The sequence below is a fragment of the Eulemur rufifrons genome, chromosome 27 (genome assembly GCF_041146395.1).
Source record: "Eulemur rufifrons isolate Redbay chromosome 27, OSU_ERuf_1, whole genome shotgun sequence".
In the NCBI taxonomy this organism is placed as follows: domain Eukaryota; kingdom Metazoa; phylum Chordata; class Mammalia; order Primates; family Lemuridae; genus Eulemur; species Eulemur rufifrons.
Genome location: NC_091009.1, coordinates 28,983,787 through 29,105,682, shown reverse-complemented (window position 1 = coordinate 29,105,682; position 121,896 = coordinate 28,983,787). Strand labels below are relative to the sequence as shown.

The window sequence follows — 121,896 nt, the reverse complement described above, 5'->3', positions numbered from 1 at the left end:
TGGGAATTTGACCTTATTTGAAAATAGCTTCTCTGCAAATGATCAAATTAAGATGAGGTCGTTAGGGTGTGCCCTAATCCAATATGATAGTGTCCTTATAAAAAGAGGAAATTTGGACACAGACACATGCACACACACAAGGAGAATGCCATGTGAATGTGAAGGCAGAGATTGGGGAGATGCATGTATAAGCCAAGGAATGGCAAAGATTGCCAGCAAACCGAGAAGCTAGAAGGAAACATGGAACAGATTCTCCCTCACAGCCCCCGGAAGGAACCAGCCCTACTGACCCCTTGATCTTGGGCTTCCAACCTCTACAACTGTGAGAAAATAAGTACCTGTTGTTTAAGCCACTCGATTTGTGATACTGTGTTATGGCAGCCCTAGGAAACTGACCGTACTTCTTTTCTTTAGGTCCCCAAGACACATTCATCTGCTTTTCCTAGAGTAATTTCAGTGGCTGCTCCTCCTCTAAAGGTTGCCTCAATCCACCACATTCTTTTTTTCTAGGCTCTCTAACCTAGGTGATCTCATCCAGTTCCATGGAATTAAATGCCACCTAAATGCTGATGACTTCCATTTCTAATCTTCCAGACTGACCTCTCCCTTGGGCTTGAGATTCCATTCTACTACTTCTCCACCTGGGAGGCTATCAGACATCTCAAACTTATCATGATCAAAACAGAAGTCTTGATTCGGCTCCACTGAACCCACCTTCCCCATTCCAGTAATACCTCTATAGTACACTTCACCCAATGCTGAGGCCCCAAACTTAGGAGTCATCCTCAGCTCCTCTCTCCCTCGATTCCATATGCAATCCATCAGCAAATTCTGTCAGCTCCACCTTCAAAATATACTACCCAGAATTTGACCACCTCCACCATCCCCAAGCCACCATTTCCCTCCTAGACTACTGCAATAGCCTTCGCTTCTGCTTCCATTCTTGCTTCAAATAGGAGCCAGAATGATCTCTTAAAACAAAATTGGAGGCTGGCCGGGCGCGGTGGCTCACGCCTGTAATCCTAGCACTCTGGGAGGCCGAGGTGGGCGGATCGTTTGAGCTCAGGAGTTCGAGACCAGCCTGAGCAAGAGCGAGACCCCATCTCTACTAAAAATAGAAAGAAATTATATGGACAGCTAAAAATATATATAGGAAAAATTAGCCGGGCATGGTGGCGCATGCCTGTAGTCCCAGCTACTCGGGAGGCTGAGACAGGAGGATCGCTTGAGCTCAGGAGTTTGAGGTTGCTGTGAGCTAGGCGGACACCACGGCACTCACTCTAGCCTGGGCAACAGAGTGAGACTCTGTCTCAAAAAAAAAAAAAAAAAAAAAAAAAACAAAACAAAATTGGAGCATTGCAGTTCCTTTCCCAAGACCCTCTAATGGTGTCCCCATGACACCAAGGATAAAATCTGGAATTCTGATTGACTTCAAAACCCCGTTCTAATACCTCCTATGAAACCCACTCTGCCCACCCCACCCTTCCACTTCCCCACCATGTCCATGCCACACTGCACTGTATTATGTTGCCGTGTCTGCCTCTCTTGCCAGACTGTGAGTTCCTTGAAGACACGATCCACGCCTTTGTCATCTGAGTAGCCACAGGGCCTAACCCACAGTAGGCCATTCATGTTCGTTTGTCGAATTGATCAGACCCCTCAGACAAGTCCCAGCCACCAGAAAATTCCCTCTCAACTTAAAATGCTGCCTCATTTTTGACCTTTCACATATAATCTAATCTTTGCCCCCAAATCCCAGCAAGTTGGCTACTTCATTTTTGCCACCTCTCTTTGAACTCGGAGAACCAGGCCTCCTGGGCTTCTTTTGTTTCCCTTCTCCCCAGGCAACCCCTCGCTTCCCCGTGCCCCAGCTCTCTCATTCCCACTCCCTCAGGGGGCTTCAGATTTCTACCCCATTTGGCCAAGAAATTTCTTTAACTAAGACTCTTGCCAGATTCAAGTTCTAACTTTTAAAAAGTCCACAGGGACTTGTCCAGAATTGCAATGACACCTCAAAACCACTTAGAAACACAGCAGGTAACATTTCCTACTGTTTACTACTGAAAAGTCCCTTGAAAGCCCTACAAAATTCCCTGGCATGAAATCTGAGTCCCCGCTGGAGAGTTTTGAAAACTTCTGGATAAAATGTTTGAATGAAGGTCAAATTGCTTCCATCTTCCATTTGGGGAGTTTACTTCTGGGCTACCGTCATGCTCTGATGGCTTGATAATCGTGAGGCACCTCAAGAGTTTCGGTTTTTCTCTTATAAAATGGAATTGGTTAAATATCACTAGGGGGCCGGGCACGGTGGCTCACGCCTGTAACCCTAGCACTCTGGGAGGCCGAGGCGGTGGATCGTTTGAGCTCAGAAGTTCAAGACCAGCCTGAGCAAGAGCGAGACCCCGTCTCTACTAAAAATAGAAAGAAATTATATGGACAACTAAAAATATATACAGAAAAAATTAGCCGGGCATGGTGGCACATGCCTGTAGTCCCAGCTACTCGGGAGGCTGAGGCAGGAGGATCGCTTGAGCCCAGGAGTTTGAGGTTGCTGTGAGCGAGGCTGATGCCACGGCACTCTAGCCTGGGCAACAGAGTGAGACGCTGTCTCAAAAAAAATAAAAAAATAAAAAAAATAAAAATAAATATCACTAGGTAGCAAACTTTTTTTTCCTGGAGACAGGCTCTCACTCTGTTGCCCTGGGTAGAGTGTCATGGCGTCATCATAGCTCACAGCAACCTCAAACTCCTGGGCTCAAGCAATCCTCCTGCCTCAGCCTCCCAAAGCACTAGGATTACAGGTGTGAGCAACCATGCCCAGCCTCCAAACTTCTTAAATGCAGAAATCGCCTTCATTTATCTTTGTAACCACCTCCCCCCCTGCCCCACAATGCCTAGTACAGGGCCCAATGCACTGCCGTGGAAGCATCCCGCCCACTGTATTCTTTGTGAATGGAGGCATGCCACTGGCTAGCACTGTTAAGCACAGTAAATGTTTGTTGACAGAATTCATGAATGAACCATACCTACTTACAGGGTAGTTGTAATGAAAAATGACATCATGTATAGAAAGCACTCTAAAAACTATCAAATATTATACCAACTTAAGGGATTATATTAAAAATTACCTAGGAGGGGTAGCACAAGGTTGGAGTCCAACAAACCTGGGTTCAAATTCCAGCTCCAAGACCAACTGGCTGTGTGCCCTTAGGCAAGTTACCTAATCTCTCTGAACTTAAGTTTCTTCATCTGTCAAATGGGGATAATAACACCCACCTGATCAAGAGTGAGGGCAGATTTAGCTGGCAAATGTAAAATGCTCCATGCAGTGCACTAATGCTTGTAAAAGTTACCATTTGTAAAGCCATTACTGTCATCTTCATCTTGTACATCAGTTTTCCTCTAAACATTTAAACATCAGCCAGTCTTTCAATTAGCAATAATCTCGCCTTGGATAAACCTCATTGGCTACAAGAGTGCTACTGTGCAAAGCTCAACCAATCTTTAAAGTGATAGATTCTGCAGCAACTTGGATGGAACCGGAGTCCATCATCCTAAGTGAAGTATCTCAGGAATGGAAAAATAAACACCACGTGTTCTCACTAATAAGTGGAAGCTAAATGATGGGTGCACACAGGCACAAAGAGACATAAAGGACATTGGAAACTAAGAAGGGAGAAGGATGGGAGGGGGTGAGGGATAAAAACTTACCTGTTGGGTACAATGAGCACTGTCCAGGTGACGGGCACACTGAAAGCCCCGACTTCAGCATTATACAGTGTATCCATGTAACAAAAACATTTGTACCCCCTTAATATTTGGAAATAAAAATTAAAAAAAAATAAATAAAATGACAGTTTCCTTTTCCTTTTTTTCTCAAATGTCATTTATTAGAAAATACAATTCCAGAGAAAGTAGGAGATACAAGGGAGTCTGGGAAGTGGGAAGTAAACAGTACACAGATTTCTTTAAATCAGGAGCGAAGAGGGTCAAAATGAAATGAGCTACAGGCAAAAAGCCAGTAACCCATCTATGGTCCAATCATCTGGAAAAGCCACCCGTTCCCCACTCCCCCAACCCCTTCCCACAGCAGCCAGCCTTATCCTTGGCATTTTTAACTTAAAAGAAAAATATAAACTTCCTTGATGCCCTGTAGCTTCAATCAATGGAGCCTCTTTCTCCAGTTATGGAATGAGTCAGCAAAAAGGGGGTTTCTGATCCTTGGAATTGGGGAGGGAGCTGGGGGAGGGAGGGGACAGTTTATGGAACATCCTCTTTTTATTCCTTTCCCCAATCACGGGACACATCCAGCCAATTCTGGTTTAAAAAGTTAGTATCAAATTCAAAGTCCTTCCCTCTTTTTTTTCAAGGAAGACAACCCTATGGAGTGGAACACAGAAGAGCGAATTTAAAATCCACCTGGTGGGGAACAAAGACTATCAAGAGATAAGAGACTCAGTCTCTCCTTTCTGGCTCCTGAGCTCAGCTCTAGAGGAACCATGGCCACTCTCACACGCCTTCCTCCTGGACCAAAGAAAATCACTGGAAAAAACATCGTTTTGATGGATTCTCCCACCCCAGGCCCCCTTCCTTCAGACAGGGCATCCCTTTGGCTCCACACTAAATAGGTTTATGGCCCCACAGAATGAGTGAAAGTCTTATAAAAAGTGTGACAGAAATGGAGTTGGGGAGAGAAGCAGCACAAAAGAAGTGGGGGTGGTGGGGAAGGCTTTCTAGAAACTACACAGCAGGCGGCCACACTGGCATGTGCGGCCGAGGGGCCCCCTTCCCAAGGCCAAGATGTCCTTGGGTGGAACTAAATCTAAGGACCGAGGCAGCAACTTGCCCCCTAGAGAAAAAGGAGGGGAGAGGCCTATGGGGGAGCACCCCTAGCGTATTCACTGAGACCAGACGACCCCCAGAAGGATGGGAGAATGGAGGGGGGAGGGGTAGGAGGCGGTATTCAGGGCAAGTCCTAATAAAGTAGGGGAAGACAAGAGGAAAACTTCCCCCAAAAGAGCATGGGTCCCTGAATACAGGTCCTTGGCAGAACCCCAACACGGAAGGCCCTTCCTTACACATGTAGCTATCACGTCGCTCTCCTTTGGAGGCAAACTCAGAAGGGCCCAGCGGCGCAGGCCTCGGTCCAGCACGGGGAGCCCTCCCTGACCCTCCTCGACCTGCCCTTAGAGAGGGAGGGCTCTGACCGAGGACTCACTGGGCCCCTCCCCAAATAATTCCTATAGCTAGAACACAAAAAACAAAAAAACCTAGGGAAAAGTCCAATAAGAACCTTAATCATACAAAAAGTCCAAACAGTCATCCTCTCTTGCCTTCTGAGGCATATGTATGTCCCTTCTCGCAAGGCTTCCTGTCCCAGTTAGGACAACATTACTATTTCATTTTTTAAAAATAAAAATAAAGATATCCACCCACCCTCCCCCATAATGCTACTTCATACAGCCCCACACACACCCCAAACCAGGCATTGCTCCCTTGACACAAGGTAAACTTAAAACTTTGTTGCAACCTCACAGCCTCCAAGGGCTGCTCATTACAAGCACCCCGAGTTCAGTCTGCAGGGGAAGGGACAGCAGAGAGTGTTTCACTCTCCCTGCCTCCCGCCATGGAGGCCACATCCATCGGGACAAGGGGGAGGCCTGCCGAGGGCCCTGCCCTTTCACAAGGAAAGGAAGCGTCCTCCCCCCAGCTCCCGCCACCAGCCTGGGGTCCCAGGCAGTAGCTCCGCTGGGCTCACAAGGTCCCATGACTTCGAGATCCCAGCGCAAACCAGCCGGTCTTCTCCTGGGCCAGGTCCAGCTCCCGCAGGCGGATGTGCACCTCGCCGAGGAGGACGTTCTCCCAGAATCCTTGCTCACTCAGCACGCTGAGCTGGAGCTCCCGCTGCTGCAGGTCCCCCTTGGGGATCCCGTCATACACCAACTGTACATTGGAAAGAGAGGGGCATGGTGAGAGAGGGAACGTGAGAAGTGAGATGGGGAGATGCTAAAGTCTGTGGTGGTTTGATCTGGCTGAGGCCATCACCGTTTTATCTCCCTGTCCCTAAGAGTCTAGGGGACACAGAGGGTAAACAGAATCCAAGGCAAGCATCAGTGAACTTTGAGCTTTGCTCAGAGTTCAAGCAGGTGGGGCTTTTTATTGCAGCCACTGCTCATTCTCGGCACAGGCCTGTGGGCTCTTCCTTCCCCCAGGACAGGGCCCCGGCCCCAGCGGTGGAATCCCAACCCTAAGTGCTGGCAAACTTTTTAGGTAACGGGATGGATAGACTATATGGCTTACAAAGCCTAAACATTTTTACTATGTCACAACTACTCAGCTCTGCCATTGCAACACGAAAGCAGCCACAGGCAATACCTAAGTAAGCATGGCCATGTTCCAGCACAACTTTATCTGCAAAAACACCCCGTTTGCCAACCCCTGCTCTACCCCGCCATTTCCCCACACACCATCTCATTGTAGGTAGGATTGCAGGTTTTCCGGGCCACTTTGGTTTTCCGCTTAGTGGTTTTCTGAGGGTCAGGAAGGAGGTAAATCTTCACATAGGGGTCAGGATCGTTCCCATCCTGCAGCAGTTGCTACAACAGAGTAAAACCCAAAAAAGATGAAGATCTTTCTATCTTTCTCTATCACCATTCCTGTGATCACACCCTGATGCACACGCTCATCTCCCACACCGGACTTTCTGCAATGCACACCTCAGCTATATGTCTGCTTCCCAGCTCACTGCATGCTGATGGAAGTATCTACCATGGTGACGTTAGTGTCCTCCAAAAACACCAACTGGATTGCCTGTTATATCAAGTCTATACTTTTTATCCAAATGCTCAGGGCATCCCATAATGTGGTTTATTTTAAGTGAACCATCATGTCCCCAGGCATCCTCCTGCCATGCGACTGTCTGTGTCTATTTTGTCATTCAGTCCACTTAACCCCTGAGAGGTGGAGACATGAGTCAGAGAGATTAAGTTGCTTGCTCAAGGTCAGCCAACTAGTCATTCACTCAGCCTGATCCTTTTAAAGCTTAACTCAGATCATGTCACACCTCTGCTCAAAACCCATCTCATTCAGGGAAAAACCAGAGTCCTCACTGTGAGTCCAGGCTCTGGTCTGCCTCGCCCTTTCCAACCTCATCACCGTTCCTCTTGCCTGTACTCCATCGGCTTCAGCCATTGGTCCCTTGCAGTTTCTGACACACCCCAGCAGGCTCCCAGCTCCAGGCTTTGGGGTCTAACTGCCCCCTCTGCCCGGAACAATCCTCCCTCAGATGCACATACATGGCTCCCCCACCCCCACTACCACCTCCTTCCACCTTCGCTAAGATACCTCCTCATCAGTGAGCCTTCCCTGACCCCTCGACGCAAACTGCCACTCCTCTCCTCTGCTTTATCTCATGCCATAATTCTTACCACCATCTCACAGGCTATAGATTTTATCAACCTGTCTGTCTGCCTTTTCCAGCTAGAATGTAAGCTCCCTGAGGGCAGGGATTTGTTTTGTTTTCTCCTGTATCCAGAGCTGATGTATCAGTACCTGGCATAAGGTGGGCACTTGATGAACATTTGTTGAATGAATGAATGAATGAATGATGAGAGTGAAATCAAAGTCTCTCTGACTCCAAAGCTCCTACTCCTCTTGCTATGTCCCGCTGCCCCAACCTACACCAAACACCGAACACAGGGTGCAGCACACTGCCAGTATTCAATAAAAGTCCCCTTCTCCTTCCGTTCACCATGTTCTTAGAATCCATACCAAAAATTTAGTAATTCTATACTGCCTTGATCATGCTCAAAGCATGTCATGTGGCTGCCGTATCATTATATCCAGGAAATAAGCCCCTTGGGCCTCTCCTTATACTAATTACCATGATAATAAAAATACCAGGCATGGTGTTAAGTGATCTACATGCATTATCTCATTTAATCCCCATTACAACGCTATGAAGTAGGCACTAACATTGTCTCCATTATACTGAGGCTCAGGGTAATTAGGCCACTTGCCTAAGACCACAGCTCATAAGAAGCTGTATCTTGTACAGCCTGGTCATACTACAGGCCTGGCATGGTAGCAGGTCCATGGCAGAAGCTCAGTAAATCTTTGTGGTTACTCTCATGACATGGGGCAGAGAAGATGCGACCAATCGAAAAGCAGCACAAGAAAGATAAAAACCAAATGAGGGCTGCGCATGCGCACACTTACCAAGCCCCGAATGTGCATCACCATGATGAAGAGTTTATTGTTTTTGTAGGAGATGGACAGCTTCACCTCCCCTCCCACCTTCCCAACAGGCCGGGCCCACGTGCCGTCTGTAGGGACAAAGAAAACCAAGAAAGGTCAAGAGGCCAGCCATGCCCCTGTCTGGTGTCAGGCAGCTCTTTCTGATTTCTTTCCGAACCCCCTTACCCCAGCCGCTCCACATCAGGTTCCGGACATTCAGGGGACCCACACAAGAGGGGTCTGGAACGTGATTTAGAATTGGGTTGGGATGGGTCTATACAATCTATGAGTAAAATCACCACCTGAACATCTACCCTGTGGGGAAGCCCGGTAAGGAGCCATAGACCCCGCAGCCTGAGTGGGAAACCAGATTCCCTAGACAGTAAGAAAAGGAACAGGAGACAAGTCAAGGAAAGAACTGAAACTGGTAGGAGCAGGAACAGTTAGCCTTGGGCTAGTTCAGAGGAGGTGGCAGGAATGACTCAGAGAAGGTACTGTACCTGAGGACTTCGGAGCTGGACTGGTGCCCGCAGCCTTCTCATCCCGAGACAGAGGGTGGAAGAAGGTGTACACCAAGTCACACTGGAACGGAATCAGAGAACAGGGCCATTCTTCAATAAGACAATGCCCCAATACAAAAAGGAAAGGGACAGTTCCAGATTAAAAGAGACTTATGAAATATAAGAACCAAATGTAATATCCAGTTCTTGTTTGGGTCATGGCTCCAACAAACCAACTATAAAAAGAATTCAGGGGATGATAGGATAATTTTGAATTTGGCCTATTGACTGAATGATACAATAACACTATAGTTACAAAAGAATATGTCCTTATTTTTCAAGATGTATAGTGAGTATTTAGGAGTACAAATAGCTTGATGACTGTAATTTACTTTAAAACACTTCACAAAAAATAGATGAAGCAAATATGGCAAAACATTAACCATTTAGGTGACGGATATGTATAGGTACTAATATCATTTCTCTACTTTTCTGTTTAAAAGTTTTCAAACTAAAAGGTTTTTTATTTTTTTTTATTTATTTATTTTTTTTGAGACAGAGTCTCACTTTGTTGCCCAGGCTAGAGTGAGTGCCATGGCGTCAGCCTAGCTCACAGCAACCTCAAACTCCTGAGCTCAAGCGATCCTCCTGTCTCAGCCTCCCGAGTAGCTGGGACTACAGGCATGCACCACCATGCCCGGCTAATTTTTTCTATATATATTTTTAGCTGCCCATATAATTTCTTTCTATTTTTAGTAGAGATGGGGTCTCGCTCTTGCTCAGGCTGGTCTCGAACTCCTGAGCTCAAACGATCCGCCCACCTCGGCCTCCCAGAGTGCTAGGATTACAGGCGTGAGCCACCTCGCCCGGCCAAAAGGTTTTTTAAAAAGAAAAAACAAAACGAGGTCACATCAGTCTGTTCTTTCCCACAACTGCCTCCCCTGTCGACACACACACGCGCACACACACACACACACACACACACGCACAACTCAAGCACTGAGAACTGCATGAGCCAGCCTTGGGCAAAGACCTCGCATTCCATTCTTGAGAACGTTTCCTAAATAAACAGGGGGAAAGAAAACAAAACCAAAAAACCTAAATGTGTGAAAATACCCACTTGAACATTAATAGTGGGAAAAATGGACATACTCTCAATAGCTTTCCAAAAGCAAGTGGTTAGGGAGATTCTGGTACTGCACGTCAATGTACTAATTTGGTACAGATATTTAAAGTTATGGCATATGCTTACTACAAATGTTAAGGGAAAAAAGTCGGAATATAGAATTGTATTTAAACTATGACCACTCTAAAACCATAAAAATCACGCTTGTATATGAACAAATAGGAAGGGACCAAGGAAAGTGGAGTCAGGTGATTTGTAATAGGATTACCTATGACTATAGTAGGGCCATTATAACGGTTTGTTTTAAAACAATCTAGGTGGATACACACATTCAACCTGCTCAAAAACCTTCTTTTCCTCAAGCAGAAACCCCTTCCCTCCTCGGGTTCCGGTCACTCTAATCACCGTGGGGTCACATCCCACTGGTCAGCGTCTCTCCGTGTGCCCCAGGGCCATTCGCATTTCTGTTTGATTGTGTTTCTGCCCATGACCCTGTGAGGCCGAACCACCACGGACCCAGCCTCCTCCTGTCCCCTGCACACCGGAGCACTGGTCACTATGCCAGCAGCCCTGGGGGAGCCAAGTCCTCTCCCCGACTCCCCTGCCTCCCCCGCCGCCCCCACCAGCGGCCAGTACAGCCAGGAGCAGAGAAGAGCCCACCCACCTCGGCCACCTCGGGGGCTGCGTGGATCAAGTGCCAGATGTAGCCGTTCAACTCCTCCCTCCGCCGCTCGGCCACCGCCTCTCCCCGGGAGCGGCCGATCACGAAGCGACTAGGGAAGCTGGCGCGGCAGGTGGGCAGCGGCACGCAGGACGGAAGATGGGGAGAGAAAATGGGGGCCACAGACTTTGTCATGTGTCATTTGCATTCCCAGCCACCTGACCCCCTTCGGCCTCCCTTCCCCGGGACCGTCGCCACCCGATTCCTCCCGGCTGCCCGTCGGTGCCCGGGTCTGACCGCGCTCGCTCGGCACCTCTCCCCGCACAGTGCCACGGACCCCAGACAGGAGACCCGAACTGCTGGGCGGCAGGGAGCTTTGGAGCACCCAGTTGCTCTCACCCAATGTAAACATTCGTTGGAAAAATCATTTTTTAAAAAATTGTGCTAAAATACCCACAATATGAAGATTACCATCTTAACCGCTTTTAAGTGTACAGTTCTGTGGCATCAACGACATTCACACCGTTACGCGCCGTCACCACCCATGTGCAGAGCCCTTTTCATCTTGCAAAAGTGAAACTCTGTACCCTTCAAACAGCGACGCCTCCCTTCCCGCCCGCCCCGGCCTCCGCTTTCGGTCTCTATGAATCCATAGTTACTCTAGGTAACTCAGGTGGGTAACATCATGCAGTTTTTGTCCTTTGGTGACTGGCATAGCTCATTTAGCATAATGTCCTCAAGGTTTATCCATGTTGGATGTAGCATGTGTCAGAATTTCCTTCCGTTTTAATGCTGGATAATTCTCCATTGTATGTATACACCACATTTTGCTTATCCAGTTGAAAAATGGTGTAACTCACCCGGAAACATCTTCAGATTCAGTCACTGCCCCTACCTTAGACCCACGGTACCTGCCTTCGGGCAGGTGGGCCCAGACTTGGCGTCCCGGCTGGAGTAAGAGCACGCGGTGTCAGGACAGCCTGGCCAGCAGGGGGCGCGCCTGTTCTCAAACGCGACACCAGGCCCGGTAAAGCAGGCAGATCTTCAGCCTGAGTCCTTTCTGCCCCTGCAGTCCTGTGCACCCCCCGTCACTAACTCTTTCTCCCTCCCCCGACCCCTCTGTGCAGAGAGGAAAGGCGGCGGCTACCTGGGCAGGAGTGAAGACGGGAAGAGCAGCCGCAGCTTATTGTGCAATTCCTGGAACTCCTCAAACGTCCGCTGGATGTAAGTGGCCTCATGAGCATTCTCTCGTATCACCTTCACCACGTATATCTGCAAAGGCCCAAAGCTCAGCGAATCCCTGCCGAGCCCTCTGCACCCCGTGAAGGGGGCAGGTAAGGGACCAGAAGTGCATGTGTGTTGGGGGAGGGGCACTTTCCAGAAGGAAGAGGGCAAGAGTCTCCCCTTGGAGAGACAACGATGATAGCTAGCACATATGCAAGAATCTCAAAGCAAAGATTTCCTGCACCTGTTCCACAGGACCCTTGACTCAGAGGGAAGAGCCATCCTGTTCAGCACCCTGGTTGCAGGCAGGTCACTTGAGCAAGGGAGAGGGCAGTGGTCTGGGACTGCTCGCAGCACAGGGGGCTCAGTCAGCTCCAGTGCCCACCGTGTGGGTCTGAAAACACAGCCAGACCCCAAAGAGCTGGGGTCAGTGGGGAGCAAGAGAGGGGGTCAGACTGGAGAAAACACTTACATAGCCCTTGTTGGGGTGGAAGATCTTCTCGTGGCGGCAGAGAAAAACATCACTGATGCGGCCAGAGCTCTTGAGAGTGTGTGTTCGGGGGGCAAAGGAAAGGGTCAGCCGGTCATCTGAGCCCGTGAACTTCATCTGAGCCAGGTTATGGATGAAAAAATTGAGCTTTGTGGCCACACTGCCCAGGCTGGACTCAATCAACCTGTTGGTACAGAAAGATAAGAAGAAAGGGACGCAACCATGAACCCAAATTCCAAACACCTTGACTGGAGTATCCAAAGGAATATTCCCTGATTCCTGAGACTGACAATCAGCTCAGATCAAACCATTTTCCTTGTGGAATATCCTCATAGAGTACACGGTTGGTACACAATTATCTCACGCAGTGTACTCGTGTGATTCCTGGGTCTTACCTCCTCCTCATGCCGCCCACCTGAGCCAAGATAGTCAAACCAAGGTAGGGAGGAATTAGGGACTCTGTGGAAATGTCTAAATATTGTTGTCGACCTGAATTTCAAGGTTCAGTACGATGGAACCTCACCAAGCACTTTTCAATCTAGAGATTTGAATTCAAAAGGAGAGGCCCAGTGTTAGACCCCACAGAGAATATTTAGTTCTCTAAGTTCCAAAAAGAGTGTAAAATATAATGGAGACATCATTTCCATGGACAAAACTGTGGGAATTAGCACATAGACAAGTCCTTGCTTCCATACATAGCATGCCCAAAAATGTTGTCAAACAAGGAGAAACTGAATCATGGACTTTCTATGTTTTGGCAAGGGGGAAGAGCCTGATCAAGGGAGCTAAAAACTATTACAGAAGCCATATTATACACAGCCCATAGATAGTTTTTGAATGAGACCTGCTGAGAACGTAGGTAAGAGTGGTGGCAATATCCCTACACACAAAGCATAGCACCAAAATGCAGATGGGAAACTGAAGCTGAGAAAAGCAAAATGATTTACCTAAATCAGAGGCAACACTGGGACATATATCCATGTTGTCAACTCTAGGTTCTACCGTCTGAACTAAGCCTTTCCCCTCTCCCCGGCCCCGCTCCTGCCAATCGGGCAGCTTGGGGACTGCTCCGGGTGTGCAATGCTGTTTTGCACAGGGTGTTACCTAGTGAAGTAGGTAGTGGCGTTGGCCTCTGTGTCCTGAGGCCTCAGGGCATCGTACACATACTTGAGGTCCTCCAGGTCTGAGAGCTCAGGGATCCCGCAGGACAACATCTAGGAGTGGAAAGAAGGAAAGAGGGTGCTTGTAACAACAGGGAATTCTTGCTTTTTCTCTATCCTCAGGCGAGATTTTCTACAGCTAGGCTCCCTAACCCTTCTAGGGGGTGACAGACAGATGGCTGGAGTGGCCACAGGAGTTGGCCAGATGTGGGCAGTGGCTGGAGAGCCACAGGAATTGGCCAGATGTGGGCAGTGGCTGGATGGGCCACAGGAATTGGCCAGATGTGGGCAGTGGCTGGAGAGCCACAGGAATCGAGGGGCCTATAGGGAGTCAGATACCTGCATAGACACCACTGTCCCCAGGTATATTGGGTCCCTGCCTTTATCTAGGGCGGGCAGGTATTCAATTAGGGCTCAGAGAAGTAAATCTCCAGAAATCCTTTGAAGCAAGCGTTAAAGGTGGTGTCAGACAGTAAGAAGGAGGTGTCCCCAAAGGGATGGAGCTCCTCACCAGGCCCAGAAGGTTGAGGAAGAGGTGGGTGTGCTTGCGAATGAGGTTGTAGGCTTGGCAGCAAAGGTCAACAAAATCATGGAAGCGGCTGGAAGGCTTGTCACCCCCGTTGATGACATACGCCATGTCCGAGGTGAAGACAAAGGGGGCACGGTCCCTGGGCCAAGGGGAACATACAGGTAAAGGTCAGCTGGAGGAGGAAGTCCACCTCGTGGGCTCCATCGGGGGTGGCGTCCCTCATCCCTCCCAGTGTCTATGGACCCGGATAGACGGGGCTCTAACTTTTTTCTTTTCTTACCCTACCTTACTCTTAAAAGATCCCCAGAGACAGATACTCCATATCCTTCACTGGTTCCTTATTTGTGAGCTAGCAATATTTTTTCCTGGATATCCAATTGCATTCCCTTTTGCTGCAGTTCGGGCTCCTGTCCTTTGACTCACTCGGTCCTCAGTAGGGAGGGAGAACAGCTGGTCTCCACCTTCTTTTGTAAGGACTTGACCTCTTTGTCGGTCTTCCCTCCTCCACAGCTGCTCGGCCCAGGGACCATGCTCTTAGGCCCAGCTCTTTCCATCCTGGGCGTGGGGCCCAGCTCTGAGCCATTTCTGCTCCCCTCCCTGCCCTCACGCACATCCTGGCTTCGGGAGATCATTACCGCTTGATGTTGCCAAACATCTGGGCGTGACCCAGGAAGCGGCCAAAATCGATGTGGAACATGTGACCAGTGGTCTTCAGCATGATGTTGTCATTATGTCGGTCACAGATGCCCAGGACGTACGTGGCTACGCAGCAGCCAGCACAGGAGTAGATGAAGTTCTCCACAGCCTGGGAGGGGTCAGGGGAGATGGGAGGAGGGGACACAAAGCTGGCTTAGAGGGACTCCAGGGGCCACAGCCAGACAGGATTCAGCCAGCCCTGGCCTCTCTCTCCTGTGTGAACCCCAACAGCACCTCCCACCTGCCTGTTCATCCTTCATCACATAATAATGTGCACACTGACACACAGCCACGGCTCTTGTATCTTATGGAGTGGAAGGAAAGGGAAGGTTTTTTATGTGTATCTCCACCACTTCATCTGACTGTTATCTCCTCCCACACCTTCTTTCATCTAGGGAAACTGGAAAGACAGTGGGCTGGTCCGAGCACCCAGACCTGGCCAGTCCAGACTGGGGACACCTTAGCAGACAGGAAGACTGACATTTACAACTTTCCCAACAGGCTGTGATGATCTTAACTCAAGTACAGTCACTGAGACAGCCAACTTAAGGATCCCTTCCTGACCCTGCTTAGAATTCTATTCTCCTTCTTTTTTTTTTTTTTTTTTTGTTTTTTTAGACAGAGTCTTGCTCTGTTGCCCGGGCTAGAGTGCCATGGCGTCAGCCTAGCTCACAGCAACCTCAGACTCCTGGGCTCAAGTGATCCTCCTGCCTCAGCCTCCTGAGTAGCTGAGACTATAGGTACGTGCCACCACACCCAGCTAATTTTCTCTATTTTTAGTTGCCTGGCTAATTTTTTTTCTATTTTTAGTAGAGATGGGGTCTCACTCTTGCTCAGGTTGGTCTCGAACTCCTGAGCTCAAGCGATCCTCCCGCCTCGGCCTCCCAGAGTGCTAGGATTACAGGCCTGAGCCACCATGCTTGGCCTCTATTCTCCTTCTTCCTGCCCCAAAATAAAACTCCCATTCCCAGAGCTCTTGATAACAGCTAAATGCTAGTCTAATTAAAGCCACTGCACCCTGAAGAAGAGCTGAGGCAGCTTAACACTTCTAGAGAGTGTTTTACACTTGAAAATCAGACATCTCTAGTTGGTAAGATGTGTTAGAGATATTTTTGAGTTTAAAGCAGAAAGGGGAGTAGTGACGGGTTGGATCCATTTTATTCTGTCTGGTCAACATCTGTCCTCTTATCTTTCTAGGAAGCAAAAATACATGGAATCAGCAGATGGACACCCCTTGCCTTCTAAATCCTCTTCATGAGGTTAGTAGACTTCCCAAGAGCTCAAGGAAGACTTATCAGCAGAGGGCAGTAGCCATCACAGCCAACTAGGAATGCACAAAATTGGGAACAAGAGAAAGACTGCCAGATCTAGAATGCCATCCTCCCTGCCTCCCTCCCCAAATTTCCACCCATCCTTCAAGGACCTTCCTTGATCCCACATCTTTCCAGACCTTCCCAGTTCACTCAGCGCTTCCTTGGTCTTTTTGCTCCCACAGGGTTTAGGGATCTTCTAGCCCAACAGCTTCTTGGCTGTTCCACAAGACATACTGCAAAATTAGCTATACACACACCCCTCCCCCAGCTACTTGTCAAGTTACAACCTGATGACTAATCCACTGGAAACTAAGAATAGAAAGTTTGAAAGTAAGTAAAGAAAGAAATAATAAAAAGAAAAAAAAAATATCACAGAATTCCCCTTCTGGAAGAAAAAGACTATTTCTAAGAAAGAAAAATATATGAATGAAACCACTCAATAAGGAGTATAACCCATCAACTCCCAGTCTTGACCTTCACCTCCATCAGATCCTCTCCCTGCCACAGACAGATACTCTTTCCACCTTAAATGAATCCTCTTTTGGCTCAGAAAATAGCTGTATGCCTGTGGGCAAATTACTCAACTCTTATCACCTCCATATGTTATGCAAGGTGTTAGCTGCTTACTGGCAAGAAGTCTCACGGTATAAAGGGTGCTCTCCTACAAGGGGTTTCACTTGTAGGATGTGGGGTACTCTCTTATAAGTAGGTGGCCAAGAGAGAACTATCTCTAGTTCTTTTCTTCTGGAAGTCACCATAAAAAACAACCAACATTATTTAGGCAGAAAGTCTAGAAGAGCCAAGAAGCTACCTTTGAAAGACTGAGACTAAACATCAACATGCAGAGTTAGTTTCCCTGTGTGTGTATTCTTGTTATACATACTTCCCTCACATTTATGATGACCCTTTATTACACTGGCAGGGAGTAATCATAACTCCAGGACTGGTAGGTGTTTAATGACTGTAAAATACATACTAGTATAAAGAGTATACAGGGCTGGGGGTGAGCAGGAAAGAATCAGTATTGCCCCTCTCCAAGGGAAGAAGGCCTTGAAATTTACAGCACAGAGTGGGTAAGTTTTGTGGGATAAGGAAGGGAAGAAATGGCTTTCTAGGCAAAGGAAATACTGTTGTCTAAGGTACTGAGGAAATGCAAATAGTAGCCCCCTAAGCTGGAATATAAGTAAACATGAGATGGGGGCCGGGCGCAGTGGCTCACACCTGTAATCCCAGCACTTTGGGAGGCCGAGGCAGGAGGATTGCTTGAGCCCAGGAATTAGAGATCAGCCTGGGCAACAAAGTGAGGCCCTGTCTCTACAAAAAATTTAAAAATTAGCTAGGCATGATGGCATGCACCTGTAGTCCCAGTTACTCGGGAGGCTGAGGCAGGAGGATCCCTTAAACCCAGGAGTTTGAGGTTGCAGTGAGCTATAATGATTCCACTTCACTCTAGCCGGGGCAACAGAGCAAGACCCTATCTAAAAAAAAAAAAAAAAAAACACCCAGAAGATGGGAAGGTGCAGTGGATGAGACTACAGGGGCAGGCAGGGCTAGCTTACAACAGGCTTGTGTGCAGTACTCTGGATGCTGCACTGATCTGTTAGGGCATAGGGAGCCTTTGAAGAACTTAGAGCAAAAAAGTGACGTGAACAGGTTTATACTTAAAAAACCCACCTCTGAAATCAAGCAGAGGGTGGCTATAGATGGTGGAGAGGCATTCCAATGGTTCAGGGGACAGACAGCAAACAGTTGACCAAAAGGGATAGTAAGAAAATGGAGAGAAGACAGATTTGAGAGATACCTGGGGAGAAGAATCAGCAGGACTTGGTACAGCAGACATGAGGAAGAAGGAAGCGTGAGGACGACTATGGCTCTGGCCTGGGTGACTGCACAGAGAGTCACACCACTTACTGATAGCAAACACAAAAAGGCTTCTAGAGGCAAAGGAGACAGCTCAGTTTTACCTACACTGAGTTTGACGTGTGGGGGAAACACAAGTGGAGAAGTCCAGCAAGCGGGTGGCTATCGAGTCTAAGGCTGGAGGGAGAAGAGGGCTAGAGGAATGGCTTGGGAGGGCATCAGATGGGGGTGGTAGCTGCAGTAACAAGAGAGCACGAGCTGGCACCAGACGAGTGCAAAGAGAACACGGCAGGCCAGGAATTAAACCTTGGGGAACGCAAACACTTAAGGCCATTCAAGATTATCTACTTAATTACACATTCACTGAGCAATGTTCTGATGATAATTTGGCTGCCCATACACATTTCCCCTCAGGGATAAAATGCATTGATCAATATAATATTTGGATCTCCTTAAGTTAAATTTATATAAGTTAGCATTCTGGTGTATAGCCACTCTCTTATGAGTGTGGTTACTGTGACTTGTTCCCTCCCACCCCACATAATTAACCCAGAGACCAGAGTGGAGAAGCTGTGGACCAGGCGCAGGCCACAACAGGCCTCCAAGGCCCCACCACCCAGTAAAGCTCCAGGACCAACTCAATCTGCCTTAATCTAATCTAATCAAGAACCAGTCAGCCCTCTTTTCTACCATCTCTGTCCACATCTAACTTGGATCCTGGCTTCAAGTTACAACCTTGCCACAAACGAGCTTCACGACTAGGAACAAGTAAGTGAATCTTAATTCACACCTATAAAAAGAAGGGGCTGGATTAAAATGATCTCTAAGGCCTCTTCCAACCAACTCTTGTTCTAGAAAGTACCGCTGACCCCCTCTGATAACACAAGAGAAATTGAACAAGGTCCACAATTAGGAGAGACACAGGCAGGTTCTCAAAAGCTGGTCCCCGTTCCTCCCACGCTCGATCTGCCGGGGGAACTCAATGAAGGTTTCCCAATCCAGTACCAGGGGGCCTTCTCGGTCAGCTGACAAGAGTCATTTGACTCATTCCTAGATATCTGGAAGCACCAGGCAACCCAGAAAGAGCACGTCCTTCCCCCCAACAAGGCTGAGCTGTCTCCTGTGTGCACGTGCAGGTCTCGAGGTCACAGAGCCGGGCACGGCCGCCCCGATCCTACCTTCTCATACTCGTCCTCGCCAGGGTTGTGCTTCTGCAGCCAGTCGGCCAGGGGCCGGTCCTTGAAGGAGCCGGTCACCCCGTGTTCCACCTGGATCTTGCGCAGGGTCTCAGCGTTGGGGATCATCTCGACCATCCCTGTGAGAGGAGGAATCGGGATCACGCTCCAGAGCAGAAGGAAGGGGACGGTAGGGAGAGGACTACAGAGCTGTGCTGGAAGCTTCCCCATACATTAAGCTCCTAGGCATTTGGACAAAGTCCGATCAGGACGGGAAAAGGATAATGGTAGAAAGGTCATTCCCCCACATTTCACATTCTACGCCATGACTCTTTGATGCCCCCAGGTCACAGCTGCTGCTCCCTTTGTTTTTAACATTTACTAGAGGAATTTTCAAATATACGTGAGAATAAAAAGAATGGCATCATGAATTCGCATGTAACTATCACCCAGCTTCAAAAATTACCAATATTTTGCTAAGCTTGGTTCATCTATTTCACCCACCCGACCCTGTTTCCCCACCCTCCGCCACCCTGGCTGGAGCATTTTAGAGCAAATCCCAGACACTTCATTTCTCTCAAAAAAATGTCAAGTGTAATTAACAAAAGACAAAGCCACCATGCCATTGTCACATTCAGAAAAATTAACAATCATTCTTTAATCTAATCTAACAGTCTATATTCAAATCCTCCCTAATCATCTCAAAAAATATTTCTTTACAGCTGGTGTGTTGGAATCAGGATCCAAAGTCTACACAGCACATTTGGTTGTTATGTCTCCGAGTCTGCCTGTTCTATAAGTCTCTCTCCCCTGCCTTCTTTTCTTGGGCCATTTGACAGCTTCTAAGGACAGAATCCTGCCCTTTTCCTTTCCTGGAGGAGCACGGCTCATGCCGGGGAGTGGGCAGAAGGGCAGTAAGCAAAGGGGTCCCCTCCTCGCACTCAGCCTGCCCGTGCCCCCGTCACCACCCTCACTCTGGCTCCCGACTGACCTCTTCCCCGGCCAGTGGAGAAACAGCGGAAGATGACCATGCGCATGTCCAGCCCCTCCTGGACCCAGATCTTGCTCATGATGCGAATCATCTGCAGCGTCAGCATGTCCTGCCGAAGGTCGTCCCCGCACTGGACGCAGGAGGAGAGTGACCAGAACCAACCCCCACTGCTTCCCTCAGCCCCCAGATCTCCCAGCCAGGCCACGGTGGCCCAAACTACAGTGACAGGGAGGGGCTGCCCGGTTCTGCCTCGCACCTCAGACCTGCCCGCTCAGCTCACACCAGGTCAAACGTGGGTCAGTCACCTGCCCAGGTTGCCCAGGTGGAGTCTGGCTCTTCCCCCCATCCCACATCCCCCTCTGAAGTGAATTCACGTTCCTCTTTTGCATGCGGCCCTCCTGACCATCAGGCCTTTTTTAAACTTGAATGTCGATACTTTCGATTTAGAACTCACACCCAGCAAATATGTAAGTTACGAAGTCACATGTGTGCATTTTCTCTCCCCTGCTAGATTATCTGCTCTGAGACTATCATGTACTTCTCAGAGTCATGGACGTACCAGAGTTAGGAGGAACCTTAGGGTTCATCTACTCCAGCCTGCACCTGATATATTAAATTCCTCTTCAATATCCCTGCCGCATGGTCATTCAGCCTCTGCTTGAATATCCCCAGGGACAAGCAGATCACCACCTTACCCATTCCAGCATTGTGGTGGCTTTGCCTCCGGGAAAGCACTTCTGTATATTGAACTGTCAGTAGTTACCCTACACCTAACACTGTTCTCAGCCCTCTGGGGCCGTGCAGAATTAGTCTAAACCCTTGTTTCCCTGATAGTCTTTCATGTATTAAAAAGGCAGCATGGAATAAGGGAAAGAGAGCTACCCCAGGGCTACTTCTGCCACCCCTGGGCTGCCTCCTTCTCTCTACCCCCATTGTCTCACCAGGCTGGAGTAAAGTATGCTCACCTTGAAGATGACACGGATGTTCTCACCCAGCGGATCCACATTTTGGAAGGCAAGTTTGAGGGGGACTGCATTGGAGTTGAAATAGGAACAGTCCTGCCACGGGAGAGGGAGTAGCGATGTGGGTCAGGTTGGTCTATGCCCAGAAGGAAAATGCCCTCTCCACTTCGAACCGAGATGCTGCCTACCCTCCTGCTGCTGGTCCACCCACGGCCTGCTCACTGTTTCTTCCCGATTTCTCAGGAATCCAAATTCCTTCCTTCTGTCTCCCGGTTCAGTTTGTAATGACCTCAGCTCCAGCACCTGATCTCTCATGCCCTCAGTTCATTCTGCACACAACTCTCTAGCTGTGTGACCTGTGGTAAGTGAATGTCCCATCTATACCTCAGTTTACTCATCTGTAAAATGGGGCTCACAGCAGAACCAAATTCCTAAGAGTTGTGAGAATGAAATGCAACAACTAACGTAAAGTACTTGGAACAGTGCCAAGTGCAGAGGATGCTCAATAAATGACAGATGACAGCTGCCATCATCAGCACCATCCCTGGCTTCATCCCCAACATCACCAGGGAGAGACACCTGCCCAGCCTCCAACCCCATTCCTCTACCCTGCAAGCTGTCAGGCAAAGTCCGTACACATTAGGGATGGGAAGAGGCCAAAAATATGCCTTTCTTCCTCCTGTCTCTCAGTAACCAGGACAGTGAGGACCTCACTTCCACTGAGCCCTCCCCTCCCACTCTGAGAACCCCAAACCCACCAGTCACTCACCCTGGGCACAATTCCCTTAACCAGCAGACTGGGGCTCAGTGGCAGGCGGCAGGAACCATTGAGGGTAAAGAACTGTTTCACCTCCTCCAGGCCTGTGCGGAGGATTCCCTGGAAAGCAGGGGAGAAGGCGGGGAGAGGTGAGGCGGGGGGCCCATGAGCTCCACTCAGAAGCAGCCACCCCCCAGGGGTGGGTTCTCAGTAGTTTAAGTGTGGACAACCTCCAGCAGACCCTTAAGGAAAACCACCCACCTGTGCCCCCGCCTGGGCCAGTGCATGAGCAGCAGGAGCAAATACCTGGAGAGGCCAGGCAGGTGACATACAGCACACAGCACACCACGGAGAACTGAGAGGGCAGGCTGGCTCCCAAGGGGGAAGTGCTGCTCAGGGTTTTGCCAAGAAAATCTAATAACCTAGACTTTAATATAAATTCTCCCAACTTTGAAATGTCAACAACCAGGGACACTGCTGGCCAATACAGTGCCTTTGTGCAAACAGATAAAGGTGCCCTCTCTGGGCGGCATCAGCCCTGAGCCATGGGTCATAGCATAGTGAACAAAATATGGCTGGATTTCAGCCCTCATGTGCCCATTCTAGCTGGGTGCTCTTGTGCAGCAAATAACTTACACAACTGTGCTTAGCCTTTAAGGCAAACAGGTAAATAAAAATTTGAATATTTTGCAGGCCAAACAAACAAACACCCATGACTGCATCCAGCCAGCAGACTGCCTGTTTGTGGCCCGCAGGTTACAGACAGAGTTATCTGCTCCTACCTCCTAAATCAGAGGTGGTCAAGTGTCACTCTGCTGCTCAGGATGCCTAGGAAGTTAATGACTGGTTACAGAAACCCGAGAACAGAAATGGGTGGAAGGAACCTCAGTCCACTCACCTGGCGTGCAGACGGAGCTGCCTCTCGGACCTGCTGGGCCAGTTTGGCCAGGGAGTTGACGAGCCAGCACTGGCGGTTGAACTCCTCTCTCAGCCCCTTGCCGCAGCAGCACAAGAGGGCTGCCAGCAGGTACTGGTAGCGAATGCTGAACTGCGAGTCCTTGAGGCCGTCCTTCAGCAACCTGCAAAGCAGAGGGAGTGGGGAGTCGAGATACTCAAGGGACCACCGGCAGGAGTGTGGAGGGAGAAGGGGTCAGACCCAGCTCCAACTCACTGCAAAACACACCCCGAACTTGGGAGGGAAAATATCCCCTGTATGCATCGCTAATACAGAGGTGTTCGCCTGGGCCCAGACCCCAGTACGTGTCCACTGTCTTTTCTTTTTTTCTTTTCTTTACTATCTCTAGAGATTCTCAGAATCTGTCTTTAAGTAGAGCCCAAGGCCCCTCTGCATCTCGTTTCTCCTTTATGTTTCTGCCACGGTGGGTGGAGAGGAGGGGCAGGATGATCCTCACTGTGTTACACAGGGTGAACTGAGGACCCCCGAGTTAGGAGGTTCCTTCTAACAGATCCTAGTCCAAGGCCACACGGTAAGTCAGCCCCATGATGGAACCCAGACAACTCAGCTCCTCAGCCTTGCACGCCTGTGACTAACATACCCCCACGTGGAAAGCACATGTCTGCCTCCCACTTTTCTGCACACAGTTTTACCAGAAGAAGTAGTGAGTCACTCTTAAGTCAGACACAGCTCGTTTCAGGAGGAAGCGCACCAAGGGGCTGTCCAGGTAGCACTCGTACTTGAGGGCCTGTTTAGGAGAAGGGGAGAAAGAGAATGTGAGGCTTTGTTAACTATCTATAATCTACACCTACAACTGTCCCGCTAGTGGCTCTGGATTCTAAAGTCAGAATACAGACTGATGTGGGGTCTTGGGAATGGGACCCTCAGAGCCGGAGAGAAGACCAAGCCACCCACCTGTACCAGCTGGGGCAGGTAGTCGAGTAGCTCAGCATCCGAGAGTGAGCCGATCCACTGGACAGCCATACGACGCACCTCTTGGTCCGGGAAACTGCAAAACAGAGCCCAGTACCCTGACTACCCAGCTGCGGGCTCTGAGGCTCAGGTGCGAGCTAAGCACCCTTGCACCTGGGCTCCAGAGGCATGGATGGAGAAAAGACAATGTCCCCCAGCATCTGCCAAAGCCACTGGAAGAATCTTTAGCACCTTTTCTGGACAGCAGCCCTTAGGAATGGCTCTCCTTCATGGTCAAAGTCTACTTCAGGCCATGGTGGAGCAATGGGTGGACACTGTCATTCCTTGGATGATTTAAAGAAAACAAGACAAAGTCCTCAACCTTACTCCCTAAGATTTCTTCCTTGACTCTCACTGTGCCAGAAATCCCATCATCAAAGAGACTTCATTTGGGTTAAAGCATTATTTTGTTGTGTCAACATTCTTTAATGCAAAGTTTACCAGGCAAATAATAGCAAATCACAGAATTTTATATAAGGCAATATACCCTGGCACAATTAGTTTAGCAGAGATTAGCAAAACCATTGCCTTAAAAACTCCTAAAGGGAGGCCACATGAATAGGTATATTTTGATTACTGAGAGTGGCAAGAAACAAGCTGGGACTCCTGGATACCATCTAGGAAAGGCCGCCCAGGAGCCTGAGACCGGGAGCCTTGTGTCCCCAGAGAACCCTTTAGAGGAAAGAGGGAAGAGAGAGCTGTTAAAAGTAGAACTAAGTGATAAGGGTTTGGGTTACACAGGTGAAGGCGTCTGTCAAAACTCAGCTAACGTACAGGTAAAGTCCGAGCATTTCCTTATATGCAAATTTTGCCTCAAAAGAAAAAACGCAGCAAACACAGCTCTCGTTAATGATGTCCATGGTGAAGTATTTAGGAGGGAGTATAACGATGTCTGCGGTGTACTTCCAAATGCATACAAAAATAAGATGGATCGATGGATGGGTGGAGGGATGGATGTACAGACACGCAATTAAGCAGACTGAGCAAATGCTAATGACAGAATCCAGGTGGTGGGCATAGGGGAGTTCACTGTACAATTTTCAATTTTGTTGTATGCTTGGAAAATGTCCATAATGCAACATTGGGGGGAAATGAGAAAGACAAAGCAAAAAGGAGAAATGGAAAAGCCCCGAACATCCATCCATGCCCACTTTATCGTGCTCCCCAGGGCCGGCTCGCTGGTGATGGGCGGCGCGGAGCCCTGGCTTCTGCAAGGACACGTGGCCAGGGGAGGGGGGTTTACAACTCACGTGGCGTGCAGGAGCCCCAGGGCATCCTGGTGGTTCATGTGGGTCCACTGCTTCAGGAGGGCATAGACGTCGGGCAGGCACGCCCACTCCCAGCTGGGGGCGCTGGCGAGCACCAGGGGGAGCGAGCTCACCTCCGAGTGGCAATAATAGCGCTTCTCCCACAGGCGCTTCTTGTCAGCATCAGTGAGCCTGCGGGGTGGCGGGGGGCAGGGGGGAGAGCAGGGTCAGCCACGCGCGGAGTATTTGCGCGAGGGAAAGCTGCACACCCTCAACTCACCGCCTCCCAAACTGCCGCGCATCACCGTCCCCTGAGGAGCTCGGCGACTCCCTCCCCAGGCCCAGGTCACACCCAGTACCAATTAAGTCAGAAAGTCTGGGGAAGCCAGGCATTGGTATTTTTAAAAGGTCACTAGATGATTCCAATGTGGAACCGGGGCCCAAATCGTACCTGGGATCCCAGCTCAGGGACATCGCGGACAGAGGCGGAATGCAAAGGCTCTGCGCCTGCCGCCCCCCGCAGGGGGCCGCTCCCGGGGAGAACCACCAGAGGGCAGTGGCCCCCCACCTCAGGGTCTGGGCAGCTGAGCGGCCTCCTGGGGCCTCCCGGGCCAGCTGTCGGTGTTACGGGCCTGCAGCTAATTGGGCCTCGCCTGAGATCAGGTGTCTAATGGGTGAAGGGAGCTGCGGCGCTGATGAAGTGGGGCCAGCAGGGAGTGGGGGCAGGGAGGCCGGCAGCCGCTCAGCTACTCTGGCTGCCCTGGTGGCACGCTGGGGAGAGAGACGAGCCCCGTCTCTCTCATGCCCTCCCTCAGCACGTGCACAGGGCTCTGCCGGAGCCAGAGAGGCGGACAGGGGAGCAGGCGGGGTGCAGGGGGGGAGCTTCTCCAGTCCTGGTGAAAACAGCAGCCCCAAGGATGAGATCAGCCTGGACTCACTTGCCCCTGAGAGCTGCCAGCTTGCTTTGACACCTGATCCTTTTTGGAAAGTGACAGGGCCAGAAAAATGCAAAGGCTGTTGTTGGTGGGGAAGGGGCAGGAGGTGGGGGCAGGGTGGTGGGGCCAGCTGCCCCTGTGGACAGCAAGTAGAAGACAGTGTATCTGGGGTGTGGGGCAAAGCTCTGGAGTCTGGACCAAGTCCCCAGGGTGGGCATGGGCATTCTCAGAGCTAATTTCCTGACTTTGGCCTCTCCACTTTCCCTAGTGTCAGCACGTGGAGAAATGTCTAGGGGCTGCTACCACTTCCTACCTAGGTGACAATGCCCACCCCGTCCCAAAGCAGGAGGACAAGGACCTGGTGCTGGGAGGTGACAGGTCAGAAAGAACATGACAGACTTGGTGGGGGGCCTGAGCCACTAGAGGGGATGCCCTGGACCTCACCAGTACAGGGACTCCTTCTGCATGATGCCTTTAAGCTTGCGCTGGTCTTCCTCCCGGAGGCTGCCAAACTCATAGCGGGGACTGAACTCGTCTCCAGGGGGGCTTGTGAACTTGATGTCAAAGGCCGAGGTGGGGAAGTCAATCTGGGGGATGGGATCAGAGCAGTGAGGAGCGGGAACAGGCAGCATGTGTGGGTCCCAGCTCGTCTCTCACACCCCAGAGTTCCTGCCTCGCTCCCTCAGGTTCTTTGCAAAATAACCCGGCTGGATTTGGCAATCTCTAAAGTCCCTTCCAGCTGTAACTTTCAGCAAAAAATAAGAAAAAACAAAGGGGAAGAAAAAGAACAAGTGAGGAAGAGGTTCAGCTGAGATGCAGTCACCAGGCTGAGGCTGGGGAGCCTTCCACGAGGTCCCAGAGGGCAGTGCTGCCTGACAGGAGGTGGGACCACATGCTGGGTGAGAGCCTTACCAACTCTAGGGCCTATGACACTAGTCCTTGCTCTACACAACCAGATGTTCATCCTCCTAAAATGGGTATCAGAACTAAGTGAGCCAGTTTTCCAAAGGAGTTCTACTTTATTTCATTTAACAAATGTTTACTGGGCCCTAATGTGGGCTCAGTATTGTTCCAGGCCCTGGGCACAGAGTAGTTAATAAAACAAACAAAAACACCTGCCTCATAGAGCGTTCATTCTATCCTGCTCTGTTTCATCCTGTGTCAACTTTAATACTCCGTATTTCATACCAAAGCATCTCGGGACAAGAAAGGGGAGCTGGGAACTGGGCACTAGGCCTTGGGCCCAAGCAGCAGCCTCCGCCTCTCCCTGGAGGAGGGTCCGCCCTGTGGAAGTGCTGAGTGACCGGCTGGGGAAGGGCCTCCCCTCAGGCCTCAAGAGCTGACAGCTCAGATGTGATCAAATTTAGAAGCTGAGAGTTCGATAAAAGGGACTCTGAGAAGCTGAGCCCAGGATGAGGAGGGTCTCACATACCTTCAGGCTCCTTGACATTAAATTTAACCTGCAGGAGATGGAGGTAGATAGCACAGAGCTCACCTCCCACTCCAGGTCTGAGCATATCACCTCGCTGCTTCAGTGACATCATCATCCCATGCCCAGAGTTCTAGTACTTTCTCCTACTGTCCCAGCCCAAACCTCAAGAAGGCAAACTTGGAGCCGACTCTGAAGTGGTCTGGCTTGGGGAGAGAGCGGTCACGGCCGGGCCTCACCTGCAGGATGACGCTATCCGGCTGGTGGAAATTAGGTGCACTCCAGCGGGCGCTGGGGCTTTCCTGTGTTGCTGGCCACAAGCCCAGAAGTTTCCGGCCACAGGTCAGGACCCTAAGGAGGAAGGAGGGTGGGATGAGCCACCAAACCCACTGGTTAAACAAATGGTTTTCCTCCTGCTCCCCCAATCGAAAAATCTGCCTTTCCTATTTGAAGCCACCACCTAACTCCCCTCTCGTTCTCCCCACAGACCACGGCCTCTTCCTTCTTCCAAGTCCGAGAATAGCTCGCCCCCCTCCAAGGGGCCTTTCTGAGCTAACACACCCTGGTCTGCATGACGCGGTGGCAGGGATGCCTTGCTGAGGTACAGAGGCTGGGCTAGATGACCTCTGAGGTCCTTCCAACGACAAGACCAGATCATATGTTACCCACGTATTGCTGTTCCATGCCCCCACGACAGTCCTGTGCCACCAGTCCTGCCCAGTGGCTCCTGGTCACATCAGTAGTCCTGGTCACTAGTTCTGGGCTTGGGGAGCCTCTGGACTTCACCTGTGAGCCCCACCTGGCCAACCCTCCCAAGGGGCACTGGCCAGCGCAGCAGCCAGGCCCATTTCTCTGTCCCCTTCCTGCCCTCCCAAGGCCAAGGGGCTGCTACCCTGGGGCTCACATACTGCCTGAAGTTGAAGAGCGGGGTAGTGACCCAGCCCAGGGCTTCGGGTACCCGCCGCTGCTTATTGGCCTCCGAGGAGCTCCCGGGTGGGGGGATGGGCAGAGCATACAGAGTGGCACACAGCAGAGTCTCCCGAGGCAGCCGGTTCACCTGCACTGGGAAACAGATCCTACAGAGGACAGGAAACCAAATCAGGAGAGGCTGCCCGTGGTTTCCTGGACAGGTGGCCCAGGAAGTCCAGATGAGGCCGAGAATTCCACCTCCCTCTTGGAGTGTCAGACATGCTCCCTGGGGAAGCCTTCCCGCAGAACCAGGACAGGTCCCAAACTAGGCAACACCTCCACTGGCTGCTCCCAGAAGCACAGTATGGTGTCCCTGGAGCCCTGCAGTGGAGTGAGGCAAACATCCCGATTTTGAGGCTACCCATGGCGCCTGGTCAGAACTCGCTTAGCCAGAGCCATCTCAGAGCGCAGGTGATGGGTGACACTCCCATACTGGGAGCCGCCTTCCTTTCCTTGTTTCAAGATTCCTGTAGAGGGTCACCAAAGCTGCTCCTTTTATCCTCCTCTTCCAAGTGACAGTCCCCATCCCTCCCCCACTTCCCGCTGCTGAGAGTCTCCAGGAAGAAGCACCGTGTTCCCTGCCCGCCGCTCACCCTCCCCCACGGCCCCCCCACCTGTCCTCACACGGTCTCCTAACCCCAGGGGCACACAGTGAGCTGTTCTCACCCTCACCCCCAACCGCGCTCAAAGCCAAAGGGATAAAGAGAAGGGGCTTCGCAAAGTCTCAAAGTCTCGGGTGGTGAGAAAGCCAACCGGCAAGGCAAGAGAACTGAGACACACAAGCCCACCGCAAGCGGAGCCCAGATGTTCTCTCCAGGGCTCGCCTGCCTGAGCCACGCCCAGCCACTCCCGCTAAGATCAGGATAAGGAGCTGCGGGTGGGGAGAGGTCGGGAGGGGAGGGGAGCTGTGGAAAGAGAGGGAGGACACACATTACCTTTCGGGAAGCTGTCCCTGGGCCAAAGTCCACACTGCCACACCCTCCTGCCCAGCCCAGAGCCCAGCAGCTTCTATGCCAGAGGGCACAGAGGCAGGGTGGCCACCCCCAAGATTAGCAGTTTCATGATAAAGCAGCCTCCCTCCACTGCCCCTCTCTGCTCCAGGGGAGTCTCCACTGAGTGAGGCCCTCCCTCCCTCTGTCCCAGCTGCCTGTACCCTGGGGGGCCACAGCTATAATTAGGGCCCCTCCAGCAGCCAGCAGACATGCCAGGCCTGGGCTTGGCTGGAGGTGACAAAGCACGGCTGCTGGGCCTATTTTGAGAATTAGCTGATCCCTGTACTGCTACAGTGGGAGAGAATCAGCTGACCCCATAGCTAACGGGAGAGGGAGCTGGTCCTGAGCCCTCTCTTGGAAGGAGCTTCCAGGTTTGTGTCTAACTGAAACCAGAACCCCTAGAACCAGCCAAGGCACCCTCTTCTCCTCAGTCCTTGAGTATATCTGGTATTCCAAAACCTCCCACGAGGACCTGCGCCTGGAGTCAGTCAGGATAACCACCCGTGGGCTGCAGTCCTAAACTTCCTCCCTGCCTGAGAAACCCCTCTCCTTCCTGCAACCCGTTCAACATTACATCACAGGCTGCCTCCTCCAGGAAGGATTCCTGGTCTGCGCTGGGTTCCAGTCCTGGTTCCTCCACTCACAACCTTGGGCAACTTAACTCACATGTCTGGGCCTCAGTTTCTTATGAGGGAAAAGGGGAACACAGCTGCATTTGTGTGATGCGTGTACAGATTGTATATTTCTTGCTATGTGGCACTGTGCTTACTGCACTAAAACTGCACTGAAACAAGTAGTATTTTCATGCACAAGTATCCCCATGTGTTAACTACTTTGTCTGTATTAACTACACCTGGAACAGAGAAACCGGAACCAAGAGGGCTCCTGAGCAATGAAGATGAAAAAGAAAACATTTGTCGTGTACTAGGCACTGTGCCCCGTCCTTTATTTACAGTGTCCTAACTGCTCCTCAAACAATCCCGTAGTGTAGGCCCCATTATTGGGTTGAATGACCTGCCCAAGGTTGTACCTACAGTAAGAAGGAGAGAATGACAGGTCTAAAGCCTGAGCTCTGAGCCCCATACTGTGGCACTTTCTCCCAAATGCTTTGGTCTTGACCATAAAGGGCCACCTGGATGCGCTGTACTAAGATGCCCTCCTCAAGGCTATAGGCAGGGGAACAGCCCTGTGGGATTCTAGGTGGAGATCTCAGGATCTGAGACCCGCTGGGCAGGCTGGGCTGCAGGTACACCTCCAACACTGTATGGGAAAAAGATCTCAGGCCAATCTGGGGGGTCCTCCTGGGCCAGAACACTGCACAGCACCCATTAAGGCCAGAGACTCCCAAGGGGAGGGTGAAACGCAGGAGTTTCTCCTGCCCTGGCAGTTGTTTGCTTAAGGACCTTATGTACACCTTTATTGCTCTAAGAATTATCTAAGTGCAAAGGACAGGACAAAAGGTGTCTTCCCAGGTGTCTGCCTATAAGATGACCCACCCCTTCCAGGATTTCCACAGGCTCTTTGTCTGCCTGTCTCGGCATCCTCAGCCTCCCAGGCGCCCTGCCAGGTCTGTGTGATCTGCAGTCCAAACACCTAAGTTGCGGTGATGCTCTGCAAAGGACTCAGACACAACCGGAGTGAGGAAGTGAAGCTGGGGCAGCATGCAAGGGATTTTCTGACCGGAGGGAAGAGAGAGCACAGCGCAGACACCTGCACCGCCACCGCCGGAGGCGCCCTCTGCGCCATTTCCTGCCTGATTTGCTTGGCTGACACCCACCTTCCTGACACCAAATTATCAACAAATGGTGATTGACTCTATCTTGTACTTGTGGTTTCATATTTATATTTATAACCTGCCCACCTCATTTCAGTGCCACGACTGCCTCTGAGTTAAACAAATGTCCCCATTTCTCAGTTTCAGAAACTGAGGCACAGAGAGGCTAGAGAAAACACAGGATTAGAGACCGAGCTAGAAAGAGAGCCTTCCTTCTGTGGCTCCAAGCCCGTTATTCTTTCCTCTAGACAACCCTCCCTTCTCTCTCTGTAAAGGAAAAGCAGTCTCCTCTCCCTTAGTCTACAGAAACTTTGGGCAGAAAGGAGAGGATGAGAATCCCTCAGACTAGTTAAACTCTTTAAGGGATACGGGATCAAACCAATAAAATATTATTAAAATTAACAACTAGACCAATCACGGTGGCTCATGCCTGTAATCCCAGCACTTTGGGAGGCCGAGGCAGGAGGATCACTTGAGCCCAGGAGTTTGAGGCTGCAGTGAGCTATAATGACACCACTGCACTGTAGCCTGAGACCCTGTCTCTAAAAAGAAAAAAAAATTAACAACTAATGTTTATATGGTCTTTTATGGTTCACAAAGAGCCTTTATGGTTACTTCTCATTATATGTCATGACAACTTCAGAGGTAGAAATTATGGTATACTTCCCCCATTTAAGAGTCAGGAAGTGGGGACTCAAGAGGCTGGATGACCTGGCTGGTTAGGGTTAGCGAGGGAGCCTGGTTTAGTCCCTAGATCCCGATCCCTAGTCTGGCCCCAGGGACATTCACCAGGACGCACAGGTCTGGGGCAGAGCTTACTGCTGGTCCCAGATGATGAGGTGGAAGAGGTACTTGGAGAAGTGAGCTCTTCGGGTCTGCAGGGGGCTGCACAGCTCCTTGCCGCCGTGGCTGAGGGCGCAGGAGAGGTAGAAATCTTCGTAGCTACAAAAGGAAGGGGGCAGGTCAGGACACCCAGCTCCCCAAACCCATCTCCATCACCCAAACCTAGGCATGCATCCCCCCGTGGTCCCTGGTCAACCTCCTCTCAGTCTCGGGGGCAGTGAAGGGCTGTGAGGAAGTGTGTTCAGGGACAAGCAACTTATCGGGGTCCCTCTGTTCAGACTTAGGCTCCACACTGAGCCTCGTGGTTTTCATATTTGATTGGGAACCGGCCACCCAGCCTCCTTCTTGCAGAAAGCTCCAGCCCATCAGGTGTCGTGTGTGTGTGTGTGTGTGTGTGTGTGTGTGTCCGTGTGTGGCATTTATGTGTCCGCGCACGCGCAGGCGAGAAGGGTGGGGGAGGAAGACGACATATGCCGACATGAATGCCAACACATGGGGGTCCCTGTGGCTCATGACAGGTGCCTGACAGAAGAGGTCAGAGAAGGCCCCGGTTTCCCAGGCTGCCTCCTTTGTTCTCCGCCAATCGCCCAGAGGAATACATTAAGTGAGGAACAAAGAGAGAAGGGGAAGGGAGGGGTGGGGGAAGGGGGCGGCAGGGGAGGGGGGTGGGGCCCAGTGCATATTCCCTCAGGCCTTAGATGTGAGGACGCATCAGAGGAGCAGAGACGTCCTCCTCCACCCACCCCTGCAGGCCTAGGGAACCCAAGACAAAGGGTCATCCCCCTCCCCTCCCCCACCCCTCCCATTGGCCGTGGGGCATGCACTCTATCTGGGAACCGGCCATCTGTCCCCAGCCTCCCTCAGCTGGCCTTGGATCTGGAGGGGGCAGGGAAGAGGCCGCCGGCAGTGAAAGGGAATAGCAGGATCTTCTCCATCTCCTGGGGACCTTCTCTCTCCTCTGGGACGTCCCAGCCTAGGTCTCCCTCAGGCACTTGGCACCGGGCCTGTTGCACCACAATGCCACAACACATCCAAGCCACAACACATCCCAAGACTTAGGACGGTGGGGTCACATGCAGATGGGAAAACTCAGCTGGATCCCTAGAGGTGACTCAGCCCTGGGCTCACCTGGTGGCCCAGGTGATGGGAATGCGGTGGGTGGCATAGACAGTGAAGGCCAGGGCCCCGGAGAAGTGACAGGCCTCCTGGACCAGGTCATGCTTGCGGCTCCCGGGCACCGCCGTCTGGAAGTCCGCGTTGAACGTGTTGCAGTACAGCTCCACCAGGTCCAGGATGGCCGCGGTCAGGGCTTCCACGACCTTCTCTGTGAAAGGAAGGGGTCACGGGGGGAACTGGCAAGGCCTCGACAAGCCCCACCTCGTTGCCATGGCACCGACTAGAATGGGATGGCCTGGGACAGTGGTCCCCAAATGCCAGTTGGTTTGTAACGGCTGTGACAAAGTTTACCCATCTGAGGTGAAATGAGAAAAATGAGGATGCATGTCACAAGCTTTTCATAAGAGGATAGTTGTTTGATTTTAAACACAGCCCTTATTTTTACATATTACTACTTATTTAGCGTTAAAATGCCCTTTCTTTTAGGAAATCATGGTAATAATAATTGTCAGTCACTACAAAAAAGTCATTGTTTGGCCAAATAAAAGCTGGCAGTTCTCTTGCTGGTCCCCAAAATACTTTCTGGGGACACTTGGTAGGTCCAGGAAATCCAAATGACTGGAATCACTGTGAGAAGCAAGTGATACAGGTTTCCGGGCAAAGTTCTGCTCAAAGGGCTCAACAGGGGAATCCTAGAGAAATCCCAGCACAAGATTCTGTCTGCCCCTCTCCCAAGGCCCATTCTGGAAATGCAGAGGTTGTGAGCCTCGGGGAGGACAGACGCAACCAGCCCGAGTGGGAGCCTTCCCATCCGCACGGCAAGGCTAGCCCTGCCGCTCCTCCCGGCACACACACTTGTACCACCTCATCGCCATCTCCAGGGACACTACAAGGAATGGCTCGTAAAAATCACGAGAAAACACTCTGTGGAAAGAAATGTGCTCACGACACACACACACACACACACACACACACACACGGCAACCGAACTCCTACACGTAATCCAGGGGGCTGGGGAGAAAGAGGAATCTGGGCGGAGGCCGCCCACTGGGTACAGAAGAAGGAAGGGTAAGTAGTTCCCTTACCTCGGTTTTCCCTCAGAGCCAAGACGCTGGGATCCTGTAGGGGGGAAAGCAGAGGGAGGGAGCCTCAGGGCCACGGCCTTTTTCGTCACAGCTGGAAGAAGAGCTTTTCACAGCTGCGCTCCTGTGAACCAGACTGGGCTGAAACGCGAGGAGCAGAGATCCCCCAGGGAGGATAGAGTAATGGTTTATACCCGACCTCCGTGATGGACAGAGTGAGCTGACAGAGGATGGAAATCACGGTGTCCACCCAAATGAGACCTCCCAAGCCTCCGGCCGCGCCGCCGGCCCAGCCTGCAGAGCACACAGCCCCCACTGCAGAGGAGATTTTCCTCCTGGTTTGCTTCTGCACCCTGATGTACACGCCAGCTGTCAGGTGATGCTATGGGGACGATGAATAAAGCCTTTACTGGCCTGGGCTCCCAGCAACCAGTTCCAAAGGGGCAGACTCTACCCCACCCTCAATCTCAGAAAGAGGGGACACACTGAGCATCCGTTTTCCAAGAACTCTTGTGGTTGAACCACTTAAACATGACAGATGGAGGTGGAGAGGGGACACCTGCTCGGCCCAGCACCTAGGAATTCCGTTACCTGAGTATTCCTCTCGTCCTGCCCCACGCTAGTGCCCTGGGCCCCTTTACCTTCTGAATTTTAGGCTGCATGCGGGAGGGACAGGGGGGCAGCTGGTTGAGAGCGCTGGTGATCTCAGGGGTTTCCACGGCGGCCAGGGCATTGCAGATGGCCTTGACGGACTGGACCACCCTGTCAGCCTTCAGTAGGAAGTCCCCCTGTGGGAGGTGGCACAGTGAGGCTGGCAGGCTCTGCTTTTGTGCTCTGGGCCTCCAACCCCCTTGTCTTTAAAGGAGAGGGTCAGGGAGAGCAAGGATTCATAACCCTCAGGGTAGCCAATGGAATCCACGATTTCTTCTCAAATATCCAGCATCAGCGAACAATCTCTCCCACTGAATTAAATGGGCCATGCCCACACTCCCCGACTACTTCAGCCATTCCTCCCCTTGTTCCCAGACTCCGTCAGCTACGGTCTACTTATGCTATATAAATGCATACACAATCTCCCCCATAGTTCTGCAGTTTTAGGAAAATCAACCCACAGTGGGTAGCAAGGAGGTCAAAGAGACCACACTAAGGCCCCACCTGCCCACCCAGACTTATTGCTCATAACTCCCACCATAGTTTCCCGACACATCTCATCTCAGGTCTGCAGACACCACACCCATCCCCTCCTCTCTGCACTTCGGCTCCTGCCGTTTTCTCACTTCGAATTCCCTCGCCTGTCCGGCCCTGGCTACCTATGTAAATTTAAATCATGGACCAGCTAAAAATCCTACCTCCTTCACAAAGCCATCTCTGGCCAATCCCCCTCTCTAGCACACGCCAGAAGCCCTTAATTCATTTATTACCATCCTGTTCTGTCTCCTAACAGCTTTATGTTACGATTCCATTTTTTGAACAAGAACACAAGCTCACCAAAGGCTACACAATTCTTGCACTACTCTGCCCCCAGGAGCCACTAGCAAAGGGGCCAGCCTGGCTTGGTGCAGGTGTTCAGAGCGCTCCTCCTCATCCCTGTGAGTGCTCCCCCTCATCCCTGTGAGTGCTCCCCCTCATCCCTGTGAGTGCTCCAGCAGAGGCTGCCAGCGAAGGGATTCTGGCGGCGAAGAACTAACTGAACTAGACACAGTGCCGAATCCCCCAAGAGGGAAGAGTCTACAACTACTATTAACTGGATCAATGAGACAGGAGCTATTTTTGAAGATCACTCTCAGCTTTTCTTTAGTTTCATGACATTTGGGGCAAATATTGATTCTCATGGTTTTGAGGCTTGAGACTCCACGTGAGTTCAAGTGGGGAGAGTTCTGGCCCCTCCCCACATTTGGAACCCTCCACCTTCCACTGGTTTTCTACGTGTGACACCCACACGACAGAACCTCTCAAACTAGAGGTCCCTGAGCACAGCTCATAGGATGCACACGCCAATGCACATCAAGTGCAGCGGCTGGGGAGACAGCTCTAGGCCCCTCAGCTTTGGAGACATCCTAGAGATGGGGACCAGGGCACGTTCCTGACCTACTTCTTCTATAGAGGAGCACACACTTGCCACTGCCCGATACCCAGTAGTCTTGGTGAGCTAGGGCGATGGAGAGAAGTGCTCAGCTGACAGATTTTCAATGTCTACCCGGATCCCTCATAGCGCCGGCTGATCCCAGGAGGACTGGGAGGAGCAAGGGAGGAGCTCTTGGTAGCCAGGGAGCCCGTGGATTTGTACTCACATCAGCCAGCAGGAAGGCATCCACCTCGTTGTGGTAAGTGTCGAACAGAAGACTCAGGGCCTGCCTGGGGAGTCGGGGGCAGGGAAAAACCACAGGCGAGGTCATGAAAGACCCAGTGCCCTGGAAACCCCATCTTCTCTCTCCCTCTTCTCAGCTCAGGGATCAGACTGATTTGCAGGGGTTCCCACTCTTTCTGCATGTCCCGTGGAGACTGAAGGAGGGAGAGTCATTCTACTCCCCCACTTCTAGCCTAGAGAATGACAGCAAAGTACCAGAGGGAAGAGACGAAGCATGCCCTGGGGTACAGATCTTCCCTGACAAGCTTCGTGAACCCACACCCAACACCTGCAAGAATCCCTGAGCCTGGCAGAAAGGGATCCCCCACAGTCCCTGTTTGGAGCATGTCCAAGATGGCGCCACTCTCACCTACTGATGGTCTGCTTGACTGGCCTCTCTTGCAGATGGACGAGGTAGTTCAGGGTGGAGGGGCTCTGGTCATCATTCGCCTGTGTAAGAAGTGCCCTATTCAGAGAGGGGTGGTGCCCTTCTCTCGGCCCAACACTCCTATCCTGCTCCCACCTAATGTGTCCCACGTTGCCCTCCACCCATCCCACCTCCCCAGCTTTGTGCAACCATCAACCAGCCCGCACACGAACCGTCCGGGCCAGGTCGCTGCGTACAGCCTTCTGCTCCATCAGCTGCAGCCGAATGTCAACGTCAAACTTGCGGCAGTACTGAATGTACTCATGGCTGCCCAAGGCGTGCTTGCTGCAGGGGTGGGGGGGGGGAGACCATTAGCACCCTAGGGACTTGGTGGGAAGGGAGATGCCTACCTCGGCCTTGGGAAGAGAGAAACAGGAAGAAGGTGGAAGTGTGGGGTAGTACCTGTGTTGTACCCCGACCTTGGCTCCTAGAAAATGTCACGCTAGAGCTTAGAGGCAGGAACAGAGGTCTGTCTAAACAAAGGCCACCTAACACACTCAACCGTTGGTCTGTAGGAATATTGACTCTCCAGGTATTTAGCACCTGTGTTGTTATCACGCATTCGCTCCAGGAGTAGGGACTGTTGGAGAGAGTGCAGGGAGCAGAGGGACATCTCAGGGGGCAGTTATTTAAGCCCCATTCTCTTGGTTTTGGACAACCGGAAGGAGACATGCTGGCAGTCAGCCTGCGCTCAGGCTCCAGTGTGGGAGCTCAGTGAGCAACACCTTCTTCCCACGTCACCACCTGGGGTGCTGAGGCCAACCAGAGCAAACCCACCAAGACTCCAGACGTGCCGTCCCCATCAAAGTTCTATTTCTATCTTCCTTCTGTGGGTCCTGCCTGATTGTGAATAAGCACACAAATTTCTACAGACTTCCAGAAAAACTCCCACCTGCATACCATTCCCACTGCTCGAGCGCCCACACGTGAGACGCCCCTAGTTTCAAAGAAGGAGGCCTAGGGAGTCCCTTTGCAATCCAACCTCTTCCTCTCGCCCAAATCACACCTTCATCAGAGAGGAAACCCACGAGAAGGGGCAGAGTGAGAACCACCTCCAGGCCAGCACCGCAGGCCTGGGCCGGGTCCCAGCAGCTGGGTAACAGAAGCCGGAAAGGGACTTCCTTCCGCAGCAGAGCTGGGAATCTAGGCCAGAAATGGAGGGGAGAGGAAGGAGCAGAAGGGAGGAGCCTGTGCAGAAGCCGGGGGAGGCACAGGGCCTGAGTCGAGGACTTAAGGGGGTTCCCTACACCTTGAGGGGCCTAGGCCTCCCATCTAGGCCCCAACCTGCTAAGAATGAAGTACAGCCAACACCTAGCGGTGGAGGGGCTGGGCTGTGGGGCTGGGCCTGGTAGGAGGGTCTGGAAGGAAGGAAGAGTGTGGCGGCCATGGGGGAGGTGGCAGGAAACCCAGCCCTCCCCGGGGACAGTCTCAAGGTTCTTATCTGAGAGCAGCCTGCATCCTGGACCAACACTCCCCCATTCAGTATCAGCCCCTCCTGCCACTCTGAGGGCTTCCTTGGGAACTAGCAGTTTTCTGGAACCCCCGGAGGGTCCTTTCCATCCCCACCCTAGGGCAGCTGTCGTGTGTCAGAGGCTTGAGGGCTGGGTCAGGAACCTGCACTGTGCTTTTCTATTGAGTGGGAGGGAACCTTCTGGACCAGGAGTCCTGGACACAGGTCCCCTGGGGGCTCGCTTGACCCTCTCTGTGCAAGTCCTTCCTCTGTGTGCATTCAAGTCAGAGTGGGCGTCCTTCCCTGCCAGCAGCCACTCGTTGCTAATTGGGTCATTCCCACATTTAACCCTCACCACATCTTACAGAGGACACTGAGGGTCAGGCTTCACAACTAGTAAGCAGCAAGCCAGAATCCAAACCCATGTAATGGTGTGAGTGGGAGCCCTACCTTCCCCACCACGTCCCTTATTCCCTTCTGACAGTGGCAGGCTGCCTGGGGCTCTCCTGGTCCTCTAGGGAAGGTGTGTGCACAAGCAAGTACCGCATGGAGCACGTGTCAGTGGTGCTCCTGGGCCCTGCCCCCGTCCTTTTCCTCAGCTTCCAGAGGAGGACACGGAGGCCAGAGTGGGCCCCATAATATCCCTAAGGTTGACAAAATCAGCCAAGAAATGAATCGTCGGCCCTGACTGCCAGTGCTATGCTCCAGCCATGGATCAACCATCCTGGCATCTGCTTCCTCCCAGTGCCAGAGGTGGTGGGCAGGAGCCAACCTGAGCTTGGGGAGGAAAGCAGATCTCCTTATCTCTCTGCTGCCTCACAGCTGTCCCACCTGAGGGCTGGTGACCTCGCCCCCGCCTCGCCTCCACCCCAGCCCTCCAGAGAGCCCCAGGGAAGTGGAGAGGGGTGGCCTCAGCTGGTCCACATCAGACTTTCCAGGGAGGCTGCTTTCCACAGAGGGCACTGGACGGAGAGGAGCTGCAGGCAAGCCTTCGAGAGCCAGCGGGGGAAAAGGCATGTTGGCAGGAGAAGGGGAGAGACAGCAATTGTAACTTCTCCCCCAGGATCCGGCCCAGGCCTCCTGCTGCCCCTGGCCATAAAGAAAAGGTACCCGCACAATCGAGAGCAGGAGATACAACCCTCCGCAGTCCCCCCGACCCCATCCCTGCTCCCAAACACACGCATCTTGCTACAAGCAGCAGTCTGAAAGCATATATGACCCAGTCTTTGCCTGATCCCAGCTCCAAGCTCTTTCCACAGCCGATCTGGCTCAGGACGCCAGCCAACACTGCTGGAAGACAGGCTCCCAGGGAAAGTGCAACGTGGCTGAGAATATGCCCAGAAAGCAGGAATCCTGACAGCGGGACTGGGGCAGAGCTTCCCGCCCCGAGCCCAGCACCGCCCCCATAAAGCCCCCCACCATTCTACAGCCCAGGAGGCGGGTGCTGTCTCCCACCCCACGGGTCCCCACCAGGTCACTCACTTCTGTAGGAACTCCTCCAACCCACAGGGCTTTAGCACAAAGTCGCCCACGTCTATGTTCCTCAGGTCATCGTGGGTGTAGCACAGGGTCTGGTAGATGAGCAAGTCGACAGTGGAGGAGCCTGCGGGTGTGGGGGAGCGATGAGGGTGGGCGCCGGCCAGGCAGGGCGCAGCCTCCCCACCCTGATCTCCCGTCTCCAGCACCACCACCAGCTAGATGACGCAGGCCAGTAGTTTGGGGTTGGGGAAAGTGACTGTGCACTAGAAAGCCGGCCCCAGAGCCAGCCCCCAAAGGAGCTTTCCCACCGCCCTTCATCTGGGCCACAAGGTGAGGTGGGAAATGAGACCAAAGGACCCTACAGTCCAGAGCACAGTCATCCCCATCCCCCCTCAACTCCCGAGGAACTTACAGTTGCAGGTAAAAGTGAGCGGCTCTCGAAGGCTGTCACACAACACAGTCACCTTCAGGTTGACCTCATCCCCAAGGTGTTCTGGGCTAGGGGTGACAGCGCTCCAGACATACCCGGTGAGAGAGTAGTCTTGGATGTCAGAGCCGGATCGAAGGCTGTGCGGGAAGGGAGGGAAAAACACCCTCACTGTGCCTTCAGAAGACAGCAGCCTTCGGCAGAGGCCTGCTGGGACCCTCGTGCCTGAGGCTCGAGGCCCCTCTGTCCCCACTCAGCCCAGCCCTCGGGTTTGCAGGCCAGGACGGGGGCACTGGGGCAGCAGCTCTGGGAGACCTGTTCCTGACACATCTGCTACAGTTGCAAAATGTTTCCCACATTGAACAGTGGGGATAGTTTTAAAATGACAAAGCTTTCCATGCTAAGTTTAATGGAAAATTTTTATGAATCCATTTCCTTTCTCTTTTAGTTCCAGATAACACTCTTATCTCCAGCTTGGGTTCATTTGCTCCTAAGGGCAACTGAGGGCAGAGTCTAACGGGATCGAGGTAATGTGACTGCTCGACCAAGGTTTCATGACTTTTGTTAAAAATGTGAAACTTCTAAGATTTCAAAAAACCTGCAGACACTTGTAGGAAGCACCCCGTAGCTATGAATCGAGGTTTATTTAATACAGCGCTTCTTCCCTGCTAAAGAAAGTTCTGAAACGGTGGCCCTCCTCCCAGCCCCCAGAGCCCTCCCAACTCCCCTGCCCCGTTCTTTTCTTTAACTCTTACATATCCAGCATGTGGCAAAATGCAGCAACCTCCTCGTCTCTCTCCTCTGAGACCTCAAACAACTCATGGCCGTTGGCGACGGTGTGCGGCCGGGAGCCCACCTTGAAGAGAAGAGCAGCTGACTCAGTGCCTCTCCCCCTGGTGTCCCCTCCCCATCAGGCACTCCCAGGGCTAACCTCTTAAAACGCTAGGTGTAAAGACCTTCCATCTGCTCAACATTCAGTGAAAAGGGCACAAGAAAATACGGGGTAGCCGGGAATACATTTATCTGTTGTCCTGGGAGACCAAGAGCCAAGTTGAAAAAGGAGCTGAAGCTCTGAGCACAGAAGCCTGGGTAGGATGGACAAGGGTGCGGCCAAAGCCCCTCCCAGAGTCTGCTAGGCTCACAGCAGCCGGCCAGACAGTGCGCAGCGTGGCTGGGCCGCTCCTGTGGCAAGGGCTGGCTGAAGGATGTTCCCAGAGCCGTGGCGGGAGCCGGGCAGGCAGCGGTGTTTCCCAGCCCCACCACCGCAGCCAGGGCAAGTGGGCTGCCCAGATGGTCCCCAGGGAAGGCTGGCCCTGGGCAAAAGCCTCAACATCCACAATAAGCCCCAGGGACCCAAAGCAGAGAGAGACCAAGAGCCCTTAGATGGAGGAGTGACTCAGACACATGTGCCTTCTCGGTACATGCTATTTGAGGAAGAAAGTGTCAAAGCAGTGGCCTGGGCAGGAAAGAACCTGAGAGAAGGCTGGGCTCCTCCTGGCTCCCAAGTCTGCCTGTTCTGAGTAGCTGGAATGCCGGGGAGCAGGCCTTGGCTGACTCCACTTCCTTGCCCAGAACATGCATGTGGCATGGAATTCTCAGACAAGGTCCCAAGCTGTCTCCCCTCCCAGATCTGCCTTCAGTCACTCAGGGGCGGGGGGCCTAAAGAAGCCCTAAACAAGGCCTGCAGCCCAGTCCTAGGGTCCCAGGGAGGAGGAAGTAAGGGGGAGGAGGAGCTGGTGCATGACAGGTTTCTGTCTGACAGGCAGCTGGGGAGGCCACCCCGGGATAGAGCTTCTGCTCAGATGGAGTCCCAGCCTGCATCCGGTTCCAACAGCTGCTTCCGGGGGGAGCCTGCGGCTCCGGCCTGTGCACATCGGCTCTGGCCTGAGCCTGTGGACATCGCAAGACCTTGTATCTCTCCTCCTACCCGCTGGCTATTCTCATGTCTGCCTTGCCCCTGCGGGCAGACAGCGGGAACTGAGCTTTTCATTTGAATATCCACATGGTTTCCTCTGGGTGACCCTCTCTCGTTAGCCTTGCTCCCCTGGGAGCGCAGGGCGGTGGGGGGCGGGGGTGCACAGAGGGGAGGGCAGCCATGGGGGCAGTTGGCATGTGAGGCCCTGGCTCTGCCAAGTTCGTGCCTGTGTCCTAGTCAAAACAATAGTACCACTGTCAGCGATTAGAGAGAGTGAGAGAGAAAGGGGGAAGAGAGAGAGAGAAAGAGAGGTGGGGGGAGAGAGAAAGTGAGACAGAGACAGAGACAGATGGGGGAGAAGGCAAGAGAGGGCGAGAGGGAGAAGGAGAGAACAGAGTGACTACTGAAGGCCATTTTCATGCCCTTTTAGTACCACTCACTGGCACCGTAAGAAAACAAAAGCCACTTACGTTTGCCCGGCTGGCAGGCCCTGGTGGCATCACCCGATGCTGGCTGGGGGAGTCTGTGGGGCAGAGGCCGGCAGCGGGGGTACCGGGCTGGCATCTGGAGCCAGCCGTTTCCAGAACTGGCTCCACAGGCCTGGGAGAGGGAGGGTCCCTCCGCCCGGCAGCCCGATGAAGGCGGGGCGGTGGTACAGGCCGAGGGCCCAAGGGGCCCCCCCTCCCGGCAGGCTGAGCCCCTCCACCAAGCTGAGGAGGGGAGGACCAAGGCCGCATTTCCCCACTAAGAACGGGCAAGAGCTTTTTGCTTTGCGCTCGTCACTTCTTCAAGGAGACGCTGGACTGAGCTCCCTCTCAGAACTCTGATGGCACTCGGGGACGGGAAGAGGGAGCAGGAGAGAGAGGGAGCGACAGAGGTGACCACCTACCAGGGTGCCCTGACTCAGTGAGCAGGCCCAGCTCTGTGCGAGGAGCCTGGAGCCGGGAACAGGAATCTCCCAGGCCCTATAAATAGCGGGAACAGCCCCACCTCTCCCAGCAGAGCCTTTAAAAAGCCTGAGCTCTAGGGACGTGGCTTATCCCAGGAGCCGATTCTGCTTCTGGGGGGACTCTCTTAGCAGAGGCGGAGGAAGGAAGGACTGTGTAGCTCTTCAGAGTTGGGGAGGATCCCACAGGCTGGCCACAGGTGGGAAAGCCCCAGTGCCGCCAAACAATAGATTCGGAGGAAACAGGGATGGACTGAGCGGGATGCTAAGTTGCTACAGAAGTCGCCAGCCGTGGGCTGCGCCTTGACTCCCCGCAGCCAGGGTGTCCCGGGGCCAAGGGCGAAACACAAAGTGGCCTCCGGGTCCCACCCACGGAGATGCTGCTGATGCTCCTCTAAACCAGAAAAAAGATCAAAGCTGCCCTGGAACCCACCTGGGGCTTCAGTGTAGATACCGTGTTATTCCACACAATGCACTGATAAAAGTAAAATTATTGCCGTATTGCATATCTTTTCTAAGTATTTTCATTGTGAAAAGAGAGTGGGTAGAGATGGATGGTGGTGAAGGTTGCACAACAAGGTGAATGTACTCAATGCCACTAAACTGCACACTTAAAAATGAAGATGGTAAATTTTATGTTATGTATATTTTATCACAATAAAAAACAGAGGGAGAGAGAGAAGGGGAGATGGCGAGAGAAAGAGAGACAGGGCTTTGGAACAAGAGCGGCCAGGGCTGAATGCTCGCTCTGCCATTTCTTGCTGTGTGGCTTTGGACTATCAGGAAGGGTTGTTGTGGAGATCTGGACTGGGTTCTGGTATTCAGTGAGCACTAAATGAGCGGTTAATATTGTGAATGATCTTCACTGCCACGCAGCGCTTTTGGCAGAGCAGGGCCTCAGAAAGCGGAAGCAACTTGCTCGAGTCCACAGGGCCATTCAGCCCCAGAGTCAGTAATGAATCCCCTAACTCCTAACTCAGTCCTTTCTTCAGGAAGTGGGCACACGCTCGGAACCGGGATTCCCAAATGCCTGCCCCCAGAAGGGCCGTTTTGGTCAAGATACATGAAACTCGGCCCTGAGAAGGAGCCGTACCTCTATGGGTATCCCCCCAGCCCAGGCTCCCGTGGGCCTGTCCCGAACCAGGGCCCGGTCTTGATGGCAGAAGTAGAGGGGAGGGGCGGACTAAAGGGGTGAGGACTGGACAGATTTGGATTTGGAACAGCAAAGAAGAAAAGCAACTAGCCCTTGTTTCTGAGTGACATGGAAAGAAGGAAGACAGAAGAAACACAATAAGGCCCTCACCGGAGCCGCAGAAATCCGGCGGTTCTTGCCAGGTGTCGCATTCTTTCGGTTGGCATAGCGGGAGGCGTAAGTGCGGGGGGGCACCTGAGGGGGCATCGTCTTGCTCCGGGCCACGGGTTTTCCAGAGGTGTCCTTGCCAAAGTCCAGGGGCCCTCGGCCCTCCTTCCAACTCCGGGTGGCATCCCGCAGCATCTCTGCATCGTAGGTCGACTTCAAGTTGAGCCTTGTAATTGCATCATTGATACCATCATAGTCCACAGACCCCAGCAGGCGCCCCTGACCCCCACCTCCCGGCAGCTCTTCCTCTTCCAGGATCCGATGCCCCAGCAGTTTGTCCGGCGGTGATTCAACCAGGGAAAACGTGTTGATGTCATTGGGCTGGGAGATCTTAGAGGATGAGGGGGACCCCTTTCTGGGAGGCAGGGGAGGAGTATCCCAGATAGAGACTCGGGGAGGCAGAGGAGGTGGGGACAGTTTCTTGCAAGAGTCATCTGTGTCCCCTGGTCCTGTGGACAAAGCGGGTCCCCCATCTGAACCATCAAAAATGTAGAGATAATCTCCAGACAGGGAGCCTTTGGGCCAGGGATCTGGGCCAGGCTGGGGGCCCTGGGAGGTAGAGTGGTTAGGCGGCCCTTCCTGTGGGGAGAGCGAGTTGTAGTTGAGGGTAGGATCGGAGCCAGAGAGACCGCGTAAGAGCTTGAGGTCAGTCCGCCTTCCCGTGGGCTTGCCGTAGAAGTCCAAGACAGGCTCGTCCCAGCTGATGAGGGAGGGGTCTGTGTTCTGCTTGGCTCTGCTCTCCTCCTTGTCGTGCCGGAGCCGGGACAGAGCGTCATACTCCATCTGCAGGGCTTCAGCCATCGCCAGCTCTTTGCGGCTGATGCCCACCGACTCCAGGGACTTCCAGTGCTCCCCATTGCCCTGAGTCGAAGACATGGTGAAGATGGGGGACAGAGGAGATGAGGAAGTCTTCTACTTCCTGCCAATGTTAGGTCTGGGGGGCTGTGACATGGTGTCTGGGCACCTGCAAGTGAGAGGGAGAAATATCAGTCATTGCGTCACAAAGAGAGATTAACATTCGGATTTAGGTGACATAAGCTGGGCCAGTGCTGGTTTCTTCCATGTCTACAACAGATGGAAAGGAAAAAGAGATACCCAGACCACTTTACCCATCTATCTAATACATCCACCCACCCACCCAATCATCTATACATGTCTCCATCTCTGATCCCTAAGTCCTTTCCTCATCTCTCCCCCAGGAGAGAGAGAGGTACCCTCATCAGCCAAGAGGTATTCACCTATCATACGACTCCGCCATCCTACTCCTACTCATCCGAGAGAAATGAAAGCACATGTCCACACAAAGACTTGCACACAGATATTCACAGCAGCTTTATCTGTACCACCCAAACTAGAAACGACTCAAATGTCCACCAACAGGTGAATGGATTTTTTTTTTAAATGTTACGTGTCTATACAACTGGATACCACTCAACAATGAAAAGCAATGAAGTCTTGATAAATGCAATAACATGGATGAATCTCAAAATAGCTATGCTGAGTAAAAGACACCAGAGACAAAGGAATATGAGTCTGCATGATTCCACTTACATAAAATTCTGGAAAATGCAAACTGCTGTACAGTGACAGAAAGCAAATCAGTGGTTATATGGGGAAGGAGGAGAAAGGGGGTGAATGACAAAGGGGCATAAGGGAGCTTTTTGGGGGTGATGAGTATGTTCATTACCTTGACTGTGGTAATGGCTTCGCTGGTACATTCACATGTCAAAACTTATCAAATTGTACACTTTAAATATGTATTAGTTTGTTATATGTCAATTATACCTCAATAAAACTGTAAATGAAGAATACAATGGAGCCCTGTTAAACATACCTTATAATTACTCAGCTTGCACTGGGAACCTCCCAAAATACACCATTGTGTGCAATAAAACAAAGCTTACCAACAGGTGAGACCCAGGGGCCTGATGGGTTACAGGTGTGCCAAAATGTTGATTTTTTTTTTTTTTTTTCCCCTCGGCCCTCAGAAAGCCGGACAGGACCCCCAGGCCTGCTGCCTCTGTCTACCGGCAGCCCCTCCGTTCACTCTAGCATTGGTGTCCCTTTTTCTAGAAGCCTGACATGGAAACAGTTGGGAAGTACTGAACCAATGGTTGCAACAAGGTCAGCCTGGCCCCGCGGCTCTCAGCCCTGGCAGCATATTACAAACACGGTCTTCTTAAAAGTGCAGATGCCCAGATACTCTCAAGAGATTCTGATTTCACTGGTCTGCGGTAGGGTAATGGTATTTTTAAAACATCCCCACCGGGAGATTCTTGCCTATAGCCGAACGGAGAACCACGGACCTATGTCTGTACGTGTGTTTGGGATTCGGCTGGGCGACGTGAGTGTGACGTAGTCACTTCTGACCTTCAGCACCAACAGCCAAGAAGCTCACAATTTCAAAAAATTATCAAAAATTTTTCATTTCATTGTACTGCTTCACCCAACAGGTAACAAACATACGAAACGTTATTCCTCACGATTAAAAAGTTGAAAACATCAAAAGTGGTTCAGAAGATAGATTCTTTTCTTTTGTTTTTTTGAGACAGTCTCACTTTGTTGCCCAGGCTACAGCGAAGTGAGTGCCGTGGGGTCAGCGTAGCTCACGGCAACCTCAAACTCCTGGGCTCAACCGATCCTCCTGCCGGGCCTCCCAGAGTGCTAGGATTACAGGGCGGGAGCCACCGGGCCCTGCCGCCCTTGACTTTTTGTCCTCTCTGCTCTTCCTTCCCTTCTCAGCCAAGCTTCCCGAGACAGTAGACTACAGCCGATGTTTCCAATTTCTCCCTTCCCACTTACTCTTTAACTCACTGTGATCTGGTGTCAGCCCCAACATCCCACAGACACTGCTCCTGCACCAGCACCCAGGCTGCCCAGCTCGGCAGGCGTTTGTCTCTCCCTGAACTCCGCTGCTGTGCATTCAACCCTGCCAGCCCTTCCCTTCCTCCTTAGCCCTCTCCCCTCTGGCTTTCATGATGCTATTTTTCCCTTGTTCTCCACCTCCTTCTTTATCTTCCTCTTCCTTCGTCCACCCTGACTTGTTGGTGTTGGCTCAGGATTCCACCCTCGGCCCACTGTGAATTCTCTACACCCTCTGCTTGGACAACCTCATCTATTCTTGTTTTCTAGTCATACTACTCACATGTGGATGATTCCAAATGTGTCTCTCTCCTTCAAGTTCATATGCCCACGCATATCTGAAAATCCAAATGTCCAAAGCGGAGCAATCTTCTTCTCTCCTCCCTACAACCTGCTCCTTGCTCCCGGCTCCCCAGTGCAGTAACTGGCACCACCCAGGTGCCCCAGCAGGAAACCTTACAGTCACCCTAGACATCTACCTCTTCCCTTTTACCCCATATCCGATTGCAGAGGCCTGCCAACTTTTCCTCTGCATGACTTCCCAAATCTAGTTCTTTCTACCCTAACTGCGGCTGCCCTAATTCAAGCCCTTATCTTCTCTCTCACGTGGGCTATTAGAAGGCCATTCTTCTAAGTTCTTCCTCCTAGTAAGCGCTCCCTTTTCAAGGCTCTTCCTAAAGCGTAAATCTGATCACCCTCCTCCTTGTTTAAAGCCCTCCCAAAGGCTCTCTGATTCCTCCATAAGACCTTCATTGCAGCCCCTGCTCCCTCTCAAAATCAACCATTCGTCACCCTGTATCTGATACCTCTGTGATTTGGGTCAAGTTCTTCCTTCTCCTGGGCGTGCCTGTGTGACTCTAACTCACCCTTCTGAGACACTGCTCAGACAGCGTGTTCTGCAGGAAGCCTTCTCCGAACCCCCAGATTGGACCCCTTCTTTATGCTCCCAATAGCAAACTGTATATCTCAAACATGGTCTTAAAATATTTTATTCAAAATTACATGTTCCTGGAACTGTCACCCCCACTAAGCTCCTTGAGTTCCAAATTCACCTTATTTCCACTGAGAAAAATGCCTTTGAACTAGAATGTGAATGAAGACAGAGCTTTCTGGAGGCGAAGCGTCGTTAGACGTGGAGACGGGCGATCAGGATGGCGGTGCTGTGTTTCCTTAAGGTTCTCCCAACACAGGACTGGGTTTGGCATCTGCAAGGCAGGTGCACAAATGGACAAGAAAACCACACAAAGTGCCTTCCAGCTCTGGGATTCTTTGACTCAGACCTACTGATTCCCCTAATTCAAATGTCTCAGAGGACTCCAAAGTCATAGGCAATAGAAGGAAAGGCCCAAGCGTGATCCAAGCAGGGCCCGCTACTCTTTCCAGACTGCAATTCAGATGGAGGAAAGACGAGCTACCCCTTTCTAACCACCGTCCCCCTGGCTCTGGGCCAGGACAGCACTAGACTGTCTCAGCCACACAGGGAAGGAAGCCCAGCCCACGGAGAGATCTCACGCCGGGCCACACTGGCAGCCGCTCCTTCCAAAAAGCTCAGCAGTCAGCTCACTCTGACGCTGAGAGATGGTGGTGACAAGGCAGGACAGACAGCATCCCCCGCAGGACCAGGAGAGCCACCCCCAAGGTGAAGTGAAGGTTCAGACACCAGCCAGCACAGGGAGTCTGGAGAGGCCAAGGAGAAAGGCGGGAGCAGCAGGAAGAGGCTGGCTTCCTCCAAGAACTGGAGCCCCAGATTTCATTTTCCAGAGGTAGGAGACACACACAAAGTATTTTAGGAATCAGGGTCTCATGTTTCCTGCCTCCCTCCTCCCTTTCAGCCTCTGCTGGGTTGACACATTAGAAATCGCTCTATTCCCTTAGTCCTCGAGGGCTCTTAGGGATTCTGTAAAAAAAAAGCAAATAGCCACGTAGGTCCGAGGAAAGAAGGGCAGATCTGCAGCCCATCCGGGAGCAGATGACAGGGGCCACCACCATGCAGCGCAGCTCCAGGGAACACCCCACACATTGTGTTCTATGTGAATGGACACCCCCTGAAAACAACAAAGAAAACCATGAGAATGGCGCCTCCTGGTGTTGTGCAACTTGGTAACCCTGGCTGCGTTCTCTCCCAGCGTCCATCTCTTAGAGAGCAGATGGAAATCGTCTGAAAGCTCCAAGACAGCCAGTTTCCTTTCACCACCTGCGTGCACTAATTGTTAACATTTCCCCACATTTGCTCTCTCTTTCTCTGCTTAATCATTACAAACTTCAGCCGGACTCTCCTAAGAACAAGGAAATCCTCTTACATAAACACAATGCCATTAGCACACCCGCAAAATTTAACGTTGACACAATATTATCTAACATCCAGTCCACATTTGAATGACCGAGATCGTCATCTGGGAAGTTCTTCAAACACACAAATTCCTGGCCCCTCCCCTGGAGGCTCTGATTCAGTAGGGTGAGTCCCTGGACTCAGCATGTTTCAAAAGCCCCCTCAGGTGATTCACACGTGCAGCTGGGTTTGATCCCACTAACTAGGGTTTCAGAACTCTTAGGAAGACAAGGAACTGGGTAAAGGGACCCCAAAAAGCACCAGGCAGTCAGCCGAGGAAGGAAGAGGACATGCTTATGGCCAGGCAGGAGGGTGCCAGGGTCTAGGCAGCACCAGGCACCAAACTTAGTCCACACAGCTGCCCGCAGATGGCTGGGGGCGGCTGGCAGGGGAGGAAAAGGGATCAGAGCAGAGTGACACAATGGCCCAGAGTCAATGGGTGGAGAGAAAGGAGAGGGCATTCCCTCCAGTGGAGCTGGCTCTATTTAGTGCCCAGGCCGGAGAAGGAGGGGCCCCAGGGGCCAGCACTGAAGCTAGTGGCTAGAAAGGCTTCCTGCTGTCTTTCTGGAGGGCACCATATCAGAGTTTTTCTGCTTGGGACTGGGAGAATCTAAATAAGTCTGAGTAATCTCCTCCCTGCATCCTGAACCACAGACTTGTTTCCCAATGAGTACCAGCTACATGCCATGCCAGGCACATGTATACATAAAGACTAGGAGTATTCAAATGACCATTGCATAATTCCAGGGAGCTAATAATCTCACAAAGATGATAGATATATACATAAATAATTAAATCTCCCCTTGGGGCATAGGTGGGAGGGCACTGCATGTCTTGGAGCATATTCACTGAGCAGGGAAAATGCAGAACTCTCAAACAAGGTGGTGAGAAACACACAGGTCTCAGCCTTGGGTATCCTGACTTTTCGCAGTTTTTCCTAAGACAAGACAGCTCAGTTCTAGGACTGCCCTAGGAAGGGACCCTCAGCACCTCCCCTCAAGGCAGACAGGGTCAAGGGGTTGGAGGCCATAAGGACTTAACCCCTTTGGCTTCCAGAGTTTTCTCTTCAGAGGGGACCCCTGCCTCTGTCCACCCCCCAGCACCCGCACTCACCCATACCCCAAATCCCACTGGCTTTGTAGCCAGGGACCCACGTCCCACAGCTCACTCCACGCCTGCTGCCCAGCTCCACCTGCCCCTCCCACAGCCCACCTCTAACAGGGAACACCAACACGGCCTGCCAGGAATCTGACTCCTCCAGCAGGAAGGGATATCAAGAAGGTCAAGCAGGCCAGCTCCCTGCCTCCAACAGACGTGCATCTGATCCCTGCTTCCTTATTGAAAACCCACAGGGTTTATGCAGCTCTATAAGCTTCTCTGATGTCCATCACTGAATCACATGCACCAACAAGGTCATCCGTTTATCTAGCTTATGTTCCGCTCCCTCTGTGCAGCTCTCATTTAGCTCCAAGTGTTAGGTGATAAATAATTGCTTGAGTTTTCTTCCCACTCATGCATCCCGTCTCTAGCCTCTTCTTAGCCAAATCAAAGCAGCCCCACATGGTTCAGCATTTCCTACCAGGACTTACCCCCTATCCCTCTATTCCCTGGACTCTCTACGAATTCAAAGCCAAAGTGGAAGCAAGAGTTTTATAAAAGTCTTTCTGGGTCCTAGACGAGCAGAGGCACAGGTGCTAGGAGCCTGCCGGAACATGGTTAGAGTCAGGTTCCATGCTCTGCTGCCTTTCATTCAGAGCCCCAGAGTCCCCCATTCCAGCCAAGAAACGTACTTGCTCAGTTGGTTCTGTTCACACGCACACACAGAATCCTTGCAGATTCTGGGCTCTGAGTACGAGGAGAGACAGGGATGGAAGAGGTGAGGCGGCTTGTGGCTCCTCCACAAACTTTCCTTCCTCTAGAGCCGGCAATTTAGATCTCGGGGCCAGGGACCAAGAGCTGGCAATCAACTGAATGGAACGTTTGGCAAAGAGGGAAGCCAGGTCTTGGCAGTGTGCGGATTTCTAACCCAGGAATCGTCCCAGGAGCCAGAGCAGCCACATCTCCCTGTCTGGTTCACACTCCCCACTCTCTCCTCCCACCTCTCCCTCCCCGCAGCCCAGGAACCAGCCCATCCAGTCCAGCCCAGGTTCCCTCTAAGGGACTCCGCCAGCTTCCTCAGCCTCCCAGAGAGAGGTGGTAGGACAGGATGCTGGTGAGGAAAAGGGCAGGTCCCAGGATGCCAGCTCCTTGCCAACCTTGGCCTCCAACCGAGGGGACTCCTGAGGAAACTGCTTCACACACAGCCCTCACACCAGCCCGTCCCAAATCAGAAAAGCCACCTAAACATTTCCAATCAACAACATCTATGTCGCCCCAGAGGCTCTGCAGATACTGCAGACCCCCCAGAGTAGGAAGGAAGCTCCTCTGAAGGAGGACGCAGAGTGGGCAGAGTGGGACATGGGGACACAGCAGCTCTCTTTAGTCCTTGCCTCCCCCCAGCCCCCGTCCCCCATCCTCCTCCTCAGCTTTGCTTCAACACACGTTTGCTTCCTGCAGGCCCAGACTGTCACCTGCCACCTGCAGCCTCTGTTCAGCTTCCCCATCTCATGCCCTTGGGAATCCAGTTCTCCGGGATTCCTGTGTGGGTGGGGCCGGCTCCCTGGAGGAGGCCAGCACATTAGGCAGAGTCCATAAAGCAGGTCACAGCTGTTCTCATCCAGCCAGGGCACCAAAGTGAGCACAGAACAGACCAGCAAGGCTCTGCCCTGCCTAGAGGGCTCCCTGCAGGGAGATGAGAGGATAGTGGGTCCCGACTCCCCAAGTCTTCAAGCTGAGCTGGGCCAACCCATCAGGGTCTGCAAGGAACAAGGAGGCGCTGCTGAGGGGCGCTTCAAATGAGGGCCCAACTCCACGGCAAGGGGATAGGGATGGACATCAGGGTACCCACAAAGGCATCAGACTGACCAGAGGGCACCAATAATGCCAGTGAGACCATCCTCTGGAAGGAGGGTATCTTTGCTGGGGGCTTCCATCGAGTGTCTCCAATTCATTCAATCATAACAATTCTTCAGATATTTTCTGGTAGCACCTTTCTCAGACTTTCTTTTTTTTGAGACAGGGTCTTGCTTTGTCTCCCAGGCTAGAGTGCAGTGGCTTGACCATAGCTCACTGCAGCCTTGAACTCTTGGGCTCAGCAATCGCCCCTGACCCTCACCTCAGCCTCCCAAGCAGCTGGGACTATAGGCAAGCACCACCATGCCTGCTAATTGTTTTATTTTTTGTAGAGACAGGGTCTTGCTATGTTGCCCAGGCTGGTCTCGAATTCCTGGCCTCAAGCAATCTTCTCATCTCAGCCTCCCAAAGTGCTGGGATGACAGGCAAGAACCACCACCACCATGCCCAGCCACACCTTTCTCAGACTTCTGAAAGGTTCGCTCTCTTCTCGATGACAAGCTCCCCTCCTTTCGGTCACAGAGGAGGAGAGGGAGGCCCATTAAGGGTAAGTGGCTTTGCCCTGGGTCTCTCACTGGAGCCACTGCAGAGCTGGGCAGGGGCCACAGACCCAACACGGGGAGGCTAGCATGGTGGTGATACCAGAAACTGTCTTGGCCCCAGCCCTGTGCTCTCCCTCCACAATTGTACATCACCACAGATGTGCCAGAGCTCTGTCCTCAGAAGGACCCCAGGTACTGGTCCTGGATGATCACACACACAGTAGACAGGGCCAGCAGCCCCCACGTGGGGGTGCATCTGTGGAAAAGGTGAGGGGACTGCCTATGAGCCTGGGTCCAGGAGCCGACGGGCAGGGCCAGGCTGCGTGGGTGGTGGGCTGCCGGCAGCTGACAGCCACCTGCTCAGCTCTGAGGAGGCCAAAGGAAGTCAAGCAGAAAAAGGCCGAGCCAGCGTCCATGGGAACCGGCTAAGGCGCCCAGCAGCCCCCACACCATGCTGGGGGCAGCTCTTGGCCTCCCTCTGGACAGGGAGGCTCTGCACCACATGTCCACAAGCCCCACCCACTGTCCCTCTGCCACCACGGCTTTCCTAAACCAGCAAGCTAGACATGTGGTCCGGTAATAGAGCAGAATATCTTCACTTAATGCTAACTCCCAAATCAGGACAAGCCCTGATGGACTACTAGGGACCCAAAGCCACGGTAATCACATGAACTGCGCATGCGCCCAAACACCCCACCCCTTCCCCCTCGAACCCCACACCCATCCACACCGTCCCCCACATTACACACAGGCCTCACACCCTCCCCCAGCCCGTGCTTATTCTCCATACCCTGCTGCCCTCTCCATACACACCCTGCACCCCCACACCCTCCCCATACACACCCTGCACCCCTACACACCCTGCACCCCCACACCCTCCCCATACACACCCTGCACCCCCACACCCTCCCATACACACCCTGTACCCCCACACCCTCCCATACACACCCTGCACCCCCACACCCTCCCATACACACCCTGCACCCCCACACCCTCCCATACACACCCTGCACCCCCACACCCTCCCCATACACACCCTGTACCCCCACACCCTCCCCATACACACCCTGCACCCCCACACCCTCCCCATACACACCCTGCACCCCCACACCCTCCCATACACACCCTACACCCTCCCATACACACCCTACACCCTCCCCATACACACCCTATACCTCTACACCCTCCCCATACACACCCTATACCCCTACACCCTCCCCATACACACCCTACACCCTCCCCATACACACCCTATACCCCTACACCCTCCCCATACACACCCTACACCCTACACCCCTACACCCTCCCCATACACACCCTATACCCCTACACCCTCCCCATACACATCCTACACCCTCCCCATACACACCCTACACCCTCCCCATACACACCCTGCACCCTCCCACACACCCTACACCCCTACACCCTCCCCATACACACCCTACACCCTCCCCATACACACCCTGCACCCTCCCACACACCCTACACCCCTACACCCTCCCCATACACACCCTACACCCTCCCCATACACACCCTATACCCCTACACCCTCCCACACACCCTACACCCTCCCACACACCCTACATACACACCCTTCCAACTCATTCACTCCCTCATCAGCTCTCAGAGAAGAGCGGAAGCTGGCCTAGACCCCATAAGGTCACATTCTTAGTGTCATTGGCAAAGAAATCTCAGAAAAGAAGGATGAACCCGGAAGAAAAAGGAAAACAGGACCTCTCGGAGCCAGGGCATAGCTCTGGCGGGTCCCCAAGCTCTCTTCCTTCTCCGCATTCCAGCATGCCGGGCGCAGCAAGCCGGGAGCACCCTGGAGAGAATACAGGAAAGGAAGCTCGGACAGAAGAGCTCAAGAGAGCCTTTTCCCAAATGCCACCTGGCCGCTGGGCTCCCAGACACATGGGAAAGGAAAGGGCACCGGCTCTCAAGCAGCCCCCATCTTTCGGTGCAGAAAAAAGCAGAAAAATGAAACACCAAACATCTGATACTAATTTACACAGGCGTGTTAGAGACCAAGGTGTTAGTCCCTTCCAGGGATATTTGCATTTAAAAGGCAGTCTGAGGAAAGGAGTGCCCAACCCAAGAGGCCCTGGAAATGGTAAGATTTCTATTTTTTGCTGGGAGGAATGATCCATTAAAAGGCAGGTGGGTGGATCTCTAGCGTAGGGGGGAATCTCTAGCGTAGGGGTGGATCTCTAGCGTAGGCCGAGCCTCTCCATGCCCCCCACCCCCATCTCAGCTCCTGAGCCCAGCATCACTTGCCCCTGTGTAGAACACAATCCCCACCATCGCTACCCACCAGGCAGCCTGTCCCTTTAAGGCACTGACCCCTGCAACCTCTGGCCTTGACTATTCTTATCCAAGCCCGATCCAGGTGGCCACCAGGCCTTCCCCGGTAGCCACAAAGTTTCCCAGCTGGGAGCCTCCACTCTTCCTGGTACCAGGCTGGAAAGATATCCTGTTCCAGGGTCAGTTGAGGACACTGAACCCAGCAGGAAACCAAGGATTCTATTTTACCCAGGTCAAAGGAGAAACCTCACTCGGGGTGCAGGGCTCTAGGAGAAAACTGGGAAACGAGATACACTCAGATGTAGCCTCTCAGAGTCCCAGAATCCCCAATGACGGGAAGGGCACACCCAGATAGGGCACCAGGGAAGGGGCAGCAGGTGGTGGTCCTGAGGGTGCCAGACCACAGGGGATCCCTGCCAGGACACCCATGCCAGCCTGGTCACCCCCTAGACATGCCGGTTTCCCCTCAGTCCTGCTCACCTGCATGTGCAGCCTCATATGGACTCCCCATGCCCTATTTCCCCTTGACACCTGAGTCTTAGGGCCCCAAAGTCACGGCGACCACTGCAGGCACCTCTCCCTTCCTCCTGCTCTCTCTCTCTCTCCTTCTTTCTCTCCCCAACTTAAGACACTCTGAAGCCCTCCCTGGTTAACCTTTGCAACCTCTCCTCTCTTCTTTCATGCCCAGTGTCTCCTTAACGCCCTGCTGCTCTGTGTGTCACACAGATGGACATGGAAGCCCTGGCGTCTGGGGACAAGAGAAAATACCTTTGTCTTAGATGGTGTTAACCATTTTGCATCTCTGTGCATGGTGGGGTCGTCAAGATTTTCAAAGAAGAAAGTGACTTTGGCTGAGAGCAGGGGCCAGAGCAAGGAATCAATTAGTTTTGGTGTTGCTTTGTACATGCCCTGTCACCTTTCTCTGACCTCCTAATCCCAAATTTGCATAGGAATGTCCCAAGGGAGACAGAGTCTCCTTAAAATAGCCTTATACACTCAGCAAAGGGGACACTCAGCAGAGGGTGACCCACCTGGCACAGTGTAGCACACTTACATTGCGCCAGCCCCTTCTTCATGGGGCCCTTGTCCATGTGACCCTCACCCAGGGTCTCCCAGGGTAGCAACAGTCAGAGGCCATCCCGGCAGCCAATAGCTGACATTGCTTGTGGCCCATGGGTGCAGCCGCGTGTGGCTGTGAGTACAGGCCTACTGCATAGGAACCGTGCTGAAACACCTTCCGGCGTATATAAATGCCATCACAGGGTCTGTTGAATGAGTGCAGGCCACTGTCATGACAGGAGTGAGGGTATGACACTTTGTTTTGGTGAAAGGGAAAGAGAAGGGAGTCAGAGAAGAGGGGAGAAGGAAGGGAGGCTAAATGAATATGAGCATCACAGAAACAGAAGGAAGGAAACAGACCTTTTTTTCCCCCCACTGGTATTTTGTGCCAGGTATTGTCCTATTTATTCCTCATAACAATCCTTAAATGTGGATGTTATTATCCTTATTTTATGGATGAGGAAACTAGGAAACAGGAAAGGGATTGAGTAATTTGTTCAAGGTCACACAACTTGTAAATGACAAACCCAAGAGTCAAACTGAAACTTGTGTGAGCCCAAAATTCATGGTCTTTTCCCATCCTGCCATGGAAACCCAGGCATACCACATTTGGCCAAATGTTCAAGCTGATGTTGGTGATTGTTCTGAAACACCCCCATCCTCTCCCCCCACGCCCCAGAACACTTCACTTTCCCAGGTCACTCAAAAAAAAAAAAAAAAGGCAACTAAACAAATAAGCAAAACAAACGGCCCATCCTCCAGTTTTGTAGATAAGAAAACCAATGACCAGAGGCGGGAAATGACTTGTGTGAAGTCACATAGCTAGTCAATGGCAGAGGTGGGACCAAAGGTGGGAGTCCACATCTTTGGACTCTCATTCCAGTGCTCTTTCTAGACTGAACCGCTGAACCATACCATAACCAGTCTATCTCTCCCATTCCTCCCTTTTTTTTTCTTTCTTCTGGTTTTTTTTTTTTTTTTTTTTTTTTTTGCTTTGTTTTGTTTGAGGCAGAGTCTCACTCTGTTGCCTGAGTAGAGTGCCATGGCATCAGCCTAGCTCACAGCAACCTCAAACTCCTGGACTCAAGCAATCCTCCTGCCTCAGCCTTCCGAGTAGCTGGGACTACAGGCATGCGCCACGATGCCCGGCTAATTTTTCTAAGTGCCTCCTGTTTTGCCTTCCTTGTTGGAATCATCTGCAACGGCATAGTCAAAAGTGCACTCTGAGAATTTGCCCACTCTTCGGAACCACTCTCTATTTCAAAGTCTCTTATCACGGAACTGTATCTTCTCTCTCTCTCTTTTTCTAAGGCTAGTCAAGTGAAGCAGTGGGAGTAGAGAAGGAACAAAGAAATCTGTAACTAGTCATCAATGCGTTGTAAACACCATTGCAATCAGATTAGCCTCTCTCTTTTTTTAATGGAATTTAACTTATTTTTGAAATGTTTACTTTTTACTTATTAATATTATTTTTAGTTGATAAATCAAATTAATTGTATATAGTTATGAGATATCTATATTCTTTCTTAATTAAAAAAAAAAAATCTGCCTCCTTAAAGTCTAGAGTGAAAATCTGACGTCCCTGGCTATAGTGTTCTTTGGGAAAATATAGTTGCCTTCTCCCAGGTTCCCATAACATCCAATTTGCAGACAATCTCTCCTTTCTTGGTCAGAATTAAATCCACTCCACCTGTGCTGCTGTTCACTGCCACCTCCTTCACCCCGTGGAAGACGTAACAGCACGGCCATTCAGGAAGATGCTCTGCTTGCAGAAAAGCAGGGCTCTTGGGAGATGTCAGTGGTTGCAGGGCTCCGTCATTCCTATTATCTGGGCTCTCAGTTAGTTTGTGATCTGAGATAAGAAGAGATCACAGCTACTCCTTCAACCTGGCAAGGCAAACTATAGCGTTTCCTCAAAATGGGATCCCCTCGGCCCTCTGCCCTTTTTCTCTCACCCTTATGCCCACTGGTTTGCTGCAAAGGATACCAACCAGTCCAAGAGAAAGACCTGGCTGGAGAGAAAGCTTCCAGCCAAGCTTATTCCTGGTGGGCCTGGCCTAGCCCGGCGTGGGGCCCAGTGACGTGTGTGAAGCAGCTCCCATCCTGGGGACCCACCTGTTGTGGGGCGTGGGGGGTAAACTCACAACTGACAGATGCGGTGTGCACTGCACGGGGGAAGGGCACGCTTCTAGCCCTGGCTTGGGCGAGGCAAAGGCATTACATGTACCCCCATGATATTCTGAAATAAAAAAAAGAAAAAGAGAAGGAGATGATGCAGACTCTGACCTCTAGGACAGGACCCACAGGGGCAGAGATGTAGAAGCAGACACAAAGCATGGCAGGAAGAGCTGCCCAGAGGAAAAGAAAGCAGTGCCTGAGAGAAATCTGCAGGGGGGGATGACAACGATTAGTCTCGAAGTGACTAGAGTTCGCTAGGGTTAAAACAGGAAGGTTAGGAAGAAGGGAGTTAAGCAATGTTTTGAAGAAGGAATAGTGGTAGGAGTGATACAATTAAGGTAGAAGGATAATAGTTTTCCAAAGAGCCTTCTCCGAAACACTGTGAAGCCTCTACTATCGGGAAGGGGACGTGAATTGCTAAAGATTCCTTCAGCCACAGGTTGTTATTTCTGCCCCAGGACTCTGAGAACCTCTCTGCTCTCCCTTCTCTACAGGCTGAGGGGCCCTGCTCCCCAGAGCGAAAGCAGAAGAACCAGCGTGGTGGTTTGGGGTGAGTGGATTCCAGCACCAATGTTCTGAGGGAAGAGAATTTCCCAACGACAAAGCTACTAATGGGGTGGACACAAGACTCCAAAGCGCCGAAGGGTAGATCCTTTCACGGGTCACCTTATGATCTGTGGGTGAGCACTCAGTTCCATCATTGCTAGTGACCGTGTGACCTTGGGAGGGTCACTTCTTCTCAGGGAAGAGATCTTCCTGAGAAGGTCCTTTTTTTTTTTTTTTTTTTTTTTTGAGACAGAGTCTCGCTCTGTTGCCAGGGCTAGAGTGCTGTGGCGTCAGCCTAGCTCACAGCAACCTCAAACTCCTGGGCTCAACCCATCCTCCTCCCTCAGCCTCACAAGTAGCTGGGACTACAGGCATGCGCCACCATGCCCGGCTAATTTTTTTCTATATATAATTTTAGCTGTCCAGATCATTTCTTTCTATTTTTAGTAGAGACGGGGTCTCGCTCTTGCTCAGGCTGGTCTCAAACTCCTGACCTCGAGGGATCCTCCTGCCTCGGCCTCCCAGAGTGCTAGGATTACAGGCGTGAGCCACCGCGCCCGGCCCCTGAGAAGGTTTTTTTCAGTTCTAATGCTTGATGAGATCACAAGAAATGCAAGGATAGTCCCTCAAGTTTCATTTTATAAAACAGATGCAAAATAAAGCAGATATAGAAATACCAAAATAAGAAATCTGCCTTAATTTCCCCAGGGCACCCGAAATCCCAAACCTCATACTAGAGTTTCTCAGAAGGTGGCAAAATAACATGATCAGATTATCCTGTCTTCTCCTTCCTTAGAAGGTAGGGATAGAAATGAAAAAGCACAGAAAAGCAGGCAAGACAGGAGCCCAAGGAATTCACACATATGTGCCTTGACCCCCAAAAAACTGGGGATTAAGGAGGTACTAGGCTGGCCTGGGGTTGGGTGGAGGAAATTTATCCTCTTGGGCCCCTATCCTGGAGAAGTTTATTATCTAAGGCATAGCCCAGGCTGGTGACATGTTATGGGCATTCAAGGAATCCACTACAATGAATTCTGCAACTCAGCTGCGCCTTTGTGTTCTCCCATGACCCAATCTCTCTCTGATAGCGGCATCGAGGCAGTGAGCGCAGGCGATGGAGTGAAATTGCCTGCTTCAAATCCCACCTCTGTCATTCACTAGCTGACATCAGTAAGTGCTGGCTATTATATTATGTGCCAGCTCAGCACAGCCCTGCCTATTGGCAGCAGCCAGCCTCCGGAAGGTGTTTGTCCCTCCCCAATTCCCTACGAATAACATTAAGCAGCCTTTCCTTCTCTCCCAGTTCCCATTCTGCCAACCCTATTTAAAGAGAAATACCCAAGGAACACAGGAGTTACCTTGGTATTGTCACATCACTCTTCCCTTAGCCAGAAAGGAAGAGTTCCAAAGCATTCCTTACCCCATGCCCTGCAGACCCCACCCACCCCACCCCGACAGCTCTCCCTCCCTTAGGATGGAGGCTCCACCCAGGATGAATAACTAACATCGGTACAGTACTCTGCAGTTTTCAGAGGCTTTTGCTTACAGGACAAAAGCATGCATCCAGTTCACGGCAAGCAGTGTATTTCATCCTTAAAACAATCCTGTGAGCCATGGACACTTCCCCCGCCCCCCCATTTTACAAATATGCAAACTAAATCTTAGACAGGTTCACAAATTCCCATGCTCACATAGCTAGAGAGTAACTCACATCAGGACCCAAAGCTGGGCCTCCTGACACTGTTTCTCTACTATTTCACATTATGTCCAAGTTCACATCCTGGGAGCATCAGGAGCCTGCAGTTAGTGGCCAGTTACAACCCCCCAAAGGGAACTAAGACTCCTTCGTTTTTCTCCCTGCTGGCTCAGGCAGGGCTGTCCAGGCTGAAGGACCACAGACATGAGACACTTGCAAAGCCCCAGGCCTAGGAAGGGTGCAGACACCACTGAGAGGGAACTAAAGGCCCACAAGGGTGTGGAGTATCTGCCAGAGTGCTACCAGGACACGGCAAAGATCACAAGCATTCCAGACCACCAGACAAGCCCAGAGGAGCTCCCCAGGGAAAAGCCTAGGACTAGGGTCCCAGATAAACTGACCCTTCCTCACCCAGCACACCCCCTTGGCCCTCCCTCACCCATGCTTCCAGTGGACACAGAAATGGACAAGCTGCCTTCTGACCAGGGCTGAGAGCTTGATCAGACATATATACCCAAGCACACTCAGTAGTAAGCTCAGAGCCATGGAAATCAAACCCTGGGCTCACCCAAAGGCCAAAGGAGAGGCAGCCACAGCCTGGGCCCAGGGCTCCAGCTCAGAGCCACTGTCTCCTCAGACGCTGGCTGCCAGGCAGGGCTATAAAATGTGCCTCGACTTAATTTTTCCATGGACACAACCCCAGATGGGACTGCCAGGCTCCAGAGGAGCTGTGATTGATTCCAAAGGCTCATGGCCCCTCTGCTCTGGGATCGACAGCTGGAATGTGGGGAGAGGGTAGTATTTGGGGGTCAAGGCTTCCACCCCCAGTCCATTTGTCTTCCTAATATCTTTCCAAGGCCTAAAGCAGTAATAGAGCAAGTTTTCATTCAGGACTGATTCAGGGTTGGAATTCAGTGCAAATTGCTTACATCTGCCTGGCCACATCCCAGAGAGTCAGGTAGTTTAGAGAGAGGAGGAGCAGATTTGGCCCACTTCTGGGAGCCTGGGTAGCTGTGTGCTAAAGAATCTGATGCCATGCTGGGACCAGCCAGCCCAGTGTACAAAACTCCCCAACGGAGTTGAGAAAAAGCATCAGGACAGCCAGAGACAATAGGGATTCCATCCCAGGCATGACTGGTAGGACTGGGGCAGGGAAGCCACAAAGACCCCAAAACAGGGTCGGAGAGGGAGGGAGAGAAGTCTGGCCTGAAGGAGCAAGAGCAATGGCAGATAGAACACACACACACACACAATTTCCAGCTTTAGCCAACTAGGGTGTGTGCACTAACCTCATACATTTGGTAACCTCTTCCCACAGCCCAGGAGCCTGCCAAGCCCCTGGGCTCCCCACCCTATCCCACCCCACACCAGCTTGGCCGCCTTGCTTGGGTTTCCTTCTGCGATTGCTCCCCAACATCAAAGCCACCGCTGTCGGGAGCTGAAAATGAGAGACAAGTACAGGCCAGGAGAGTAGCGCCTTCCCTGAGCGCTGGGGAACTCAGGCCTGAGGGTCCCTCTCCCTCTTCCAAGCTTTCTGGCTCCTTTTGCTGCAGTATCCTTATAAGGGAGAAGCCAATTCCACCCTGTGCCTGGCTAAAAAATGTATATATTCCCCAGGCCAGATGCTGACTTTTCACCCACTGCACGGGAAGGCACTACCCCACCTCAGGACAGGTTTTGCTTTTTATTTCTCATCTTAAACAAACAAACCCAAAGCCATTGGTTGGTTCAGGTCGCCCAGCAGCTGGGAGCCAGGAAGTGTGTTTAGAGAGAAGGGGGTGGGGATGGGGGTGCCCGCAGCCCGAAAGGCCTCGAGGCCGCCGGAGCGGGGAGGGGGTGGGGGGCAACCTGCTCCGCGCCGCGGGCTGGAGCTCAGGCTCCCACGGCGTCCGCCGCTCGGCCCGCGCCAGGACCCTCGGTCGCTTCCATTGTTGCACCTCGGCTGTTGCCATGTTGGAGGGAGAGCCCCTCGACCTCCGCTCCTCCGCTCCGGGGGCACTTCGCAGACCCCGGGGCCGGTGCAACCGGCGGGCGCGTGTCCTACCTGTGCTCGCTGCTGGCTGTGCTGCAAGACCCGACGTGTCGTGTGCTCGGCGACGTGGGCTGCTCGCTCCGCGCCTCCGCGGCTCGCTCTGCGGCTCCAGGCGCCTCTTGCACCAGCGCGATGTGCGGCTGGCCGGTCGCACGCCGCTTCCTCCCGGCCGCTGCCGTCTCCCGGCTACGCGCCGGCCTCGGGGTCCCTGGGACAGGGGGAGAGGCAGCAGAGGGCGCGAGGACCAGCTGGGGGCGGGGGGAGGCAGTGCTCTCCGCCGAGAGCGTGCGCGAGCTCGCAGTCAGGCCACCCCGGGTGAGACAATAGCGGGAGCAGCGGGCGAGAGCGGAGAAGCCATCTCCCGGACACCCGGCGCACTGCACGGCGACGCGAGGCTCGGCCAGACCCTGCCGGACAGGCGGCCGCCGGCCCCGGCTCCAGCCGCAGCTCCGAATCCGCCGCGAGCCGAGGGCGGGGCGGCTGCTGGCACCCCGGCCGCCCTCCACCTCTCCCCTCCCCGCCCCGCCTCCCCTCCCCTCTCCTCCCAGCCCCTCCGACTCCCGCCCGCCTTGCCATTGCGTGGGGAGAGAGAAAGGCGCTGGCGTCAAGTTGTGCTCTGCAAACGCAGGAGCCAAGCTTTCCACTCCCCACTCGGGTGAGGGTTTTTGCAGATGGTCGTTACTTTTCCCTGCCGGAACCCCTTGCCTTGGGTCAGAGGAAAGCCATATCCTTCTGCTGGAAATGACTGTTGAGGTCCAGTTACCGGTTGGAGGAACTTACCCCGTAATTATGATAGCATGCCTGAAAGGACTCCTGTCTTGAGGGTGGCGGTGGGGGTGGAGGGAAGCGTCTCCACGCTCTACACACTTAGTCTCATTCCCTTTTCTATTTGCCTGGGGTGGGAGGGAGGGGACCTTCCGACCTGCAGCCCAGAGAAAATAGCAGTCAACAACCCGAGCGAGCGGGGAGGGGACGTAGAGGATTCTCCAACCCAACTAGGATAGGAAAAAAAAACTTTCATACAACATGTTATATTTTAAAATTAGACTCTAAATACCTTTCTTTGAGCAGTGGTCTCTAGAAGAATTTTCCTAAAGGCTCCACCCAAAAGAAACCAATAGTTGGCCAGCTCCTCGTTTGCATTTGGTTTGCATAATAACTATGATCTCTGATCTCAAAGTACATTGTCCTCAAAACGTGAATCTTGTTCTCCCCCACCGCCCTCCTGTCTTCTTTCTTTCTTGCCAGTCAGACCGCGAAGATCAACACCTGGTTCTGAGCCCCCCTCTTCTGCATCCCTTTCGGGCATGCAGGGTCTCCAGATACTCAGCCTCACTCAGATGCCCACGACTCCCAGCCAGGGTTCCCATGGAAACAGCTGCCAAACTTCCCCTTCCTTGGCCTCAAGGAAATATTTGTTAGGATGCTACTATTCCAGACTGTGTAGACTTCACTAGAGTATAAAAAAAAAGGAAAAAAAACCTTTGTATCCCTGTAAAATTTTGAAATAAAAAAAAATTTTTAATAAACCCTTACCCGATGGTCCTGAAAAAAAAAGAAAAAAGTGTCACAAAGTCCTTTTTAAAAAGATGTGGGCCTTTTAAAATTTTCTCATTAATGTGAAACTCTTCAATAAACCCAAATAGCATTTTCCAGGAGACAATGGTTAAAAGTCATCCTAGGCTGGTGTGGTGGCCCATGCCTGTAATCCCAGCACTTTGGGAGCTCAAGGTGGGAGGATCATTTGAGGCCAGAAGTTTGCGACCGGCCTGAGCAACATAGCAAGACCTCATCTCCACAAAATAAATAAATAAATAAATAAATAAAATAAGAATTAGCCAGGCATGGCAGTGCTTGCAGCCATAGTCCCAGTTTGTCGGGAGGCTGAGGCAGGAGGATCCCTTGAGCCTGGGAGTTTGAGGTTGCAGTGAGCTATGATGACACCACTGCACTCCAGCCTGGGCAAGAGAGTGAGACCTTGTCTCTAAAAAAACAAAATAAGTCATCCTAGAGTCATAGAAGGACAAAATGGGAAGAGACTCTAGAGCCCCATAAAAGATAACTATTTATTGAGAAGGGAATTTGAATAACTAGAGGAAATCCCACATGGGGGAGAAAGCAATATAAAAAGCGAATTCACAATTCAGACGGATTTCTTGGGAGATTGTTTTGTTCTTATATAAGAAGAAATCTGGGCAAATGCACAGGACCCTGAATTGCAGACAACCCTGGATGAGGCAATAGGAGAAGGCCATGAAAGGAAAGACCTAGGCTTGTGTATCTTGTTGAGGCTCAGAAATGGTACGCCAAAGTGAAGGCCTCAGAAGTAAAGTTCTTCTGTGATCTCCTGCCCTCCTGTCTCCAGCCCCTCATTCTTCTCCCTAGACAAGCCATAGAAACTAGAATTCCCCCAGGTGAGCCGTTGAAACCAGAAGCCTTTCTTGTCAAAGCCAGCTATAAACCCTAAAAATATTACTATTCCCCCACCTTTCTGTATAAGAGCTAGCCATAAAGAAATTCTCTGACCTACCTTAGGTCAGAAGACTCCCATTCCAGAAACGGTCCTGCCCCAGACCTGGGAAGAAGAAATACTACACAGAGAGGCCAAGAAGAATCTGAAGTGACAGGGCTTGCCAGGTTTCCTCAGCTCAACCTGCTAGCATTGGCTCCTACTCTGTGTCCCCCATACATGGCTGTCCATTCGTCACCGAACCTACACATAAAAATGGGTCATTTTTCTTGTATCTTTGGGTCTTAATTCTGAAGGCTGCCATGTCACATAAAACTATGATTATATAAATTTGTTATGCTGTTCTGTTACCTTGTCTTTTGTTACGGCAGTGTCTGCTGTGCCCTTATGATGGGAAGGAAAGCGATCACCCTCTTTCCTCCTCTGCGTTGTCTTCTCGACCCACTGCATGTGACCCTGGGGACTCCACTTCACCCTCTGCGCACCAAAGTAACATCAGCCTCACCTTTCACTCGGGGCCGTGGTGAAGGTGAAAGGAGAGAACGCAGGTGTAACACCTTGGTGACTCACTGAAGGCAGCCTGCTCTGCGATCCATCACAGTGGATAGGATGCTTTTCCTGATCCTCAGGAGCCGCAGGGGTTAAAAAACACCCCTTCATTCACTCACTCACCACTTGTTCACACTGCAGCTACTTATGGCACTTACTCTGTGTCTATCGTCAGGTCAAGCTCAGAAGCCTGAGAGAATAGTGGTCTCGGGGCCACTGGGGGCTGCAGTGAAAGGTCCGAAGTGCGGAACTGACAGGAGACAGGCTGGGGTAGCTGAGTGCAGGATCAGATCACAGGCTTTATAATGCATGTTGGTCAGGAGAAACATTTGGGAAAGAGAAACCAGGGAATGCAAAACGTTTTGATTTTGTAGGTGACAGAGAACCCAGGTGTGCACAAATGAAGCTGGAGAATGAGATGACCAAAAAAGCTTTCTGGAATATTACAGAGGAGGATGTAGAAGATGCCTGCTTGTTTTCCCTCTACCCCTCCAAGTCTTCCTGGCCCTCCGGCTTCCTAGTAGCGGCTGGCCAGTGGGGGCCGTGACCAGCTGAAGACAGGAGAATGGGGGAGGGGGGTCAGGGAGATCTGGATATCTGTTCTTCAGGATCCCTCTGTTGGGGTCACTGGGCTGGCTGCCACCCTCAACCAAAGACTGCAGCTTCCACTAGGTGGTTCTTTCTCCCTTCCTCTTCCCCTCCCCTCCCTCTCCCTATTTCTCTCTCTCTCTCTCTCTCTCTCTCTGGATTCAGCTAATCACTCCCTTCCTGTGACTTTTCAGGCCTGGGGGTAGAAACATTGCTTTGCTACTGGCCCCCGTGTATTTCACACTATTCCTTGTGGTTTTCCTGTACCCTTTATAAATCATCTCTTTATCTTTTAAACTGCTCAAATTACTGCTCAAGTTGAAGCGTGCCATTTACTTTCTGCCAGGACCTGGCCAGTGCAGCTCAGGAGTCTAGCCTGGCAGCGCAACACAGAGGCCACGGCTGCATTCCACGTGGGAGATTGGGGACTCTCAGAACTGTGCCAGAGATGTGGCCATGGGGATGGCAAGGAATGGATAGATACAGGAGATAGTTAGCAAGTCAAATCAATAACATTTGATAATGTATTGAATGTAGGGAATTAAAGACGGAGGGGAATCTAGAATCAATCCCCACTTGAAGCCTTAGGAATTGGTAGCAGGTGGTGCTGCTCCCTGAGTTAAGGATGATTAGTAAGACGGCCCACGTGTGGGAGGACTGATCCTGAGTTTAATTTTGGACGTGTTGGGTTCGAGGTGTCTGTGGAATGTCTAGGTGGGGATGTCTAGTAGACAGTGGATTTATGAAACTGACAACCCTAAGTAAGTGACTGAGGCAAAGATCTCAATCAATGGAGGTTTATTAAGCAAAAGTTTGAGGACACACCTGGAAAAAACCCAAACCACAGATACATCCATGCCTGTTTTTCCAAAGGGGGATTTGGGAACCTCAGTATTTAATGGGGAGAGGGCATACGGAAGGAAAGAGGAGGAGGAAGGGTGGGCAGTGAGGCAAATAGTTACATTCCTGTGAGGCCCAGGAAATCTACATTTTATATAAGGTAAGGTGAATTTGAAGAGAAAAAGGGAGTGATGGAAGAATCAATTATGTAGACGTCCCTGGGTAGGTAGAAGAATGATTGATCTTGTCTCTGTTCTGCATCCGGGAAGATAGACCTGTAATCAACATTGTTAGGTTGATCAAACAGACTTTAGTTTTAGGAGCTAAACTAAAGACCCCAAGTTACAATTTGCATGTCTTCCTTTATGGGAGGCTAGCAAAGAATTTCCTTATGAATGATCTGTGGTGGCACGCCTTTGTAGATGCCTGAGGCCTTCTACCTTTCCCTGGGGATCTGGCTAATGCATAATGTTAGTAACAGCTATTCATTTGGTAGGGAGTGTTGCGTGACTCAGCCTCCAGGCTTGACCTTCACCTTTGCATAAGGAGTGTGGGGGTGGATGGTCTTGGATTTTTATTTTTCTTTACAAAACTAAACTCAGGTGGGGTGAGAGCACACCAGGAATCCCAGCACTTTGGGAGGCTGAGGTGGGAGGATTGCCTGAGGCCAGGAGTTTGAGACCAGTGTGGGCGAGACCCCTGAGATACCCCACCCCCACCAACAATTAAAAATTGGCTGGATGTGGTGGCAGTGGCAGGGCGCATGCCTGTAGCCCCAGCTACTTGGGAGGCTGAGGCAGGAGGGGAGATCTCTTGAGCTCAGGAGTTCACTGTGATCATGCCACTGGCACTCTAGCCTGGGTGACAAAGTGAGACCCTGTCTCAAAAAAAAAAACAGAAACTAAACTCAAAGTAGCGGGGTGTAGACAAGTGATGGACTAGTGTTACCAGCTTTGGACTCTAGGTTATAGGTGGTGAGTGAAATTAGGGGCATGCATGAGGTCACCCAGGTGGGTATAAAAAGGAAGGAAGAGGCCTGCAAAAGAAATCCAGAAGAAAAAACCAAGGAGGTAGAAAAAAAAACTGGAGACCACAGCGTGTCAGAAACTAGGGTGGGAGGAGGGTGTCAGGAAAGAGTGACTGGATAACAAATGCAGTGGGAATATCCAGGAAAGTGGGGATGGAAATTGCCCCATGGGCTGGCGGGAAAGTCCCTGGAGTGTGTGGAGTGTGAGCAGTTGGGTGGTCGTAGTTAAACCAAGCTCCAGAGGGTTAAAGAATAAGAGACACACTCTTTCTAGAAGCTTGGCAATTAGAGGGAGAAATATAAGACAATGGGTAGAGGGAAATGCAGGATCAAGGGGGAGAGTCTTGTTTTTTTCTTTTTGAGATGGGAAAGGCTTAAACATGTTCATATATTGAAAGGAACATCAACAAGAGAGAGAAATGGTGATGAATGAAAAATGTCCCAGAAGAGGTGAGAGGACATGGGACCCAGGTGTAGGAGGGTAGAGTTGCCTCAGGTATCTTTGAGAGGGCAGGTGCATTTGTAAACTGATAGACCTAGAGGCTAGATGTTGGTTGCTGCTTAATAGTCTCTAAGCCATGTGCTGAGAAAGGGTCAAGATGGGATTGGGAATCTAAGGAAAGTGGTTAAGATTAAAATAGTCACTGAAAGGAGTGAGAGCTGTAGCTCCTTAGAGAGAGAAAATGGAATTGTCGGCAGAGCTGAGGCTACAGCTGGCATTGGATAGTCTAATATGTTGTGGCTACAATCTGAATGTTTTCATTTTCTTTTGCAGTGCTTGGAAGCCCAGACATAGAACATTAGGTCAGGGTGGGGGTTGCAAAATAGGTACAGTGGAGGCACAAAGGGGAAAGGGGGCTCCTGACAAAGGAGAAGGTGCCCAAGGAGGGAAGTGAAGCTGAGCAAAGGCTGGGGATCTTGAAGAGGGGGGAGTAAAGGGACAGGGCTACCTCTAATCTTATTCCCTCTCCAATATTTTCTTCAGCTCCACAGCCAGAGGGATCTTTCCAAAGCAAACATCTGCTTCCCTTGCTTAAAATCCACTAGCATGTACGGCATGAGATTTTTGGTTTTGGTTTTTACACATCTGTATTCCTAGAGCCTAGAACAGTGCATGGCATGTAGCATGTGCTCAGTAAAGTTTTGTCAAATGAATAAATGGATGGCTCTCTATAACTCTTTTTTTTGGAAACAGTTTCATTCTGTTGCCCAGACTAGAGTGTAGTGGTACATTCATAGCTCACTGCAACCTCAAACTCCTGGGCTTCAGGGATCCTCCTGCCTCAGCCTCCCAAGTAGCTGGGTCTACAGGTACATACCACCAAGCCCTGTTTTTTGTAGAGACAGCCCTGTTTTTTCACTCTTGTTCAGGCTGGTCTTGAAATCCTGGCCTCAAGCAATCCTCCTGCCTCAGCCTACCAGAGTGCTAGGATTACAGGTGTGAGCCACTGTGCCCCGCCCACTATAACTCTTAAGGTTTGAACTCCCAAAGAAAGTCGACCAGGGCTCTCATAATTGGCCCTTGCTTTTCACTCTAGACTCAGCGGATGAGGACTTTGTCTTGTTCATCCCCATATCCCTAGAATAGCACCTGCCATAGAGTAGTCAATAAACGTGTGTTAAATGAATAACCTCCCACATTCTTTTTTTTTTTTTTTTTTTTGAGACAGAGTCTCACTTTGTTGCCCAGGCTAGAGTGAGTACCGTGGCGTCAGCTTAGCTCACAGCAACCTCAGACTCCTGGGCTTAAGCGATCCTACTGCCTCAGCCTCCCGAGTAGCTAGGACTACAGGCATGCGCCACTATGCCCGGCTAATTTTTTCCTATATAGATTTTTAGTTGTCCATATAATGTCTTTCTATTTTTAGTAGAGACGGGGTCTCGCTCTTGCTCAGGCTGGTCTCGAACTCCTGACCTCGAGCGATCCACCCGCCTCGGCCTCCCAGAGTGCTAGGATTACAGGCGTGAGCCACCGCGCCCGGCCAACCTCCCACATTCTTAAGAAAACTCTATACTTTGGCCTTATTGAACTCTCTGCAGTTCCTCGAGTACACAGTAGTCTCACCTAGGGAACTTTCTACAAGCTTTACCCACTGCCTGCAAAGGGCCTCCTACTTCCAATCCCCATCTCTATCCTCTTCCCTTTATGTGGCTGTCTTTCCACATGTTGGCAGAATAATGGCCTCCCAGAGGAGGAAATGTTCACTTCCTAATCCTGAGACCAGTGAATGCATTATCTTACATGTCCAAAGGATTTTACAGATATGATTAAGTTAAGGACCTTGAGATTGAGAGATTTTCCTGGATTATCCAGGTGGGCCCAAGCTAATCACACCAGTCCTTAAAAGCTGAGAACCCTTCCCAGCTGAAGTCAGATCTCTCTGACTTCATGGGTTGTGATGAAGAATAGTCAGAAAAATGCAGCATTGCTGGCTTTAAAGTTGGAGGATGGAGGTCTTGAGCCAAAGAATGTGAATGGCCTCCAGAAACTGGAAAGGGCAAGGAATGGATTCTGCCCTAGAGCCTCCAGAGAGGAACACAGCCTTGCTGATACCTTGATTTTAGCCCAGTGAAACCCACACTGGACTTCTGATCTACAGAAGTATAAGATAATAAATTTGCATTGCTTTAATCCACCAAATTTATGGCCATTTGTTACAGCAGCAATAACAAACTAATATACCCTATAACTAATTCTCCAGGAAGCTTCCCTAGAGTGCCTCCTGAGAGTATCCAGAGACACCCAGTAGCTACCTGGAGTGTAACACTAATCACAGATGTTATCGTTGTTTGTCTACTTTTTTTCTGAATTGGGGAGGGGACAGAAGAGGAGGGCAATAGACCATAAGCTCCTTAAAGATAAGAAAATCTCTATTGTGTTTACCTTTGAATTTCTAGGCCTAGTTCATTGTCTGATTCAAAGCTGGTACTCAATAAATTCTTGGTGAATGGGTGAACGAATGAAGACGTGGATCTAGTGTACAGGAAGAAAGAGTGACTGAGTTGGAGAATAAAAAGTCTGGGAGTTTAATATTTCAGTGGTAACAATAAGAACTAGGTTAATGATCAGGGAGCAGCAAGTGGCTAAAATCAATGGGACAAGGTGATGGAATCTGTTTACCTGTGCTATTAACACATTCTCTCAGAGTTCAGCTCTAGGCTAGGACTAACTAATCTGTAAAACAAATTCAAGCTAGAATCAAAAAACTCAATGTCTGTAACATTTTATTTTAAAATCCTTCAGTAGACTTTTTTTTTTAGAAAGATTCAAATATCATTGAGAGATGAATGGATACTGGAGATTGGGTAGGGGTGCTCTGTAGATGTTTTGTGACTAGGTTGACTTCTTCAATCCTGTGGCTTTTACTGGCTTTGAAGTCAATCCTGTTTCCCCATACCTTTTCAGTGACCCACAGCACTGAGGGCTGCAGAGTTCAGGGAGTATTTATTTATCCCAGCGTCTGAGCTCTTGGTGCTGTGAAGATTCTTGGGCTGCTAGCCCCCTATATTTACAGAGAGAAGGGAGATAGGAGAGGGGTTGGAGGGCCTATCTGAAACCCAGGCTGCTCTAGTTTGGTGTCATTAGGCCAAAAACACCATCAGAGGCTTTTCAAAACAACTTCTCTCTGCTGTGCATCTTCCTAGTACTTTGTAATGGTCTCAGCTCCAAAGACTGTTCATAGTGATGATAGAAGACTGGGTCTATGAGTAGTCAGCTATGCTTGGTGTTAGCTGGAGAGTTCTAGGAAGGCTCCACAGCTCACCCCTTGTCCCCCTCAACCATACAGAGTTGATGCTGATTTTTTTGCAAAGACAGGTGAGTCTGATGAGTAGGAGGGTAAAAAACATCTTTTTAAAAATTAGTCGAGATTTGGAGCTGGGCACAGTGGCTCATGCCTGTAATCCCAGCTGAGGCAGGAGGATCACGTGAGCCCAGGAATTCACGTTTACAGTGAGCTATAATCGGGACACTGTACTCCAGCCTGGGCTACAAAACAAGACCTTGTCTCTAAAAAATAAAAATACAAAAATTTAAAAAAATTAGTGGGGATCAACACAATGAAAAGGCAATCTACAGAATGGGAGAAAATATTTGCAAACCATTTATATGATCAGGGGTTAATATTCAAGATCCATAAAGAACTCATACAACTCAATAACAAAAAAAAAATCTGATTTTTTTAAATGGGCAAAGGACCTGAATAGACATTTTCCCGAGGAAGACATACAAATGGCTAACAGGTGTATGAAAAGGTGCTTGACATCACTAATCATCAGGAAGATGCAAATCAAAACCAGATGAGATAATCAATCGCCTCACAACTGGTAGGATGGCTATTTTTAAAAAGTCAAAAGATAAGTGATGGTGAGGGTGTGGAGAAAAAGGACTCTGTACACTGTTGGTGGAAATGTAAATTGGTACAGCCATTATGGAAAACAGTATGAAGATTCCTCAGAAAAATTAAAAATAGAACTGTACAAACCAGCAATCCCACTTCTGGGAATATATCCAAAGGAAATGAAATCAGTTATGTTGAAGAGATATTTGCACTTCCATGTTCATTGCAGCATTATTTATAATAGCCAAGATATGGAAACAACCTAAGTATCTGTCAACAGATGATTGGATAAAGAAAATGTGATACATCTATATAATGGAATATTGTTCAGCCATAAAAAGAAGGAAATCCTGCTATTTGTGACAACATGGATGAAACTGGATGACATTATGTTAAATGAAATAAGCCAAATACAGAAAGACAAATACTATACGATCTCACTTACATGTGAATCCAAAAAACATTGAACTCATGGAAACAGAAAGCAGAACAGTTATTGCCAGGGACTGGGAGGTGAGGGGATGTTGATCAAAAGGTTCAAACTTTTAATTGTAAGATGAATAAATTTGGGATGCAATGTACAGCATGGTGACTATAGTATTGCATTTTACACTTGAAATTTGCTAAGTGTGTAGATCTCAGGTGTTCTCAACACACAACACACATAAGGTTAAAAAAATTAGTAGGGGAAATTAAGCTTAAGACCTTAGCCTGAGCAAGAGCGAGACCCCATCTCTACTAAAAATAGAAAGAAATTATATGGACAGCTAAAAATATATATAGAAAAAATTAGCCGGGCATGGTGGTGCATGCCTGTAGTCCCAGCTACTCGGGAGGCTGAGACAGGAGGATCGCTTGAGCTCAGGAGTTTGAGGTTGCTGTGAGCTAGGCTGACGCCACGGCACTCACTCTAGCCTGGGTAACAGAGTGAGACTCTGTCTCAAAAAAAAAAAAAAAGACCTAGAACGCCCAAATATAAAATCTGTAAGTTTAGCCTGCCCTCCAGTGGGAAAATTAAGTTCAACAGTCTACATAAAGAGAAGGTTCAAGAAGCACTCCAGGTGAAGATTTTTATACTGAATAGGGTACAAGATAGCACTTGTGGTGGTGGTCTTAATGCAACACTGGTGAAGCAGATTCAGTTCATGCCATATCAGGTGTACTTTGTAATGTTAACAAGTCAAATTTGTGATAGCTTGTCATTGCCTATAGGATAAAATTCTCCTTAGCCTTGATGTAAGCCTGGTCAGCTGTCCCCAGTGTGGCCCTACCTCTACCTTCCTCCACTCCAGCCAGATTGAGTTATTCACCATCCACTAAATACATCTGCACTGCCCACACGTCTTCCAGATTTACTGTTTTCCTCCTGCATTGTGCGTGGCTCACTGCTGTGGAAATAATAGGTATTCAATAAGCAATTTATTGATTAGTTAATCCCATTCAGTCTATTTAACTTTAAACAGCTGGTTTTGTTTTCCTGCAGGAAAGGGAATGTGATGTAACAAAGCCCGAGGGCAGGAAAAAACTCGAAGTCCCCTTTATCTATTGCTTGGCCCTTTAAGGAGGGCTGGACAGACACCATTTCCCTTCCTTAAAAACTTAGTGGTATAACTTATTTCCACATTTCATTCATAGAAATGGAGCAAGAGACTTTTCCTTATCTAACATAGTGAGTGTTCGAGAAATATGGCTAGAGAAATAAATGTCTGTGTTTAGCTTATTACGTTTTCCCTCTGTACACCTCTGACAGCCACTTGTTTAAACTCGACTCTGGTCATGTGGTTTCTGTACTGAAAACTCAAGCCCTCCCCCTTATTTTATAAACCCCTCCTTTCTGTCTATCCTCATCTCCTGCCACTCCACTGTATGTTAAAATTGTTTGCTTTTGTGTCTTCTTTCTTAGACTGTTAGCAGGATCCAAACCCTACTTATCTGTAGGGCCAGCATGGAGCCAAAGCCATAATACGTGATCAACAAATGTTTGTTGAATTAAATCATTCTATCCGGGTACATTTTGGGTGTGTTCCTTCTACTCTTACAATGGAAAAAGTAAGAGAATGGTAAAACTTTAGTTTTAGAAGGTATCTTAGAGGGCGTCTAATCAATTTCCTTCATTTTATAGATGTGGAAACCCAAGCCTGTTTAGGATCACACAATTTGTTAGTCTTTGTTCTAAAAGAATCAGACAATTGTAGGAAAGAAAAATTCCTCCAGCTGAGGCTGAGCTATTTTGTTGTTCATTGTGTTCAGAAGCTTCTAATTCCCAGAAACAAGAAATGAATTTCCTTATCAGTTTTTGAAATTTTATAATCCTATGTTCCACACCCTATGTGTAAGGGTTGATGAAACTGATTTTAGGAAAAACTAGGCTGATCTGGAGATTTTTATTCTTAATACTCCATCTTGCTCCCACTGGTTCATACTGCTTGGGAAGGATTCATCTTGCGAGTCTGTCTTGAAATCTGCAACTTGCCTGAAAGGAGAGGAAAGGCAAAAGTTCAATCCAAATCCAAGTTAAAGATCTAAACTCCTTTTCCCACAATCTAAATTCAGACCCACCTTTCCACTGTCACCTCTATAGTATTTTCCTCTAGTATTAGCTCCTTCATTTATGAATCAAACATGTCTTTCCTTCTTTTGTGCTAAGGTAGGCTTATCTAACAGCTACATCATCTGGTGAATGGAAATGTATTGTTCATTTATGGGAAAGATGATGTAGAATAATTAAAATTAAGAGTGCCTATCAGGGAAGCAATAGATGGAAGACCGAAGAGGTGTAATAAAAATAGGTTGCAACTTTATGTCTGAATTTTGAATATTCATCTTGGTTGTCTGTTTTTCTGTAATTTACTACCATTAATTTTGTTTTAGAGAGTTTAGTAGATATTGGCAACTTATTGAAATATGAAAGCGCTTGAAGATCATGTGTCTTATGTAAATGGAACAAGAAGAAAAGGAAAAGTGAATGATTGTTTTGCTTTATCTTGCTAAAAGAAGCCCCCTAAATCTATTTACAATATAAATTTAACTTGCTAAAGGCAAGTGACCTATTAGAATTTTATTAAATAAACAGAGGAGAAGTCATGGTCAAGAGCGCCCGGATAGCTCAGTCGGTAGAGCATCAGACTTTTAATCTGAGGGTCCAGGGTTCAAGTCCCTGTTCGGGCGTGTGAGCGTTTTGCCCTTTAGGTTACCAACCAAACATTACCACACCACGCTGAGAGCTCTGAGGACGACGTACTTCCATTTTAAATTAAATTCAACTTCTAAAAACAAATAAGAAAAATTCAATTTCTTTTTCATTGATTTCAGAATATGCTAGATAAACATGTTCTCAGGGAGTAAATAAATAAGCAACTATGTAAAATCATTTCATTTCTTGACAAATATCGAGGTTTTGCACGTTTGCCCAGCGAGAAGGAATTTGTTTCTTCGTTTTGCTAATAATTGAGAAAGGAAAAAAAAAGAAAGTTAAAACGAAGCACCTCGTGTTCTCATCGCAAAAAAAAAAAGCTCATGCGAGTTATGCACTCACTAATTAGCTTTAGACATTCCACAAAGTATACACATTTCGGAACATCATAGTGTACAACATAAATATATACAATTTTTAGTTGTCATTTAAAAAACAAAGGTGAACACGCTGTCATTTAAAAAAAAAAAAAAAAAAAGTGAGCACGCCCGAACAGGGACTTGAACCCTGGACCCTCAGATTAAAAGTCTGATGCTCTACCGACTGAGCTATCCGGGCTCTCACAGGAAGGAAGTTGTGCTGTAATGCCTTACATAAGAATGAGAAACCTTCTGTAATTGCATGATGCATTTTGAAACTGCTTTAAATTCCAGAAAACCTGTGACTCATGCATAAAACAGAAAGTCCAAATTCTGCACTTTGAATCAGCATTACCAGCTAATTCAGAATTGTGACATTTTTATGTGCCTAATAGCCGTTATTAGTTAGGATTTCTTTGGTTTGTAATCTAACAGGTTCAGGATCAAGAGAACGATGAGGTGTCACTTGTGAAGCGCTGTAGTGATACTAGATCTATTTTACCAATGACAACAGGATGGACATCAGTACTGAAACCTACCCGAACACAGAAAAAAAATGAAACTGTTTAAGAGAGAACATAAATATGCTCTTCTGAGGCTACTGGTTTGAGCCGTGTAGCATAAAGTGTGAAAAAGGAGGGAAAATGAGATCGTCCAGTAAGTCCCCTGAAGGCTTTCAAGTAAATTTAAGCGGCGCAAACCCCGGAGGAGGTCACCAGCAGTGTTCTTGGGGGCAGAAGCCCTACTAAGCAGAGAGACAGGAAAGCTGAATATAGCAGCAGAGACAGTGGAGTGACCTTGGCATTGGAGGCTCTTCCCTTCCACAGCCATCTGTAATTTATTTGAGCACTGCTCTCTGCTACGAGCTAGCCTTGAAAACCACCCACAGTGGAGCTTTGAGAGTGGGACACTAAAGGGTCTTTGTTAGCTGATGTTGTTTTCCCTTAATTCCATCCTTAACTGCTTTCGGAGTGATTGCTCTGGTCCAGTAATTCTACTTTTAGGAATTTGTCCTAAAGAAATAATTAGGGATGTATAAAAAGATCTGACTACAGGAGAGATCGTCGTGGGATTTTAATCGGAAATGATATAAATAGCTATGTAAATTATGATACAACCTTAACATGGAACATTAATGCAGCCATTGATAATCGTGTTATGGAAGATAGGACTTGAAAAAAATTGCAAAATATTGTTAAGTTAGGAAATATTTCAAATCAATGTTATTGTTTGTTTTGTTTTTTCGAGAAAAAGGTGCATACATGTGTATTGAACAACTGAAAGGATAAATGCTTCTACAAAGCCTGGGTTCTGAAGTTAGGAGTGCTCTTTGAATCTCTCTGGGGGTTCCAGGAGGGAGAAGCCATAGGAGAAGGGGACTACAGGAAACTGCTTTGTATATGCAAAGTGTTGTTCCTTAGCAAGAGTTGTGGAAAAAGGAGATTATATTTCTCTTTATACCTTTTTGTATGTATAAAGTAGTGCATTGTATTTTGTTTTTCAGAAAGACTATAGACCAATAACATTGACTTCTAATTTTTTTTTAAACTGTAAGGGGCCATAAAAAAATCAACTAATTCAGCCATTTTATTTTACAGATTAGGAAACTGAAGACCTGCAGAACTGTGTTAACTTTCTGGTTTCTAGAAATAGCTAGACTATAACCCAGATTTCCTGTTGCTTTACTAAATCAACGGTTTGTTGAACATAGTTCTTAAAGAAGGAAATGGTGAACACTAAGAGTCAGTTATGAGTTTTTAAGCCAATTTAGTTTTCTTTTTTTGGTAAGGTTATCTGACTGGTAGAAAAGGGAAATACTATAGTTACGGTTTATTTTTTATTATAGCAAGCCATTTGATCAAGTCTTATGAAATCCTTGAGAAAAGATGGAGAAGTGTTGCCAGATGTTAACACTATTAGGTGAGATCACTGGTGGTTTTAAAAACAACACTGGAAGATGAACAATCACAAACCAGTGTGAACCATGATGAGAAAAGCGCTATTCTTAACCATGACCTAATCAACATATTTATCAAGGTTTTCTTTTTTTTTTTTTCTTTCTTTTGAGACATTCTTGCTCAGTTTCCCAGGCTAGAGTGCGGTGGTGTCAACCTAGCTCACAACAGACTCCCAAGTAGCTAGGACTACAGGCGCTCACCAAAACTTCAGTCCCGCTAATTTTTTGTTTCTATTTTTAGTGGAGACCAAGGCTCACTCTTGCTCAGGCTGGTCTTGAACTTCTGACCTCAAGCGATCCTCCTGCCTCGCCTCCCAGAGTAGTAGGATTATAGGCGTGAGCCACCATGCCCAGCCAAAGTTTTAAATGAAGACCAATTAAATATGTTGATCAATATTTGGCAAAATTGAAAGGGCTAATCTCTCTTGACCCTCCAGGGGAGGCTAACTACCGCTCATCCATCACTGCACTCACCACATTCTCTTCACATGGACAGTCTGGCTCTTCCGCTAGACAGATTCCAAGTCATACTTGTTTTGGAATCCTCTAGGTTGGTACTACTTACACAGTAGGTGCTCAACAAATACTTGTTGATCTTAAACTGAATTGCATGTGCGTATCATAATTCCAAGTCTCCAGCAGATAATAGAAAGGGATCTAAACTAATCAGACACTTTTAAAAAGATACAAAACAATTCCTGTTTGGAAAATTTTTAAATTAAAAAATTATTGCACGAAGGGAAAGGGGAAATAGTTGACAGTAATCCATCTAAGAAAGTACTCTCTCGGCCTCCCCCCCGCGGCCCCCCGCCCCCCCCCCCCGCACTCCCTCCCCAGGCTGGGGGCGTGGCTCTCGCCTATAATCCCAGCACTTTAGAAGGCAGAGGTGGGAAGATCATTTGAGGCCAAAATTTCCAGAAACCAGATCTGGGTAGCACAAGACCTCGTTTTCTCTACAAGAAAATAGAAAAGGCCTCTTGAGCCCTGGCGTTCAAGGCAGCAGTGAGCTATGATTGTGCCACCGGGCTACAGCTTGGGCATTAGAGTGAGACCTGGTCAAAAGAAAAAAAAAAAAAAAAAAAATCCCCACCCCAACTACTTTTTTTTTTTTTTTTGAGAGGGGTGGTTGCTGACTTCAAGCTCTCTGTGAGCAACCACGAAAAAGTAATTAATTGTTCAGTTCGTGTACAGCACTCTGGATCTCCCAGCTATGCAGGAGGTTGTGCAAGTAGAGCAAGGTACAATGTGCAAATTAAAGAAGGTCATTGCTCTATTTTCTTTTGCATGAGTTTGGATCTATTTTTGGGTGCTTGTCCAGAAGATGGTGACCAGGATGGCAAGGGGACTTGAAGCCATGTCAAATAGATAGCTGAAGGCTCAAAGGTATTTTTAGCCTGCAGAAAAACGAGGGGGAGGGTTGGGTATAGGGATTGGAAGCTGTCTTCAAATAACTAAAAAGTGTCATAATAGAAATAAGGAAGCCTTATTCCGTTCTCCAAAGTGCAAAACTAAAACCAATAGAAGTTAGGTATGGTAGCTCATGCCTGTAATCCTAGCACTCTGGGAGGCTGAGGCAGGAGGATCACTTGAGTTCAGGAGTTCGAGGTTGCTGTGAGCTAGGCTGACGCCACGGCACTCTAGCCCGGGCAACAAAGTGAGACTCTGTCTTAAATAAATAAAAAAATAAAAATAAATAAATCCAATAGAAATTGCAGGGCAATATATTTCAGCCCAGAAAATCCTCTAACATTTAGAATCATCCTGAAATAAATGAAACGAGGTATTTGGAGGGAGGTAATACCATTTGGCACCAGCAGAGGTTGAAGGCCCTGCTGCGGGAGATTAGACTAGATTACCTAGTTGTGTGATTCAGGTAAGCTCCATTGCACTCTTCTTCACACCTCTTTTTTAGCACCCACCACATTTCTTAAATTATTGTGTATATACCGGCCTTATCTCCCCCACTTAGCGTCAACACTATGATGCTTTGTTCCTCCTCTGGGCCACCCCTGGGGAGTAAGTGTGCATGCTGGGGAGGGGCTGCGAAGTGAGGGCTGCCTCTGATTACGCTCTCAGCTTTCTTCCTTCTGTTTCCTGATCTCCTAGCACTTTGATCTTGCACTTTTAGCCTCCAGAACTATGAGAACATAAATTTCTGTTGTTTAAGCCACTCTGATATTTTGTTATCGCAACCCTAGAAAACTAATACACCTACTATACAACCATTCATTATACTTTTATACAATTCAATACACTGCCATACAACATTACAGCAGGGAAAGTTAATTAACTATAACTACACGATTTAAATATGTTCAACGTTTGTAAATATTGTCTGTGTAACTATTACGGAACCTTGCGAGTTCCCCAAACGGTGTCTCTTGAAACTTCACGACTTTCAGTCGTCCAGGTCCCTCGACTCTCTCCCCGGACTAGGAGCTACTCTATGGTAGAGAGAGAGCTCAGACTTTCTAGCTCTCTAGTCCTCTGATCGCCACATCTATGGTTTCCGGAGGCCTCACCGGAAGCTCTCGTGTGCGAAGGGTTCGGGAGACCGGAAGTTGCGCCCTCAGTACTCGCCATTTCAAAATGCTGCTGAGGCCTTAGGGCCTGTGAGTGCCACCGCCCCACCACCGCACCCCGGGCTCGGCGGGGGAGCGACTCATGGAGCGACCGTAAGGTATGGCTTCCGGGTTTTGTCCGCGGGGTGCCGGGAGGCCGGGAGCGCGTAGTGGAGAGAGAGAAGCAGGCAGCGGTGCCGCCAATTCCGCCGGCCTCGGAGCGGGGTAAGCGCGCGGGTGGAGCTTGGGGCGTGGGTGGCGGCTTTGGGATGGTCGCGCTAGGCGGAAGGAGGGCTGGTGGGGGAAGGGTTGTGCGATGAGGGCCTGCGGAAGATAAAAGTGGAGGTCGAGTGACGTGATGTAGTTTCGGCCGACAGGCGACAAACCCTAAAATCGAAGCAGTCGGATTGACTGTGTTTAACTGGACGCAACATTTGAGAAATACCGAGGCACTTTGGAGAAAGGGGTGGGAGAGGGGGATGCGGGCAGAATCACATTGGCGCGCCTTCAGATTTTAAGAGAGTAATTTTTAGGGCTACGGACCGTCTGCCTCTGAGGCACTTGAGTGCGTATTTGAAAAATGTTCATTTTAGGGCCGCACCCAGACCTCCCGGAAGAGTCTCGGGGGATGGAGCTCAGGGAAATGTATTTCGGTCAACACACTTCCCGATGGTTTTTGTACACGCTAAACTTTGAAAACCGCTGTTTTAAAGCGACACTTCGCGAAAGTGCTGCTGCTTTGTTCCTTCATCAGGAAAGATCTGTGTTAAGAAGTTCCTCCACGCCCTGGGGTTTGGCACGTGGAACAAGTATCTGTCAAAGATACTCGGAACCTCTTGGTATTAAGTATTACTGTATCTCAATTTAGGTTTAGTTCCCCCCTTCCTCATATATTATTTTTCTTTCTTTCTTTCTTTTTTTTTTTAAAGATGAAATTTAGTTACGTTGAACTTGTAGTTAGATTTAGATTCTTTCTTAGTTTTTGGTCAAGAATATTTAATAGGTGGTGCTGGTTGCTTCCTGTTGCTTCACATCAAGTAGTACATGATGTGTTAATGACCCTCTTCTAGTGGTAAGGTTGGGGAGGGTCCAAGTGGTCAGCCTGCTTCATGTGTTTACCTGACCCCTGACTTTCACTTAACTGGTTTTAGCATCTCTCGATGACTGTTGAGGAGGTGACATTTAACTTGAGACTTGAAGGTTTAGGGTGGATCAGTCTTACACGGAACTTAAGTGCTCCAAATGAAGGAACAATGTGTGCAAAGGCTCTGAAGTAGGAAGGAAAGGCACGGCTGAGGTGCAAGGAGCAAGGGGAAGAATAGGGCAAGATAAAACTGGAAATGTGCTGAGGGGCTAGACCATGTGTTTATCTTTAGAGCAGTAGCAAGCTATTGACAGAACCTGACACTGTAGGAGTTTTGTTTAAAAAAATCCTTCTGGGCCGAGGGTGGTGGCTCACGCCTGGAATCCTAGCACTCTGGGAGGCCTAGGCGAGTGGATCCTTTGAGCTCAGGAGTTCGAGACCAGCCTGAGCAAGAATGAGACCCCCGTCTCTACTAAAAATAGAAAGAAATTATATGGGCAACTAAAAATATATATAGAAAAAATTAGCAGGGCATGGTGGCGCATGCCTGTAGTCCCAGCTACTCAGGAGGCCGAGGCAGGAGGATCGCTTGAGCCCAGGAGTTTGAGGTTGCTGTGAGCGAGGCTGACGCCACGGCACTCTAGCCTGGGCAACAGTGTGAGACTCTGTCTCAAACCCCCCCCCCCCCCAAAAAAAACGATTTTGTAACCATAAGCCAAAAAAATAGAGGGCAAGGGTGGAAGCAAGAAAACCTTTAGTGGGTATGATACTGTGGAGTACACACACACACACACACACACACACCACCCTCACCCTCATTTCTTGGCATACAACTTCTAAAATTCTTGGAATCTCCAAAGTAATAAATGTCTTTTTGTATGCTAATGAGTTGCCAACTAGCTGGCTGCCCCTTGGTAGCTTCGGGATGGGGGGCTGGTCACAAGAAAGACCCAGGCAGGATTATAGGGTTGGGACTTTAAGCCCCATTCCAGACCTCTGGGGAGGGGAGAGTAGCTGAAGACTGAGTTGATCACTTAAATGATATAATCAATTGCACCTAGGTAATGAAGCTTCCATAAAAACCCCAAAAAGAAGCTTCTTGGTGGGTGGTGCTCCTGGAGAGGGCGTGGAGGCTCTGTCCCCCTTCCCCCATACCTTGCCTTATCCATCTGGTGTTCACTGGTATCCTTTGTAATATCCTTAAAATCAGTAAGTGTGTTTCCCCTGAGTTTTGTGAGTCACTTTAGCAAATTAAATTCAAAGAGGGGGGCATGGGAACCCCAGTTTAATAGCTGGTCAGTCAGAAACACAGGTGAAACAACCTGGGGCTTGGGATTGGCATCAGAAGTGGGGAACAGTCTTATGGTACTGAGCCTTCAACTTGAAGGATCTGACACTCTCTCCATGTAGAATTCTAGGACACCCAGATGGTGTCGGCTACAGAATTGATTGGTTGCTGGTGGGGAGAAATCCCCCAATTCTTGGTTGACCAGTGGTCACAAAAGTCTTCTGTATTGATTGTTGTGTGAGAGTATAGGAGAAAACAATTTGTTATTCCTATGTTCTTTGAGGAGGTTGATGCAATTAAGAGATAGGTGGCTTGGATTAGTGTAGTAATAATGGAACTAGTGAGAAGTGGTTAGATTTTGGAAATATTTTGAAGATAATAGTTTCAGAATTTATTCATGGACTAGGTGTGGAGTGTGAGAGAAAGAGGAGTCAAGAATGGCTTCAGAGTTATTGATCTGAGTAACTGGAAGGATGGAGTTTCCATTTACTGACACAGGGAAGAGTACAGGTCTCGCAGATTTGGGGAGATCAGGAATTGGTTTTATACTTACAAAGTTTGAAATGCCAGTTAAAAGCCAGCTTTAAAATTGTAGTTGTGCTTGTGTCCTATTTGACTTCCTGTGTCAGTAAGAAGGGAAGATGATGGGGGCGGGGAGGAATTGATACTTTGTTATGGCCAATAAGCCTCTTCAGACTAGTGAGGGACCTCCTTAGCCCAGCCAGTGTATTTGTAGACTGTTTTTGTACGCTCCCTTTCCCTGATGGGGCTTGTTTGTCACAAATTTCACTAATTTATTGTTGCCTTTTTATTATGAAAAGGCATGAAGGTAACTCAGGCAAGTTTATTTAAAAATTTGTTTTCCAGCTGGGTGTGGTGCCTTGCACCTGTAGTCCCAGCTACTCTGGAGGCTGAAGCAGGAGGATCACTTGAGCCCTGGAGTTCAAGAACAGCCTGGGCAATCTAGTTTTCTTCTCTATAGCTTTTTTTTTTTTTTTTAAGGTGAAAAGGTAGAAGGTGAAAAATTTCAAGTAAACCATACTCTTCAATTCATAGTAACCTCTTTTCTCTAATAATATATGTCTATCTTGGTTTAACCCATTTTGTAGGTATGTAATTGCTGTTCTCTTTTTGGATTTGATACATTTATTTTTTATTTTTTGAGACAGAGTCTTGCTCTGTTGCCCAGACTAGAGTGCTGTGGGGTCAGCCTAGCTCACAGCCACCTCAAACTCCTGGGCTTAAGCAATCCTCCTGCCTCAGGCTCTGGAGTAGCTGGGACTACAGGCATGTGCCACCATGCCCGGCTAATTTTTGCTATATATTTTTAGTTGTCTGGCTAATTCTTTTCTATATTTAGTAGAGATGGGGGGTCTCGCTCTTGCTCAGATGGGCCTCGAACTCCTGACCTCGAGCAATCCTCCCTCCTCAGCCTCCCAGAGTACTAGGATTACAGGTGTGAGCCACCACACCTGGCTAGGATTTGGTATAAATGTACCAAATAAATGTACTGTTTTAATTGACACTGAAAATGTTGATTCTCATTTTCTGTGGTCCCTTCTTAAGACATGTTCCAACATGTTACAGAGGTTTTCCTGGAAGTCCTCTTGGAATCTTAAATCTGTGACTTATCTTGGTAAATCCCCAGCCCTGGGTCTGTCTTCTAGAGGGTGCTCTTGAACATTGGCCAAGAGGAGGAGGAGATACTAAAGAACTAGCTGATATCCACCGGGGAGGTAATGATTGTAAATTTGACTTTCAGTTAAAACAATTTACTTGTTAACCTCAGTGAGGAGGTTGGAGCATGCCTGAACGTGTTTCTGTTTCAGTCTTCATCTGAGGGAAGCATAGGTGATTCTTAATTAAGCTCTTCAGTTTTTTGCAGGATCTGAACTAGAAAGTGATCAGAAGGTATGAATAACCTCAGCATTTGTGTAGGGTGCTCTGTTATATGTGTTACGTGTGTCTTTTACTTCTACTGGATAAATGCCAAAGAGAATTTTCTACTTTAGAATCGATTTTGTGAATGTTTTTTTCTTTTAGTTTTACCCACAGACTGCAATTTCTTCACTGCCAAAATGACATCATTTTCCACCTCTGCCCAGTGTTCAACATCTGACAGCGCTTGTAGGATCTCTTCAGGACAAATCAATCAGGTAAACCATTTTTGGATATTCCTATTTTTCTTTAAGTTAAAAAAATTGAATTAAGGCATATAACTGGCTTTACTGACTTGGATTTTATACAGAGCAGAAATGATTATATTAAAAAAATGACATATTAGGATAATGGGTAAGCAGTACCAGCATTCATAAATTTGAATTGACCATTGACTAAATATTTGGAGGTTCTAGATTGCTCTAAATGGTACATTTTGAAAACTAGCATGTTTTAGGGTAGAGGTAACTAGTGGAGAATTTGGGGCCTGGTTATATTTGTTTTCTGTCACCATCACTTTGTTATAATTAATTTGTTTTCTTTAAAAAGCAACTTTAGGCCGGGCGCGGTGGCTCACGTCTTTAATCCTAGCACTGTGGGAGGCTGAGGCGGGAGGATCGCTCAAGGTCAGGAGTTCGAGACCAGCCTGAGAAAGAGCGAGACTCCATCTCTACAAAAAATAGAAAAATTAGCCCGTAGTCCCAGCTACCGGGGAAGCTGAGGCGGGAGGATCACTTGAGCCCAGGAGTTTGAGGTTGCTGTGAGCTAGGCTGCGGCCATGGCACTCTACCCTAGGCAACAGAGTGAGACTCTGTCTGAAGACAAACAAACAAACAAAAAAAAATGAAGACGCAAAAACATTATTCTAGACCTGCACAGGGTCAGGATTATCTATATCACCATTGTTCACCTCTTCATCTTGTCCCACTAGAAAGTCTTTAGGGACAGTACCACACATGTAGTTGTCCCCTCCTATGATAACAGTGTCTTCTGGAGTGCCTCCTGAAGGATCTACCTGAGGTTGTTTTACAGTTAACTTTTTTTTTTTTAATAAGCAGGAGGAATGCACTCTAAAAATAAAAAGTGTAGTAAAATCGTAAACCAGTAACATAGCCACTTATTATTATTATCAAGTATTATGTACTGTGCATAGTTGTATGTGTGATAGTTTTATATGACTGGCAGTGCCGCAGGTTTGTTTACACCAGCAGTGCCGCAAACACGTGAGTAATGTGTTGCACTAGTATGTCACTAGGCGATAGGAATTTTTCAGCTGTATTATAATCTTAAGGGACCACTGTGGAATATGTGGTCTGTTGTTGACTGAAATCTTGTTAAGTGAGATTTGCATGACTGTAAATGATTTTGAGATAATTGGCCATCTCTGGAAGAAAACAAGACATCTCCTCAAACCTTGTACAAAAGCAAATTCTAGATAGATTAAAGATTTAAATGTAAAAAGTGAAATAAAAAATAGAAAATTTAGGAAATATTTGTAAAAACTTTAGAATGAGGGATGTCTTAAGACAAAACTTGACGAGGCTGTAAGAGAGAGAGAAATTTGATCATTTGAAATTTAAAAAACAAAATTGTGTGGCCAAAGATTCCACAGTCAGAGTCAAGAGGTAGCAAACAAAGAGTCACTCACTATCTCTTGGTTGTAACTCATTTTGTTTATTTATCCACTCATGGTCATTTGGGTTGTTTCTATCTTTTGGCTATTTGCAGTAATGCTGCTATGAACATTGATGTACAAATACTTAGTTTAGTTTAGTCCCAGATTTCAGTTGTCTCTCTCTCTCTCTCTCTCTTTTTTTTTTTTTTGGTGTTGCTGGGTGGGCTTTGAACCAGTTTTCAGTTGTTTTGGATAGATACCTGGGAGTGGCGTTGCTGGGTCATGGTAATTATACGTTTCACATTTTGAGGAACTGCCAAACTGTTTTCCACAGCAGCTGTACCATTTTACATTTCCACCAGCAATGCACAAAGGTTCCAATTTTTTTGCATCCTTACCAACACTTATTTTCCTTAAAAAAAAATTTTTTTTTTTTTTGTGCTTTTTTTTTTTTTGTTTGTTTGTTTGTTTTTTTGAGACAGAGTCTCACTTTCTTGCCCAGGCTAGAGTGAGTGCCGTGGCGTCAGCTTAGCTCACAGCAACCTCAGACTCTTCGGCTTAAGCGATCCTACTGCCTCAGCCTCCCGAGTAGCTGGGACTACAGGCATGCGCCACCATGCCCGGCTAATTTTTCTATATATATTTTTAGTTGTCCATATAATTTCTTTCTATTTTTAGTAGAGACGGGGTCTCGCTCTTGCTCAGGCTGGTCTCAAACTCCTGACCTTGAGCAATCCACCCGCCTCGGCCTCCCAGAGTGCTAGGATTACAGGCGTGAGCCACCGCGCCCGGCCCTTAAAAAATTTTTGTTTGTTTTGTAGCCATCCTAGTGTGAATGTGTTATCTTTTAAAAATGTGATTTTTCAGAAAGGCAGCAAGTAGTATTCTGATCATCTCTAGTTACTTTATGCATTGGAAGATTGTACATTATTAGGTGATAAATTTCTATCAGTGCTTGTTTTTAAAAAACATGTTTAAGGAAGTTCTCTTGTTCTAAGGATTTCAGAAACCTAATCGAAATGTAAAATAACAGATTTATTTTATGTTTGCATCAGGTACGACCAAAACTGCCACTTTTGAAGATTTTGCAGGCAGCAGGTGCACAAGGTGAAATGTTCACTGTTAAAGAGGTAAGCCATCAGAAAAAGAAAATTCTCAGTTTTAAGAACTGTTGAGAAATAGAAGTCAGCGAATATGTGCTTCTGAAATCAGTCCTAAGAAAGGAAGTGCCATTTCTGAAGTATTGGGGGGGCACCTTTTCCTCTGTTTTAAAGACTGTTAAGTTGGATTTCTCAAATGAAATAAAAAAAAAGTTGGATTTCTCATTTTCTTCTTTTTGAAGCATTTATAAGCTAAACATAATATTAACCATGAATTGATTGATCTAAGAGTTAAAATGTAAAACACATACAGATTAAAAAAATGACACTGTGATTTATAGGTTGTGGTATGAGACAGGAATTAAATGCGGTAATTTTCATTATAAATGTGTCAGACACTCTTCTGAGCACTGAGTTAAACACTTATGCATTTAAATAACATTTAACTTCTGAAGTTTTTTTTTTTAAACAAAACCAAATTGAATTCTTTAAGTGGAAAAGACTTAATATTAAAATGTTAATCTGTTGGAATGGCTTATATTTAGTAAGGTAGATATCTAACCCTTCCTAAACAGAGAAAACAAAATTATCAAGCTTTTTATTTATGTACTTATTTTTTGACTTTTCTGAAAAGCTTCACACCTATCAGCACTGCCCTACTCTTGAGCCATTACCTCTCAAGGAAACAAATCTAGAGGCATTTTCTATTTTTCTAGAATATCTGCATTTTATTTTAAATCAAGTGCATCATTTTGGACTGTCTCTAAAATTTTGATATGTATGTAAGACTTTTTCCCAAACAGTTATTAAATTCTGGATTTTTATGTCATTAAAGTTGTTATGGTGAATTATGCTATCTCCTTCATTAGCATGGCAGTGTTTTCCTAAGTTTACACAATAAACTTTCTATTATGAACCTTTACCTAATGCATAAAAGGGAGTTTCCTGATTTTTAGTTTTAAGTCTTGGTTCTCAGTGTATGTGTTGAGGTAGTATGATATAATGAGAATAGTAGTATTTGTATACAAAGTTAGAGCAGTGTTTTAGAAAATCCTGTTTTATATACTTAGAGTGGATTTATTTTTTCTGAAAGTTAGACAGACGTAAGTGTAGAACTCCTGTTTCTTCTAGTAGATGTTTTTCCCAACTGATTTCTCCCTAGATTACTCAGTAGTTGATTAGGTGTGAATGCTCAGCTAATCCATTAATACTGGGAAGTGGGGGAAGGAAGGGTGTGGGAGAAACAATGGGGACCTAGGAACATCATTACTCCAATATAATGGGAGTAGTGTTGGAAAAATTTCATGCAGATATCTAATAATTTCTGAGAAATTGGGGCCTAAAGATAAAGATAACTGCCTTGGTCAGCTTGTGATCTATGACAACAAAATTTTTACTGACATTAAGTGAACTTAATTATTAAGTAAAAAAATTTTTAATCTGCCACATGTAGAAAACATTTCTTTTTAATAGATTTAATTATTTTTGTTAATCATAAAATTCAGCCAAGTTCATTGGCAAAAGGTACCAAATTGGATGATCTATTAAAGGTTACAGAAAATGCTTATCAACCTACATAACAAACAGAGGCTCTCTAAAAAACAGATAATTATTTGGAAATAAAGCATTGCAGTGGGAATATATCCATGCCATAATAAACTCTGTCTGTATTCAGGCAGACAAAAGGGTTTGATTTTTTTTTGTTTTGTTTTTGAGACAAGGTCTTGCTCTGTTACCCAGGCTGGAATGCAGTGGGGTGATCATAGCTCACTGCAGTCTTGAACTTCTGGGCTCAGTGATCCTCTGACCTCACCCTCCGGAATAGCTGGGAACAGGTGCATGGCACCACGCCTGGCTAATTTTTTTTTTTTTTTTAATTTTTTTTGTAGAGATGGGTTCTTTCTATGTTGCCCAGCCTGGTGTTGAATTCCTGGCTTTAAGTGATCCTCCTGCCTTGGCCTCCCAAAATGCTGGGATTATAGGCATGAGCCACTGCACCAGGCCCACAAAGGTTTTTGAAGGAAAAAATGAGGAGATAACGTAATTGTTTTGAAGTAACTATCATTGGCTACAAAGATCAGTAACAAGGATGATGCCAGTCCAAGGTTGGACAGGCAGTTGCTGGACAGATATCCTTGTAGAAGTATTTTTTGTGTAAGGTGATGGCCTTTGTGCAAGGTTGTGTTGTGTTTTGTTTTATTTTTATTTATTGATCTGACAAGATGGCAAAGATTGTGGTTTTTGGCAGTCTTTTGTGATAGTTTTTGTTATCAGGTATCCAAGCTTGAGAATCCTCCCTTCATGGTCTTACCCAGCTCTGTCAGTGTTTTCTTAACATTAGTGTCTCCATATTGATTCTGATAACTTTAACATGCTTCATCTACATTTTAGATAATTTTTAAGTTTTGAATGATGAACTTGACTGTTTTCCCTTCCATTTTGTGAACTCTGAAAAAAGCCAGACAGATTAAATTTTTATCTTAAAAACATTTGGATTCTATGTTTTATGTACTTACAGTGCTGATGGCTTATTGAACGTTGAAGCTTTTTGACTTTATTTGCCAAAAAGAATTAGGTGAACACACATCAAAAGCCTAAAACAGGTTGTTTATGTGCCCCTGGACTTGGAAAATATTTTATGATCCAGGCGAATTTAAAGTTTATTATTTCTAATAATAGAACAGACCCCTTTATTTGGACTGGTGAGAAAATCTTGAGAGGCTCTCAGGTGAATTCACCACTTTTTCTCTTTGTCAGATCAGTACCTTTCTGTGCTAAAAAGTCTGAGTGTGTTAATTGGCAGAAAAATAATGATTAGATGGACATGGTAGGTGGGAGCAACTCTCCTGTTGTAGAACCCATTGCACAAGCACTGGCAGTCTCGTAAATATTTTATCTTTTTCTCTAGAAAACTAACTTACTGGCTAGGCGTGGTGGTGCACGCCTGTAGTCCCAGCTACTCAGGAGGCTGAGGCGGGAGGATCGCTTGAGCCCAGGAGTTTGAGGTTGCTGTGAGCTAGGCTGATGCCATGGTGCTCTAGCCCGGGCAACAGAGCCAGACTCTGTCTCAAAAAAAAAGAAAGAAAGAAAGAAAACTAACTTACCTTACCTCCTCATAATTAATTTGTGTTTTTTGGCAGCCAGTGGACAGATCATTTCATGGTATTTTGTTCCCACACAGGTCATGCATTATCTAGGTCAGTATATAATGGTGAAGCAACTTTATGATCAGCAGGAGCAGCATATGGTATATTGTGGTGGAGATCTTTTGGGAGAGCTACTAGGACGTCAGAGCTTCTCCGTCAAAGACCCAAGGTAAAAAGAGTGAGGATTTGTGGATGTTTTTGGGTACTTATACTTAGCCACTTAATCTCCGTGGGTTATTAATGTTTTTTTATTACTTTAGTCCTCAAGTGCTTAAGCGAAAGGTCTACATGTTAGGTAGCCTATGAGACACTGAGAATACAGTAGTGAGCAACATGGATGGTCTCTGATTATGTGGACTATTCGGAGTAGTGAGACAGTGGATGCTCTTCCCCATCTTAATCAAATTATCACACCGGTACACGGTAAAATTACACTGTGATAAGTGCCACGGAAAAGAGGTACATGAAGCAGGGAGTGGGTGGGATTTAGAGTGTTAGGAGTTAAGGAAAGCTTCTTTCAGTGAAATTTGAGCTGGGAGCTGAAGGATAATTAAAAGGTTGATTAGAGCTGTGGTGCCCACCCCCAGGCCATGGACTGGTACTGGTCTGTGGCCTTTCAGGAACCAGGCTCAGCAGCGGGCAAGCAAGCAAAGCTTCATCTGTATTTACAGCCCTGCCCCATCGCTCGCATCACTGCATAAGCTCTGCCTCCTGTCAGCTCAGCAGCGGCATTAGATTCTCACAGGAGCATGAACCCTGCTGTAAACTGCGCATGTGAGGGATCTAGGTTGCACACTCCTTATGAGAACCTAATGCCTGATGATCTGAGGTGGAGCTGAGGTGGTGATGCTAGTGCTGGGGAGCGGCTGCAAATACAGGTTATTATTAGCAGAGGGGTTTGACTGCACAATGAATCATCCCGAAAACCATCTCCCCATCTGTGGGACAACTGTCTTCCATGAAATTGGTCCCTGGTGCCAAAAAGGTTGGGGACCACTAGATTAGAGGAGGTTGAAGGAGAGCTTCAGGCACATTTAACATCATGTGTATAGGCCTGGGTAGGAGGGAGCTTGATACGACCAGCTTAGAATTTTGTATAATAATTGTTGGAGAGAGAGGAAGAGTGAGCAGATAAGAGAAATGTAGAATTGCTGAGCAGTTTGAGGTTGATGATGAGCCTAATAAGAATCACAGTGGAGTTCATCTGACCTGTTAACTTTTCTCCGGCTGCATGGGTTATATGGTCATTAGCTTATACAGTCAAAAGCTAATTAGTAATTAGAAACCAGTGTTCTTTCTCTCTATAGCTTTGTGATGACTTTTTCTTCTAAGCTCATTTTGTCTTAAATTAAGACTCCTCTCCACCTCCACTCTCCAATTAAAATCTAAAACTTAACTCCTAGAAGGAAGGAATAGTTTCCAAAGGAAATCTCCCCACTTGGGTTCCTGTTAACTAGTGAAATAAAATGTAAATCCGTTTTTTTAATGGGGGCAAAGTAACACAAGGGCCTGGGCATTAACTTCTTAATATTTAAGTAATTAAAATCTATTCTGGGGAAAAGATTCTTCCTCTCTCTGCCTTGTAGAGAAAGCTGGGAGATAACATACCAGAAATATATTTAATATTTAATGGAAAACCACTGATGCCTTCAGAGTAGCGTTTGGAGTTGTTAATTTTTTGTTTTATCTCTTAAACAGCCCTCTGTATGATATGCTAAGGAAGAATCTTGTCACTTTAGCCACTGCTACTACAGGTACGTCACATCATATTTCTGCAGTCTGTATCATAGTTTTGAGTTCAAGGGGGCAAACGATGGGAAAGCAAGGAGGGCGAAGGTGGAAATGGATTGCTGTCTTTGGCATGACTGGGAGGAATATATACTACATGTCACACAGTGTCAGTACTGTGCTACTTAACTTTTCATTGTGAAAAATCTCAAACATACTGAGGATAGAGAGATGCTCACCTAGACGTACTGTTAACATTTTGTTATATTTGCTTCATCTAGACATACTTTTAAAAATCTCTAATAGTTAAGGTCTTTTTTCCTTCAAACATACAATACCATTGTTACACACAAAAAAATTAATAAGCAATAATAATTCCATAATCCTAACAGTTTATGTATTGTTTCCCCCAGTTATTTCAAAAATATCTTATATATATGGCTTGTTCAAATCAGGATCCAAAGTCCACACATTGCATTTGGTTGTATCTCATAAGTGCCTTTAATTTATAAAACTTAACCCTCTTGTTTTCATGTCATTTATTTGTTGAAGAACTGAGTCATTTTTTCTGTAGAATTTTCCACATTCTGGAGTTGGCCGATTGTATCCTTGTGATTGTGTTTAATATGTTTCTTTATCCCCCCATTTTCAGTAAATTAGTAGTGCTTAAATAGATTCAAGTTTAAATTTTTTGCCAAGAGAGCTTTATCGGTGGTGCTTTGTACTTTGATGTGTTTTATCACATCACACTCATTATAAGGTCTGCCTGTCCCTCTTTTAGTCATGTTAAGATTCTGTGAGCTCAGGTGGTATTAGTCTGATCTATCCCTTATAAAGATCCTCCAAGAACCTTTCACTTAATTATGTTAGCTTTCTGTTATCTGAATGCCAGTTTGTCTAATCTTTTGCTTGATTCCAGACCTTTTAAATACTACTCCTTGAATTTATCTGTTGGGTATGTGCAGGAAAGTGGCTGCTTTGAGGTCTGAGGTCTCCAAAATGGTGGTGTGTTAGAGATAAGTGAATAAGCTGGGTACAACTGAAATGTAACTCTGTCTCACTCATTTTCAAATAATGAAAGTTTTTTTCCCCCCCTCTACTACATGAAGCCCTTTTGTGAGCTTCAACTTAGATTTTAGGTAATATTTTGCTTTGAAGAAAGCCCACGTTTGTCTTTTTTTTTTTTTTTTTTTTTGAGACAGTCTTGCTCTGTCACCCTGGGTAAAGTGCAGTGGCATCATTGTAGCTCACCTGCAACCTCAAACTCTTAAGCTCAAATGATCCTCTTGCCTTAGCCTCCCGCGTAGCTGCAGCTAGAGGCGAGTGCCACCACACATGGCTGATTTTTCTATTTTTAGTAGGGACACGGTTTTGCTTTTGCTCAGGCTAGTCTCAAACTCCTGAGCTCAAGTGATCCTCCCACCTCAGTCTCCCAGAGTGCTAAGATTACAGGTGTGAGCCACCATGCCCGGCCTGTAATCTCTTTAGATTGGCTATCTTTTGATGGTTTACTGAAATAGGTTGAAAAGAATTTCACTCCCAGTGAAGATTTAGTTGTTAAAGTCTGGGAAAGAGACTTTGCTCTCATGTGGAAACATGATTTTGAACTTACATTGAATTTTGAAGCCTGTTGGTTTCATTGAGTCATTTGCCCACTTCACCCGCTTCATATAGCTATAAATTTCTGTTTGAGAGGGAAGGCCTTGCAAATGATGTGGCAGCTTTATTGGAATTCAGTCACTTGTGAAATAGTATGGCTTTCCTGGGATAGTCACTGACAGCTTGAAATACATGGAGGGTTTTATAATTGCTGATTTACTCTTTCAGTAAAATTTGTTTTCCTTTTTTTACCCCCTTTGGCCATCCCAAAATTTGTTTTCCAATTGATCTAGTCTCTGAATATCTACAGTGGGTATAATTCTTACTTTTTCTCCCCCCTCTCGTTTTCTTTCTTGTACTTTCTGCATAATTTAACATGTCATATATTATAAAGAGCATTTCTATAAGCAAACATTTCAGTTGATCCTCACAACAATCCTGTGAGGAGAGTCAGTAGATGAAGAAATTGAGGTTTTGTTTTGTTGTTGTTTTTTTTTTTTTTTAACATAATGGATTTACCCAAGATCAGATACCACTGATAAGTGGTAGAACAGAGATTTCTTCCTGTGGTGCCATATAATGATGTCTTCTTAACCCTTGCTTGTAACAGAATTTGTTCCCCTAGTTTTTTTTTTTTTTTTTTTAAACAAATTCTTTTCCTCTGAACATCAAATCTTTAAAATATTTTTATTCTTTAATTTTTCATTTAAAAAATATTCAGATTTAACAAAAAAGTTGAAAACTATTATATAGAGTTCCCATATTTTCTTTACCTAGATTCCCAAATGGTAACATTTTATATAACTATAGTTTAATGATCAAAACCAGGGAATTGCCCCCAAGTAATTCTGATTATCTACTCTGACTTGCACTTGCGTTGGTGCTTGTGGTTGGCCATTTCTGTTGGTTTTCATAAATTGAGTTGCATGTGTTTGTTTTGTTTGAAAGGACAAATGAGAAAAGTGCTGTTCATATAATTTATTTTACACCTTTGCAAATGAGTTAAACCTTTTATTTTGATGGTTGAAGAAAATGCCATTATTTAAAGTGAAGGTGTTTCTTTCTAAATCATTTCTCCAAATTTTCCCTTGTATGCTAATAAAATGAAATGGATATGACAAACATATTTATTTTAAAATTTCTCTTTTACATTGTGGTTTCCCCAGATGATTTATTTTTGCTCGTAATTGTCTTAACCTGAGTAAGGTAGTAAGGCTTTAGAAATATAAATGACATTAGTAATAAAATTACTTTATTAAAGAACTGCTGCACCTATATTGTGTGTTAATGGAACTTTGCTTTGAAGACCACTGTGGTCAGAAAATGCTGTCTCTTGAACTTTTCATTGTCTCCCTTTATCTATAAAAATGCTTCTGGAAATAATGTTCTTTATAATTACAAGTTTCAAAATGTTTGCTTTGTGCAAAACAGCTCAATTGTCAGACCAGTTGTAGGATCTGTTTTCTTTCTTTAGCAGTCCCTTTATTAGATGAGGATGATGTTTTCCACATGTCCTATCTCTGAACCTGGTAGTGGTTGATGAACTTGATCCACAACAGACTTATTTGGGTGCATCTCAGTTACATGTAGCCTCATATAATGGATGGTCCAGATTATTAAATTGCCTGCAGCTTGTTTTTTTCCTGTAGTCAAGTGTTTATCTTCTGCTTGAAAAATTTCTAAGTCCTTGGAATGCATTTCTCTCTTAGACCAATGCAGTATCTCAGAATTTCTCTCTGTTTGGGTTATTGTTTTCTTTGTTTCTTTATGTTGGCCTTGAGAAAAGCTTTTTATCTGCCTCTTCTTTCTTCTTAGGAAATATTTTTAGTAGCTGGGGAAAAAAAAGACTTGATGAAAAACATCTGATCTATATATAGGTGATGGGAATTTAACCATGAAATTATTATTGACACTTAGAATGTAGGTTTACATGAAGACGCTATTGTTTTATGAAGCAAGTTTTGGGAAGATTTCCAAATTTTAAGATCTCATAATCCTGTATAACTTTAACACTTGAAAATCAACATTAAATTTAAAAAGCCAAACACTTTCTGTTGTTTATAAGCTAGGCAAATTTGGTAATACAGGAAGAGATGACAAAAATAGTCTCCATTATTTCCTGCTTGGAAACACTTTTCATGTAAAATTTTGAAAGCCTGCTATGAAAAACAATTTTTAGTTATTTTTCATTTTTCCCCAGATTATATTTTGGTAATATATTTTGAATATGGCCTATCTTGGTCTTTGTCATTTTTATCAGTTTTGATTTTTTTCCTTCTTGTAAATGAGAGCCTTGTCCAGCGGACATGGAGAAGTACATCTCTAGGGACCAAACCTAGCTCTAGGGTTGTTTTCTGAGGTCCTTTTTGTGTGGAAAGAATGGTTATTACCAGGGAAGGTTTTCCTTTTGTTTTACTTGCTATCCAGATGCTGCTCAGACTCTCGCTCTCGCACAGGATCACAGTATGGATATTCCAAGTCAAGACCAACTGAAGGTAAAATCACCACACGGTGACTTCTTTTGTTGTACAGAGTGGCCCCTTCTCTGTACCTGTGGATCTTGGACTCCCAAGACCTTTCCGTGAATGTGGTAAGAATTTAATAGGAAAGTTCTTGGGAGCTCACAGACCAGGGACAGAGTGAACCTTCTCTGTTCTGCCCATAACAGAGTTCCAGTCTCTGAATCTTTCTTTGGGATGTAGCACTTCTGATCTTCAGTTCTTCCAGTTGCATTTTCTTTGGGTTTGTGTGTGTGTCTGTGTATGTCTCTGTGTGTGTGGTGTGTGTATGTGTTTGAGGAAACTGCTTTCTTAGATTTTAACAGGTTTGTTGCAGTTTAGTTCATGTCAGGCCATTTCCTAAAGCTTCCTCAAACCTGGGGAAAATTTATGATCATCTTGGTAGATGGTGAGGGTTTCACATGTTTTCTGAATTATGCCTAATTTTGTAGTAGGCTAGAGGCTTTATACAGACAGCCTGTTGTTAACCTTTGCATAAAGGCCAAAATCTGTTTTCCCCCCCAGGTTTGGGATTCTCCTAGCTCTGTTCATAGTGGGTTGAGGAGAGGTGTTGCCTTTACTTGATGACTGTTGTGAACTCCAGAGTTCTCTTTCTTGTGTGTAACCCATTGTGTTGCACACTAACTGGTGAGCCAGAATGGAACTGCTACATCCCCTGGTCTCAGTTATTTCTACTGCACTGATAGACACCTTTCCCTTCTTTCAGCAAAGTGCTGAGGAAAGTTCCAGTCCCAGGAAAAGAACCGAAGAAGGCGATATTCCCACACTGCCTACCTCACAGCATAAATGCAGGAATTCTAGAACAGGTATGTTTTAGGTTAAGGCTGTGTAGACTTGTTTCCCTTTGTTTGTTTGTTTGTTTGTTTTTTTGTCTCTTCACGTGAAGAGAGGTATATGTCATAATTTCTCATTCTTTTCTGAAAACCTTTTATCATCATTGTTAACTATGAAGATGGTAGTGCTGTTTTAGCAACCCATGATAACTAGGATAGTGTAAGACCCTTCCATTAGCTGGCATGCTAATAGAAGATAGCTACGCCTTTATCAGTTTGTTACCTGGTGAATTTTGTCTATATATGAATTAAGTTGCCTTGGCCATTTTAATCTTGGTACCCCTGTATATATTTGATTTGGTTAGAATTTTTATTTTGATTTGTCTGCTTGAGGCAAAAGCTAATTTTCATAGATTTTTAAGTTTGCAAAGATGATAAGATATACTTAGTATCGCAGGGCCAAGAATGAGTTATAAGAAGCCTTTTACAGGTTTAGCTTCTCTAATCCAAAATGCTCCAAAATCTGAAACCTTTTGAGTACTGACATGATGCCACAAGTGGAATATTTCACACCTGACTTTATGTGACAGGTTGCAGTCAAAACTTTGTTTCAGGCACAAAATTATTAAAAATAGTATATAAAATTACCTTCAGACTATACGGTATATATGAAACATAAATGAATTTTGTGTTTAGACTTGGGTCCTATCCCCAAGGTATCTCATTATGTATATGCAAATACTCCAAAATCTGAAAAAATTTGAAATCCAAAGCACTTCTGGTCCAAAGCATTTTGGATGTTATTTAACCTGTAGTTTCTTTGCCCTTGGATGGTAGTCACTGCGTATTTGCCATCCTATTAGATATTGATATAGGCAAAATGGGTTAACTGATATTTGCCCTAAAACTGCACTTTGTAAAATACCTCCTAAAATCATGTGAGGTTTTTTGTTTTGTTTTGTTTTTGCAAAGATGTATAAAATTCCCCAAAGACATTTTACGTCATGAGAGTTTCTAGTCTAGGCACCTGGCTCACACTTGGACCAATGGCAGGTTAGGTCTCAAGCTATGTCCCAGAAAGTTATGCTGCTGAAGTTGTTTTAAATGTTTAAATTAAATTTGAAACAGTTTATTATGTTGAATTGTTTTAATTTGCATTTGAACATAAACTGAATTTGGGGCTACCTAGTTACCTCAGAATTATTCCATTGTATATGATATTAAGTGTGTAATCTTATTTCTTTAAATCCAGGTCCTTGCTTCTCCTCAAAAGGCTGTTTAAAAGAACAGCCAATTTAAGAGACTGTATGTAGTTTGTGATGGAAATTTTGGGAATAGTTTAGTATTTTCAAGAAGTACTATAGATAGGACAGAATTTTTATTTATGAAAAGAATGACCTAATTTCATTCCCTTCACAATAAGTTGTAGAGCTTGAGTAGAGGAAAATACTTTAATATGGCACCATCTCAGAAATTCGGTTTCTAATAATTTCAGCAATGAGTAAATAAAAATGTAGTTGAAATTTCCCTGGCCACAGATGTGCCTTTTAGTAGGTAGGATCAGCATAATTTGTAAGTGGATGGGGTAAGCTTATATTCTGACAGGGACTCATTTATTGCAGAAATTCTTTTTTTGTTTTTTGCCCTCTCAACCCAGCTTTTCCCGACTCCAGAAGAACCGGGAAGAGAAGGTCTTATTGCAGAAATTCTTTGAACCATATGTTCCTTAGCACATTTAAATGCCCGTGGTTGCCATCAGCAGGCCTAATGCGTTGGGAAGAGGTAAAAGAGAGCGAGAAAGTAGGAAAAGAGTAGAGCACAACAGAAAAGACTGGAGGATGAGAAAGAAAAGAATTTCATGTGATAACAACAAATTATATTAGTAACTGCCTTGAATGTCATTCGAGATCTTTTACTTGAAATATGTGATGGGGCCTTAATATTTGTGGTATTTCTATATACTTAACTCCAAAAGAGCCCATTGATCCAGAAATGGCGTATGTATGTATTTATTTGGACAACCTAGAGTTAAGTGTTTTATAATGGTTGTTACCTACTAAAACGTATGAATTATTGAGAAATGTCCCAAAATATGTGGCACCGGTGAGACTGCATTGACAACCTTGTGATTGCCCATTATGGTCTGTACCACCTTGCGTCAATCACAAGGGTTAGGCCACTGTGTATCACCATTTGCAGTGCGGTGAATCAAACTATTATCAGGCATTATATACTAGGGTAAGTAATTTTTAAGTTACTACAGTCGGTAGGAATGTTTACAATGCCAGTAAATGACCATTCAGAAATCCTTTAGGAACAATGTCATTGTTCAGATGCTTTCAGACTTTAGATTCCTTGATGAATGATTATGTACTTCTAGTGTCATTACTTGCTAATGAAGCCTAAACGGGGGAGGAGATTGGGGCTCTGACACTAAGACAGATTTCTAGTTCTTTCTTACTGAGAATAGGAATCTCTTTTTACCTATCTTATAAAGAAGTTGTAAGTATTCTGAAGAAAAGTCTTGGTTCTTAAGTGTTACATATATAGATATTATCATTTGACTTCTATAGGTGAAGACTTGATAGAAAATTTAACCCAAGATGAGACAACTAGGCTGGACCTTGGTTTTGAGGAATGGGATGTAGCTGGCCTGCCTTGGTGGTTTTTAGGAAACTTGAGAAACAACTATACCCCTAGAAGTAATGGCTCAACTGATTTACAGACAAATCAGGTAAATTTCACATTTGAAGGGGGACTTTTTTTTTTTCTTTTGAAAGAGTAACATTCTTGGTTACTCTTGACCATACTTTGTATTCTCTAAGAATTCTTATTTGCTGCTATGACTTTAAATACCATGTGAATGCATATGGTGTGCAAATCTGTATCTTTAGCCCTGACCTCTCCCCTAAATGCCCAACTTCCATGTCCAGCTGCCTACTTAATACCTCACTTAAAGGATCTGCCATTTAACATGTTCAAACCAGAACTCTTTTGTTTTGTTTTGTTTTGTTTTTTGTTTTTTTTGAGACAGAGTCTCACTCTGTTGCCCCGGCTAGAGTGCCATGGCATCAGCCTAGGTCACTGCAACCTCAGACTCCTGTACTGAAGCAATCCTCCTGCCTCAGTCTCCCGAGTAGCTGGAACTACAGGCATGTGCCACCATGCCCAGCTAATTTTTCTATATATATATTTTTAGCTGTCCATATAATTTCTTTCTGTTTTTAGTAGAGATGGGTCTCGCTCTTGCTCAGGCTGGTCTTGAACTCCTGAGCTCAAACAGTCCGCCTGCCTCAGCCTCCCAGAGTGCTAGGATTACAGGCATGAGCCACTGTGCCCAGCCCAAACCAGAACTCTTGATTTTTTTTTTTTTTTTAAAGAGACGGAGTCTCGCTGTGTCACCCAGGCTGAAGTGCAGTGGCCTGATCGTAGCTCACTGCAGCCTAGAATTCCTGAGCTCAAGTGATCCTCTTGCTTCAGGCTCTTGTGTATCTAGGACTACAGGCAGGCACCACTGTGCTTGGCAAGTTTTTTATATTTTGTAGAGATAGGGTCTCCCTATGTTGCTCAGGCTGGTCTTGAACTTCTGACCTCAAGTGACCTTCCCACCCCAGCCTCCCAGAGTGCTGGGGTTATAGGCATCAGCCACTGTGCCTGGGCTATTTATTTATTTATTTTTTTAATCAAACACTCCCTTCCTAGATTTTCGTCTTTCATCTTCTGTCTACCCAGTTATTCCAGCCAAATATTAAGGAGACATTGATTTCCTTTTCTTTGTCAGAGCCCACATTCAGGTTATCAGCTCTTTATCCAAAATACATTTAAGCTATAACCAGTTTTTACTACTTGGACTGTCATGCCCTAATTCAAGCCATCATCATTTTTCATACAGGTATTGTAATAATACCTCATACCACAACTGCTCTAGCTGTTTCTATTCTTGTTCATAGAATAGTTCAGTCTTTTTAAAGAGTAAATTTTTTTTTTTTTTTTTTGAGACAGGGTCTCACTCTGTAGTCCAGACTAGAGTGCAGTGGCATCATCATAGCTCATTGCAACCTCCACCTCTGGGCTCAAGCGATTCTTCTGCCTCACCCTCCCTAGTAGCTGGAACTACAGGCTCTTACCACCATGCCCAGCTAATTGTTTTTCTTTTTAGTAGAGATGGGTCTCACTGTTGCTTAGGCTGGTCTCAAATTCCTGACCTCAAGCAGTCTTCCTGCCTTGGCCCCCCCAGAGTGCTAGGATATAGGTGTGAGCCACCATGCCTGGCCTTAAAGACTAAATTAATTTATTTATTTATTTATTTATTTATTTATTTATTGAGACAGGGTCTCACTCTGTCACCCATGCTAGAGTGCAGTGGTGTCATCACAGCTCACTGCAACCTCAAATTCCTGGGCTCAAGCGATCCTCTTGTCTCAGCCTCCTGAGTAGCTGGCACTACAGGCGTGTGCCACCATGCTCAGCTGATTTTTCTGTTTTTTGTGGAGATGGGGTCTTGCTCTTGCTCAGGCTAAGAGTAAATTTTTAATGGTAAAGTTGTATGACTGCCATATTATATCTCTGGTGGCTTCAGAAAGCAAGTAGGATAAAATGTAGACTTTTTACCATAGCCATAACTGATTCAGCCCCCTCCTTCCTCACCTCCTGTCATTTTTCTTTGTTCACCGTGTGCATTTTAGGCACACTAGGCTGCTTTCTGATGCTGTAACCCCAAAATTCTTCCACAGGCACCTTAAATTTGTTCTTTTCTCTTTCTGGAATACTCTTCACCCAAATCCTTTCATTTCCTTCTCAAAATTTAGGACTCTGCTCTAATGTAATTTCCTCAAAGAGGTCATCTCTGGTCACCAAGGCTGTCATGTTACGTAGTTGCAGTGGTGTACATTCACTTTTTGTTTTGCAGCTGTTTTAAGTGGTGGCCCTGCAAAACACACAGCCAGTACTAGCCCCTCCCCAGCCACTCTGCTGCTTTATGTTTTTCAATATCCTCTGCTGTACTTGGTACTTTGTAAAAATATTACTTACGTTTTGTATGTGTATTTATTGTCTGTTTACCTGACTGAAATGTAAGGCCCAGGGCTTTTGTATTGTTCACCACTCTGTTCCATCACCTAGTATCTAAAACAGTGTCTGGCATATAACAGACATTTATTGAGGATTTGTTCAATAAATGAATATGTATGGTGGCAAAATAATAAATTGTCTCATGAGTATTGTAGAAATGCATATAATAAAATGTCTGAAGATGAACACAGAAAGTTAGTTTTATATATTTAAAGGTGTTTAAGAATTCAGACAATGTCATGGCAAAAGGTTTGGGTTACCATCAGTGTTTCTCATATTTCTTCAATAAGCATCATTGACCATTAAAGGAAAGAACACGTCAAAACTAATGGTATCTTTTCTAGCTTCTCAGAGTGTGTGATCTGTGAAAAGAATGTAGGGAATGTATTCTATCTACTTGAGCAACTATGAGTCCTTACCTTGGAAGCTCTTCAGTACTGTTTCTCAGGTGCTATACCCGATTTAGTGTGAAAATAGAACGTTCCTTGCCAGGCACCCTTATATCCATCCGTTAATTTGTCCATAGTAGGTGCCAAGTAGATACCTTGGATCTGTTGAATTAACACGAGTCCATTGAAGAAAGGCAAGATGTTCTTTGGAGATGTAGTGTGAAGATAACTGAGTTTTGGGTTCATTTGTGTTGGTTCAACATCTCTGATAAGCCTCTGACTACAAACTCATGTTTGTTTTTTTCTATTAGGATGTGGGTACTGCCATTGTTTCAGATACTACAGATGACTTGTGGTTTTTGAATGAGTCAGTATCAGAGCAGTTAGGTGTTGGAATAAAAGTTGAATCTGCTGATACTGAACAAACAAGTGAAGAAGTAGGGAAAGTGAGTGACAAAAAGGTATGTCGTGGGAAAATTTCATGTTGGCTGTATTTATGTGCTCATGGTATAATCTCTTCAGGTCTCTTTATGTCTCTTCATACAACATATTACATAATCCCTCTTTTCACTTTTTAACATTTTTTGATATCCAGTTATAAGATTCATGTTAAATTAACCAAGGCTGCCTTAAAAATAAGATAAGAGTTTCATGGTGAAGCTCCTACTTCATTAGAAGCAATAAATTATTCCCCCCCCCCGCCCCCCCACTTTTTCCCCCTATTTATCTAATCTTTCACTGTGAAGTTTTGTCTTCTGGAAACCTTGCCTTCTTAATAAGGCAAAGCTCTAAATGGTCTCAACAGCCTGTAGGATAAAAATCCTTATTTCTTCGAAATCTCAGTAGCTTCTATAACCATTTTATACCTAAATGGAAAGATAGATGATTTCTAACTTTTTTTAGAGTTAAAATAGGAGAAAAGAGCTTTCCTCTTTTAGAACTCTGAGTGCATTTGGTGTGAACGTATCAAGGTGAAGAGTCATACAGTAAATGTGCCCAAGTCTTAAACTGGGCAGTGGATCCAGTACCCAGCACATAGAACAGTCTCAGTAATCATCCACTGAATAAATATAGCAAAGAAAAACAGACCTAAATTGGGTCATCCTTTTTATTTATTTCTTTATTTAAGGGATTTTCATGGGAATTTGAGCTCCTGAAAGATGTCCTGGTATGTTTGCTGTGGGCAGATAGATGGTTGGGTTCTTTTAGACTAGTTATAAGAGTAGCATTAGAAGGAATTGCAGGTGGCTGGAATGAAGACAAAAGTGACATTTGAAAACTTCTGTAGAGAGAGATGGCACTTAAAATATTTGAACTTTTATGAGAAGGTTGCTATACAGAGGTTTGTAATTGTTTCATAGTTGTTTTTATTCCATTTACTATACCATAAAACTAGGGTTTTAATTTAAAAATTTTTAAATTCTAAATTTTTAAATTCAGAAGACATTCCCCACACTTTTTGACCTTTTTGTTTCCATTTCTATGGGCATATTTTTCTAGGACAGGCAGAGTATCCTATAACTAGTTTTACTTTTGAAAGTGAAAAGTAAAATTTTTAAATAGTTTTTTATTCTTCCCATATGCCTAGATAAAAAATTTCTATATTTAATAATTGTAGCTTTTCTATTCTGATATTATTTATTTTCTTGAAAGTCATAAATATGGGCATCTTCTCTTCTGAATGCAGAAGATGTTTGGTAACTCATCTGGGTGCTTTTCAATCGTTGGTGCTACTGAAATGTCACCTGTGTGCATACAGAATCATGTTTTTGGTCTTGCTTTAAGTTCTCTCATTAAGTGCACTGATGGAGGCAGAATGTGAGTTTTAAGTTGAAGCTGTTGTTTTTTTTCTGCTTTTAGGTGATAGTCTCATCTAAAGCACGTAAACCTTATTAATGAGATGTTTTTGCCTTCACAGATGACTAAAGTGGAAAAAAATGAAGACCTTGAGGACTCTAAGTCCTTAAGTGATGATACTGACGTAGAAGTTACCTCTGAGGTATGAATCTTTAGCAAAAGCTGTTTTGCACTGGCCACGTTTTCAGATGATGTAATTCTAGCAGTTGACTTGTATGGAAGAGTGCTATTTCCATTTTCCCCCATTTCTGTCTACCTTTCCTAGTTGCTAAGAGATGTTGGTTTCTTTACATCTTGTTAGAGGTTTTTAATGGAACTTGAGAAGAGAGGGGGTAATTTGATCTGATCGTCTCCCTACCTTGCAAAAGAATGACTTAAATGTCTCTGTGTGCCTTTCTTGCTGTCATCAAAACTCTTTGGACATGATAGAGACAGAGTTACTCAAAATAGTTTTGCACTCAAAATAGTTTTGCACTACTTTCCCCAACTAAACACCTCTCTGTAATCCCAAAGACAGACCTATAGGCTATCTAAAATTCTTTGAGTATAAAAATAATATCGAGGCTGGGCACAGTGGCTCATGCCTCTAATCCCAGCATTTTGGGAGGCTGAGGCAAGAGGATTGCTTGGGGCCAGGAGTTTGAGACTAGCCTGGACAACATAGCGAGACCCCTTGTTTCTACAAAATATTTTTTAAAAAAATTAGCCAGGTATGGTGGCATGCACCCAGCTACTCAGGAGGCTAAGATGGGAGAACCACTTCAGCCCAGGAGTTCGAGGCTGCAGTGCGCTATGATCACACCACTGCATTCCAGCCTGGACAACAGAGCGAGACTCTGTCTCTTTATAAAAAAGAAAACATATTGTGATTTCTTGCTTAAGAAGAAACAAATGGAAAATGGCTTAATTTCCACACAGATTAATATTAATGGATGCCTATTAAAGAAGATTTGACATTGGTAATACATACGGATTTGTTGCCAATTGACAGCTCAGGTCTAGACGCAAATATATGCCTTGCTTTTCTTTTTGCATGCTGTTTCCCCATTTTTCATTTAGTTCTTCCCACAGCTAACACACTGGGAAAAAGGGTGGTGGGGAAAGGATAAGAAGAGGGTTTTACATTTTGCTGCGTGGGGATAGAAACATTTTTAGATTGTCTCTGCTCTTCCCCCCACCCCTACTGCACCACTGTTGACCATTATGGTAATTCAGTGCAAATTATATGTGCGTAGCTTAGTAATAGTCAAACATACTGGACCGATCAGTAAGCATTCTTGACCATAGTACAAATAGAGATAAATGTTGCCAACTTAATCAGACCTCTATTGCTACTTGGGCCCGGAAAACCTATTAAACAAACAAACTGTATTTCATCAAATCAAAGATGCCATTGAATTTAATAAGGCCTGTTTTATGTACTACTAAAAAAGAAAAATTGATGCCAATTAAACTGTGGCACACCATCAGTTATAAATTCCAAATCTTTATGAAGTTCCTTTGAGTATTTTTATAGCATTTCAGATGAGATTGGAGAAAAACTGGAAAGAGTGTTTTGAGGCTCTCTGGAGAACATCCCAGTTTAACAAATGGTTGTGTCCCTGCCTCTCAAGTCTAGACAATTAAGTTATGACTTCTAAACTTGAAGTGCTTGGCCTTTGTCCTAAAAGTAATTGAATTCAGCATGCGTCAAATCATTGATCCCATCAAAGCCAGGGTAATTATCCACTTTAAATACTCTTGACTTGTTCCAGGTACCTACCTTTGAATTAAGCAACGCATTTAAAATTCATTGACATCATGTGTCTCCTAATTGGAATATGGAGAAGTAGGGAAAGATTACTTGGCATTCAAGGATAAGAACATTCATTTTTCTCAGGGTGTGATTCAGTTGTTCTGTTTCTTTTTTTTTCTTTTGGAGTGTGTGATTTAGGTATACAGTTAGGAAACTGTCAGCCTGAGAGCAGTGAGAGAATCTGAATAAATTTAGTAGTTTTCAAGTCTCTTTTGTTTTGGCTTCCTTTTTGCCAAAGTTTCTTTCTTTCTTTTTTTTTTTTTTTTTTTTAAATTTCAGCATATTATGGGGGTACAAATGTTTAGATTACATATATTGCCCTTGCCCCACCTGAGTCAGAGCTTGTCCTTCCCTCAAATGCTGTGCACCACCAAAGTTTCTTTTTTTCTTTTTTCTTTTTTTTTTTTTTTTGAGACAGAGTCTCACTCTGTTGCCCAGGCTAGAGTGAGTGCCGTGGCGTCAGCCTAGCTCACAGCAACCTCAAACTCCTGAGCTCAAGCGATCCTCCTGTCTCAGCCTCCCGAGTAGCTGGGACTATAGGCATGCGCCACCATGCCCGGCTAATTTTTTCTATATATATTTTTAGCTGTCCATATAATTTCTTTCTATTTTTAGTAGAGGTGGGGTCTCGCTCTTGCTCAGGCTGGTCTCGAACTCCTGAGCTCAAACGATCCGCCCACCTCGGCCTCCCAGAGTGCTAGGATTACAGGCGTGAGCCACCGCGCCCGGCCTCTTTTTTTCTTTTTAAATTCTTTTTTTGTTTTGTTTTTTTAGCCTTGATTAATCACTTCTAAAACTTTTTAACAGTTTTGTTTTGTTTTGTTTTGAGACAGGGTCGCACTTTGTTGCCCAGGCTGGAGTGCAGCGGTGCATTCATAGCCCACTACAGCCTCGAACTTCTGGGCTCAACCGATCCTTCCACTTCAGTCTCCCGAGTAGCTGGAACTATAGGCTACTTTAGGCACACGCCACCATGCCTAGCTAATTTTTTATTTTTTGTGGAGGCGGGGTCTCACTTTGTGTGCCCAGGCTGACCTCTAACCTCTGGCCTCAAGCATCTTCCTACCTCGGCTTCTTAAATTGCTGGGATTATAGGTGTGAGCCACTGTGCCTGGCCACTTTTTGCCAAATTTTATAACATTTGTTAATTACTAGGAAAGAGTAAGATTATCTCGTCTTCATTCTTCAGCCTTTTGCACAATAAAGGAGTACATTGTGCAAAGAAAAGTAATCCAGGCTGGGCGAGGTGGCTCATGCCTGTAATCCTAGCACTCTGGGAGGCCCAGGTGGGAAGATTGCTTGAGCTCAAGAGTTTGAGACCAGCCTGAACAAGAGTGAGACCCCATCTCTAGAAAAAATAGAAAAATTAGCTTGGTGTGGTGGCGAGTGCCTGTACTCCCAGCTACTTGGGAGGCTGAGGCAGGGAGATCATTTGAGCCTAGGAGTTTGAGGTTGCAGTGAGCGCTGGTGACACCACTGCACTCTAGCCAGGGTGACAGAGTGAGACCCTGTCTCAAAAAAACAAATCAAAAAAGTAATCCAAAAGAGGGGGTAGCAGGATAAATCAAACAATATAAATTTTGCCCAGGTGAGATAGAAAGCCAAAATAACTTTCTTAAAGAATAGCGATACCAGATTTTGGCTTGGAAATGGCAATCGTGGCACTATCAGTGCAAAACTTGCGAAGACTTTCTTTCACATGGCTGTAGAATTTGCTCAGATCCTAGTGTAGACTGCTGCTGTGGAATGTCTGGACTATCATAAGCTTCGTGAGAGGATGAGAACTCAGCCTACCCTCCCTTTTCTCAGCATCATGTTCACCCCCAGGTGAGTATTAATTGGCTGCACTTATCTTTGTAGGATGAGTGGCAGTGTACTGAGTGCAAGAAATTTAACTCTCCAAGCAAGAGGTACTGCTTTCGTTGCTGGGCCTTGAGGAAGGATTGGTATTCAGATTGTTCTAAGTTAACCCATTCTCTGTCCACATCTGATATCACTGCTATACCTGAAAAGAAGGAAAATGAAGGAATTGATGTCCCTGATTGCCGAAGAACCGTTTCTGCTCCAGTTGTTAGACCTAAAGATGTGTGTATAAAGGAAGGAAACTCCAAACTTTTTGATCCTTGCAGCTCGGTGGAATTTTTGGATTTGGCTCACAAATCTGAAAGCCAAGAGACCCTCTTAAGCACCGGAGAACAGTCAGATAACGTTTCTGAACAGAGAACTGATACAGAAAACATGGAGGATTGCCAGAATCTCTTGAAGCCATGTAGCTTATGTGAGAAAAGACCAAGAGACGGGAACATTATTCATGGGAGGACAGGCCATCTTGTCACTTGCTTTCATTGTGCCAGAAGACTAAAGAAGGCCGGGGCTTCATGCCCTATTTGCAAGAAGGAGATTCAGTTGGTTATTAAGGTTTTTATAGCATAACTGAATGAACAAATTACAGAGAAATATTAAGAGGGCCAGGTCATGTATCAGAATATCAGTATTGAGCATTTCTTACTCAGTGTGACCAATAGCAACTGTTCATTTATTCATGTAAACATCTGTGTTACAGGACATTTTTGCTTCTAAACTTACATGAAATTTGAGAGTGAGTTCTTTTAAACTAACCTAAGTCACTTGATTCTCCTTCCAGAAAATGAGGATCTGGAAGGGAACAACTACCAAGGCAAACATAAAAATACATTTATTCATTCACTTATCAAATTATTTAAAGATTAATCCTTTCTTTACTTACTTGTATTACCCTACCCTGCTGTTAGGAATGTTTTTAGGCATCAAGATCCAAAGTAGCTATTAGAAAAATATCAGAGCTAACAGTGAAAATACAAATAATCTGATTAGTCAAGTTATGAAGTGCTGTGGATCACTTTATATTGCAGTCAGGCTGCATAGTTCAGAGAAACCAAAAGAGTGAGTCTTGAAAAACAAGAGATTTCTTCCATGCACATTTTAAAAATTCAACTATGATTAACATATAATAAAATGTTCCCTTCTGATGAGTTGTAGAAATCTGAGTAACCACCCCCCAAAAGCTGCATAACATTTCTCTAACCCCAGAATATTCCCTCATGCTCCTTTGATTGAAGGCAGTCCTTTAATCCTTCCTGGCTCTCAACCTAGATTAGTTTTCCTTTTCCACATCTTCAATTTGACATCTAAATTTTAAGAATTTAAGTACTTATGAAGGATATACTATCTAATATGTTGTATGTTATATATATGCTTTAAAGATTTTTTTTTTTTTTTGAGACAGAGTCTCACTCTGTTTCCCTGGCTACTGGAGTGCAGTGGTGTCATCATAGCTCACTGCAACCTCAAACTCCTGGGCTCAAACAATCCTCTTGCCTCAGCCTCCTGAGTAGCTGGGACTACAGGCTCATGCCACCATGCCTCACTTTTGTAGAAATGCGTTCTCACTCTTGCTCAGGCTGGTCTCAAACTCCTGAGGTCAAGCGATCCTCCCGCCTCTGCCTCTCAGAGTGCTAGGATTACAGGTGTGAGCCACGGTACCACGATAAATATATTTTTATCAAAGCCTTGGAGCTGTAGATTTAGCTGATTAAATTTATAGAAAAAGTCCTGTCATATAAACTGGCAAAGCCTGTTCTCATTTTAACATTACTCAGCTGAATCAGACTTAACTTTCCATCAGAAAATGTCTTATGTTAATGCATTTACATGAATTAAAACTAAGTTTCTGGCACAGCCTTCTCAATTATCAGTTCTAAAATAAACAGATAAAAAGAGAAGTCACAGAATTTTTAACCAAAGCTCTCTTTGCTTTGATCTCTTAGTCCTTGTTATCTCCTAGGAGTTGTTCAGGTTTTGTTTTGGTGCCTCTGGAGTTGTTTATACCCTGAGGCAATGCCCCATAGTAAGATGCTGAAGAGGTGAGAGGCAGCCCTTTTTTTGAGAATTGGAGTATGGCAGTTGTGGGAAGGGAATTATAGAGAAATGGTAGATCTGAAGAGGCCACTATCAGAGCACATATTTTAGCATAATACCTATAGAAACTGAAGATCTTTAAATCGATATCCTTAAAGCTATCCATGTCTGCTTACCTCTTGGGGAAATCTTGGTGTATCCTTAGGGGTATGAATATGTCATTTTGAAGACCAAGTCCCCAGAATTGTCAAATTTAAGGATCATAAGAATCACCTGAGTTGCTTGTCAAAAAAATGCTTAACCCCCTAGAGACTGATTCCTGAGATCTGGGCCAGGGATTTGCATTTGCACTGTTGTTCCTGGAAGCTCTGATGGAAGTTTCTACAGATCATACTTTCGGAAGCTCTGTCCAAGAAGGAAGGGTTTTTCCTTCCTGTTTTTCTAGGCACCAAACAGAGTAGACAGAACAAGCTCCGTTTATTATTGCAGTTAGTTTTCAGAGAGTAAGTTTTGTTAAAATTATAGAATTTTAAAACTATAATGCACTCATGTATTCAATCTGTCTTATTTTGCATATAAGGCTAAATGACACAGCTAGTGGTAGAGTTACTATTAGAATCCAAGTCTGTTTTTTTGTTTTGTTTATTTTGTTTTTTTGTTTTGTGTTTTTTGGGGGGCTCGTTGGACATAAGAACCTGTGACCTCTTGCAGCCCAAAGAATCCAGGACTCTTGACTAGTGTGTCTTTAAACAATACTTGTTACCTTCTTATTATTTATTAGATATTTTAAATGATGGTGCATATTGAATTTGGGACAACTAATCTTAAAATACGGATCTTTTAATAAGTGGTTTTAGACAATATAATTTGCAGCCAAAATAAGACTGGAGAGAAAACAGTGACTTTTAACATTTTCTCCCACAAGAGAAAGGGCCTGTAAATGCCAGGCTTTCTTAGCTAATCAGGAAACCACTGTGAGGACAAGTAACAGGGAGAGAGGGACATGAACCATTTTCTCCAGTATTCTTTCCTTGGAAATGAAGGTCAAGTCTCTGGCTCTCTCTAAGCATCAGGGGAGGAGAGTTTTCCCCCCTCCCAATAAACAGAACCAGTTCTTTGAGTTAATTGTTTTATTAGATCATTGATGAATGCATTAAAACTGTAGAACGTTAAATTAATTTTCTGTTCCCCCCCCCATAATACTCTGTTTATAGTAGTTTGATAGCCCTTAATTTTGTTTTATTTTTGCCAGTCAGGTGCTTTTGCGAGCGTAGGCAGGGAGAATTGGGGGCCTGTACTTGTCCCCTTATATAAAGTAGCAGTTTTTTGTAAAACTTAAGAATTAAACATTTAACTTATGTTTCAGATATTTGATGTAATTTTGGTATATCTTCGCCCAACACAGAATCCTCTTATGCTACTTAGCTTTCCTCCTTTTCCTGTTTGCTCACGTGGGTTTTCCACTGTTCCCATTAGCACTAAGTACTTTGCTGCTTAAAACGTTCTAAGCCACGGGTTTGAGCCAAACTTCTTCTTTATCTGCAGGAAACTTTAAACTGTCTTCTTGAACTGTTCTTGATTTTGTTCTTTTTTCATTGCCACATGGTACAAATTTTTTAACTTACTGCCACTAAAAGCAAGGCATAGTTTTTATGTGAAATCTTCAGTGTTTACTAGTATAAGGAAATGCTTGATTTCCAAATACTGCTGTTCATCTTTTAGTTGTGGTTATGGGGACCATCTCCTCTGGTTTTCTAGAGATACTGCTGGTTTGTTCCTACGTTTCAGTATCCTGTTGATTGTCTCCATCTCTCCCCTTTCACTTTCAAGTGTCTTCATTTGGATGTTAAATTATATGGTCACCAGTGTTTCTGCTGTATCACGCCATAGACTGATGAATAATCATACCACATTAGCATCAGATTTCTTATTTTAGTTGTAATTTAAATTAATATTTATGATCATGTTCTCTTGGACAGAAAGTTCAGAGCAGAGATGACAAATCATTAGAACAACAATGAATTTCTCTATTACAGCTAAAAATGTCTCCTATCTCTTAATATTAACTCATCCTTCTTGCAGTGTACTTAACAGTAGTTTGTGTGCTTCTGTGTTTAATACTTAAAGCAGACTTTATCACAGTCTTAGACCAAACCTTTAAACTGGTATACCATTTCTCCACAGTCCGTCTGTGGAATATAGGTTTGTAATCTTAGTCTTGAACAATGTATCAGAGTCCAGCCAGGCCAGCCGCCATACTGCCACAGACTTGGGTCACTTGAATCACTGCCAAGCATGTGAAATATATGGTTGTGTTAATAATTATAATTTATGTATATTAGATGTATGTAATGCTTTGTGGGGTATAATTTGACTTGTAAGAATTTATTTTTAAAGGTCAAGCTCATTTGTAACATTTTTTTGTGTGTTAATTCAATGCAATGTTGGCTCTCTTGAAAATTCATTAATAAGAAATTGGTGAATGTTCTTGGGTTCTACGAAGTTATTGTAATGTTACCTCTTGATTCTCTTTAGAAACTAAGAAACTCGTTAACCAGTTATTTGGGGTTTTTCTCACAGAATTATGTGAGCTTCTGAAAGTATATGGCTTTCGATACTGTGAATGTTTTCCATTTAGTCAGTTATCCGCTTTAATTGTTCAGACCCATATCCTGAAGAAGAATTGGTTTTGATAGTTCTCCCATTCAGTGTACATGTGCACATACACACTATCAAGACTGATGTTACACGCTCTCAAGACTGATGTTACCTTTACTAAAATTGCTGTAATTAGGAACTAGCTGTGTTTAGAATCTGCACTTCAAAGATAAAGGAACCTGCAAGCTCTCCCCGTGCCATAAGTAAAATGCCCAGTGTTTACAAATGTCTGGAATTTTGCACTGCCATAGGGTTTGTGGAGGTTACTGTGCTAGAATTTCTCAGTTTTCTGAGTAGACAAATTGCAGTTTAGCATATGAGGGGAAATATTGAGGGCCCTAAGGCTGAACTGGAAATGAGTGTCTGAGTTAATGGATTAAGGTGGCTCCCCAGACCTAATTTGGGGATAATTTTTCCTGCTTATTTTGAGATAGCTTTTCTGTTGACAGAACTTCCCTTATTGTCTGCTGTTGCTATATTCTGCCTTTATAGAAGCATCCAGATCTCTCCTGTGGGAGAATGTCCTGTAAGCATTTTGAGATCTTTTAATATAACAAATGTGCAATCCTAAGTAATGCCATTGTTGTTGAGTGTGGCATTGTTAAAGAAGCTATTACAGTAAACCTACACTTGGATTTACTGCACCGCTACCGGTAACCTTTTAAATGACTGAAAATGTTACAGAGAAAAAGAGGCATATCTGTAGAAAGAGGTAGTTAATATTTCTTGGTACCTTATTTGAAATCCAATGTGCTGCTTCCCCTGCAGGTTGTTTTCCTTTATGTGGGATCCTCATTTAATGCCTTCTGGGAGCATAGCATAGCTAATAGAACTCCCCATGTCTTAGGGTTCAGAGATACCCTAGGGTTCAGAAAAGGCCAAGTAGTGCTAGAAGAGCCATTCCTTCTTCAGTACAGTTGCTGTAATTTGGCAAATGCTTTATTGAAAATTGGCATTGTCTTTATGACACTTTGAGAGTTTATCAGAGCATCTGATTTCTTATCTGAAGGTGGTGTTTTTGTAAAACAGTTAAGTACTTTGATGTCAACAGATGTTTCTTCTTTCTCCGTCTTTTACTGTTGCTCTCATATCCTTTTAATTCAAAGTTATTAGCTATTTCTGGATATTGTTTTCCTACCAGAGGCCTTCTGTATCACCCCTTGGATGGTTGTAATTATATTATCTTTAGATAAAATTCCCGTTTTCCAGTCAGTGTTGGGGAATGTTTCTGTTGCAGAGTTAAGGGTGGATTCTGGCAATGAGGAGGGGGAGCTATGAGGGCAGAGCTACTATCCAGTAAAGTAAGAACTTGCAGTTAAGGCCTCCTTTGAGTGTGTGCTGGGGGGATAGGGGAATTAGCTTCCCTGTTGTCTCAGCCCCAAGAAATTGAGGTCAGCCTTCCCCCTTCCTTCCTACAGGAGGATTATTTTTTTTTTCTCTGTAGTTTGCCTCATTTTTTCACTTCCTTTTCAATAAGAACCAAAATATCTCCTTTGGGTTTTCTTTCCTTCTCTATTTTAAAACCAACAACAACAAAAATGTTTTAAAGGGGAAATAAAGTGTTTTTTGGCCCCCTGAGCACTTGGCACAGTAGAAGTCGTAAGCGACCTCTGAATACGACTCTCTTTAGTCTATAGCTATGCACTATTAAGTGCCTCTTGGACAGAGGTAGAATAAGTCTTGAGTCCTGGCCTTGACCTTATAAAAGCCTCAGTTTTTCTCATCTATGAAATGAGTACAATACCTACCCTTTCTACCTCATAGTTTGTTGTGGGGGTTAATATGGGAAGCAACTACAAAACTTATACTTGCCTTGAAGAGGATATAAGAAGCTATGATCCTCTTGGTAGACCAAGCTGTGGGGTATAGATTGAGAATACCTCATGTCCTGGCAGCTGAGCACTAGCTCTCCTTTATGCCTGCCTAGCAGAGCCTGCGTTGCTTACCACAAGCCCTTTCGCCTGTGCTTCTAGCTTGGATACCTTGACGTAAGGCTCTTGACTAGAAAAGAGTTTTCTGTCTCTAGGTGTTCTGAGAGAAGTAAATTTGGATAGCAGATTCTATCCTGATAAAACTGCCTTGCTGTGGTCTTGATGCACAAAAATTCTCTTGCTGCGTACACTTGAGTAGGTGGCATAAAACGCACTGCCAGTATAGAGGAAACATGCAGTTTTCCAGATATTTCTGATCAGGCAGTCACAATCAACAGGAGTAGCAAATGTTGTTTCATAAAGTGGGGGGAAAAAAGGCAATTTAAAATAACTTTGAACAGTGGCCAGCTCACTCACTCAGTGAGGAAAGAGGGAGGCATTTTCATGTATGCTTGCCTAGTTTTATTTATAAGCACCACTAAGTTAATAGCTCTGTATCTTTTTGGTGTTTGCACTATGTAATGCTTTTGATTTTGTTGTGCTTTTTTGTGTATTAAATGTTTTCCATTTTGCCATTGTGTGTTGTCTTTGTTTGGGAAATACATAATTTTGTTTGTATACAGCAAGAAAATCTCCTTTTCTGTTATGTACTATCTTTGGTTTGATTTGGGAACATTATTGGACTCAAAATCAACAGCAACATTGGATATTTTCCCCCAGTTACATATTAAGAGTAATCAATATATTTCATTTTCAGGGTCCCAATCCTGAAGGAAACCCTCAAATTTTGCAAAGTTTTTTAACGTTGAGGTCGTGTTTTTGAATTGGGGCTAGTTCTAGAGGTACTGAGGCTTTGTCACAAAATATGTGTGAATCAACTGTATGCTTAGCATCTGCTAGGATCTCTAGCAGTGGTTCTTAAATTTTTGGTGATTACAGACCTCTTTGAAACACTAATGAAATTTATGAAACCTCTTCTTATAAATAGCACAACATTTTATGAAGAAGTAGCAGTTCAATTTCAGGGCTTCATGGAAGCCCTTGATCTGTGGCTCTGAGATTCTGTTCTTGGGAGGGACATCAAAGAAGAGGGAATGGGCCGCAAAGAGCTTGATAGCACATGTGCTTTTGAAAAGGTCATTCCCTTACAGCAAAGCTATTAACGTGAGTGAAACATCTGGTCCACTGTCCTGAGCTTAGGGTGGGGGTGGGGTTGCCGCATAGTTGGCACAGACGGGGGCACTGTTCATAGGCTGCCATCTCCCCTAGAGATGTATAGTGTACATCTGTATGTGAGGAGGCCCTGGGGATGAGGTGGGGTGGTAGTGGGAATGCCAGGGATGACATTTTAAAAATGAAAACAAAGGAAGAGCATTAGAAACAATGAGGAGGCAAGCTTCACGGACTCAGATCTTTGTACGTTTTGTGTGTGACCTCTTTGAGGTAATTTCTAATGTGATTCCAGCTGCACAACACGTTTCCTGGGTTTTTGCATCCTGCTCACTTTGAATTCCTGGTGCTATAGATTTATCATCTTTATTGAACGTAAGTCTTGAGGATAGAGGAAGAAGGCAGGCTGAAACTAGTAACTGAGATTACAAACTATTGTTAGCAGAGTGTGTGCTGTTAGAAAAAGTTCAAGTTATTACAGATTTGGGGATTCAGGGATAATCTTGCTCTGGACAGCCCCTCTTCATAATAAAGGATCAGAGTTCAATTCATTCAGTAAATACTTACTACATGTTAATGTGAGCCAGAGACTGCTTGGTACCTGGAATGAGGCAGCTGCTCTCAAGTTGCCTACAGTCTAACAGTGGGGTTAGGTACATAAGCTAATTTCCACAGAAGCCAGGGAAGCAGCAAATGAAAGCACTAAAGGTGAGAGAATGGCTTCTTTTGGAAACTCTTAAGTTCCCTGTGACTGGAACAAATGATAGGATTGGGGAAGTGAAGAGAAATGGGGCTGGAGTGGTAAGAGGGCCCGGGGATGAGGGTGTGATATGCCTGGCTAGTGAGTTTGAGTCTTATCCTGAAGGCAGGAGAGAGCCATGAAAGGATCTTAAGCGGGAGAGGGACATTTGCATTTCTGAAAGATCACTCTGGCGACAATGTGGAGCGTAGACTGGGGGTGCTGGTTAGACCAGAAGCAGGGATGAGGCTGTGGCGGCAGGCTGGGCTGGGAATGGTGATACTCCTACAGTAATGGGAATAGGCCAGGAAAGAATACTGACATGACGTCTGTTATTCTACAAGGTGTGTGTTTAAGGCTTACAGATGTTAACCTGTCCAAGGTAACTAAGAATTACAAAGTCAGTGGTTAAACCTGGTATGTTTGAAACAAGAGCTCAAAAGTGGAAAGATCTGAGAAAAATGCAGGTGGAAGAAGTAGCAGACTTCATGAATGAATGAATGTGGTGTGAGGGAAGGGGGGAGTCAAGGATGGCTTGGGCAGTTTGGATGGTGGTGCCATTCATTGAGATGAAGACTTACGTGTACAAGAGTGGGTTTTCGATGGTGGTGAAGATAGGAGAAATGAAGAGTTTAGTTTTGGGTGTGTTGACTTTGTGCATGTGAGAACATCCAAATGGAAATAGAGCTCAGGAGAGACCTGTGCTGTAAATGTTAGGTGCCTGTCATATATCATGTATCCTGGGGATGCAGTATCTAAAGAATACACAGTCCCTGCTCTTACGGCTTAGGGGTATCAGTTAAATATACAGTGTTAACATAGTGAATGTTCTGTTGTGAGACTATGAGAAATAGAGAAGGTGGGCCTAATTTAGCGAAGAGTTTCAGAACAACCTTGAAGAAATGGGCTGAGATCTAAAGGAAGGCTGGGCGTTAGGAGAGGAAGGGAAGAGTGCCACAGTTAGGAGGAAACAGTGGCGTCTGGGAAGAACTGTAAAGGTTAGTGTGGCTGGAAGCTGGACAGAGAGAGTTGAGTATAACAGAGCAAGTGTTTGGGATAAGTTTGAAGAAAGTGAGGGCCTGGGACAGGTACTCTGGAGACTAGGGGGAGAACAGACTAGGACAATTGCCTGACACTGCCCAGTCCATAGAACGGGATTTTTCAACCTCAGCACTGTTGACATTTTGGATTGGGAAATTCTTTGTTAGGGTGGCCTGTCCTGTGCATCGTAGGATGTTATAGCAATGTCCTTGGCCTCTAGTCACTAGATGCCAATGGCACTTCCCTAATTATGACAATAAAAAATGTCCCAAGATACTGGTAAATGTCACTTAGTGGGAGAATTACCAATGGTTAAGAACCACTGGGCCCCGCCCCTGAGTGCTGCAGAAGAAAAATCAGACAACTGGTGTTACTCCACATTCATGGTCCTGACCTGGCCTCTCAATTCTGCCTGGTTCTCCTGTTTCCATCTTAGTGAAGTGATGGTTCTAACCTGAAAGACAGAAGAAGGTGAAGACAGGTTAACTTCTCAGCCTCCAGTTAGTTACTCACGAGATAATAGATGTCAAGTTAGCACCTACTAAGCGTTCAGTAATATCTGTTGTCATTATTTCCGGAAGGTGAGTGATAGGAACCAAAGAGCCTTAATGAAATTGAAGAATAATGTAAGAGGAGAGGACCAAGGGTGAAAGGACAGGTTGCTAAGTTGAAACAGAGAGAGACTAATAAAAGACTTCATAGTTTCTGGTAGATAGTATCATTGTCAAAACATTGGCTACTTTTCTCTACCAGGCCTTGGAGAGATTTGGGCTTCCTGCCTCACTAGCAGGAGGTTGGCCAAGGCAATGTGAGTGGAAATGAAGCCTGCTACTGCTGAGCAGAGGCTTGGGGACCGTTGCATGGGTCAGTCAATGCCCTTTTCCCTCTGCATGAGGCCAGCGCGCCCCAGAACCTGGCTCTGATTGAAGAGGACAGGCAGCAGAGCCGTAGCCATCCTGCAATGAACGGAGAAACGAGCCCTTGTTAATGTAAGCCACTGAGATTTGGCGGTTTGTTACCACAGGGTAACTTAGTCTAAGCTGACTGGTGTAGAGTGGAGCATCCCAGGTGAGGTCAAGTCCCGGGGCGTAACAGAGTGAGGGGTTGAAGTCGCACGAAGATGAAATTCTTTGATGTACGGTGGTCCAGGTCCTGTGAGGCTGAGGTGTTGGACGGGTGTGATACTGCTGTCAACCGGGATGGTGCAGGATGTGGGAATCCAAGGTCTCTAACGAATGAGGGAGCGGAAGGAAGGCCACCAGGTAGCAGCAGTATAGGAGTGAAGTATAGATCTAAATCTCAAAAACAAAAACAACAGAGTGCCTTAAGAATAGTGGTCTGGGTGTAGTACTGGAGAGGCCCCAAGCCACATCCTACACTGAAGGTACGTGAGGTGCAGGGAAATGACCACCAAGATCCTTTGGGGAGGGTGGGGGGAAGCCAGATATCTTTTAAGGTAAAGAAGTAGAGGACAGAAGAGTATATGGATGTAGGCAGGGAGATGTTTACCATGAAACAGAATGAGAGATTTGTAGTTCGTACCTTTTTGGGTTGGGGTGGGGCGGGGAGAGAGAGAGAGAGAGAGAAAGAAACTGACCCTCTTGCTGGGTGACCTCAGGCAGTTCCCTACTGTCTCTTAAGCTTGATGGACAAATAAGGTGATGCATGTGAAGTGCCCATCGCCTGACATTCCGTCCTCCTTTTGCTGGCACGTGAAGACGGGGTGGAATTACATACAGGTGCCTCAAACAGAAATGACCAACCAAATCTCTGGCCTCTACCTGGCAGATGTAACTTTATCCTCCACCAGAGGGCACCCGTGACCCATAAAAAGCTAAGAGGATGGTCCCTCTGCCCTTAAAACAACGTAGTTGAATGTGCTTCAGGATAACCACCTACGGTCAAGTCTTTATTTAAATATTCATACTCCTGGTGTTTTGAGGAATCATTTGTGGGAGTCCTCTAAAACCCAGGAGGAAAAAATGGGGTAAAAGGGTAGAGTAAATGGTACTTTAACTCCACACCAGCCACCAAAAGTATTGTATTTCTATTTTTTGTTTTGTCCATTTTTGCCATTCAGTCTCCATTTCCTCAAGACTATCTGTAACCTAGTTATAAATTTTTCTCTCGGTCATAACCTGTTGCAGTTCCCTTCTTCCTGGTTTATTTAAATGACCTGAACTGCTGTTTTTTCCCTTTGATGTACAACCTTCCCCTTGCAACCCCTGTCAAGGCCAGCCTGGCTTCTGGCAGGCCCCAGGGGAGGAATCTGTTCCTGGGCCTCTGCAGAGCTTCAGCGGCTGTTTCCTTGGATCCCTTCGTGGTGAGAGTCTGTGGTGATCGACAGGTACTCATCACAAAGCACTGTGTTCTGGGGGGAAGACTCTCCATCTGAGGAAGGGGACAGTCTTGGCCGCTGACCACCGTAGCCTCGCTCAAGCCTCACGGACTTCAGGGGAGCGATGACAGCCAGTGTGTACCTCTCCTGTATGTGAATGTGGTTTGTTCTTTCTCTTTGTTCTTTAATCTGACAGGGAAGGAAATACAGCCTCAGGTTGGCTTTCAGCATTGCACCTGGGAATGCTGGCCCAGGCAAGTAAAGCCAGAAAGAAAATCAAAAGGGTATACCATGTATCCTATGAGGATCACAGAACCACGAATATTTGGCATGACCAGGACTCCAGAAACCTAGCACAACCCCTCATTGTTCAGTGAGGAGAAACAACATGACCAGGGTCACATAGTTTGCTAATGGCAGATGAGCTACTCGGGCAGAACTAGGATTCAGGTCTGTGGGCAGACAAACTAATTCTCGTCTCACCATTGCATTTCTAAATCAGTCATCATTGCCAGCATCTACTGTGTGCTTAGTATGTGTCGAGTGTCTGTTTTATCTCATCCTCACAACAGCTCTGTGAAAGAAATGTCCTGGTACATGAATGAAATCTGTTATCTCCATTTTACTATACATAGGCATAGAGAAGTTAAATAAATGATATGGGATCAAATTAGCCAGCATTCCATTTAAATCAGTATTGTTTCCATGAGGGTTAGTGGCATTTTCAATGTGCAAGTTTGGTTTTTTTAATGGGACTATCCTTTGCATAGTAGGTTATGTATTAATAGCATTTCTAGACCCCAGGCACTAAATGCCCCGGCCATTAGGATAATACCAAAAATTTCCGAAAGTCCCTGAAGGTAGAGTAGAGGTGGTCCTCTTGCTGGTTGATAGTTAACTGATTTAAACACATGAGCACAGGGAAAGGAGCAGCAAACAAATTTGCTTTGCTGGTTTCGTTATTTTTATATTAATGAAGGGCGTGAGAGGGAGACAGGATAAGAGGAAGGAAATCCCTGGGGGTGAGCATGGCTCTGGAAGGGAAGGGACTAAATTATAAATGAAAGCAATGAACACCAGGCCAACAGGATGCCGGCACCTGGTCACTGGTAAAACCTGGAGCATGGACAGGTCTGCCTCACAAACTCCTAGAGACCAGTGGGGTCTCATAGACAAGGAGGGCTGGGTACTGGGGTACACTGGCGAGCCATGCCTACATCACAGGGGCCATCACCACCCAACTCCAGCCAGGTGTTTTCAGGTAGTAGTGTGGGGTGATTGTTGCCAGCCTTTCTAATACACCAAGAGAATCCACAAGGCCAGATTTTTCTTGGCAATATCTTTGTTGCAAATATTGGCTCCAAAAAGTTTTAAAACGCTAAGTGTAGGCCAAGAAGAAAAAAAGCAAACAAAATACTCACAGGTAAAATCGGGTAGTGTGTGACCTGCAGGATCTCTGAGGGGCCCTTGCCATCTAAGGTGCCATGGTATATGCCCACTGTGATGGTTGATGAGTGGGAGGCAGGTTTTGGCTCAAACAAGAGGGAATTTAC

At 46.8% G+C, this 121,896-nt stretch overlaps 2 protein-coding genes and 2 non-coding genes across 4 annotated transcripts; 2 read left to right on the top strand and 2 right to left on the bottom strand.

Annotated features, from left to right (window-relative positions):
* Nucleotides 1–3,950: 3,950 nt before the first annotated feature.
* On the bottom strand, nt 3,951–63,041 carry PIK3C2B (phosphatidylinositol-4-phosphate 3-kinase catalytic subunit type 2 beta). Its single transcript, XM_069459355.1, has 34 exons — nt 62,857–63,041; nt 44,288–45,308; nt 40,879–40,979; nt 40,109–40,263; nt 39,700–39,820; nt 36,941–37,052; nt 36,711–36,790; nt 36,285–36,348; nt 34,635–34,781; nt 33,997–34,030; nt 32,924–33,119; nt 31,772–31,894; nt 28,126–28,293; nt 27,457–27,568; nt 26,233–26,375; nt 24,988–25,045; nt 24,857–24,903; nt 23,550–23,643; nt 23,288–23,382; nt 22,578–22,758; nt 21,692–21,799; nt 20,926–21,018; nt 19,961–20,090; nt 18,973–19,109; nt 14,561–14,730; nt 13,908–14,064; nt 13,341–13,450; nt 12,219–12,420; nt 11,670–11,794; nt 10,526–10,643; nt 8,736–8,817; nt 8,218–8,324; nt 6,468–6,596; nt 3,951–5,943 (listed from the first exon to the last, which is right to left on the bottom strand). Exons 2-34 carry the CDS (start codon nt 45,218–45,220, stop codon nt 5,755–5,757), a joined length of 4,821 nt encoding a protein of 1,606 aa, XP_069315456.1. The 5' UTR covers nt 45,221–45,308; nt 62,857–63,041; the 3' UTR covers nt 3,951–5,754.
* A 12,712-nt stretch (nt 63,042–75,753) lies between these two features.
* Nucleotides 75,754–75,826, top strand: TRNAK-UUU (transfer RNA lysine (anticodon UUU)). The gene has a single exon. It is a non-coding gene; the product is annotated as a tRNA-Lys (tRNA).
* Nucleotides 75,827–76,336: 510 nt separating this feature from the next.
* On the bottom strand, nt 76,337–76,409 carry TRNAK-UUU (transfer RNA lysine (anticodon UUU)). The gene has a single exon. It is a non-coding gene; the product is annotated as a tRNA-Lys (tRNA).
* A 4,349-nt stretch (nt 76,410–80,758) lies between these two features.
* MDM4 (MDM4 regulator of p53) lies at nt 80,759–109,394 on the top strand. The gene is made up of 11 exons (XM_069459339.1): nt 80,759–80,847; nt 85,144–85,256; nt 87,709–87,783; nt 90,935–91,068; nt 92,598–92,653; nt 96,654–96,721; nt 97,452–97,551; nt 100,092–100,252; nt 103,289–103,438; nt 104,896–104,976; nt 108,490–109,394. Exons 2-11 carry the CDS (start codon nt 85,179–85,181, stop codon nt 109,060–109,062), a joined length of 1,476 nt encoding a protein of 491 aa, XP_069315440.1. The 5' UTR covers nt 80,759–80,847; nt 85,144–85,178; the 3' UTR covers nt 109,063–109,394.
* Nucleotides 109,395–121,896: the final 12,502 nt, after the last annotated feature.

Bases quoted from the DNA above. Each gene is read 5' to 3' on its own strand.
- PIK3C2B (XM_069459355.1), bottom strand. From the start codon at position 45,220: ATGTCTTCGACTCAGGGCAATGGGGAGCACTGGAAGTCCCTGGAGTCG. The intron at 22,759-23,287 runs GTAAAACTGTGT...TCTGCTTTGCAG, and splicing joins GTGACTCACTACTTCTTCTG to GTTGCTGAAGGACGGCCTCA. The intron at 10,644-11,669 runs GTAGCCGCCGCC...CTGCCGCGCCAG, and splicing joins CCGTCTTCACTCCTGCCCAG to CTTCCCTAGTCGCTTCGTGA.
- MDM4 (XM_069459339.1), top strand. From the start codon at position 85,179: ATGACATCATTTTCCACCTCTGCCCAGTGTTCAACATCTGACAGCGCT. The intron at 100,253-103,288 runs GTAAATTTCACA...TTTTTCTATTAG, and splicing joins CTGATTTACAGACAAATCAG to GATGTGGGTACTGCCATTGT. The intron at 104,977-108,489 runs GTATGAATCTTT...TTATCTTTGTAG, and splicing joins ACGTAGAAGTTACCTCTGAG to GATGAGTGGCAGTGTACTGA.